Consider the following 143,719-nt stretch of genomic DNA (forward strand, 5'->3'; position numbering starts at 1 on the left):
GCAATCTTCTAACCAATTAACATTTTCCTATATGTACTGCACTCTGCCTCTGAGCAGAGGAGGAGATAAACACTGGATTGTCTGCCTGATGAAAGGAAACCGCCACATGTAGAGGTACCTTATTGCCACACAAAGTAAAGGCAGTGTACTCACTGCAGTAAAACCCTTGGCTTTGATGACATGTGTTTATACTTGAAAGGATACACTGCAAGAATTGTGACATCTATTTTACTGCAAGTTTTTCTTGCATGTCTTGTGGCTAGATATTTCCACATGTTTTATGCAAGAAGAAGGTAGCATTTGAATACTGATGGGAAAATTACTGTATTTAAAATAAATGGTGCCTCAAGTTTGTGAACAATCCCTCAGAAGCCAGCAACAATGTCTGTTGCCTACTGCAATCACTGACCAGGCTGATCTGAGGTAACAGCTCCCCCAGTTGCTCCCCCGGTATTTATGCCATCAGCTTGGAGAGGCAGATGGCCAGGTGTTAGGTGCCAGCCAAAGAACCACAGTTGGTTTCTGTCACAAACTTCTCACATAGCACTTGGCAAATTATCTAAAGCCCAGTCATTATTTAGGCAGCTTCTAATTCTATCTGACCTCACTATCCATCCTACAGTACTTTACAGAAAGGTGGTCTCTTGACGTTGGTTGTAAAGCTGTGCTCAAAGCCCTTGACGGTATGGGTTTCCACTCAGTAATCATAAGAAAAGCGTGTTTAAGATTCTTCTTTATGTGTACATTTCAGATTTAAAAATACAAGTGGCAGTTCTAGCAGAATTTCCAACCTCAAATATGAATAAAAAATAGGTGCCTTAAACCAGTTAAAGTATTTGCAAAATTAAGTGACATGTAGAAAATCAAAATCAGTATGTACACACTTGCAATGCCACTTTCCTTTTGTATGGATTATTCAGCTTTTAATATTTGTATTTTTAGGTTTCTCCATAGCTATAAATGCTAAAAGAAAAGAAAGGTAAGATCCTAAGGTAATCAGTAAATTGCTAGAACCTGTGCCATAAAAAAACCAGAAAAAAGACAGATATCCTGAGTTTCACAAAACAACTGTTAGGGCTGCTGATGCTGCCGAGAAGAAAAACTAAAAAGAAATTTCTAGCATGCTTTTACAGAGAACTGGAGGAACATGTAAGACACAATAAATAAACCTCCTTTTTGTTAGTGTCACACATCTAGAAAGGTTGACGCTTAAGAGGCTCCACATTGCTTCCTAGAAAAACCTATGGGGATTTTCCCTCTTCCTGTTTCATATAAACAAAAAAGAAGGAAATAATTGGATAATAAAGGAGATTTTTATCCCATCTGAATGACGAATGTATGGTCTACTCAGTAGTTCTTTATTTCCTGGCAAATAAGCAAAATCATGCCATGCCTTCTTCAATCCCACCTACTCAGGAAATCACAAAGTTTTATTTTCATGGCTGGAATTAATTGCTTAATGATTAATGTTTTGCCAGCCAATCCCTCAGTCTGTGGTTTCTGATTAATGACAGAGAGGCCACAAGGCTCTCAAGTATTCAAACATTATTTATTATACCTCCAGGTTCTGTCTGCGCTTTCATAGCATTTTAACCAACACACATGATTTACATCATGGTTTTTAACCCTTTTATGGTGTCTCATATCATTCGGTTTTCAACAGACACCATAGCTTTGATCTTTCAGTTAACTACTTCTGCACCCCAAGACAAGAAGCATGCTTACAACCATTTGGATAAGAATGACTTTTCCGGTGTGTTTGTTTGAGGCTGTTACTGCTCCAGCACCCACACTAAGCAGCACTCAAAACCACACTCTTTCTCAATTCACAACATGAATTTTACATGCGACAAAACCTTGCAGGTAAAACCATCTGTTTGCTTTGGGCAATGCAGCTGTGAAGACTTCTGTATACTGTGCAGTATGGAACCAAACTTTCCAAATCAACTTATACTATGAATATACTACAGTTCTGGGGAGCCAAGTCGGGCATATCACCATACCATACATTTTTCAGAAGGAAGAACTCCCTCTGAAAAGCAAGTTCCTTTACATCAACCCAAGCTGGCACCCCAAATTAGGCACCAAAATCCACTGGTTATATTTGACTATTTTTAACTAACAATTTGTTCGGTTCAAGGAGGGTTTTGACATTTGTTGGTTGTAGATTAGCATCTCATAATTCTATTAATCTGACTGTATTTTGGAATGCCCAAAAGATAGCATTCTTACCTAGTTTTGCCCATCTAAAAGTTAGTCACCTTTGGATCTTTTTGTAGCTAATGTTGCTCTGAGTTTCAGAGGAAAATTAATATCACCCATCCCAGACCCTTATTCTAAAGTGAGGTTAATTCCTTCTGGAAGCACCTCTTTCTCTGAAGTTGACAAAACTTGAAGTTAGTTTATTAAAAAAAATATCAAGACTCTGGTTTAAAGTATGTTTTCTATGGGCAAATGCAGGGTACTGAGTGTTTTTTTTTCTCTTCAGTATAATGTGTCCTTCTCATATATTTAAAACATCATAAATCACCTGAAAGCTTGCAAAACAAAATCATCGGATTCAAATCACATAGAAAAAGATTCATACATATGTTGTCTGAGGAAAGAACTGAGAAAATACTGGATGTTGCAGCCTTTGATATCCATCTACTTGGACAGTGATCACAGATTTCTCTCTTTGCATTGGCCCGAATTTGCATCTCTTCTTTCTCTTCTACATCACCATGATGCTCTTTGGCTAAGAGAAGTTTAGCACCTTTGAGATGTCTTAACAGGGGGCAGCATAACTTAACTCTGCTCCTCTTCTACAGAGTTGACCCTGAAGTAGTAATTTGCAGCTGCCAGAAGAGACCCTGGCCACCAAAAAGGGCCACTGGCTGGGGCAACAAAGAACATGACTTTTAGGGGCAGCAGACTGCCTACAGCAGAGTGCTAGAAAGATCAGCTGCTGTCTCTGGTAAATGCTGTTGCGGAAAAGACTGGGATTCTGGAATGGCATCTACACATGGTCCCTATGGCATTTGATGGCTTTGCTCAACTCACTACTGGGACTTGAGTCCTTAGGAGTACTGCTTCTGCTCTTCTGTTTCTCACCCTACCATTTTAGGAGAAGCCTGGCCTCATTTTTTATCTGCCTTCTTTCCATCGTTGAGATGTCCTGAGCCAGCTCCAGCTGACACAGCTTCCCCATTTTGTGTTGCAGGGACCAAACTTTTTATGAATTAAATCACGACCATGCTAAGGCCCAGGGCTACAGCCCTCCTTGAAACTTGGATCAAGATATGCTGCAAGGCAAAGCTACATTTACATTGTTAATGAGTTTCTCAATCTGAAAGCTTATAGAGCAAGAGCAATCACATACTCTACCCTCCCTGGGCCAACAACAACAACTATGAAGACATAACACTCCTTAAGCAATGCTGTGCTTTGCATTTTCTGTTGTTTTCACTTTTAACTCAAATTTCTGCAATCATGAACAGAATTTTCATGGGTTTTGAGTACAATACACTGCTCATGAATCACTGAGAAAGTGTTCAGCCTGTAGTTGCTGAGATCCTAGGATCTGTGGACTACTTCTAACGGAACTGTGAAAAGCTGGTTTTCAACTGGGATTACTTTGCTATTAGGCAGCTTTGAGGTATGCACCTCTACTCAAAAATATATCTGCAATTTGCAGGAGGAAAAAAGCAATAAAGGTAACAAGTATGTCTGAACAGTACAATCTGAAAAGCTTCCTGAGCCATAGGTGAATTAGAAGAGCTTTGTATCACTACTTTAAGCATTCTCACAACTGTATTTTTGCTGAAGAACCTGTCCCTGGATTTATGTAGTTCTGAGTCATCCTTCTCAAGCTTTATGAACACTTCCCTCCCAGACACCCCAAGAGACACGTTTCTCATAATTGCAGTGGCACCTACTGGCGAAAACCATTCCACTCCGGAGGTGTACAGAGTTACTCTTGTCCACCCGACTCCCACATTTCTAAGGGGAGCAATGAAAGGCGGTTTTTATCTTCCATTCTAATGGCTAGTCTCACCCACGTCCTTAGAAAGCCTTTTAAGATGTCAGTACAGTCCGGAAAAAGCTAAGTGTCTGTTTTAATATTCTATTTGAAAAATATATAAACAAATGAGTAACTAAAGCACAACAACTCGCATGAAAAAAGTACAGTCACTATGGTCAGTGGTCATTGGGTTATCCCAGTAGTCCCAGACAGGCAATAAATACCTTCAATTCTTTTGTTTAAATTAAAAAAAAAAAAAGAAAAACAAACAAAAAAAGAAAAGAAAAATAGAGCCATTACTTACAATTATCAGTGGCAGGTAACCAAGTGGCTGGCTATCCACTTTTCCTGTATCTTCTTAATCAAGATATGCCTGCTGCTGTGTTTTCACCCAGTGGTGGCTAGGTTTCCCTCAAGGTTAAATCCAGTTTTATTCCGAGATGCTGCCTGATAAACCTGCCTATGGGGAGCTAACAACCGTACTGTTTTCACACCTGATTGGTAACTGATGGCCAAGCCTTGCACTAGTACAGGGAGGGAAAGGATTCTAAATTAAGTCTGAGTTTACTGAAGTGTGTAATTGCCCATACTAGAGATTAAAGCTCTTTATCCTTTAGATTGTTGTCTCACCTATGAAACTCTTTTCGGCTGCAATTCAGAATTATATTTATAGTTTCACAAAAAAAGCTGTGCCAGCGGCCAGTGTAACACTCTCAATAGAAAGCATGGCATTCAGTCATTCTTCACTTTTGATCACGCGATCTGTGGAAAGAATTAAAGTGCTCCTGGTTCACGAAGCCTTTCCTGGCAGATCGACTCCTACGGGCGCACCACCCCACGGGCACGCATAGATGCACACACACAGGTGCAGGGTCATAGGTGTGCAAGCACACGCCCACCCAAGCCCCTGAACTCTTAGCCTGTGCATGTGTATCTCACTCCGTGTGCCTTTTGATCTCCTATGCGAACGGCTGTTGCCATTGAGAGCTGAGCGCTGTATTACTGAAGTTAATCATCGCCTACTCCTCGGCTCCAGTGAATGAGCGGTGCCGGGTTAACAACTCCCCAACGCCCTTTCTGGCACGGAGCCCGCTACCAGCATTGCCCGTGTCGGGCCGCCGCGGTGAGTCCCGCCTGAGGAAAGGAAGAGTCCGTCTCTATAGCGGGGGTCTCCCTGCGACAGCGCCTCGGGTCCGCACTTGGCCGCAGCGGGGAGACGCGGCCCGCGGGGAGAGAGCAGCGCAGGGTCCGCGCTGCAGCGCCCTGCCCGCTCCCGGTCCCGTCCCGAGGTATCTGGCAGCCCAGTGGCGCTCCCCTCCACCCGCCTCAGCATCGCGGCTGGACTGGCAGAGCCGGGCAGCGGGGCGTCCCGTGCCGTGCCTTACCAGCTGCTCCTTCAGGGCCGAAAGGGTGGCCTCCAGGCGGTGCTCCTTGCTGCGGGCGGATAGGGGCTGCTCTCCTCCGCCCGCCGCCGGCCGTTGCGGCATGGCCAGGGCGGCCCGCACGAGCTCCCGCTGCTTTTCCCGAAGCACCTGGAGCTCCTGGAGGCCGGCCAGGGCCGCCTGCAGCCTCTCGCCCACCCGGCCGCGATCCCAGCCGCCCGACCGCGGAGTGCCCAGCAGCATCGTCAGCGCTGGGCCGCGGCACCGGCCATGGCACTGGGGCGGTGGGGAGGCGGCGGGGCTGCTCCCGCCCCGGGCCGTGCCTGCGGCGAGGTCCGCCCGCCCCGCTCCGCCGCTGGCACCGGAGAGAGTGAAGACAGGGCTGCAGCGGCTTCTGCGGTTTTGGAGAAGAGGTGGGGACAGGGGAGGGAGAGGGAGGGCGGGAGCGAAAGGAAGAGGCTGCGGCTCCAGTCAGTGGCGGAGCCACCTCTCGGATGGATTCGCGGGGAGTGGAGCCAGTGCCGGGCGCTTCCCCCACCACGGCGCAGGGGGCAGCTCCTGCCTGCCCCGGTCCCTGCCTGTGCCCGGAGGCTGCTCTCGCTTCGTACCACGCCCGGGCGACGAAGAGGGATAGAGGAATGGGGTGCCCGCCCTCTCCCTGCAGAGGTAGCACTCGGGGGCCGGCAGGCCGCGCAGGGGCGAGAGCACTAGTCCCGGCCGCAGCCAGCCCCGGGGATGCTGCGGAGATTGCAGCCGAGCTGTCATGCTGCGGCCGCGTGCAAATGGAAGTGATGCGAGGGTATGGTGTGGTGAGCTCGCTGGTATAACAACGCTTCCCTCACAAAACCGTGGCATTTGTAGCTCCATCCCTTCCCCTTCTGGCTGGTGGTGCCTCCTGCCAGGCACAGGCACAGCACTGGCACTCTTCATCTTGCTTTCCAAAAACCACCCCAACTGCGATCTCACTGCTCCAGTTCTCTGCCTTGTACTGAACTATTGATTCCCACTTTGGAAGCAAGGCAGAGTCCTGTCTTGTCAGGTCAAGATGTGGCTCAGCCTGCTGGCCTCCCTCTCCCCCACTCCCCAGGTAATCTGAAGGGCTCAGAATTTGCTTTAAATGGGACAGGAAAACACAACTATAGAAATTCAAACTGTGGTGCAATTCCTACCAAGAAATGCCAGCATTTAAAGCTCCCAAGACAGCCAACTGCAGCTTCTTCAGAGTTAAGTGGTTAGCAGGCAGGAAAGCCAGGATGGGTAGTGGGTAGTGATGCAGGGGGGGAGAAGAAGCCCTAATACCAAGAGTCTGATGAACACAGTGGAGTCCATGCTACAGAAGACTTAATTTTTCTTCTGCCTGCACTGAAATCAGAAGCCTTTGGGTCCTACAGATCCTGGGATAACTGTGCGACACTCTTGACTGAAATAATTTCAGGAAAGGTGTATGATTCTCCATCAAGCAGTGAGCACATGCACAGCCAGTCTGTCCATGGTTATGTTCTGTTTGCTCTGTGGCATGTCTTTAAAAGCTAGCGTACTCCAATTGGAATGTTACTTCACTTTGTGCTGGGTTATGTGAGCTGGGGGATCAGGAACCAGTTGCTCTGTTCTTCAAGTAGCCTCATGTGGGTGGCTGTGCCTACTGCTGAGACTGCAGATGGCTAACTTTCCCTTACAAAGTGGAACTATGTCAGAAGGGGTCCTATTCTGACAAGTCATGCATAATTATTCACAAATGTCTCCATCTGCAGATGGAACAGGAACGACTGATGGCCAGGTAGTGCTTAGTTAAAGTGCATGAGGTATGACTTGTATGGCATCACCTACAACATGTTTGGGGGTCTGTCTATCTATCTATCTATCTATCTATCTATCTATCTATCTATCTATCTATCTATCTATCATCTATCTATCTATCTATCTATCAATCATCTATCTGTATATTATCTATATATTCTTTTTCTTTCTTTTCTTTTCTTTCTTTCTTTCTTCTTTCTTTCTTTCTTTCTTTCTTTCTTTCTTTCTTTCTTTCTTTCTTTCTTTCTTTCTTTCTTTCTTTCTTTCTTTCTTTCTTTCTTTCTTTCTTTCTTTCTTTCTTTCTTTCTTTCTTTCTTTCTTTCTTTCTTTCTTTCTTTCTTTCTTTCTTTCTTTCTTTCTTTCTTTCTTTTCATGAATATACCTCTTCTCGCTTCTCCATTCATCTCATGGAACTTCCCTGTGCAAAGCAATGCCTCAGTGTCAGGATGACTGAACTGTTCATCTACAAGGTGGAAAGAAAAACAGTTCAATACCAAGATGCCGTTGAAAGTGCTGACAAAAGACAGCATGAAATTCTATCACCTCTCAGATGGAGGGGTGGTGAAGAACCATACAATCATCATTGTGTGGTATGTGGCAAGAATCTTGCAAAATGCTGTTGCGGGTATGAGGAGTAAAGCATTTTTGTAAATCATTTGGCTTGGCACTTGTTAAAACAGAAATACAGTGCAGTTCCTTATTTTATTCAAACCATGTTCTAACATGACCAACTACAAGTCACTGGCACAGTTACCATTTAGTGTATACTTGGTAGGAGAATTAGATATTATAAGGTCATATATTTTTCTTTTTCCCCCCCTCTTTCCCTTGCATGGGACTGTTATCCCTTGTTCTTTGTTCTTTCTCTTTCTTCATCTCTTTATCTTTTCATACGGTAAATCCCAAATGGGGTATATCTCAGCAGTTTCTTTATTCTAATCAGCTTCCTTATTATCCCCTGTGTTGTACTGATTACTTTATTTCCTGGAACCCTTGTGATGTTGCTTAATCTTTTCTAATAACAAATATCTTGTGTTATCTGATTTCTGGTGGAAAGAATAAAAGGTGTGCATCACCCTCAAATTTAAAACCATCAGATTACGCGTAGGAGGGGTAGCAGTAAAAGTGAAAGTTCCACAGTAGGGATTTAGCAAACTTCTGATAGTCTTAATGACTTACAGATAAGAATGTTCAATATTGATACTCTGTAAAGTTTCATGAGACTTTAAGAATTATGTAAAAAAAAAAGTGAGCAGTCTATAGATAGCACCTTATTTTGCTGTCTAGGTTTAGCACACTGAATCCAAATGCGTAAACACTGCTTGCACTTTTCAGGAGTCAAAAGGTTTGAGTTTTCATTTACATTACTTTCATTCCATTAATTTCAAAAACACTGCCCTTGATTTATGCAAGAATTGAAATAAAATTTGCCTTTTCCACCTACAGATCCTGAGGTAAATGAAATTTTACAAAATAGCTGTAATGAAGGAATGATACAAAATCAGACACTAAAACAGTAGGAAATAAATCAATTTGTTTTCATAACCTTATTTCAGGTTCTGATTTGTATTATATAATTGCACAGTGCTGTTCCATGGGTCTGTTCCTTGGTAAGTGTGTAGAATGAAAGATACTACTCAAAGCCTTCTGTCCTCACTCTTCAGCCTGTGCCTTATTTACTGTAGGTCACTTAAGCTGTGCACTGCAGATAGAATTTTTTTCTTTTTAAAACTGTATTTAGCATTCTAGCTATTAATACCTTACAGTATGAATGAATGATGTCTTTTCAACACCCTCAAAAGTATAAAGCTGTTTTTATTTAATAAGGGAGGACCCACGGCACTAAATTTCATTTCAGAAATGCTCATTCATGTTGGGTGCCCACTGAAAATGACTTTGGCCTGATTTTTCAGTGTACTTACTATTATACAGTTAATATATATCCATTTTATTATTCCAAGCAGAGGTCCCTTTAACTTCATTTGCAGTTCTGAGCACTCAGTATTTGGTAAATTGAATACTGGGTATTCTAACTTGAATCTCTAGAAAAATGAGGAACACAATTAGTGCTCCTCATAGGGAGCCAGCTTGGGTGTGCCTGCACCTGTGGTAGAGACATGCCCTTTAGAGCCTCATAAACTACCAGAAAGGAGGCAGGTGTTATTTACCCTCTTTGGCAGATGGAGATATAAAAAGAGGTTAAAACCCTTTTATGTAGGATCGAACAGGAAATCTGTGGTGGGACTTCAAAGTGAAGCCAGATCATTCATGTGACCACAGAAATTACCTTATTCCCTGTTTTCTGGATGTGTATTAGCCAGATTGTGTGAGACTACTCTTAGGGAAAGGACAATATTTATTGACCTCCAGATGTGTTTAAAAGAAAAGTAGTTGAATGTTTGCTTTGGATGAAGTCCAGAGTACACAGAATACTTTAGTATACCAGACAACTTCAAGAACTAAATTGAAGTTTGCTTCCCACATTTGCTTATGTTTTGTTGTGAAAAATAATTTACAGATGTTTTTGGTAACATTACCTTGTGTAGGGATATAATCTTGCCCTGCATAAGCTTCAGCCTGTGTTTTAGTTGTGTCTTTAGACTATATTGACGTCAGCATGTGTGGCAGTAGATGAGAAAGGTTTAAACAAATAGATTCTATCTCTCGACATGGCAGAAACTCAATGCATGCACCATCATCCTTACTTTGTCAGACAGCCTCTCTGTCCTCTGTGTTGTCCTGTTGTTCTGCTCTACAAGCCTTTTCCATTGATGCTGCTGAGAGTCCCATGCAGAGACACTGCCGAAGGGGATCTTCTGAGCTATTGACATCTGGTTGATGTTTAGAAGGTTAGTTGGAGAATGCTGAACATGTGGTTGCAGTCACATGTGGATTGAGTCAAGTGTAACACACACTTGGCAGTTTTTGGAAATTTTAAGTTTTACCATTAGGAATGTCCTGAACATGTACTAAATTCTTATGTTGACTACACAGGGTAGTGTTGGTTCTGTGCTAGCACTGTTTGCCAGAGAATGCATAGTAGTATATGTGTCCCTCTGTGAGGTGACTCTAAGTAAATTGCCATCATCCAGGCATTTTGTCTAATTAGCAGAACAGCTGCCTTTGAAAATTTTCTTCTTAAGACTTGGTGTCTTGAGGATTATTTAATTAGAAAAAAGCAAATCACTGGTGGGAATGGCTCTTTGTAGAGTTCAGAGAATTTGTTTTGAATTGAAAAAAATGACTTTTTGAACTATAGCTTACATGGTAATGTATAGGGAAAAGGAAGTGAGAGCACAGCTCTCACAGCTTCTACTACAAACTCAGATTTGAGGTGATAGAAGTTTTTAGAAGGAGAAATATCCTAAAAACACAAGTAAAATCCTGTCTTCAGCTACCAGGGATTAAGAGAAGTCCATCTGTTTTTGTGCTTATTTCTGTTTCTTTTTCACATGGTTGCAGATTGATTTTCTTGTGACACTCCCAGCACAATGGTGGGGGGTTGCAGGGAAGGGAGGAGACTTTGCTGGGGATTGTCACAAGCTTAGCATGAAAGTGCATATTTTTGTCTCTCTCTAGCTTATCCTCCCCAGCTGACATATTTGTAACTAAAAGTCCATATTTTGGATAATGTACAAATATATGACTATCCATTAATCTGTGGGTAGAGAGGCAGACTGGGTAGGCACATGAGCAAGTGTTACACAAATGGGGACCTCAAAAAGGACAGACTATACATGAGAGTGAAGGGGACCCAAGTAAGCAGAAATCCAAGTAGGCAGAGATCCAAGTAGGCAGAAAGGGTGGCACACAGTAGCCAGGATGAGTCTAGGGACAGAAGTCCAAGAATTAAGCCAGAAAACAGAGTCAAAGTATTCAGTAAGAGAGAAGTGGGAGCCTAATAGAAAATGGAAAAGTTATACATTTTAGTAGGTCTATAAAAGCTTGCCATCCTAATTAGTACGGAAGAAGTCGAAGCACAGGGAAATAATTTGAACTGCAAGAGGCCTAACTTTATGACACATCGTAACTAGAGGTGTCAGGGGGGCACATGGGGTGTGTATTGTTGGTCTGGGGTCAGTGCTCAGGGAGTCACTGCCCTTCCACATGTTCAGGGACACAAAGTTGATGTAAGTCTCTTTGGAAATAAAGAAAACATTTATTTTTGCCGTCTATATGAATGAGATGCCAGATGTGGATACTAGGTGCTTCTGCCACATGATGGAAGAGTTCAAAAGGGAGGAGCTGGACCAAAAGGCTGTCCCACAGTGATAGAAGAAAGGCAGTTTTTGAAAAGGAGCTATCAGTAACTTATGCCAAGAGGGGCAGCGGTCCTTCCCCATCACTTCAACAAACCTCTTCTCTGTTCTGATGAAAGGACCCAGGTTTGCTGCTTGGGCTGGGGCACAGGAAACAGAGACATGGCCATTCTTCTGCCCCTGCAGGCTGGGCTTGCCCTCCTCTGATGTGGCTTGCACTGGATTGAGCTCACTCAGTGCTGATTGTCCTTTTCCACCTCAGCTCCTAAGAAGAGTTTATAGGTGAATGCTTGCCTGAAATCAGTCACACAAAGCCAGGACACAGTCTGCATCGTGCTGTTACATCAGAAGCCAAGGAGAATAATGGTTGTTTCTCCACATTGAGTGATACCTTCTTTTACCCCTGTTGATCTCACTCACTGGTATCCTGCTGAAAATTCATATTTCCTCCCACCAGCTGTAGCTTGTATTTCTTCCCTGGAAAACCTCACTTTTTTCCAGTCCTCCTGATTTCTGTTGTCTCTGCAGCAGTATTTTCTGCTCTCATTATAATTCATAATGTTTAGCAAGTTCACAACACATGAAGATTTCATTATAATCTTGTTTAAAACCCTCTTCTTGATTGTTAATATTAAGTGTGGATGCCATCAACGTTGCAGTCCAGTTGCAGACTCTCCTCCCAGTTTGGTTCTTGCTCTTCATTATTGCTTTCTTTTTACTTCATGTCCTTCAACAGCTTTTCAATTTAGGTGATCATGTTTGCATATCCAAGCAGCCACCTTTTTCTGTTTGTATGCCACATTACACCAAGTGATTTGTAATCACTCATTCCAGGGTCTGCTCTCATTCTTACATAGGCAGTTATTTTTACATGTGTACTTTTCTCCTAATACTAGAAATACCTTTGAATTTCACAACTATCTTCTAAAAATATTTTGAATCACGGTCTCTGCTGTTTGGTTGATTTCACCACTTATCATTTTTATTTTCCTTATAGTCCAAGGAATCATAACTTGCTTATTTCACTTGTCCAGCATTAATAAGAAATTAATCCATCAGAGGTAAAGTTACACCAATTAGAGAATTGTTGTTCCATTGCTTTGTTCCATGTTGTACATTTCACATCAGATTCTTAACCAGCATTTACATGTGGATTTGTTTTTTCACCAGTCTTTGTGAATAGGTGTGTGTGTAACACTGATATTTTTGTTTACAAAGTTCCGCACTTCTCTGAAAGACACAGCAAATCTTGGTATGTATGAGGTCTGAGCCTACGTCTTCAAAAAAGTAATGTGTTTTCAACAGAAACAGCTACATGCCAATGTACAGCTCCAGAGTATAAAGTATTCCTCCTGCCTTATTGCAGGATTCGACTGATCAACTCTGAAGCCTTATAAAGAAAGGACACTATATTTTTTTTTCTGCATAAATGTAACTTAAAGTTTAGTTAGTGAAAAAACCAAACTCAAATATTTTTTTCCAATGAGAACAAAACCCAATGCCAGAAAAAAAGGGAGAAAAAAGGTCCTTTCATGGAACTGTATTGACTAGCTTAGTTAGGATGCAAAAATTTTCAGGATATAAGGTTAGAAAGCCCCAGGGCACCTATTCAGCAAGATGTGTAAACACTCACCTAACTCTAAATAGATGAGTGGTCCCACTGAAGTCCAAAGCACTAGTTCTATTCTCAAAGTTTGACATAAGCTTTAATATCTTGCTAAAGTGGAGCCTAAAGACCCATCTTGCCAGATGCATCTTCAAATTCTGGGCCTGCAGAGTATTCAGAACTAAACATCTTTTGTTAAAAATAGCCAGCTAAGGAAGGAAAGAGGAATTCCTTTTAGAATTTCATTGCATGCTGATTTAGCTGGTGTTGTTATTTATTTACACTGGAGACCTGTGCAGGTAGTGAGGGTTAGACTGCAATGCAGAGGATGGCATGGTAATGTACTTTTATTGACTAACAGAAATTGAATACATTCAGATAATGCACCCTTAACTTGCTGGATGCTCACAGGCCTGCTCCTTTTGGATTCTTTCACTAAAAAGCAGAAAAAAATCAAGCCAGAAACCTACTGGATTGCGAGGACTGTGATTTTATTTGGCATGCTTTAAAATGCATTTTCTTTTCTAGAAAGATCCAGTTTTGACCACTGGCCTGAATGGTTAGTGGCAATATTTTTGTGTCTTTTGTGAGCTAAGAAGATTTATATGATGATGTACAAGAATCACACAGCACTGTGGTGACTGAGAAATGTTTCCACTTAAATGACTTGTTTTAGAAAGTGCTGATGTGCTTATCCCCACAGAAACACATCAATGTCAGCAACATCTGAGATGGGAGAAGAAACCTTTTCAAATTGTCTTTTCTGATAACGTTACATCCTTTCCCTTTCACTATAGCGGATGTGCATGAAAACCCGTATGTTGTATCCTGTGTTTCAATAATTGCTTTGCTTCTGTGCATGAGAAGGAGCAGATATCTGCAAAACATGCCTTGGGGAGTGTGTTTTCCTGCTGAGTCTATCCTGAAAGAATTAATCACAGAGCTTCAATTGTGCCTCCGTTTCCTAAGACTGGGCCTGTCTGGGCCCCATAGCTAGGTCAGTGAGAAACCCATAGCAAAGATTGCTTCAGTATTATAAACTGACAAAATTTACCAGTGTACATCACACCATTGCAGTACTGCTAAATGTGTCTGTGGAGCATTATGATGGCAAACTTTTCTCATCAGTAAAGTCTTTGCTTCATTTTGTCTTGTCTACAAAGAGCAGTGGCAAACTAAAATTTGTTTCTTTTCCACTTCTTTCTTTCCTGTAAAGGTTAACTAAACTAGCTACTGAATACAATTGAATTACTTTACAGACAATTATTCTTTGCTGTTAGGCATATTGCAGAAGAAAAGCTGTTCTGGCAGGAGAAGGGTGCTTATTTTCTGAGACTATGTTTTCAGCATGTTATGCAACACCAGCAGGTTTGCAAAACTGAAGTTGCATATTGGTACCAACAGTTAGTGTTTTGCATGCTTTTCCATTTGCATGTGGGGTCTGCTGAATTCATCATCATCTTTGCAGCAGGGTGATGATTGGGCAGTTATAAGTCAATAGTGAGCTATGGAAAAACAAGCGGAAAACTTAGAAGCATGTATGCTCAGCAATGGGATGGGCTAAAGCACATATTGCACATTCCAGGATGGGGAAGATGAATGGGAGATGCATAGCTGATCTCTAATTCCTCTGCCACTGGGGCTGTGGCATTTTTGCTTTGTTTAACATTTCTGTTCACAATTTTTTTTGTGTGTGTGTGAATAGGCTGTGAACAAGCACATGCAAACACACATACACATTATCTATGGCCTGACTTTGCCATGTAACCCTTCCTAAAACTTACACTTCTTTGGCAAATTTGTCAGGTGCCTATGAAAAAAGATTCCTTTGTTACATTCTTAATTGTAGTTTTTATTAGACTAGTTTGATTGCAAAGCACATTGCCATGTGAATACCTGGAAAAGAAGGCAGTTAAATGCCTCCCTGACATCCGATTCCGTCAGATCTCGGAAGCTCAGCAGGGTCAGCCCCGGATTAGTACTTGGATGGGAGACCTCCTGGGAAATGCCGGGTGCTGTAGGTTCTAGTCCTGAGGACTTCACTGGCACTGTCCAAGCTCGCTCGGCCGTGGCAGATGAACCTCAGGACTTAAACGGTGGGGCCAGTTCTGTGCATGCTGAGCCTCACCTAAAATTCACTGCGCAGGCTGGAAGGGCCCATCCACGTGGGGACAGCCCTTCCCAAATCTTCGTTCGCGAAGTTTGGCCATACATACGTGGAAAAGATAAGGAACACGAAACTGTAACTAGAATTTTTTATAAAATGCTGGGTTCTTAAAATCACTTAAAGTACTATAAATTTGTATAGGCAACCCATGCCCAAGTAATCCTTAATCATTTTATTGCAAAAAATACATATAACAGAGCTGATTGGACATGAGAGGTTTCAGTATTTTGTGAAATACGTACTACTGTGTTCTGTACATACTGCCATATGTAACATCTCATCCCTCACCACAGGAAGCTCATGTGGCTTCATTCTCATTCCACTTGTCTTTCTTATGTAAGAATGTGAGCACACAAATCCTCTCTTGTCTTGCTGTCCTTTTGGCTGCACTTATACAATGTACCTTCCTGCTTGTGTCAAGTTACAAAATAAGCATCTTGAGTCTCACCTGCTGAATGTTCTTATACCCAACCTCAGATATACTGGGGAGAGTTTGCTAGATGGACAGGAATAGAGGAGCTTATGGAATTGACAGAGGCCTGTCAAGAGTGTACTGGGTTAAATCTTCATGAAGATTGAGACAGTAGAGAAATTCTGTAATTCCTGCCGAAGTACAAGTTACACTAGGGTGTAACTCGGTTATGGCACTGGTAGAAAATTTCATGTGATAATGACTCTTTACTCCCTACATATAAGTTATCTGTCTGTTAAAGTTATTGAGACAAACCCACTGTGACCATACCTGAATCCAGCTTGAAAAATTAAGTTTGGTGTGAGCTTGACCTATTGGATGTAAAACAGTCTCCTGATGTGGAGGTTTGACCCTTTCTGGGTGTCACGTGCCCACCAAAGCCTATCACTCCCCTCCTCAGCTGGACAGGGGAGAGAAAATATAATGAAAGGCTCATGAGTTAAGGACAGGGACAAATCACTCACCACTTACTGTCACAGTTGAAACCTGCTTGAATTGAGGAAAATAATTTATTACCAATCAAAATCAGATTAGGATAATGTAAGGTAAAACAAATCTTAAAAATACCTTCCCCCCACCCCTCCCTTCTTCCCAGGCTTAATTTTATTTCTGATCCTCTATCTCCTCCCCCAGAGCAGCTCAAGGAGTTGGGGAATGGGGGTTACGGTCAGTTTGCAAGATGTTTCTGCCACTGGTTCCTCCTCAGGAAGAGTTCTTCCCCTGCTCCAGCATGGGGTGCCTCCCACAGGAGACAGTCCTTTATGAACTTCTCCAGCGTATGTTGTTCCCATGAACTGATTCAGCATGGATCCCTTTCTCTGGTGTGTAGTTCTTCAGAAACAGGTTGATCCCTTGTGGGTGGCCCATGGTGTCACAACTCCTACCAGGAGCCTGCACCAGCATGGTCTTCTGATGGGGTCACAGCCTTCTTTGGAGGTCCTTCAGTAGCTAGAGCTGGGTCTGTTGCTCCACTGTGGACATCCATGGACTGCAGGGGAACAGCCTGCCTCACTGTAGTCTGTACCATGCGCTGCATGAGAATCTCTACTCCGGTGCCTGGAGTCCTCCTCTCCCTCCTTCTGCACTGACCTTGGTGTCTACACAGTTGTTTCTCTCACACATTTTCACTCTTTCTTCTCTGTCCCCAATTACCCCTGTGCAATACTTGTTTTACCCTTCTTAAATATGTTACAGAGGTGTTAATGACAATCTCTGATTTACTCAGCCTTGGACAACAGTGTGTCCTTCTTGGAGTCTATTGGCATTGGCTGTGGCAGATATAGAGGAAGCTTCAAGCTTCTTGGAGAAGTCACGCCTATAGCCCCCACAGCTTCCAAAAGCTTGCCACATAAGCCTAATACACCTGATAATAGGTTTTCTGGACAACAGACAAGCTGCCATTGGGAACGGGTGCAGCACAACTGTGGGAATTGCTGGTGCTTTTGTTCCACTGGCTGTGGTAATTGTTTGGTGTTGTGGGCATATGTGTTCTCTCAAATACTAGTGCCAAAGATTAGGCAAAGGCATTTCAGAGGAGTATTTACCCCTCACATGGGGGCTTTTGTAATTGTTATGTTTATAAAACACTGCAGGCCATGATGCACTGGTACACAGTTACTGCCAAATGTACTGATGTGAGAACTAGAAAAGTATAATACTGCAACAAAGTAATAATGACTTTTAGGTCTGCAAGGTTCAGGCGTTTCTAGATCTCCGTCAAAGCTTTGCCTTGAGTGCCTGCCCCACTACATTAATTTAACCTGGAGCTTGGGGAAGGGGTTTGAAGTTTCAGTGTCTCTTTGGAAGTGTTTGCATAGATAGATATTTAAGAATGATTGTAGAAAAAAAAATCAGTAACACTATTAGGAATTCAGAATGACATGGAGAGAAACAGAGGAAATTTGAAGTCACTTAAGACACTAACTGAACCTCCAAAACTTACTCAGCTCAAGTTTGGATTTGGTGACTTGTCCTTGTTCTACATGCACATTTGCTCTTCATCTCTCGGATCTGATTTTCTTCACTCTTGGGAGAGACTGCTGCTGTTTCTTTTCTTGCCAGCCATAGAAGCACTGCTGGTTTGGAGATCTGGAGCCAACTGCTACATTAGTGCCGTATGTGTCCAGAGATAACTCTTTCAGGTCCTAGCAGGACTGTGGGAGTGCCCTTCCCTTGGGAGTCCCTGAGCTCCTCTGTGCCCCAGCACTGTTCTGGCACAGCCAGTTTGTAATTGCAGTGCTGGCTCATGGCCCCATGCCATAGCTTGAGCGTCCCCCACGAGCATTGTGCAACCCTGCTTGAGAGACACCATAGCTCTCTCACATCCATACCTTCTGCAGCAGTTTGAGTAAGGTAGAATCAAGTAGCACAGGCTCTTTCCTTACCTTTTACTGAGCTGAAGTGATCCATGAGATTGTTTCCATTCCTGCTTCCCAGATTCCTCTTCCCTGCTGCACTGATAAATTTCCTCTGTCTTCTGTATATAGTTCTTCATTAGCTGTTTCTTGACAGAGTAGATATATGGCAAAAATCCTTACCTAGAATTTCCCTTGCAAAGGTGGAGAAATTAGTACCCAGATTCACCTTAGCAGCAAGGTAGATTCTTTTTTCCATCTTCTGACCGTGAGATATTTGTGGTGTTTTTTTTTTTTTTTTTAACTTGTTAGGTATGCCAGAAGCCCTAAGATCAGCTCTCTCTAAACACCAGTATGGATCAAGTTCTTCATTGTCTCTTCCAAAACAGAGGCAGCTGCTATCCTCATTGCTACCATGAAGAACATCTGCTATCTGTTATCAAGGGTGTGAAACCTTAGCTAACAGCTACCCTACTGAATGTTTTTAATACCTGTGAAATAACACTGAGGCACCAGCTGTAGTACAGATTAAGGACAAACAGAAACACTTGCTAAAAAACAAAGCATCTCCACATATTTGGATCCCTGAAGAAATATTTCATCTTCACAGAACAGGATATTTTAAATTAGATGCTCAAATCTGCTTTCCCTCAAGGAAGTTCTTGTGCAAATAGTATGAAGCTCTTCCTAGAGAAAATTTGGAAGGCTAGATTTGCTTTGTATACATTTTCTGTTTGCTAATCAGCATATTCTGTTGCAGATCTACCCTGGCTAGAAGACAGTAATCCAACCCTCTCAGGATATCAAATTAAGGTAGCAACAGGAAACCTTTTTCTTTCTAGTCCTGTGGAGGCAATATTAAAATAAATAGCATTGTCTCATCTCCACCACATATTACTATCCCATGACAGAGATTCAGGATATGGTTCTGATTGTCCCTTGATGAATGTGGGAAAACGAGAAAAGAAGTTGAGACTCAGGAGGGTGTAATGAGGAAGAAAACTATCACTTTCTCACATTGCTGAAAAGAATGAAGGTGGAACAAAAAGACATACTTCACTATCTTGCAGGCTGAGAAGCAACTGTCTCAGACAAACCATCAGATCCTTCAAGAACACCATGTGAATCACACAGGAGGTTTTCAGGAGAACAGTTGCGTTTCAAATTCAGTAATTCCTTTTTACTGCATTCAGAGCAGCAGCTTGCCCCTTGTAATGGTGAGGGTGATGGTGACAGTCAAAAGTTGAAAGGTATTAGTTTCCTGCCACCTCAGTTTGAAATTGCCTCAGTTTGAAATGCTTTACTCATACCTAAAGAACACTCCTCACCTAATGCTGATATCAGGCCAGTATTTTCACACCAGGCTGGACTTGGAATGCTTTGGTAATATTTGCAGCAGTCCTGCATCCTTGGAATTTGCATTCAGATTTGTCACTTTGTCTGTCTTAGTCACACTTGGAACCCCCTAAAACAGCACAGCCATATGATAAACCCCAGGAGCTCATGGTCTGCATCCTCATCTCTGAAGGAGGAATAAGAGTTGCTTCCTTGTGTAACTAGTTTCTGGGCTAAGTTATCCAATGAAGGCTGTAATTTCTAGTATGTGAGCTCTCAGTCTGACAGTTCTATGCTTCTCACTCGATTCAAAGTGAATTTTGCATATATGTTCTTTTGGCTTTCCACCTGTGTGTATGTATACAGCATGGTTTCTAGGGCAGTATGATGCCTCTGCCATCAGAAAGCAGAACCTTTAATAACCTGTGGGATTTTATAATACTTTCTTTAATTTCCTTTTAAATTAATTCAACTCTGTCTTACTGTGACATATGAAGTGCTCTGCCTAAAAAGACACAAATATGATTAGATTACAATGTACTTCAAAACCACCCCATATCTGACTGTCTGTGAGCTGTGTGGAATTAGTGGAACACTGTAACAATGGGCAAAAGTCTTATCCCAAGCAGTACTTTTCTCTTTGGCTGAAATTCCAGGATGTTCCCCAAACTCCACAGGTGGTGTGTGCAATACAGTCATGTCAACAGGAAGTCTGGGGACTTTTAAAATTTGTTCAGTTTTGGCATGGCGGTTCTACTCCCTGCATAAAATGCCATGATACCCTAGCCTGGAAGATTGGGAATGTAACAGACGTGGTAAGTGCAGTTACACTGTGATCCTGCTGCCACAAGAAGTCAATATGTGGTTTTTTTTCTCCCCTCAGGATTTCAGCATTAGCAGAATCCACCTGACAAACATGGGAGTGCCTCACCTAGCAACTGCTGTTGCTTCACCAGAGATCAAAGTTACCATCAGTGCCCCCTTTCCCTGGAAGGGTTGCAACAAACTGATGAAATGCTTCATTGGAACAACTAAGTCAGGAGAAAACTGCAAACTAACCAACCAACCAAAAAGACTAAAAAAAGTAAAGCCCGTAAGAAACAGTGCAGCAATAGTGTGGTTAGTCAGTTTTCTTCACATCCAAACCTCTAGATATCTCTTTTGCTGCCTTATTTGCTCTAAGCTCTAGCACCGTGCTCAGCATCCCCTTTGGCCCTCCCAGAGGCCCTCCACAGCTGTGTTTTTTCATGGTGCTGCAGACCTTGGAAATTGTTCCTTGCTGAAATGAAAGTAGAACAGGACTGAGTTTTTGCTGTATGGCGCCTGACCTGCTCTCCAGTGTGTGCTGTTGTGTCAGCACAACCAGTAGCCACAGACAAAGGTAGGCATGGAGGCCAAGGTGTACATACTGGAGAGGGTAGGTGGGCTAGATGCAGTCTTGGAAGATGTATCTCCTGATTTGAAATGGGGATTATTGTTTGCAGATAGGAAGATGCTAGTTCATGCTTTGATCTTCTTTTGTATGGCTCAGAGTGACATCTAATGGCACAGCACCAGACTGCATCACGTTTGCAGTGTTCTAAATGGACAAAAAGCTGGAGTTGCCAACTGTTTACCAAATGACAGGGCAAGATAAATTCTGTCAGGGGTGAAAAACGAACTAGACTGTATTAAACTAAACTACAACACCATTTGTAGCCATACTTTGATATATATTGCCTGAATAAAGCCAGGAAATTAAGCAGTCTAAAGGTAGGAAGTTGTAGAGTTAAGCTTCTTCTTAAAATGTAAAATATTTCACATGGTATGCTAGGTTAATGAAGTATGAGTAATGGTATTCAAGGTGGAAGTCAGGACAATGTTCCAAAAAGGAGTCAATCACAGATATTCTATTTTGAATTTGATGTGATGTACATCTTTCATATATATCTGTTTTTATTAAAAAAATTACAAGATCCTACAAAACTGTCTTGCCAGAAACAGCAAATTCTAATAAAATATGCCCCATCAAGTATTTGCAACTGCTATTGTGTTGGGACATCATCATTTTGCTCTGTGCAAATTGTAGATCAGAAATGTGTCCAGTCCCTTTTATGTGCCAGTAAAGGCAATTTTGCACTGTTAAATAATGTTGAAAAAAATACTTTATGGGTTATTTTCAAATGCAAGTGGCCAGCATTTAAAACATTTAATCCCAAATAATGGATAACAACAGCAAGAAAATCTTTGCAATTATCCAAGATAGTTTTTTGAAAATTATAATTTCCCTGTTTACCTTAAGTTGATTGAGTTTGATTTGCAGTAATGGACATTGAATGATATTCCATTTAAATTAGTTTCAGAATTTCCAAATTAAAAGCAAAAATTTAACTGTATTATAACTGTATACATGTATGTGTGTATGTTGGTGTATAAAATGTGGTTAGTAGGTTTTGCGTAATGCACTTAAAGAGTGCCAATGTCTAGAAAGTATTAGAGCTCACACATTTTTAAGGTAAGTTTTTCATCTCTGCTATGAATTAATTCATAAAGCAAAACCACACCTACTTGCACTTAAGACATGTGAATTAGTTCTCACCTTAAGGCTGAGCAGCATATGGTGAACCCAGGGAGAAAGGGGCTTTGGTGTGTTACATGCCTCTTAAGCCATGACTTGCTGATAGTGTGTTCCTTCTGTGATTCTTTACACTTACAAATTCATGATAAATAAAATTTATCAAAGTAAAAGGAGTTTTTCCCCTTTAAAAAAGAGGTTTCTAGAAGGCATCTATACTATTTTCAAAGGATTATTTTCTTTATGAATTTTACATTAAAAAATTGAGTTTCTGGTTACCTTTTTGCCTAGAAGTCTTTATCAGGTACTATATTTTCATTATGATTATAGGGGGAAATATTATCATGCATGTGATGGGGCAGAAGCAGTACAAGGGTTTTTGCACCACACACTAAGTTCAGCTGAGGAAGCTATTGCTACAGAGTGCCATGGGGACTAAAGTTCACAAAACTAGACAAAAGAAGATTATCAAAAATCATGAAGGATTTGTCCATAAGTGGCTGTTAAACGCAGTTGGAGTACATCCATCAGCTCAGGAATTCATAGCTGCTGGTTGTTGAAGAATGGGTATACAAACAGGGGAAATTAATACTCTCTGACTCTATTCCATTACATATATTATTTCCCTTAGCAACCAGTATTAGTTACTGTCAGAAATGTATTTCAACTAGCTGCACTTTAGCTCTTTCCCCTATGACTCTGCTAATGGCTGATTTTCATTATGTGAAACTCCAGTAACAGCTTTCGTTTTTCTTTTGTATTATCTATCTATCTATCTATCTAATCTATCTATCTATCTATCTATCTACCTAACTCTTCCAGCCGAAGCAACAACCTGAACATAAGCTAGTTATGGGGGATTTTTGTGGTGGTGTGGATGTTTTTTGTTTGTTTGTTTGTGGTTTTTGTTGGTGTGGTTTTCTTTCAGTTTCAAGTATATGTATTGAGACTGGAAATGCATTTGCTTACCTTAATAAGTGGACTGTAGTTTTAAAGGTAGATTTGTTACTGTTGTGGCCATGCAGTCTTAGCATAATATCCAATATCTTAAATAGTTATTAAGCTGGCATATCTGGAAAAGTAATGGCTTTGATAGCTTCAGGCTTCCTTTTCCTTGTTTTTGATTGTGCTCAGAGGAAGCTTTCAGCTGAACATCTTCAGCCTCAGAGCAAGGAGCCTTTCTCTCACAAAGCATTTGCTATCCAGCAGCTGGAGGTGACATTTTTAGATACTAGTCCTTTCTTCAGCTCTAAGAAAGGTGTTTAATTATATGTCATTTCACATCCAGGAAGTATCCTGGGAATGCATGAACTACTCTGTAGGCTCTCTTTGTGCAAAGACAAAGAATGTTATCTTTTCATTGTGTTGGCTTCTTCAAAGACCCCTTTCCATCTCAGAGGAAAAACATTATTTGGGGATAAAAGTCATTAAAACCAGGTCATTTTCTTGAATCTGGGATAATTAAGTGTTGGAACATTTTAAAACCAAAAGGAGATAACTTATCAAAGGGTTGGAAATAATTTGGAGAAATCCTGAATAGGCTGTGACCTGTAGGAGGTCAGTCTGACTGTGATAATAGGAGGGAGAGGAAAAAAAAGGAAAAGGAAAAAAGTGAGATGGGATTCTGAGCTGCTATTACCTCCCAGGAACAAGACAATACAATTATAATCAGTGTTCTATAAAAATATCTAATCAGTGTTCTGTGCGATCAAATTAAAAGTGTGAGTTGACTACTAAGATCAAGGGAAGACAGTAGATGGCGCAAAGGCATCAGGCAACATCCCGGCTTTCAGGTTCGGGTTGGTGATCAGATTCCAGAGGGTTTTAGGGTAAGCTTACCAAAAGGAATAGGATCCGAATGTGTGGGAGGAAATTAAAGAAATGGAGTCTGTATAGATGCTGCACATAGCAGTTTTAAAGTGTATTTTCCGCAAATGCAGACAATTGATTACAGTGTTTTACAAACATTACATACCCAACTACACCTTTGTATCTTTTCCCAGTGTGTTTATTTTTAGCTGTTGTGTCCCTCAAATTTGAACTTCTCATTCTACCTTGAGAGAAAACAAAGCCTTCAGAGCTTTTCAAAATAATTAATATATTGCCATGAAGTGCTCCCCAACACCTAGGTTATGAGAGAAGCATGTTAAACTCCTTTCTTTCTGATCTCCACCGTATCCTTATTCCAAGCTCTGTACCTTGGAAAGTTGGATTCTGGTTGAGGTGGACTAGTCTCTTTCTGTCTCTCCCCATTAAAAGTTTCATTCTGGAGTTGTGAAACTTAACCCAACAAAAATTGTGTGTGAATGTTTTGGTGGAGCAAGTGAATTCTAATGAGAAGTGATGATGACCCAACTTTTCCTGACAAAACCTCCTCTGGTAACTTTCGGAAAAGTGTGGTATTCCCCTGCTTTTGTGTGACACAGGAGTCAGCTCTTCAGTCCTGTTTCTGCTCCTGTCTCTATGATTCTAGAACTGGGAGTAAGCAGAAGTCACACAGGGTCTACTCATCTCTCAAGCATCTGGAGCTGGTGAGTTCGCCAGTTATTTACTAGCGACTCTGTAGCTCCCCACCCAGCTGCTGCCATCTCACAGACTTACACATTTGTCAGTCTGAAGGACTCACCAGATGCCCTAAATGATCTCTCACCACTGTGTGCCTGGAAGAGGAAAACAGCTCAAGTGAAGAGTGTTAAAAAATGTTTCTGCTCTTAAGTAAAAACACTCTCCCTGAATTGATTCTAGCATTTATTAATGCTCTGAAATCACACATGGAATTATGACTAGGCAGGCTAGGGATGTTGCTTGCACACTGAACAGTGGGTGCCTTATAAGGTGGTGGCACCTTAAAAAGAGAGAACCAAGGAGAGGCCAGGCATTGCAAAGACTTTGTGCATCAGGAACTATCTGGGAGTGAGAACATAAGTAAATTAAACTAAAAATAAACAGTGGAGGAACTGGACTTCACTCCAATCTATGAGATTCATAGTGAAGACATTTTATTACACAAAGCACACAGTTTATATAGGGTTAAGACTACAGCTTATTGACTAAAAGAGTTACACACCACCATGCTAGATACTTCAATTAGTTAAAACCTATCTCTCACAAGTGCCATATCTACACTATTTCATCCTGGCTATTTTTGTGCACCTGCAGAGTCTTGTGAATTCCTACTATGTGAATTCTTGGGTAGTAAACCACTTCCCTACCAGCCAGCAGCAGCTGAGCTCCTTGCTGCTTCTGGCTGATAGCTAAGTTTCACAGGGTTTTTCTATAGATCTGAATTGCTCACTTTTGATTTTACTGTAACAACACATGAGCATGAATGATATTGAATACCCTGAACTGCAGACAGGCATGGAAAGGAGAGGGGCTTGAAGAAGCAAGTGTCTGGCCAGTATGTTGACAGAGGAGTTGGTAACTGTCAGAAGCAATCAGAGAATGTCTATTGAAGCAAATTTTATTTGAAAACCAACAGCTTTTCCAAGGGAACCATTTTCTAGTAATGTGTTGATTTCAACAAACTTCTGGTAAAATGCAAGTAGTTTCTTTCTAGCCCACCTGGAGGAAAGCTAAAGCTGCTGGAATTTATGGCTGTGGCACAGCTCTGCTATCCAGATATTTCAAGAGATTTTAGGCTTCTTCTTATCATAGTCATAATATGCTGTACCTTGATTCCAGCCTCATTCACATGGAGCAAAGTACATCTGTGGAAAGAAATCACAACTAGTTCTAACCCAAGCTAGGGCATCCACTTAATGGCATGGTGCTGTGCAGAGGCAACAGACTGTGACCAAAATCATTAGTACAGGATCCTGTCTGAGGTGATGAACTCACCCTTTGATTCTCCTGCTTACACAACTTATTTGGGAGTCACTGCACCCTGCTCCATTAAGTGAGATACAGGTTGAGATAAATGTCTTGCTCAGCATTTGCTGCCACTTGCTTGCATGGCCACATGCAAACAGCACAAGGATAGACGTTGTGCCATTGCCAACGCTCCTGATACAGCGGTCAAAATCACATCAGTTTTTTGCAAGTCATCAAAGCTATCCACAGTTTATTAGTGTTATCTTTATAAATATGTAAGACAAGTTTTCTACTTGTCTTGCATGTTTAACAAATAACCTAACTGCCCTGTTACATCACTGCTTGCACAGATTTACATAGCCATAGGAAAATAAAAAAGGCCAACAAGGAGTTCATTGATATGTGGTCAAGGTTACAACTGCCCCTGCTAATCTGTCCCCAGAGAAGCTGATGTTCTCCTTCCAGAGAGTTTTGTACACTGCTGTGATAAGCAGCCAGAAATTTGTAAAGCTCTTAAGTCCTTTGATGTAAGGAAAGATGATGATTTATTAGCAGAATACCCTAAATCTGGCGAACAATTTTTCTCAGCTTAGAGTGAAAGTATTATAAAATCATTGGAAAGTATTTTAAATGGAATCAAGTGCAAGAGTGGAATAAAAATGAAATTAAATGAAATTTAAAAAGATTTTAATCTACTGCTAAGTCAACGTTATTAAGAAGTAAGTGCATTGAACTTGTGTATATGTGTTTGGACAATATATTTTCTTTAATTAATAATTAAGATATTGGAAATTGAAAAATTAGCAACAAAAGGTTAATGTGCCCAAAGCAGTCTTAGACTGGCCTCCATACCTTCATGGTATATGTGTTACTCAGTAACTTTTTCTTCTTTGGTGTTCTTATGGTCCAAATCCACCAGCTCCTGCAGTGAAGAGAGAGAGCTTTGGGTTTGGGAGGGGTATGACAGCTCAATTCTTCTTTTCCTCTACACCCACCATGTGCCAGGGCTATGTCAGGAAGAGTTTTCTTTGACTCCTGAACCTGTTCATCTTTCCTTCATGTCAGATTCCTGGGCAGAGAGAGCTGGAACAGTGATGGACTGGTCAGGTAACTGTGCTGTGGGCTGTGAATGGAAGACCCTGAAATGTCAGCACTATGTTTGAGACAGTTATTTCCCCATGGTTTGAGTGAGAGATTCTCACTAAGATTTTATTATTAATTTGTGGTTGAGGTGAATAAGTTTACCTGCCAAATGTAGATCCAAATGAGAAGTATAGAAGCCTCTTCAGCCCATTTCTTTCAATAAGAGATTTTACTTTCTGTTTTCTTAGTGCAATTGCATGGTTTTGTTTTAAACAGAGCTTGCACTTAGTTTTTCTGAAATAATTAGAAAGAAATGTGAATAATTTGGCTGTTTGCAACCAATAGTTTTCTGTATGGTGTGCTTGAAAACTGGGAAGCAAACAGAATTACATGCACTTTATTGCAAGTACATCCATTCCCAGGGAATTTGTTAGTGCTGCCTCTAAGCACTGGTATGAAGCTGCCAAATAAGGGAGGAGAGTAACTGAAGTCCAATGCAGTGAAGTCCAGAAATAGGTCTTGAAAACCACACTTTGGGGAAATCAAGTTAGAAGTAAGTGACCACTGCTGGCTGTTCAGTTCAGAGCAAGTTATCTTAACAAATGAAACTGGTAAAATTTCATATTCTCTACGTGTGGTCAAACCAGATAAGTAATTGTTCCTTTAGGACTTATGTCTGTATTTTGGGATGGGATGGAATTAAGTTACTTGTGGAAATGCTTTCTGCAGAGGACAAGTAGGTAACAGGGAGTCTTCATGCAAATATACATGGTAGGAACAAGTGACAATAAAGCAGACCTACAGCAATGGACAGTTTGACATGAAACTAAGGGCAGAGCTGTGCTAAACACAGTCACGGAGATGATTTTCATTGAATGGCAGAGTTATCCTGCTTATGTACTCTTGCATGTGCAACCACATGCTACTGAATTTAGTATGGTGGACTTAAAAGTTTAATCTCCACGGGTATGGGGTCATCTGCCCTGTGCTCCTTTGCACCCCTTGATCTTCTCCAGATGTATGCTTGAAGAATTTCCCAGCATTTCTCTCCTCAGTGATCACTGCTGCTCCTTGAAAAAAGGTTGAACAAAATCTTGAACAAAATCTTGAAAGGTTGAACAAAATCTTTATAGCTCACATGTTGAATAAAATTCAGTAGTAATTATGAATGGAAGACCAGAATTCTCCCCATTAAAAGCAGTTGTTAGGACAAGTGCACAGAAGGGTAGAAGATGGCAATTTCGTTTCAAAATGGTTGTCTGACTGAAAAGCATTTTTCATGCCTTGAAATGCTTGTAGACATGGAATCTTGAGATTTCATGGTACAAAGGGAAGTTTTCAAATATTACTGCTTACTTAATTCAAGTTTAAAATTAATAGTAAATGTTAACTTGCACAGATTTTTAGGCAACAGCACAAACATTAATGATCCTCTTACTCCTTAGGAAAACAAAATCAAGATGTCAGGTGTTAATAATTGTCAAAATATGGATTATCCAGTGTGACATAAAACTGTAAGAACAATGAGTTATAAAACAAAACACAGCAAAAGGTAGTATAATGCTGTGATTAAGAACCTGTACTCCTCAGGGGTTTAAGAAAGGAACAGGTGAATCCAGTAATAAAAGTAATATAAACCAATTCTCATTATACTACATTTGCACAAGTGGGGAAGATTATATTGTCCATAAAATGGGAGATACACATTTCTCTGATTTTTTACAGAAGTTTTTTCACTCTATTTCTTTTGGCTTTCAAAAATCTTTCTTTTGGGGTTTGTCATCTAAAAACTCAAGTTGTCAGCAAGAGAAGAATGGCTGTTCTTTGGGTCTCATGCTATGCTTCTTGGCATGAAAGCCAAGTGTCTTTCAAAATGAGCAGTAAATGAGGTAACTAATAACAGTTGGTTTAGGGTTTTTCCATTACCACATGGAGAGGAAATGTTGGGTGTGTGCTGATTATAAAGAAAATCCGTCTGCTAAACAGCACAATGCAGATCTGAACATCAAAATAACAGCCCCCAGATATTTGGGTGGTGTCCATATGTGAAATTAAAAGAAAAAAATAGTGTAGCTTTGTATTCCAGGCTTAAATACAATGAGAGGTCTAAAATATAAAGAATGAGAGGGGGAGGTTGATGCAATTGTTAACAGTCAGCCTTAGAGGTCTTAAAGGCATTTTCTGTTAGACAGCTTGTACCATAATTCCCATGTGGGACCATGGCACATATGAACATGTCACTGTGTTCATTCTTAGTTTGAAAATAATTCTTCTGGCATTTGAAGATCCTGATCATTAGGAGTTTCAAAATATTGCATCTGAACCTGCTTCAGCAATACTTGTCCTGAGGGGAAAAAACCAGACAGTTCTTCACTAGAGGCAGCAACAGATACAGAGCACTGTGTCACAGTGTTGCAAGAAATTCAGAAGAGTAAGATGGGGGACACGAAACATAAATAATAATGCAAAAATTGTTAAATTTAATGGATGACATTGTCCTTGAAGGCCTTCTATGTTTGACAGCCAGCTTATATTTGAAAATCTCTGTGGAGTCATGTCCTGCTCTATTACACAGAGCCAACACTGTCAATGATGCAAAATTCAGCCTCTCCATGTGTTTAGTACAGTGTGAAAAGTTCACTGATAGGAAGTTCATTAATTCCAAAGAAGGGCAAGTGCTCTCATGAGCTTACTTACTTACAGTTCTGTACAGCAGGAAGAAAATTCTCAGCAGATGAAAGCATTATTGCAGACTTAAAATCTATTCCAATGTTGTCCATATTTGTTTGACCTTCTTTTTTTGTTTCCCCTGATTTATCAATCTTTCAAGTTTTGCAACAGCTACTTTTGAGACAGATAGAATTATACTCTCCAAAGAAACAGCCAGGATGATTCTTCTTTCTACCTCTTTTATACTTCTTTCATAATTTCTGTTTTCTCATTTTTTTTATAAACTATTTATATAGAAAAATTGACAGATACTTTTCTTGTCCCAATGAAGACTCTTCAAAAAGTTCAGCACAGGGTGGTGCTGTTTTTCAGTGGTATATTTCTAATGCCATTTCTTACCTTTTTCATTGACTTTCCAAATATTGCAGGACATAGCTGCAACAGAATGCAAAGAAAACCAAAGCAGTGAGAGATGGAAAATGAAATATGGTGAAGAAAAGATGGATTATTCATATCTTGAACTGGAAAATTCAGAGAAGTCCCACATTATTATCAGCACTCTGCCTTTCTTTGAACCTCTCCATCCACTACACCACCAAGAGCAAGGGCTACATTCTGCACTCCTGGAGCACAAATTACAGCAACTGTACCCCTTTGCCATCCCTAAGATAGGCTGATAGTGGTGGTTGAAAGCTCTTCAGGCCCTTGAATAATGGCTATTCTGTTCCATAAGTGTGGCAAGTGACTCATTTTAGGTCCCTGTTTAGGATGAGAAGAATGATGCCCTGGCCTTGATTGCGTCTCTTCACCAATTGTAATGGAGTCCTTGGGGAGTGAACTCACATACAGAGCCGTGGCTGTGTTGTAGCTATTCACAAGGACATCAGCTGAATGAATCCCGGTGCCTTGTTCTTTAAAGCTGGAATAAATATCAGCTTGCACTGAACAGAGAAAGCTTCAAGTTTAATAGGTCTAAGTCAGTATGGAGGGGAAAGCTTGCAGTTTTGTGGCAGCTCTGGTCATTTATTGTCATAGATTGCCAGAGAAAACAGTATTAATGAATTGATAATTCCCATAGTAATTTTTGCTGATAGCAACATCTTTATTAAGAATTTGTTTCCCTACTGTTGTTCCATTTCTTTCTTCCTGCAGTTACAAGCCTAGGTGTTTGTTTTGTAGTTTCTATGTTTTTCCAGACTGATTGTGAAAACTCACCATCTCTGTCTCCATTGCTAGCGTCAGCTAATCTCTTCCTTACTTCAGTTCTTGAGTTTGCTTTCATAGATGCAGTTGTTCTCTGCACCCTCTTAACTCTGAGATGAATCCAGGCTGCTATAGAGGGATTCCCTTTTCCCACTTCCAACTTAGATGATACCAAAAACTTAGAAAAAAGCAAGAGTCATTCATTTAATTACTGGGAGAAAGAGCAAACTAAAGTTTTCTTGGGTGTCCAAAAACCTTGGGGTTTTTTTCCTGAAGAAGTTGGGTTAAAATGGGATAAGATTTGAAAGTTCCTGAAAGACACTTGAGAAAGATCATGAGAACTGTACTGGCACTTATTTCCAGTGAATCAAACAAACACTCTGAATGCTCCACACTTCTGAGCTGCAGTCTGGTTAAGAACTTTTAGCTGTTTACACAGTTATGAAAGCAGGAAATCAAATAGGAATATTCAGATTACTGGAAAATGTTTTGGTAAGTCTAACTGGATTTCCTATAACTCCATTAAACATATTTCCAGCATCAAACTTGTTCAAAGACCAAGAAACAGTATGTTCAATGCCAGTAGCTTGCAGTGTATCACATATTACTTTTCAGAACCAGTTTCTGGGATCAATTCCCTCCTCCTGCTGGCCGCACTATTCTTGATACAGGCCAGGATGCCATTGGCCTTACTGGCCATCTGGACACACTGCTGGTTCATGTTCAGCCTCCTGTCAATCCAAACTTCCAGGTTCCTTTCTGTCTGTCTGCTCTCCAGCCACTCTGTCCCCAGCCTGTAGCACTGCATGGGGTGGTTGTGGCCATACTGCAAGACTCAGCACTTGGTCTTGTTGAACCTCATCCTGTTGGAATTAGCCCATCTCTCCAGCCTATCCAGGTCCCTCTGTAGAGCCCTCCTGTTTCCAGCAGGTCAACACTCCCTCCCAGCTTGGTGTCATCTGCAAACTTGCTAATGATGGACTCAATCCCCTCATCTAAATCATCAATAAAGATGTTAAACAGGATTGGACTCAACACTGATCCCTGGGGAACACCACAGTGACCGTCTGACAGATGGATGCAGCTCCGTTCACCAGCACTCTCTGGGCCCGACCCTCCAGCCAGCTCCTAACCCAGCAGAGAGTGGCCCTGTTCAAGCCATGGGCTACCAGCATTTCCAGAAGCATATTATGGGAGACAGTGTCAAAGGCCTTGCTGAAGTCCAGATAGACCATCCACAGCCTTCCCCTCATCCATCAGGTGAGTTACCTGATCATAAAAGAAGATCAGGTTGGTCAGACAGGACTTGCCCCTCCTAAACCTTTGCTGACTGAGTCTGATCACTTGTCCATCCTGTAGGTGCTGTGTGATTGCACTTAGGACAATCTGCTCCATAACTTTGCCAGGCACCAAAGTCAGGCTGACAGACCTGTAGTTTCCCAGGTGCCCCTTGTAGCCCTTTTTGTGGATTGGAGTGACATTCACCAACTTCCAATCATCTGGAACCTCACCAGTGAGCCAGGACTGTTGGTAAATAATGGAGAGTGGCTCGGCAAGCTCTTACACTGGCTCCCTCATCACTCTAGGATGGATCCCATCTAGTCCCACAAAATTCTAAGGATCCAGGTGGCTCAGGAAGTCACTATCTGTTTACTCTTGGATAACAGGGTGGCTATTTGGCTCCCTGTTTCTGTCTACCAGCTCAGGAGGCCAGTTGTCCTGAGGGTCACCTGCCTGCCTGTTGAAAACTGAGGCAAAGGCAGTGTTAAGGACCTTTTCCTCATCTCTGTTAACCATGTTCCTCCCCAAGTCCAACAGAGAATGGAGATTTTCCTTTCCCCTCCTTTTGTTATTAATGTATTTATAGAAACACTTGTTATCCCTAACAGAAGTAGCCAAATTGACTTCAAATTGTGCCTTCGTGTCTTTAATTTTCTTTATGCATGACCTAACTATATTCCTAAACTCTTCATGACTACCCAGCCCTTTCTTCCACAGTCAGTAAGCTCTCCTTTTTTTTCCTAATTTCCTTCAGAATCTCCCTGTTCAGGCAAGCTGGTCATCTTCCCTGCTGGCTCACTTTATGGCACACTGGTACAATCTGTTCCTGCGCATTCAAGACTTCCTTCTTGAAGTGTGTCCATCCCTCTTGGACACCTTTGTTTTCAAGGACTATTCCCCATGGTACACTCTGAACCAGTCTTCTGAGTAGGCTGAAATCAGCCCTCTGGAAGTCCAGAGTGGAAGTTTTTTGATGACTCTCCTTGCAACCCCATGTATTGAAAACTCTATTATTTCATGGTCACTGAGCCCCAGATGGCCTCTGACCACTACATCTCCCACCAGGCCTCTCTGTGAACAGCAGGTCTAGCAGGACCCCACTCCTGGTAGGCTCATTTACCAGCTGAAGCAGGAAATTATCCTCTATAATCTCTAGAAATCTCCTATACTGCCTTTTCTCTGCTGTGTTGAGTTTCCAGCATACATCCTGCAGATCGAAGTCACCCACAAGAACAAGGGCTGGCGATTTTGAGACATCTGCCAGCTGCTTATAGAATAACTCATCACCTTCGTCATCCTGGTTGGGTGGTCTGTAACAGACTCCCACCAGGATGTCATCTCTTTTGGCCTTCCCCTTGATTCTGATCTACAGGCACTCAACCTTATCATTACCAATTTCAAGTTCTACAGAGTCAAGAGACTCTCTAACATATAAAGCCACTCCCCCACCTCTCTGACCTTGCCTATCCCTTCTGAAGGGTTTGTAGCCATTCATGGAAGCACTCCAGTCATGTGAGTCATCCCACCACGTTTCTGTAATGGTGACATCATAGTTTTCCTGCTGCACCGTGGCTTCCAGCTCTGCTGTTTGTTACCCATACTGTGAGCATTAGTGTACATGCACTTCAGCTGGGCTACTGATTTTACTCCTAACTCTGGCTTTCCACCCTTGGGCTCATCCCTGGAGAGCCTGGTTTCAACCCCTTCCCCCTTCAAATATAGTTTAAAGTTCTCCTAATCAGCACTGCCAACTTACAGGCTAGAGTATTTTTGCCCTTGTTAGACAGATGTAGCCCATCTGACTCTAGCAGGCTTGCTACCATAGAATTTGCCCCATGGCCAAAACCACCAAAATTCTGCCAGTGGCACCAATCCTTTAGCCACCTAATGCAGGGCCCTGTGCTGAATGACAAATATCAAGGTCAAATTTCTGCTCCTTACACAGTGATGAACTTCAGCTCAGCTACCTATGCAAGTAAGTCAACAGCAGGCTGGTGGTATAGCTGTGGTTTCCATTCTGCTAAATTTATGTCATTTATATAATAAGTAATGATAACATATCATGTAAAGGAAAATTTTTATGTTATTTTACTCTTTTAAGCATGGATAAGAAAATAAAACTGGATAAAACTTATGTGATTTATACTATGCTTATTAGAGCTCTAATTAGGATAAGGCTTGAAAATTTTTATGTTATCTTACTCTTTTGAGTATGCAGAAGAAAATGCAGCTAGATAAAACTCATATGAATTATACTATGCTTATTTAAGCTCTAACTAAGGCAAGGTTTCAATCATGACTTCAGTAATAAAGTATTGATTACAATGGCCATAAAAAGAGGAAAGAAACTACTTTCCCAACCATTTTTTCACATTCTTAAAAGTGGCAAGATCATTTTCACTCAAATTCTCATGAAAATATAGCCTTTGGCAAAAAGTCAAATTCTTAGCCTGAAAGGCTTCAGAATGATTGACATAATTGACATGATCCATTCTTCATAAAATAATATGAAACAGTAATCACAGACCCTACAAGTACATCTACCTAACGCAGGCTAAATCCCTCTATTTTCAAGTATAATTGTCAGCTAAGCAAACAGAACAGTGAAATAAAAGCCTGAAAACTGATCTTTTCACCTAATGTAATCTGAGAATTAGATTAATTGTGCAATTTAAACAAACATTGCATAATATGGCATATATTGATGCTCAAGCCATATTTTGGATCAGATATTTTATTTATGAATTACAGGATAAATGTTGATTCTGGCTAGACTCCTGTGACATGAGGCCAAGTTAAAATGAGTCTTGAAAAAATATGAGACCCTAATATGAGGCATACAATGGACCAAAGTAGCATTTAGGCATGTGTCCCAGGTACAAGCATGGACACCAGAATATCCAGCATGTAATGATAATTCCTCAAAATTGTTTCCCAGTCTCCAACAATGTGTCACCTAAGGACAGCTTGAATCTGGAAGTCCTTGTATTTAACAGCCCTCTGAGAATTTATCTTCCATGAGGTTGTTGCTGCCCTTTGAAATCTTTCGGTAACATTGTCCTGCAGCAGGGTTTTCCTTGAACTGGTTACATACTTCTAGGATCAAGAGCTATGGCTTTTCTTACTTCTAGCATGGCAGCTCTTCATTTATGTAATGCTTGAAATTATAATTTCCAGTCTAAATTGTTAGCTCACCATTTAAAACACTTATTTATGAATCATTGTTTAAAGAACATAAACATTTCAGTTTACCTTTGAAAACTAAGTCCTAGTGATACATGTACCCCATCCTTGTATGTCAGACCTGCCATCACCTTTCCATTGCCTAAAATGACAATAAAATGTCAACTAGTTCATAGGATGGTTTGGATTGGAAGAGGCCTTTAATGATCATCTCGTCCAGCTCCCAACTTCTTCGGGCTGGTCATACGTTTTACGGAAAGGTAGATGCCTGAAAAAGCACAATGAACACTTTTCTTAGAACGTATTGCTTTGCTGCCTTTATCACACTGAGGCCATTGATCTGACTCTCAGTGACTTCAATGAGTGTCGAGTTTATCAGTCATCAAATCTCTTTTCAGGACCCTGTCAGCATACTGATATTCCTACTGCCTTCCCCCTTCCTCTGGACCCTATATACCTTGATCTGCATACCCAGGTTAAAGCTCTGGTATTGCTAAAGTGAAATAAAATGGACCATCACAGATAGTCTTGCATTTTTTCCCAAATTTGTGTATTCTAAGTCTCCTCCTTCAGATTATTTGAAAGAGAAAAAAAGCAAACACACATTGTTCCAGGATTAGAAAACCATGTTATCAGATACATTTATAGGCAAAGTATGAAGCTAATTTCTCTTAATTCTCTCATGTCCAATGAACATATGCCAGAGGCCATGTTAACAATGACGAAACTGAATAAATACCCGATGATATCTTTTGCATGCTAGCTGTCCTTTGAGTCATCATTAAAACCAGGTTCTTTTGCACTTCCTCCAAAATCTATGGATTTTTTCAGTGAGGTCAGTGAGAGTGACCCAGCTGCAGCTGATTTAGGATCTTTTTTTCTGCAAAAGACTGTGAAAGAGGTGCTCTTTACCTTACCTAGGAAGGCCCCTTTAAGTTAAAAAACACTCACTGATACAAATAATCTACAAATAAGTAACCTGTGCCTTCTTCTGCTGCCTATATTATTACACATCAACAGGGAATTTTGGAAAGCAAAAGAGAAGATAAAGAAACAGAAAAGTCTAAAGCAACTTTAGCTGATGGGTTGGAAAAATCAGTGATTGCTACTGACAGGCTGGAACATAAAGACCCGATCTTTATCTACCCCACTTCTCCTTGCACTCTTGAAATATTTAAAACTATGAAGTCCTCTAAAGCCAGAGGAGATGATGCTATCTTACCAAGCTTTCCTAAATCAGGTATATTTTTTTTTGCTGCACAAAGAAAGTTGCCATAATAATGCTGATAATCAGAACAGGTATAGTAGTAATAATAATAATAATAATAATAATAAGAATAAGAATAAGAATAATAAATTAATAATAATAACAATAATAACAATAATAGTAGTAATTACTACTATTAATGTAGTTACAATGTTGCATTTGCAACTATGAAATATTTATTTCAGGTTTTCTTTGAGATGAATGAGAGAGGACAGTGACATTCTTATTTGAAAATTAAAAAAGATCCCACTATACATTTGGTCATAAAGCTGTCTAATTTCTTTGCATGTGTAATACTGTATGTTGTAGACTTTGCCCTTCCTATAAACTATAGCCTACATAAAGAAATGTGAATAATGCTTCCTGAGAAAATAAATTCTTTGCATTAATCTTATAATGTCCATAAGAGTTCTTTGTAAGCAGTGTTAATGATTGGAGGAAGCTGTTTGAGGAAAAGCATAGTTTGGAAATGCTTAGTAGCAAGCACTCCATGTTCAAATATAAGGTGTGTTGCTAATCCTGAGAGACAAAACAGAGCTGTTAAAGCAATCATTTCTTGAACTCTAATTGATGTTCCAGATAAGTATTGTAGTATTTGGACTACAGCTGTCTTTGTAGAGTCTGCAGTGTATATCAAATGTTAATACTAAATGCAATACCTTTGATATAATGAGAAGTTGTTAATTTACTGAACTAATCACATACAGAGGTATCAACAGCCCTACTTCATGCTATACCTTCTTAATGGAATATTATATTTTCCCTTTTATTAATGAATTTCTCAGTCTTTTTAGAGTGGTAAAGTGTATTTTATACCAAGAGACCTTTCTAAAGACTATAAATTCATGTCACTTCTTGGTTTCTTTGCAAAAAGATTTGTGCCATAGCTAAGCTTTCATGCAGTTATGTTTCAAATAAATTGAAAATTTTCATTGACTTAATTGAAATCTGCATTAAATATGCATTAAAAACCGGTAAGAAAGAAGCTCATGACACATTAGTAAGTCAATCTGTTTCAACTATAGTTATCTTTTTGAAAACAGAATATCAGCCTCTGTATCCATAGCTTTGGGTAATGTTGATGCATATCTACTAGTAAAAGTTGATCTGTAATTCTCTGCCAAGCCTTGTGCTTCTTTCCAAGTCTGTATCAGCTGAAATCGAAGTCTTATAAACATGTATTATGGCTGTTCGAGCCTCTTGATTTATTATTTTAGCCTAATAAAACTGGTTGTCATAAGCCAAACAGATGATATTTATGTGTGTCATTCCTATATGGTGCTTTTGTTGTTGGTTTTGTCACTATACACTAAAGCTACAGTTTAGACCTGCCTTTGCCTTTGTTTCATGGATTTCTAACACACCCAAGACCTGTCTTGCTGTGAGGTTTGTTCCTGATCACAGAAGTAGGAGGTGGACCCTTAACCATAATTTCAATATTTACATCACTGAGTGGTGTCATTTAGTTTCCTGCAGGTAACAGCTTTTTTGATGAGAATATTTCTAGTCACCAGTGGTCATTAAGACACTACTGCAAGAAACAGACAGGGTACAGACATTTACTTGACACAGGTAATGTTCCTGCTCTGGACTTGGATTTTGGCTACTTTTTCCCTTCACTCAGGTCTGCTCTGAAGTCAAAAGTGAAGCACTGGTCCCAAACTTTGAGACTTTGACCAGAGTGCTCCTGGGAGCTCAAGGCAACTCGCTGCTGTGTTTGTGGTGGGTAGATATTTTCTGTGGTAGAGGTGTGTTTTCACTCTGCCTGTGGAAATCTGCTGAGGTCTGCTCAGGGCAATAGCCTCTGGGACTTTCATAGAAGCTTAGAAGAAACTTCTCATGTAACCTTCAGCTACTCTTCCACAAACACAATCTGCCTGAGCACAGAAAGGCTTGTAGCAGCTGCTTGTGCCATGAGGTCAGTGTGGTGACCTAAAGGGCAACTGTCTTCACCGGAGTCAGTGCACATGCCTTCCCTGGGAAGTGAAGGAACACCTCTGCAGCCTTATGCACCTGACAAAGCTCAACATATGTGATACTTATGCAGTGACTGAGCAGCAACATTTTCCTCCAGACCAGGATTAAAGACTCTGACTTTTTCTGCTGCCACTGGCTGCTGCAGATAAAGAGGTCATGACTCGAAGCCTGAATATAGGAATTCTGTCTTACCTGTGATCCCAGGAATGCTTTTGTCCTGTTGATTCCCTCCAGACTAGAAGAGAGAACTTCCAAGAAATCTGCAAGGCATTTCTGAAAATCTTCAATAGTTAGTCCCCCACCAGCAGACGACAGCTTTTTTCTACCTGCTCTTTGCATGTGTTGCATTAACGTTTCTGGGGAGTAAATATACTTTACAAATCAATTAAGTATTCAATACTCATAAGAAATATCATAGAATCATAGAATCATAGAATCGATTGGGTTGGAAAAGACCTCCAAGATCATCGAGACCAACCCTTGGTCCAACTCTAGTCCATTTACTAGATCATGGTACTCAGTGCCATGTCCAATCTGCGTTTAAAAATCTCCAGGGATGGTGAATCCACCACCTCTCTGGGCAGCCCATTCCAATGCCTGATTACTCTCTCTGGAAAGGATTTTTTTCTGATATCCAACTTCAATTTCCCCTGGCAGAGCTTGAGCCCGTGCCCCCTTCTCCTATTGCTGAGTGCCTAGGAGAAGAGACCAACCCCCACCTGGCTAGAACTTCCCTTCAGGTAGTTATAGACAGTGATGAGGTCACCTCTGAGCCTTCTCTTCTCCAGGCTAAACAACCCCAGCTCCCTCAGTCTCTCCCCATAGGGCTTGTGCTCCAGTCCCTTCACCAGCCTTGTTGCTCTTCTCTGGACCCGCTCCAGCACCTCAATATCCTTTCTGAACTGAGGGGCCCAGAACTGAACACAATACTCAAGGTGTGGCCTCACCAATGCAGAGTACAGGAGAAGGATCACTTCCCTGGTCCTGCGGGCCACACTATTTTTGATACAGGACAGGATCCCATTGGCCTTCTTGGCCACCTGGGCACACTGTTGGCTCATGCTGAGCTTCCTGTCAATTAGTACTCCAAAGTCCCTTTCTGCCTGGCTACTCTCCAGCCACTCTGTGCCCAGCCTGTAGCGCTGCAGGGGGTTGTTGTGGCCAAAGTGCAGGACCCGGCACTAGGCCTTAGTGAACTTCATCCCATTGGAATCAGCCCATCTCTCAAGTCTATCCAGATCCCTCTGCAGAGCTCTCCTGCCTTCCAGCAGGTCGACACTCCCTCCCAACTTGGTGTCATCAGCAAATTTGCTGATGATGGACTCAATCCCCTCATCTAAATCATCAATAAAGATGTTAAACAGGACTGGACCCAACACAGACCCCTGGGGAACACCACTGGTGACTGGCCGCCAGCTGGATGCAGCTCCATTCACCAGCACTCTCTGGGCCCGACCCTCCAGCCAGCTCTTAATCCAGGAGAGGGTACACTTGTCTAGGCCATGGGCTACCAGCTTTTCCAGGAGTATATTATGGGAGACAGTATCAAAGGCCTTGCTGAAGTCCAGATAGACCACATCCACAGCCTTCCCCTCATCCACCAGGTGGGTCACCTGATCGTAAAAAGAGATCAGGTTGGTCAGACAGGATCTGCCCCTCCTAAACCCATGCTGGCTGGGTCTAATCCCTTGTCCACCCTGAAGGTGCTGTGTGATTGCACTCAGAATGAACTGCTCCATAACCCTGCCAGGCACGGAGGTCAGGCTGACAGGCCTGTAGTTGCCAGGGTCCTGCTTGCAGCCCTTTTTGTGGATTGGGGTGACATCGGCCAACCTCCAATCATCTGGGACCTCCCCAGAGAGCCAGGACTTTTGGAAGATGATGGAGAGCGGTTTGGCAAGCTCTTCTGCCAGCTCCTTCATCACCCCGGGATGGATCCCGCCTGGTCCCATAGACTTGTTAGGGTCCAGCTGGCTCAGTAAGTCAGTAACTATATCCTCCTGGAATACAGGAGGGCTATTCAGCTCCTTCTCCCTGTCTACCAGCTCCAGAGGCCAGTTGTCTTGAGGGCCACCTGTCTTACTGGTGAAAACTGAGGCAAAGTAGGTGTTAAGTACCTTGTTTATTAAGCTAAAACTGTTTTATTACATAAAATCTTTTGTCTCTTTTTTGGGGGCATTTCCTTGGAGCCACTCTTTATCCCTCTCTTCAAAGTTATGTTTTTCATTTCTCCCTCACCCTGCAGTTATCCAACCTGATAGTATTCAGGTTTGGGAAAGAGGATTTTACTTTTGCATTTCTACCAGTTTTCTTCCATAACTTGCTTTTATTTGATATGAGTCCTTAACTGAGTATCATTCTACTCTTATCCAAGTCAACAGCTACTGAAGGTTAGTGAGAACCTGGCTGGGAAGAAAGGTAAGTGTGGGGGTTAAGACCTAATAAGTGAAACAATAGTTTCCCGCGATATGATCTAGTCTGTGTATAAAAAAGACTTCACTGAAAAGTTGTGCTATTCAACCTGAACTTCTTTGTATGATTTAGTAATCTTTCTTATTCTGAGCCTCTTTCAAATAAAATCCACTCATAATCTTAAACCTTAAGTATGTCAGCAATTCATGGAGAAATAGGGTGCTCCAGAAAAGCTAGTCTTTGTGGCCTCTGGTCAGTGGCTTCTCTCCTTCCTCTAGGCAACAAAGTATCCCAGCTAGCAAACACCTTCTGCTGCTGGTCACAAGTCATAGACTAAGTGTGTGAACAGCACTGGAATTAATGAGGAGCGAAAAATAATATACTGACTTGGCACTCTACATTAGCAAGAACCTTTCTGTTGTCTTGTTGCACTGACTTTTAGATCCTGGCAATTCTAATAAAGTCAGCAGTTAGAGCTGTTATAAAATTGCTATATAAAACGGAAAACACATGTTTCAAGACATATAGTGAGCCAGATTTGAAACTGGACTGGCCTCAGGTGTCTAAGCTATCTTTCCAGCATGAGTGGTATTCCTGGTACATCAAGGAAAAGACCATCCATTTAAGAATACTTTCAAATTGGATGGTAAAAGCTATGGTATTTAGGAGTTTTGTCTTTCAATCTCTGTATTCACTCTTCAAAGGCAGCAGCTGTGGGGTTACTGTGATGCAGAACAGCCATAACTATTGGCATAAAATTACTTAAATGAGATAAACTGCTCACCCTAAATAAAAAGAGGCAGAAATCTTACCTTTTCTAAATGATATGTGAAAATATATTTCATGAACAGATTAGTACATCTGGTAAACTGTGCTACTGCTGACTATTTTTTATCTTGTTTTGGAAGTAAAATGCCTTCAACTTTACACAATGAAGCAAATCTCAATACTGGGAAGGGACTTGACCTAGGGAATGTGTAAAGACAGATGAAAGCTGAATGATCATGGTAGAATCAAAAAAGGAATGGCGAAGATGAGCGAGTCTTGAGATTAAGAAAGAAGTAGGGTGAAATAGAAAGAGGGAGAAGCTTTCATGTTTTTGTATCTATGTTTTTCCTCAGATCAAAGAATACTGGGTATTTTGATTAAGCTACAAAAGTTCCTCAGATTGAAGATTTGAGGAGATTGTTGTCCAGTAACAGGTACATCAAGTAGAATATGAATTCCCCTGTCCCCTCCAGGTATGAATCTGGAGGTATTGAATGGAATCTAATTAGGGAAGATGAGAGCCAAGCAATCCTACTGGAGCTCAAAATAATTAATTGATAAAATGAATCAAACCTGCCAACCATATAAAGAAGAGAAAATCATGAGGGAATTAAAAAAGTGGGGTCTTAATTTAGGAAAAAAGAAATCTTTTAATGGATCAGGAGGCTGAGAAAATGGTAGGACAAATGAAAAGGAGGATGAGGAAGAACTTTATGGTGAGCATTTGACATTTGTCCCATGCACTTGAGCAGAATCTCTCAGTAGAAAGCAAAGCACTCCCAGGAAGCAGGCCAAGAGTTCAGCAGACACATAAATGGACTCAGTGCCTGGTTCTGGGGTTTGCTTCTGTTTATGGTTAGTGTGCCTTGCCTGGGCACTGCAGGGGAATTTCAGATAGTCTGACACATATATCTTTGCAGAAATTATCTTCTGTATCCATTAGCAATGAGTTTCCTCAGTAAGAAAATGCAGTGCAGGAATTTTGTCATTGGTTAACGATGAGATGCTGCATGAAGCAGGGAAGGACAGAGGGCCAGTTATGAGATACCTGTGTTCAGACTTGGGAAGTCTGATTATATGGCTAACAGGTGACATAATGGCAAGCCAAATACTGAGACAGTGGATACAGTTAGTCTATATCTTGCAGGGGTTGAATTGCCTGTTTGGCATCAACTTTATCCATGAGAAAGTGGTTAGGTGCCTTTGCATTGGGGTCTCTCTGTGCTGCTTCTAGGAAAAGTCGTTTGCTAAGGCTCAGTGATGCACAAATGCTGGAGTGAGCCTGGGTATGGCACTCACCCAGAGCACTAGGAAATGCAGTGCAGATGTCTGAAGAAGCTTTGCATGAAGCTATCTCTTGTTTCTCAGTGTTTATTAGATGCAATGCACCAAAAAGAGCTATACTCTAAGTTTACACTGGAAGCAGCAGAAAAGCACTTACTGCACAGTTCTGTTTGAACTTTTGACTCTTGTTCCTCTGCTAACTATCACTAATCTTCAGTCTGGCTAAACTGCCCACAGAGAGTGGTAAACTGGGTATTTTAAAGAAAGACATACTCAAAGTGTTGTTTCTTTCTCTATTCATTTACATCTGCTCTTGTGTGCTGTTCCCTCATCTCCATATCCAATGAGGGTAGCAGGGAATGGTTTCAAAGCTCTCTGTCCTGCCATGTCCCAGCCTTGTTTCCAACCTGTGCAGGTTTAAAGGTAAACCAGCAGGAGAAATGAACCCAGCTCACAAAAGATTATAAGTCAGAGTTGCAATTTAATAAAAATATTACAATAAATACAATGACACAAAGAGAAATTGGTTTTAACCCACAAAACTCAGTAGCATAATCCAGCACCCTGGGGCACAAGCAGAATGGTGTTTGTTATCCCCTAGGCTGAGACCCACATGGTTCGCCTGAGTCCAAAGTAAAAGGAAGGGAAAAACCTTTTGGTACAGATGACGGTTGTAGTCTGGTTGAGAGTGATGGTCACAGTCCTTTTGAGGTTCTGGTCCTCCTCTGGATCTGATGAGTGATTCCCTGAGGTCTTCAAATGCCAAGATTATATAGCCTCAGGTCCAGGTGGGAACACCCACTACCTCCCCCAGGGCAGGGAGTTCCACAATGGGTGATCTAACTCTGTGAATCATGGGGTATTTTGGAATTGTTCCTGGCCCATAAGGAGACACACCTCCTCAGGCTGGGTGTGAAAGTGCTAATGACTTCCTGGAGGGGAGTTATCACAGCTCCTGTCTCTCAGGTTTCTTTCACACCCAGCTCACAGCCTGAGGTGTCTGGTGTACCCTGGGCAGTTGCTGCAAATGGTCCATTCTTAACAGTTTACGGGAAACGAATAGACGGTGTAGAATACACAGCTTTGGTCACACCCACACAGTGACAAACTGGTCCTACCTGCTGAACTGGGACACAGTCCTTGGCCTTCTCCACAACATGTGGAGCTCAGTCAGCTCCATTTATGCTTCACAGGGCAGCGGGAAGCGAAAGAATCTGTAGATCATGGGCCAAGATCATAGATTGTTATTGATGGTGCCCAAATTGGCCTGGTAGCCAAGTAATCAGCATCTGAATTAGCCCACAGGCCATTAGCTGTTGGTTCTTCTTTGAACTTTCTAAAGTATGAATTTACGGTCATGGACTGAGAGTCAAGAAAATCCACAGAGAAACATGTTTTGAGATAAATCAGTGAAAAACACCCTATAATTCTTCTTGCATTACTTTCTGGTCCTAATACCATGGTTTTTTGAATAAAAATAAATATCTTTGATAAATTAAGTGGGAAAAACCAGTTTAAATATGGGTTTCAGAAAAGGAATGAAATTATCTTCTCTCTGTGAAAATACACAATTTTCACTTTATGCTCAAGACCAGAGCTGCACACTTCCAGCTCCTGTGGAACTATACCCACTGATGTCTCAAATGCTCTACTGAGCAAGTCACACTGAGAATACCGATTTATGCATTCAAATTCATATACTGAAAATTAAAATGGCTTTTTTTAAATTTTCAAATAACATGATAGGACTAATTTTTTAATGCATTAGGATAACTTTTAAAATCAACTTTATTTAGCATACTTTACATTTGCCTTTTATATTCAACCTCATTTGTATTGCCACATTACACTCTGTATGACATAATTAATTACTTCTGTACTAAAAGCTCCAGATCTTTAATTATTTCAGTGGCATAGACCAGAAGGGGATTAGTGACAGGTTTGGAGGAAACAGAACATGTAGTGTATTATCAAGTATCAAAAAGTCCTCCATAACATCAGTGAGTGTTTTCTAACACTGTTCTTTGTTTCTTCCTTGTTTCTTCCCCTTCCTCTTTTAATGTTACACTGTGTAGATACACAGTGAGGCAACATCTGAGTTCTTCAGGTCACCAACCTGGCACCTCACATTTATTTAGTAATAAAGTTCTAGTCAGAGGCTTCCAACTTTTTACAATCATTTGACCAATACAGTTGGGAAAGATCAGATAGAACAAATAAGCAAGGAAATAAATTTGTTTTGGTGTGTCATGGTTTAACAGCAGATGGCAACTAAGTACCATGCAACTATTCACTCACTTCCCTACCCTCCACTGCCCTCAGTGGGATGGAAAGGATGATCAGAAGGAGGTTAAACCTATGGGTTGAGATTAGAACAGTTTAATAACAGAAATAAATTACAATGACAATGACAGTAATAATAGCAAATAATAATGAATTATTACTCAAAAAGTAAAAAGAGAATAAAACGCAAGACCAACAAGTGATGCACCATACAATTGCTCACCACCTGCTGACTGATGCCCAAGTAGCAATCAGTCCCTTCAGGCTAACTCCCCTCATTTATGTAGGGAGCATGGTGTTCTATGGTATAGTATACCCCTTTGGGCAGTTTGGATCAGCTATCCTGGCCATACTCTCTCCCAGCTCCTTGTGCACCTGCTGTTTGGCAGAGCATGGGAAACTGAAAAGTCATTGACTTGGGATAAGCATTAATAGCAACAACTAAAACATCAGTGTGTCATCAACATTATTTTCATTCTCAATCGAAAACATAGCTCTGTACCAGCTACTGGGAAGAAAATTAACTCCATACCCACTGAGACCAGATGACAGTTTGGGAAGTCTCTTAACATGCATCTTCAGGTTAATATGAGAAGATTATTTCTCCAACATTGGGTGTTTTGGCATTTTCTGTACTTACTGGCTTGTTCTTTCATATTATCTAGTGGAATATTAATAGGAGGGAGAACAACTTTGGCAACTAGCCTGTACATTAATAAAGATGATGAAAGCTGTGGAAAATTGCTTATTTCCTACCTTGTTCCACAGAGGGGATTACGAGAATGGAAACTCTCCAGAGACAGCAAAGCTGAGGCTGAAAAAAGCTGTGAGAGGAACTTTTAGAAGAGACGTGGGAAATTTTGGGTAGCAGAAATACAGAGCAGGATATACTTCTGTAGACAAGGGATAGTGGTCTAATCTGATGTTGTGACAAGATTCATCCTCGTCAGGGAAGGTGACTGTCATGAATAAGACTCTACAATTCAAGAGGAAAAGAAATGATGAAGAATCCTAGAAAATTTTACAACAGGTTAGTCTGCAGCCCAAGCAGTATTTTAGACAGGTCAAGAAAATGAACCCTCATGCATTGAGGATTAGTAATTTTTCACCTCTGTTTCAGTATTTCCTATATTGTAAAGTCAATCCCAATACTGTCATGCAGGCTGGTAAACAAGTTGTTTAAGGTTAAAATTGTCCATATATGTCATGTACTCCTTACATAATAAGTCACGTGCAATCATGAAAGGCTCTTCCTGTGCATTCCTTAATGAGCTATACCCCAAGACAGCAGCATCTGCCAGTCGTCAAAATATTCTCCAGCCATTCATCCTTTTGAGGGGTGATTTTCACAGCTGTATACTGGGGCTGAGGCTCTCCTGGGACAGCTGCAAAAGGGACCTGGACAGGGTGTCTCTTTGTGAGAGTCCTTAACTTGGATTCCTGCCTGTATGAGCTTCTCTGAGCTTGTATAGACAGGCCTTTGATGACGTGAGGGCACAGGAGTATCTGGACAGGGAGTATTTGGGTTCCCCCTCCATTGTTTCACTGTGCTTCTTTGTGGGTGTGCAGACAAGCCTCTACAACATAACTGAAGACATTCTACTACCCTCAGCTCTGTTTGGAGACTTTGACTCCCCCCTGATCAGACACATACTAAATTTTTCAAAGGGGAAAGTGTCACATATGGCATTTCCATTATAGAGCTAAATTATACTTTAAGCCCTGAGTATCATGGACTCACTCATAGAAGCCCAGGGAATGTCCCTACCCCTTCAGGCTCTTCTCGAAGGATATTTTAGAAAACTAATTCATGGAAGCCTTCTCCAGAGTCTTAGTGAGATTAATCGAGGTCATAGGAATAGCCATAAAACCCCACCTCTTCTCATTTTCACGAGAGCACAAATTTTGAGGCTACTGCTTTGTTGTTTTGTTTAATACAAAATGGATCTGCATCAGCAGATCAGTCCACTACACAAGGGACAGATGTCAGTGTCCTGTAGCTATCACAGAAAAGTCACTGTCCTCCTCCTGCAAAACTCAACAGTCAGGAAAAAACAGGTCTGGTAAGCATGGGAATTCAGAAACCTTTAGTGGAATTGTGGTGGCTTGAACAACAAATACCATTAATCTGGAGATTATCAAATCCTTTAATCTGTTTTTAATCTCCATGTTTAAAGTTGTTTTTTATAAACTTTAAATCAACTGATGTTTTCCATCAACCTCTTGGTTCAGCATTTGACAGGATGAGAGAGTTTTGTGTGACACATATGCGGCAAGGTACACTCCTCCCATCTCCCAGCTCAGGTGTCATGGCAGACGGCTGTATCAAAGGCTCACATTACTAAATCTTTACGCTACTTAATTTTTGCCAAGAAATTTAACTCCCCTCAAAATCCCTCCCCATGACTTATGTCTTCTAATTGGTTTTTTCTTCACTAGTACATTTTTGTGGTCCTTTTTTTTTTAATTCCTAGGGATAAAACTTGCCTCCAAGGAATAATTGGCCTGACTGCCCCCTCTTGCAAAAATGCACTGGAAATCCTCTGGACTTTTGCTATCAAAACTTGTTTGGATTATTCTGCAGTAAGTGAATTGTAGGAGTGAAATAAGATGTCTTTCTATTATGAAAATTCTACTCCAATAATTTACATACCATTTCCCTCTTTTTCCATCCTTAAGGAACACGGGCCCAACTCATTTATTTTTTGCCAGCAGGTAAATATACTAATTAAATGCATTTTCTTAGCTTCAGTACATGACAGTTTAATGCCAAGGGGATGTAAGGGAAAAAAAATGAGCAAGCTTCTTTTTGTTTTGCTAGGGTGGCTGTTTATACCTCAGGAATTAGCGAAGGTGCTTTTTCACCATTCAGCAATATTTAGCTAACATCAGTGAAATGATGCAGGCAGTACCAAGTGGCTGCCCTTTGGCACAAATATCATTCAACAGGTGCATCCAGGAGGAGCCATATGATATCCACTTGTTTCAGGTAATTCTTGTACATAGGTTGCCTTTCTATGTTGACACAGTTGTACAGAGAAGAGCTGATGAAGGGAAAAACAAAAGATTTTTTATGGACCAAACAAAGTTGATGTGAAAATGTAGGGCTACTTCATGCCGTAAAAGCACTGCATTGTGCCTCTGGGACCAACGTGAATCCCTCAGAGCAAGCAAACAGCAAAATTTGCTGGTCCTCCTGCTTCAAGTGCCCAACAGGCAGCATCCAAAACCTGGAGACAAGAAAGCATGGTATTTAAATGCTTGGCATAATCTTTTTGGCAAACTATTTTCCTGTTCCTTGTGACTCATCTATCCTCTTGCCAGAGACTTGAGTATGAAACTTTACACCAGTTTTGCTGCTGAGGTCAGTGAAGTTAGAAGCACCCTAAGTGCATTATATATACTAATCATTGTAGATGAAGTTATATTAGTACCAACTCAGTACTGACTAATCAGTTGTTAAACAATGATTGAGATCATTAAGAAAATGTATAAATAAAACATTTTTGTGTAAACAACAGAAAACCAGAACTCTGTACTGCCGTCTGAACACCGGCCAAGGACTGCATGTGCCCACACGCCCTCCTGGGCAGCAGGTGGAGGGAGCAGTCAGACACCCTCATGGGACTGTCCACAGCTCAGTTTCTAGCACACTGAACATTCCCTCTCTCAATCCCAACATGTTTGATTTAATGTCAGTGAGAATGATGTGATAAAAAAAAAATCCTAGCAAAATGAGTACTGGAGAGAGATGAACTGCCTTCAGGATTTTGATTATGACATTTAAATTCCAATCAGCAATTCATGTAAATCAATTTTGTTATATTTCATTTATAAACTCTGCATTGTAAACACAGATTTTTTTGGCATGATATTTTGAAATTATCTAAGCCCTTTAGCCTAGAGTGCTATTGCATTTGGTTGCTTATCTTGTTTGCTCATGTTAGCTCCTGTTGATTTCAAAAGGTTCAAATTCCCCTTTGACTGGTGTTGCACAGTTCAAAAAGAGTAGTAAATTATTATTCATTGGGTCAACCCCCCCCCCCCCCCCAAACAACAACAACAAACAAACCAACAAACCGAGCACCTCTTAAAGGGCAATCTGTGAGTTTCTCTTTCTATGTAACATTTCACAGTGTGACAGAGCCTGTGTAAGGGTGAGAGAGAAGAATGGATAAACCCAGGAAAAAATTTACTGATCTCGTAGATAAGGCATTGGCAGATGCTAGTTCAATGCATCCTGATGAACTGCTTTTTACTTACAAGGGAATTCTCTACACTGCTACTCTTTGCAGCCCTGAAACATTCAGAGCCTTGGAGTCCTTTGAAGCCAGAAGTGATGATATCATTTTGGCAGGATACCCTAAATCTGGTGAATATACTTTCCGGTTTTTTTTTCATAAATAAGGATAGATAATGGCAAGCAAGTAGGTTTGCACTAAATTACATGTAATGTATAATATAAAATATATAATATAATGTATTATATTGAATAATAGTATTTAGAATATTCACAAAATTTTATGAAAGAGATTTTGTTCTTAAACAGCACAACAAAGTTAATTATGATTTTATATAGAATATTTTCCAAAAGACTGAGAAAAACAATGTGTTTTTCTTTTCCATAGTATATAAAAGTTTTTATCCTCTTTACTTTTCATAATTATGAAGTTAAATGAATGAATTGGAGAAAATTAAAATACAGTGTTTTACAATAGGGATAATTAGATCTCCTGATATATTACAGGATCTGCTGTCACATTTATCTTTGTAAAGTAAACAGCTTCATGTTTTTACACAGAATGGAGTTTTCCATACCTTCACATGCCATGCTGCATTTACTTATTTCACATAGATATCAGGAAGTAACTATCAAAATTGTTTTTGCAGCACTTGAAGTGACCACTCTGCTCTTTGGTTATCAGGAAAACAAGAGAAGATCTTTACTAAGGTTGTAAATTTACAACTTTTGCTCCTTTGTCCTTGGGCCTGAGCACACCCTATGCTGGCCCATATCAGAGCCACAGGTTTGGGTTAGAAATGTTGCATATCCATTTAAATCTAACACTTTCTCTCCTCCAGAAATTGGATTCACACGGGATTGTAAATATTTTTTTTTGAGTTTTTGTCATATTTTCTCTTTGAAGAAATGCTTGCCCCAGAATGCAGTTGTTAAGATAGTAGTAAGAAAGATGTAAAACCCAGTGTCCAGAAGACAGGAAACAGGAAGCTAAAGATGGGAATTCTCTATCGACTCTTTGAGGTTTTCTTTTGAATAAAAATACAATAAATGTGTATAGGAAATGTCACTTCACAGAATTTTTTTCCTATTGGTAAAGAAAAATGAGTACATCCAGCACAGTTTTCAGATCTAGCTCTGCTCCTGTGTTGGAGTACTGTGACCCATCATTCCTTCAAAGAAAATCCTGTGCAGCACATCAGAAAACATGTATGATATATTAGGTTTTATGGCATATGCTTCCCATTCCAATTGCCCTTATATTTGTCACAATAATATTTATTACATTAATGCAGGTTTTCCTAGCTGAATCTTAGTGTTTCTTCTCCTTTATCAGGCAGTTTAGAATATACAAGATAATTTAAAATATGCAAGCTAGTTTATGATTTATTGAAACTTTCAAATCAGAGGGATGAATCCTTATGAGGAGCAATGGCAGATGATTATCCAGATAGTCAGCTGTGATTGTATTACGTGAAAGGAGACCAGGTGACTCACCTGGAAGTACTATCTACCTCTTGGCTTTCCTGGAAATTCTACTTCTGTTTCTGTATGTTTCCTCTTTCAGGCACTAACTGGGTAAGTCAAATTTTAAATGACCTGATAGCCATATCCAGAAAGAAAACACTGGGTACGGAAAACAGCGTAAATGGTGAAGAACTAGAAGAATTTCCCTACCTCGAAGTTGGAGATCCTGAGAAATATGAGGTGGGAACAGAATATGTATGAAAATTATCAAATTATGTGCTTCAAATACTCAATATATGGTGTATGAAATATGCCACTGTGTCTTAGTTTAGAAGAAAACCAATATATTTATATGGACCAGAAAAGAAGGGCTTCCACCAAAAATCACCACAGCTTTGAAATTTGGAGTTTTAATCAGAAAAAAGTGTATAGGAACAAAGGATAACAGTTCTTAAACCAAAACTACGACAGAATAAACAACTACACTACATCCCCAAAGGAAAGAACCCTTGAAATAAATTTGATTTTTTGTCTCTGTTCCCTTTGGTGCTATTATATTTATGGAGAGAAGGGGGCGCTGCCGCGCCTCAGCTGGCAGAAAGTTTCTCACAATTCTTCAGTAAAACAAAGACAAAAGGTAATCCGTGAGGCGCCGACTCCTACGAATAACTCACGTGGGAGATGAAGACCACAACAGAGGATGGGGTGAAACCCTCTGGCAGGCAATGCAGAGTCCTCTTGTCATCCTACGGTGAGGGATGAGAGACTGGGGACAGGGACTGGCGGTCGTACTCACTCTTCTACGGTGGCCATGGCTCTGCCTCCTCTCTCTCCATCTGATGAGCAGCACAGAGCACCAGAGCTGAGCTGTGGTTGTGGGTGGCCAAAACCAGGGTACGTCAGCTTCCTCCAAACACCTTAATGTGTCCAGCAAACAATTGCTTCCACCCACTGCAGCTGCCCAAAAAGTGAAGTCTCACTTCTCCAGAGAAACCACTCACTCCTCCCTCACCTCCTCCACAATCAAGTTGGAATTCAAAGCAGTTGGCCACCCTTTTTGTTATCTAGTGGCATGAGGGTAAGGCAGTAGCTCCCAAATTCTTTGTTGGTAGGGAGAATTTCATTAAGATCCAAAACTGCAACACAATGTTTGATGAGAACTGTCCCACTTCTCTGAATAGATGTGGCATCTATTTGGCAATCCAGACGAGATTCATCCTGAATCTATTCAGGATGAATCTCGTCTGGATTGCCAAATAGTGAGGAATAAATGAACACTTCAAGGAGTGTGACAGGAACACATACCCATTAGATACACAAGAACTGAAGAAATTCAACATAGCATCTATTGTCTTGAAGAAGAGCTTCAAGAAACACCAAATAATGAAATACTAGCTTTTGTCTCCTTTACTAGCTCTTCCTCCTCACCCCTTCTTTCCATTCTTCAGCTTTCTCATATACCCAGTTAGAGGCTGTATCTTCCCTTTAGATTTGATGCCTTGTCTAATAAAACATGTTAAATTCATTATCACTGAAGAGAATTAACAATGTATACTCTTTTTCCAGTTGCCCATTCTCAGGGGTTTTTGAAGATTAGAGCTACTCAGAGCAGCCCAGGGTCACACACAGACACATACTCTGAAACACACACACACACACACACACACACACACACACACAGACAAAAACCCACCAAAAACCAAAACCAAAACAAAAAACCAAAAAAAACCCCCCCATATATCAGCCAATAACTGTTGATAATTTTACTAAGGCAACATTTTAGAATAGCTTGATGGAAAGGATACTTATACTAACAGAACTGTCCACTCTCCTTCCAATTCTTAAAGCGAATGACCAGATTACCTTCTCCAAGATTCATGGTTACCTATCTCCGTCCAGAAAATCTTCCCTAGTCTATCTTCAAAAGTAAAGCCAAGGTGAGTGCTGATTTAAACATCTTGAATGCAAACATTTCAACAGATTTTTTTTTTAAAGCCAATATAGTTCTTTTCTGCCAGTTTTCAGGACCACTCTTATACTTCAGTGTTTAGCCTGGTGTTTTCTACTTGCCTGTTTAAATACTGCCATTCATCTCATCTAACCTCATTCATCCTTACTGGCACCTTTGTGACAGTCTCCATAAGGGACTTGCAAGGCTTGAACAAATCCTCCAGAGGCAAAATATATTTTTACCGAAATTCCTATGGGAGGCATTTTATGGTGGTGTAACGGTAACTGACCGGGCCAAAACAGCTCCCAGGAATCACACACACACGAGGTGGACGGTAACCCAAAAAGCCTTTATTTCCTTGTGTGAGTAAGTTTTAAGGACTCGGTTAAGGGATGAGTTTGGAAGGGTTTTAAACTTGGGAAGGATTGTGTAATACATTGGTCAGTAACCCTTAACATTCAATGAGAAAAGATCTGAGGCAGGTTGAAGATCCAGGAAACGATAGGCTCAGGGGCATGGATGGGCAGCCCAGAGCACCAATAATGGCTTAGGGATTGGGGCTGGACAGGCGGAAGAGCCAGATGCTGTACTGCCCACACGGACACAGTGAGCGGGCTCTGGACATGGCCAGCACAGCTTGCATCATCTGGCAGGCTGCAAGCGGCCTGGTCCCGGCATGCCACCACCCCTCCCTGTCACCCACTGGTGCCTGTGCTGCTTGCGCAGGTGCAGGGAGGTTTTTTGCCACTGCCACGGCAACGGTGGGTGTCGAGGCTGCCCCAGGTAGGATCCGTGCTGGGCAGGACTGCTGCATCCCAGGAAGGGTAGCACTGGGGGTTCTTGGTGCCAAGGTTTGTTAGCAAAACACTTCGGGGGTATACATGGTGAAGGGGAAACATAGCGAGATATAGAACTATGAGGAGGAACGTGCAAAATAAATATTTAAACTCTGGTAGTTTCGGATTTAATCCCCATGGATCCTGCTTCTCCTTTGTCTTCTATCCACTGCTTGCAGCATCGCTCCCATTTTTCATGCAATCTGGGGTTCCCCACAGTGGTGTCAATAGTGAGGGCTTCAGTGTGTCAAGTTTTAGACACAATTTGCATTTTTGTGATTTTTTGATGCCACTAAAAGGGTGAATTATGCTTGCATTGAGTAAAACACAGTTAGATTCTACATAATTAATTTGGTTAATCAGTAAAGCATACTTTAGAATTATAGGCAATCATCTTTACATTGTACCAAAGCAAAGTTAAATACTTCAACTTCTGAATTTTGGAAGAAATTTCTGCTTCTGCAAGTAGCATACAAGATGTCAGAAATTTTTAAATTGCATTGTAGAGTATAATTTTTTCTTGCTGTATTCTGTTATGACTTTCTATACAAATATTTTTTTCCTAGATATTGCTGCTGATTCGTAATCCCAAAGATGTAGCTACATCTTTTTACCATTTTTGCAATGACGTGCCCACTCTTCCGTCCTATGAAACCTGGGATGATTTCTTCAAAGCTTTCATGACAAAGAAAAGTACAGTATATTATTCTGTCTGCATCAATTATTCAATGCTTTGTCTAAAACTGCTTGTACTTCAGTAAATCAGCTTCACCAGGATCTTTTGGTTGACAAGGCAAAAGCAGAGATTAAAGACAGAAAAATAGAAATTTGAAGTGAAGTTTACAGTACTTGTCTTAGTCCTTCAGGATAAATCCCTATCAAAACTGCACTTCCACAAACTGCTTTAACTGTATCAATATAAACGGGTATTTTTTCTGAAAGAAGCAGTTCCTCCTCAAATCCTCTTCACTCCTCCTCTCCAATGTCCATCATCTTGTGTCCATGCAGACATATAAACACCTACATGCCAAACTAGATGAATGGAATTGTTTGTACTAAGTCTCGTGCATTAAAAAGTGGAGTAAGTCGAATGCATTAAAAAGGAGAAATATTAATAGCACTAGTTTAAAATTGCATTAGTTTCCCATAGGACACAACCAGCAGAAGGGTTATACAAGGTTTTAAACTGGACTAAAAGAGCCTGGAAGGTGGTTTGAGTACTGATAGACCTTTGGTGGACTCCCATCTGCCTTGAAAGACTAACATGTTTTACTGTTCCAACATACAAATTGTATCATATGCCTGAAACACACATGTGCCAAAAGAAAAACCTGTAACTCCCACAGAATGGTATAAACTCTGCCATAGAGGTGATTAATAGTGCTCTTGGTTGACAAATATTTAATGAGTAAAATTTGGTTATTTTTTAAGGAACTTATCTAATCTTCATTTATGACACATCTTAGGATTTTTTGTTATATTTAGTGGCCTGGGGATGCTACTTTGAATACCTTTCCAAATGGAACAAATATGCTGATGAAGAAAATGTTATGCCAATAACTTATGAAGAGCTGAAAGAGGTGAGGTTATCAATAATTACAAATATTTTATATTTAAATTAACATGTTTTCCTAAACCAATTCAACATAATATTAATGTAGGGTGTTTAAACTGTGTGGGTCAATTCTTATTTTAAGGGAAGAAAAGGTGAAATGCAAACTCAAAAACGATTTAAAATTGTGTTTATGAAAATTTTTAGTGTAGGTAGGATACAACACCAAATAATTGTAACTCAAAAACCCCAATAGTTTATTGGAAGAGCTTTTATATATTCAACAGTGTAGATTTTACTCAACTGTAAATCACATACAACCTTTTGTAATCTCTATGGATACAGCTCATGTCTCCTCTAAAATAATTACAGAGAAGAGAAACACTGTGTATTACTCTGTCCTTCTGAACTCTATGAGTATTCCATATATGTATCTAGCAGAGAGATGCAGGGAAGTGTAAACACCTTGGAAAGCAGCGTAATTTGTTTGCATGTCATGTGTTATGTTACATTCCTCCTTCCAGGATCCTGTCCTGGGTGTGAAAAACATAGCTGCTTTCTTTGGAATTTCACTGACTGAGGAACAGCTTCAGCTTGAGGTAGAAAGGAGTAGCTTCCAGTCAATGAAGAAGAACTCCCAGAAGACCCATGGCACATTTGGCAATATTCTCTTTCGCAAAGGTAGGAAACTCCAAGTAGTTCAAATATAGAAATGTCACATTTTTGAATATTTGGGCCATTCTCTGCTTCAATTTCCACCACCGCGCTCCCCCCCCCAGGCCAACCTCTCGCCCCGCCCCGCTCCAGTCCCCCACCCCCCTTAGCAATGCAAGTTAGTATCAAGCAGGTTATCACTGTTTTGCTTGAGAGGACTTGTCAAGGACCACTGGAGAGGAAGATACCCAGCAAGGCTGTGGGAGCAGGGCAAATTTTGTAGGCCCACAGGTGGCTGGCAGGAAGGAGGAACTGTCATGTGTCTGAACATCTTTCCAACTCTGTGCATAGATCACTGCTTATTCAGCCATTCAAGGCTTATCCTGGCAGGAAGCACTGGGCCAAAGTTATCCTGAGTTGGCCAATCACACTTCTTAGGAGGGCTACTGCCAAAGCTCTGTTCACTCTTACAGGTTAGAAGGAAGCCAAACATGGGAGAATCAGGTACACAGAGGAGAGGAAACAAAAGGGAACTGGTTTTGCAGTGTAGTGTAGGGGATGCAGAATTGAAAAGGCCATCCTTGCTGTCCATCTATTTATGCATTTTGCATGAAAGAAGTCACTAGAGAAAAACTGTAGCTGCCAAAAGAGCAGAAACTCAGCTCTGCCTTCTGCCAGATAATTCTCAATCAATCCTTCTTGATCTTCTGCTTTGTTAGTCACAACTGACTGGAGTAGAGACCTGTAGGGAATCTGAAGTCACCTGAAGAGGGTTGTTGTTTTGCATTACAGCAGTTTCACAGATAGGGAGCTCCACTGATTTCACAAAGTCATATTGGTGCAGAAATGAGCAACGTTATATGTGGAAAAGTGGATCAACACTATTTAGTGAACAATGGAATGACAAATCTATAGAAAAAAATTTTCTTGATTTTTCAAGAGTTTCTTTGCTTCTTTGAAGGTAGTATAAATGACTGGAAGAATCTCTTCAGTGAAGATCAGAATGAGAAAATGGACAAAGCATTTGAAGAACATGTAGGAGGAACTGAACTTGGAAGAAAGCTGAAGTATGAAGTGTACTGTAAAGCCTGAAGAGTAATGAAATGTGGTTAGAACAAGAGCTTCCCAAGGCTCACTCTGATCCCCTGAATGCTATTTTTGTGGCTTTGTATGTGGAGATGACAATGTAGAAATGTGGTTATAGAAATGAAATTAAAGTACTGAAAGTAGATTGGTGTTCTTAGAAATTCATATAACAGAAATAAAAGGCACTCAGAACCAGGGTCATCAGCAGCAATGCTTTCAGGAATATCCACTTGTTCACATGTATGTTGTGAACTTGGTTGCAATAGTGTGCTCATGGTCAAACCGCAAATAGTGTATGATAGGAAAACTGGGAGGACAATGAAAGCAGTATCCTACAGTGGTGAGTCCTGGTGATATTCTACATTGTTCTTAACACTGGTGGACAAACTAATGTCATATGCTTTCTCACAAATGATTGACTTTTAAGTCTGGGCACCTGAGTAGTGGACTGAAAGGACTTGGGAAAATGGGGAAACAATTTGAAACAACCTAAATTGAATTGATAAGATTAACAAACACAAAATCCAGTAAAGATAAGTGTAAACCAGTACATTTAGAGAAGAGAAAGCAAGGGCACTGGTACTTAATGAGTGTAAACCAATCATGGAGCAGTTGGCAAGAAAAGACTTGAGGAATAACACACAGCAAGGACTAACATAGTGACAGTGCTGAAGAAAAAAATGGTCAAATCTTAATTGTGTCTCTACTGTAATAACAGGAGGACCACACTTAAGACACAGACAATAATTATTGTGGCCTGTGTTTGCAGGTCAATCTTAACTGGAGAATGATGCTCTATGAAGACTGCAGAGAAATCCCATATGGCAAGGAGAAGGTAATCATGCTTGATACTTTAGCCGTACAGGGTCAACTAAAATCATATAACGTCCCTTCTAGAGCTATACTTGTAGCAATCTTGGAATATGACAGACTAGCTTTTTGTGTTCTTACTGATCCCCTGCCTGGTCTCCTTCTTGCATTAATTATATTTTGACACACACAACCCCGCCCTCCACCCCCCACCAAAGTTGATGAAACAGGCAAAAGTCTGTCAGGTTTTACTTCTTTATGTGATTCTTCTTCCCCCAGTGAGATCCACACCAGATATTAGAGTTGCATTCCGCATTCTCTCTGGTGAATCCTATTGCAACTTCATGACAGCTATGGGTTTTCAGACACTGATACCACAGAAGAGCCTCCACTCACAGTCAGGCTTTCCAGGCACACTGGACTTTGAGAAGTAAATCTGAGTAGCACATTTATTTTAGTTAAGAAGATGCAATTGTTAATCTTAGAAAACTGTCATCCTTGTAGCTCTTTTGGATGAGAGATTATGTAGGTAGCGGTTATCGATTCTGATAAAAATGTCTGCAAATACTGGATACTACAATGCTTTCATGCAAAGACAAGATATATGGGTCAGTTTTGCTCAGATAGAGATGTTCTGTGGGCCCTTTTATTCAGTGGGATAAGGAGGTGGGACAGAGGAGGATAGAAAGGGTAAGCTACCTTGTCAGAAGATTGATGTAGGCAAGGAAACATGATGGATGAGTAACATGTTGGAGTGAAACATAAGCAGAGGTGAAGTCACTGAGTGTGAAAATCAGTTCAGAGAAATTTGAGAATTTGTTTTCAAGATAAGACATAATTGTCTGACACAGTAACAGTGGCTATTAAACTTTATTACTTCTATTATAGATCCTCAATAGATGTCAAAAAAACCCCCAAACACCCAAAAAATAGCTTTATTTTGGTTGCTCAGTCTTTTTTGTTGCTCAGGATTCCTGAAATTATATATGTTCACTAAAGAGGTTGCTTACATTGTAGGTTTGTCTATTTGCTTTAGAGAGGATGAGCAAACCAGAAAAACCCATCTCCCACCTCCTGTTTTTCTGAAATCCATCTTCCAAAACAAGGCTAAGGTTAATCTTTGGCTAAGGTGAATCTTCTCTTTATGTTGTACTGCAAATGCTTCTGGTAACAGCATTTCCATCTAAGGTAGATTTTCCTGCAGGTAATTGAACAACTCAGACTTTTGCCTGAGGACCACATGAGCTGTACCACAGTCATTCACCTGCCTACCCTGAGGCACACTGACTGGTGGGCAGATAGCACTGAGACTGGGACTCCCAGCATCGTTAGGATACCTGGTTCCTCCTGGCCCATCCAGACAGACGGAACTGCTCTGAGCCCTGATCTCTGCAGCTGCTGAGTAAACTGGCAGGTGGCTGTGAGAGCATTGGGCACCCTGCTCTGAAGCAGAGATCAGAGTCTAAGGGTTAATGGACCTGCAGGCACCTGTGTTGCCATTGGCTCAAGTGACAGGTTGTTAAATTCCATGTTTAGGTCTTATCTGGATCCCACAGGGTTCAAGTGGCTGGCTCCAAAGGCAGGAATACGAAAAGTTAATTTTGTGATATTGTTTACTATGGGTAAATGGGAGGAAATTTTCCATGGGAATTCAAAGTAAAGACATGAAAAGAAAACTGAATACAATAACAAAAGCAAAGCAAGCAGAAAGCATAATATATGAACACTTTTGTGAGTAAAATGCTACTGTTAGAGGAAATATTTCCAATAAAATGGTCCTTTTAGATGGTTCTTCATTTTGGGAGAAAAATGATTTCAAATCATATTTTGTGGGTAACCTTTAGCAATCTTCCAGGTCTTACAGTGATACTTTTGATTTTACACCTGCTTATGTTTAATAAAACTTGTGTATAAGTTTCCTAAGTGTCTAACAAAAATTCGTCATGGAAGAGGCAAGAATATGTGGGTAGTGAAAAAAACCTCCTACTTTATTCAAGGGCATGAAAGAAAGAGTGAAAAGCCCCTCCTTGGGGTTATTAAGCCTTTTTGTATTGTTTGTCTGTTGGGATGATCTGTGGAGATACCTATGTCTTCGCGTCAGTACTACATATCTTCTAAAAGGGCGTCATCTAAAGTATAAATAACAACAACATAAAGAACAACTTCACCCAAAGAAGTAGGGTGCCTGAAGTGGTGTTTTTACAGGGACTGGCTGCAGGACAGAGCCATCATCTGTAACGAAGCCACACGCTTGGATATGCATCCATCAGTAGAGTCAGTAGCAAGCCAGGTTGAGATCCACTGTTCACATGTCCACTACATGCTGCTTGTCCAGTTTGGAAATTGCATTGCAGGGCTCAAGAGTGATAAATATTTCAGGGAATATCGTTGTAGGTCTTTCTTTGGTGTCTTTTAACATTTTTAGTGCTCTTAGTTGTTGCCCCAATATATCCTGTTGCTAGTAGCAGCCGCAGCAAAGCCCCTATGTCACCATTGTCAGTCTCCAGTGCTGTAATGTCAAAAGGGGTTAACAGAGTACACGGTTAATCAGTGACTTGTACTTTCATCCCTGAGTGACCATTGTATTCCATTTGCTATCATGTTGCATAAAGCTTTCCTGCATTGTGGATAGGCAGTCTGTATCTGTTTTGGTAGAGTTACATAAGGATACGAAGATGACCAGGAATAGTGAAAGAATTATTGAAATAGGGGACAAACTTTTTCAGAGGGTGAAAAGACTGACCAAGAAGACTTTTTTCCTACAGAGGTATTTTATTACCCCATTACAAGTCAGAATTACAATTTTATTACTGATGTTTGTATTTGGATACAGAAACTCCCTGATCATCATATTAATCAATGTATTCACATGGGTGTTTTACGTGGGCCTGTACATATTTCCGGATAAGGGGAACTATTTGCCTGTCATGAAGCTCTTTTTCAGGCCAGGGAGAAGTATCAGAATTTCTTTGTTCATCCAATATGTTTGTGTGGGTCTAACATCAGAGGCAGTGAGTTTCATTTTGAACGTATATTCAGACTTGTTTGCCTGTGCCTGTTTGAGTTGCTGTCTCTTAAGACTCATTAAAAATCACTCCCAACTTGTAGAGGGAACAGGAGGAAATGGTTGTTTCCAGCTTTTCAGCTCCTTCTCCCCCTTCAGAACTGCTACAACAGTCTTTGAAATGATTGAATTTCCTCTGGATGTTAAGGACAGCATAATGTTGTTAGTTTTGCTTTGTTTCCTCTGTACCATCTACACCCTGCTTAGGGTCAGAACAAGGCCTTTTAGGGAGTTTATCTGGAGGCCTGCCCTGGGACTGGATGTTTTAGAGGTGCACGGTAAGTGGAAGGACATGGGTCAGTATTTGGAGGACTTCTCTCCTTCCATGATCTGGAAATTAACCCCTGAACAACTTCAGGATCCTATTAGAATAATAAGATTTGTGAAGGAAAACTGTTCTGGCAGCTGCAGAGATGGGCAGCTCAGAGCAGCCTGCTGGGCCCTGACCACTGCCTACTGGACATGTTTGATATGGTACAGGACCATCAGGGGGAGGAGAAAAGAATCTGATCTACAGGCACAATATCCACCCAAAGCACATCTGAGCCAGAGGGGAATGGAAGTAAGTCAATCAGCACCGTGTCCATGCAAATGGTGGAGGAGTCAGAAGGACAACCAAAACTGATAGCAGTCACACCTGTCCAGAAAAGAAAATCAAAGACTGAATCAATTCAAATGGGGAGGAAGAGGCAGGACCTTCACATCCAGCAGAAGAAACGGAGCCAGAAATAATCACTCATTCCCTGTCCCTGGGTGAGCTACATGAGCTGCAGAGAGAGTTCACACAACAGGCAAGTGAGTTCATTTATACCTGACCGCTGCAAATCTGTGATGCCATGGATAATGATATAATTCTAGATGGGAGTGAGGTCAGGCAGCTGAGATCCCTGTCTGGAGAGGTGGTCATTGATCAGGGGATTGGAAAGAGACAGGAAACCCTAGCCTCTGTCAATGACTGTACTCAAGTGTGAGGGAAAGATATCTTTGTAATGAGGACATCCATGTACAGCAAGGACAGTGGAACATGATGCAACAGGGTATCCAAGGTTTACGAGAATTAGCCGTACTGGAGATAATCTTTTCAGAGGATGAAAGATTCCCTAAAAGTCCAGATGGTGTACAGTGCACATCCCAGATGTGCTTAAAATTTGCACAGCTTGGGCCAGAAATGTATTTCCACTACTTAGCAATGTTTCAGTGGAGGGAGGGAGAGGACAAGGTGGGCTCACTGGCTAGCAAACTCAGGATTTATGAAGACAATATCACTGGCCCATTACAAGTCAATGTTTCATCTGTGGAAACAAAACTGGCAGAACACATCTGAAGCCTGGAAGAGAAGACTGAAGAAGGCCACCAGAAGCTAAGAGAGCAAATGAAGGAAGGGAACTTCCATATGCCGCCAGGATGAGTGAATATCTGCCATCAGAAGCAGGACTCCCAGCTAAGGAGAGAGGGTACACTCCACGTGTCCATCTACGGTTTTACCTCCATGAGCATAGAGAAGATATGAGGAGGTTGAATGGAAAAATCATCTCTTCTTTAGCAGCACAGATACATAAATTGAAAAGAGGAACACTTAGTATAAGAAACTCTTCACAGAAAATGCTACTCCGGTCTCTCGTGGGCAAGACTTCCAAAAGTATTGAAATGATGATGTCCTATCCAATCCTATTGAGGGGAACTCCAGGTCATATTTACGAGAAGAGAGCAGTGAATTCCATGATCAGAACTGTCTCTATCCAGGTAGAAGAGAGGGACAATTGAGCCTATTGGATTGTGTGGATTTGGTGGTCTGGCACATCAGACCCACGGATATACAAGGCTTTGGTTGACACAGGTTCACAATATACATTGATGCCATGGAGATATGTAGGGCAGAATTCATCTCTATTTCTGAGTTAACAAGGGGATCCCAACAGCTGACTACACTGGAAGCTGAAGTCAGCTTGAGTCGGAAGGAAAGGCATAGACACACCATCGTGACTGCTGCAGAGGGCCCATGTATCCTTGGCGTAGATTAGCCGAGGAGTGGGTATTTCAAAGATGCAAAAGCACTCTGTTGAGCTTTTGGCATAGCCACTGTGGAGACAGAGGAAACTACACAGTTGAACAGCTTGCCTGGTGTCTCAGAGGACCCTTCTGCTGTCGGATTGCTGAGGCTTGAAGAACAATTGGCACCGGTGGCCAGAGCAACAGAACATGTTTGGCAATACCTCACAACCAATACTCCAGGACTCCTATACATAAGATGATCCATGATTTGGAGAACCAGGGGTTGGTCATCAATACTGACTCATCCCTTAATAGCCCCATATGGGCAGTGAGTGCGTCCAGTGAAGAGTGGAGGCTGATGATAGATTACTGTGGCCTCAAGGTAAATCACACCACCCCTGAGTGTTCTGTGCCAGACATGCTGGAGCTTTAGTATGAGCTGGAGTCCAAAGGAGCCAAGTGGTATGCCACCTTTGACATTGCCAATGCCTTTTTCTCCATTCATTTGGCAGCAGAGTGCAGGCTACAATTTGCTTTCACCTGGGGGGATCTGCAGCTTACCTGGAATTGACTGCCCCAGGGATGGAAAGACAATCCCACCATTTGCCACTGACTGATCCAGACTGCAGTGGAAAAGGGTGAGGCTCCAGAACATCTATGACATCATCATTGTGTGGGAGAACACAGCAGGGGAAAGTTTTGAGAAAGGAGAGAAAATAATCCAGATTCTCCTAAAAGTTGGTTTGACCATTAAATGAAGTCAGATCAAGGGACTTGCTCAGGAAATTCAGTTCCCAGGAGTGAAGTGGCAAAATAGACATCGCCAGATTCCAACAGAGGTGATTAACAAAATAGCAGCTATGTCCCCACCAACCACCAAGAAGGAAACACAGGCTTTCCTAGGAGTCATAGGCTTTTGGAGGATGCATATCCCTGAGTACAGTCAGACTGTAAATGCTCTCTACCTTGTAACATGGGAAAAAAATGATTTCCAGTGGGGCCCTGAACAACAACAAGTCTTTGAGGAGATTGAATAGGAGACTGCCCATGCAGTAGCCCTTGGGCCAGTCAGGACAAGACAGGATGTGAAGAACATGCTCTACATTGCATCTGGGGAGAATGGCCCTTCCTGAGCCTCTGGCAGAAAGTGCCTGGGGAGACCTGAGGATGACCATTGGGATTCTGGAGTCAGGGATACAAAGGATTTGAAGTCAACTATACTCCAATTGAGAAAGATATCATGGCGGGTTATGAAGGCGTTGGAAATGCTTTAGAAGGGATCAGCACCAAAGCGTAGTTCCTTCTGGCACCCTGACTACCAGTGCTGGGCTGGATGTTCAAAGGAAAAGCTTCTTCTGCTCATCACCCCACTGATGTCACATGGAGTAAGTGGATTGCTCTGATCACACAGCAAACCCGGTTAGGGAATCCACATTGCTCTGAGATTTTGGAAATTATCACAAACTGGCCCAAAGGTGAGAGTGTAGTAGTTTTTGCTTGGTAGGCCTTAGCTCTAATTAGGCCTTAATTTTGGTAGGCCCTGAAAGTGCTATGTAGATTAGGAGGGACAGGCTATCACCTGACTTAAACAACCAAGGAGATATTTCACATCATCTGATGTCAAAACAGGTATAAAAGGAAGGGAGGGAGGTGCCTAGTCCAGTTCTTTCATGACTACTCATCTGGGAAGGACGCATTGTGTTGTTCTGCTAAACTAGGCTCCATCACCACTTGTCAATATGTTATCTTGAGAAGTAAACAGTTTATTGATGGCTTCTCTCTTTTCCTTGCTATGGGTTTTCTTGTGAAGAGTCTTTTGGAGTGTTTTGTGAGAGGTATATTTTGTGTTCAATGGGAGTTGGGAGTTATTGTTGTTTCTTTTTAACTTTTTATATGTGTTATATTGTAGTTTACTTTTTAATTTTTCCTCTTGCTATAAACCAGTTAAGTTTCCAGGGTTTTTCTCCCTTTTTCTGGTGGGGGGAGGGAGCTGTTGCTGCTTTAGTTTACACTTGGCATTTTGCCAAGTTTGTAAACTAAAACAGAGAGTTTCAGACTATCCTCTGAAGAAGAAGAACAGGTGACATGAGCTGAGGAGGCCCTACCACATAACCAGGTAAAACAAGAGGAAAAGAGATACGCTGTCTTCCTGGATGGTTCCTGTTTCATTTTTGAGACGAACCAGAAATGGAAAGCAGCCGTATGGAGTCCCACACGGTGAGTTGCAGAAGCAACCAAAGGACAAGGTGAATCAAGTCAGGTTGTAGAGTTTAAAGTCATTGAGCTGGATTTGGATATTGCTGAACAAGAGAAGAGGCCAAGACTCTACCCCTACACTGACTCATGGATGGTGGCCAATGATCTGTGGGGATGGCTGGATCAATGCAGAAAGGCCAACTGGCGACACAAAGGGAAAGCCATTTGGGCGGCTTAGATGTAGCAAGACATCACTGCACAGGTAGAGAAGCAGAGCATGAAGTTCTGTCACATAAATGCTCATGTACCCAGGAATCAGGCTAATGAAGAGCATCATGAAAATTAGCAGGTGGATCGAGCTGCCAGGATTAAAGTCTCTCAAGTAGATCTGGATTGGCAGCACAAGGGAGAATTGTTTCTAGCTCGATGGGCCCATGATATCTCTGGTCAGCAGGGGACAGATGTGAGACTGAGGCACGAATCTAACCATGGACAGTGTTTCACAGTTTATCAATGACTGTGAGACAAGTATTGCCATCAAGGAGGGGAAATGGGTGAAACCATTAAGGGGGGGGGGGGTGGATGGTGGTTGAAATACAGGTATGAAGAAGCCTGACAAGTTGAATACATCACAATTCCTCAGACCTGCCAAGGCAAGTGCTACGTGCTGACAATGGCAGAAGCAGCCACTGGATGGCTGGAGAAATACCCTGTTCGTCATGCCACTGCCTGGAATACCATCCTGTGCCTTGAAAAGTGAGTCTTGTGGTGACAAGACACCCCAGAGAGAATTGAATCTGACAATGGTATCCATTTCAAGAATGGCCTTACAGACACCTGTATTAGAGAGCACGACACTGAGTGGGAGTATCACATTTCTCGCCATGCACCAGCTATTGGGAAAATTGACTGGTGCAATGGGGTGCTTAAAACCACCTTGAAGGCACTGGGTGAGGGGGCTTTCAAACATTGGGAGCTGCATTTAGCAAAGGCCACCTGGTTGGTGAACATCCGAGGCTCCATCTATTGAGCTGGACCTGCCCAATCAGAACCCTTCATACTGTACATGGAGACAAAGTCCCCGTGGTCCATATGAGAGGTATGTTTGGAAAGCCTGTTTGGATTAGTCCCACCTGAAGATAAGACAAGCCCATCCAAGGGATTGTTTTTTCTCAAGGACCTGTTTTCACTTGGGTAATGCAAAAAGATGGGGAAAAACGTGTAACACAAGGGGACCTAATTTTGAGTGAGATTTGTCTGTAATGATTCCTTTGTCTATCTATCTATCTATCTATCTATCTATCTATCTATCTATCTATCTATCTATCTATCTATCTCTCCTCTAAAAAGGTTATGAATTTGGGTATGATGTAGATGGCATAGAATAAGGGGTAGCTAATGACCTACTTACAGTGTCAAGGACCAACTTATAACTATGTGAGTGTAACCAAGGCTGTGTATTCTGCACCTTCTGTGCCATTTCTGATGAATGGTTAGTGGTGCATCATTTGCAGCAGCAGCCCAGGGCACACGTGACACCTCAGGCTACAAGCTGGGTGTTATAGAACCCTGGAAGACAGAGGAGTGTTTCTGTCTTCACACCAGTGACTCAGATGTGGTAACTCCCCTCTGGGGGGTCGCTAGGACCTTCACACCCAGCATGAGGGTTCATGTCTGATAATGGGCCAACAGAGATTTGAAAAAGATCCCATGACTCAGAGAGTAAATCACCCATTGTAAAACCGTTCACCCTGGGAGAAGGTATGGGGCATTCTCACCTGAATCTGAGCATATATAGTCTTGGGGGTTTGGGACTTTGGGTACCACTCATCAGATCCAGAATGAAACCACAACCTCAACAGGGCTGCAACTGCCACTCTCAAAATAACTGCAACCATCATCTTCACCAACACGTTTTCCTTTCCTTTTATTTTGTACTCAGGGAGATCACATGGTTTTCAGTACAGGGACTAATGAGCATGATACTGTTCAATCCCCAGAGTGTTGGGTTATGCATCTGATTTTTGTGTGTTAAAACTAGTTTTCTGCTCTGTATCATTGTATTCATTGTAATCTTTTTATGAACTTGTAAGTCTGACTTGCAATTTCACTTGAGCCAAGTTCATTTTTCCCTCTGGTTTACCTTTAAACCAGCACAGATATTTTGAAATTATCTAAGCCCTGTAGTGTAGAATCCAATTGCAATTGATTGCTTATCTTGTTTGCTTATCTTCAACTTCCCTTGATACCAAAAGATTCAAATTACTCTTTGACTGGAGTGGCACAGTTCAAAAAGATTAGTAAACTATTACTCTTAAAGTCAAAAAGAAAAAAAAATCTCCCAGAAAAACCCAATAAACAAAGCAGCTATTTAAAGGTAATCTGTGGGTTTCTTTTTCTATGTGACATTTCACACTGTGACAGAGCCTGTGAGCGTGTGTGAGAGAAGAAGGATGGAGAAATCAAGGAAAAAATACACTGATCTTGTAGATAAGGCAATAGCGGATGCTAATTCAATGCATCCTGATGAACTGCTTTTTACTTACAAGGGAATTTTCTACCCTGCCACTGTTTGCAGTCCTGAAACATTCATAGCCTTGGAGTCCTTTGAAGGCAGAAGTGATGATATCATTTTGGCAGGATACCCTAAATCTGGTGAATATATTTTCCTTTCATTTCATTAATAAGGTTAGATGATGGCAAATAAATATGTTTGTACTACACACATGCAATATATAATATATAATATATAATACATAATATTATGTATTATATTAAATAATAGTATTTAGAATATTCACAAAATTTTGTGAACGAGATTTTGTTTTTAAACAGCACAACAAAGTTAATTATGAAGATTGTATATAGAAAATTTTCCAAAAGACTGAGAGAAACAATGTGGGTTTTATTTCCATAGCATGTAAAGGTTTTTATTCTCTTTACTTTTCATAATTATGAAGTTAAATGCATGAATTGGAGAAAAGTAAAATACAGTGGTTTACAATAGGGATAATTAGATCTCCTGATATATTACAGGATCTGCTGTCACATTTATCTTTGTAAAATAGACAGCTTCATGTTTTTACACAGAATGGAGCTTTCCATACCTTCTCATTCCATGCTGCATTTTCTTTAGTTTTATTTCATGTAGATATCAGGAAGTAACTATCAAAACTGTTTTTGTAGCATTTGAAACGATCACACTGCCCCTTAGGGAATCAAGAGGATATCTTTGCTAAGGCTATAACTTTACAATTTTTGCTCCTTTGCTCCTTCTGCCTGAGAGCACCCTATGCTGGCCCATTTCAGAGCCACAGGTTTGAGTGAGATATATATCATATCCATTTAAATCTGACACTTTCTCTCCTCCAGAAATTGGATTCACACTGTCTTACAACTAACAGGATTGTAAATATTTTTTTTGAGTTTTTGTCATATTTTCTCTTTGAAGAAATGCTTGCCCCAGAATGCAGTTGTTAAGATAGTAGTAAGAGAGATGTAAAACCCAGTGTCCAGAAGACAGGAAACAGGAAGCTAAAGATGGGAGTTTTCTATGGACTCGTTGGGATTTTCTTTTGAATAAAAATATAATATAATAAATGTGTATAGGAAATGTCACTTCACAGAATTTTTTCCTATTGGTAAAGAAAAATGAGTACATCCAGCACAGTTTTCAGATCTAGCTCTGCTCCTGTGTTGGAGTACTGTGACCCATCATTCCTCCAAAGAAAATCCTGTGCAGCACATCAGAAAACATGTATGATAAATTAGGTTTTATGGCACATGCTTCCCATTCCAATTGCCCTTATATTTGTCACAATAATATTTATTACATTAATGCAGGTTTTCCTAGCTGAATCTTAGTGGTTCTTCTCCTTTATTGGCTTGTTTAGAATATACAAGTTAATTTACAAGTTAGTTTATGATGTACTGAGCCTTTCAAATCAGCTGGATGTATCCTTATGAGAAGCAATGGCAGGACTCTGACAGATGATTGTCCAGATAGTCAGCTGTGATTGTGTTGCATGAAAGGAGACCAGGTGCCTCTCTACCTCTTGGCTTTCCTGGAAAATCTATTTCTGTTTCTCTATGTTTTCACTTTCAGGCACTAACTGGGTAAGTCAAATTTTAAATGACTTGATAGCCATATCAAAAAAGAAAACACCGGGTGCAGAAAGCAGTGTGAATGATGAAGAACTAGAAGAATTTCCCTACCTCGAATTTGGAGATCCTGAGAAATATGAGGTGGGAACAGAATATATCTGAAAATTATCAAAATTATGTGCTTCAAATATTCTTTAGATGGTGTGTGAAATATGCCACTGTGTCTAATTTTAGCAGAAAACCAAGATATTTATATGGACCAGAAAAGAAGGGCCTTCCCTAAAAATCATTACAGGCTTGAAATTTAGGAGTTTTAATCAGAAAAATGTATAGCAACAAAGGATAACAGTTCTTAACTACAAATATACATAGAAATATATATAGAAATATATATATATAACCAAAACTTGGAGAGAACAAACAACTATACAATACCCCTAAAGGAAAGAACAAACCCCTAAAAGGAAACTGAATTTGTCTGTTCCCTTTCGTGCTATTATATTTATGGACAGAAGGGGGCGCTGCCGCACCTGAGCTGGCAGAAAGTTACTCACCATTCTCTAGTAAAACAAAGAAAAAAGGTAATCCGTGAGGCGCCGACTCCTACCAATAACTCACGTGGGAGATGAAGACCACAACAGAGGATGGGGTGAAACCCTCTGGCAGGCAATGCAGAGTCCTCTTGTCATCCTACGGTCAGGGATGAGAGGTTGGGGACAGGGACTGGCGGTGGTACTCACTCTTCTGCTGATGAAAATCTGGCTCAGAAAAGGGAACTGCAGCGGATTCCAAAGCAGTGGCCATGGCTCTGCCTCCTCTCTCCATCTGACGAGCAGCACAGAGCACCGGAGCTGAGCTGGGGTCATGGGTGGCAAAAACCAGGGCAAGTCAGCTCCCTCCAAACACCTTAATGTGTCCAGCAAATGGTGGCAGCTGCCCAAAAAGTGAAGCCTCACTTCTCCAGAGAAACCACTCCCTCCTCCCTCACCACCTCAACAATCAAGTTGGAATTCAAAGCAGTTGGCCACCCCTTTGGTTATCTAGTGGCATGGGGGTAGGGCATTAGTTCCCAAATTCTTTATTGGTAGGGAGAGAGAATTTCATTAAGATCCAAAACTGCAACACACTGTTTGATGAGAACTGTCCCGCTTTTCTGTATGTGGCATCTGGTCAGGATAAATCTTGTTTGGATTGCCAAATAGCGAGGAATAAATGAACACTTCAAGGAGTGTGACAGGAACACATACCCATTAGACACACAAGAACTGAAGAAATGCAACATAGCATCTATTGTCTTTAAGAAGAGCTTGAAGAAATATCAAATAATGAAATGTTAGCTCTTGTCTCTTGATTTGTTCTTCCTCCTCACCCCTTCTTTCCATTCTTCAGCTTTCTCATATACCCAGTTAGAGGCTGTATTTTCCCTGGCTGTATCTTCTCTTTAGATTTGATGCCTTGTCTAACAGAACATGTTAAATTCGTTACCACTGAAGAGAATTAACAATGGATAGTCTTTTTCCACTTGCCCATTCTCAGGGGTTTTTGAAGATTAGAGCTCCTCAGAGCAGCCCAGGGTAACACACACCCATATACACACACCCACACACACCCACACACATACCGACACACAGACACACAGACACCCACCCACACACCCACACACCCACACACAAACACACACACACACAAACATAAATAAATAAAAACACCTGTATCAGCCAATAACTGTTGATAATTCTAGCAAGGCAACATTTTAGAATAGGTTGATGGAAAGAATACTTGTACTAACTGAACTGTCCACTCTCCTCCTTCCAATTCTTAAAGCGAATGACCAGATTACCTTCTCCAAGATTCATGGTTACTCATCTCTGTCCAGAAAATCTTCCCAAGTCTATCTTCAAAAGTAAAGCCAAGGTGAGTGCTGATTTTAATGCCTTGAAAGCAAATATTTTGATGGATTTTGTTTTAAAGCCAATATAGTATTTTTCTGCCATTTTCAGAATAACTCTTATACTTCAGTGTTTAGCCTTGTGTTTTCTACTTGCCTGTTTAAATGCTGCCATTCATCTCACCTAACCTCAATTCATCCTTATTGGCGCCTTTATGACAGTCTCCATAAGGGAATTGCAGGGCTTGAACAAATCCTCAGAGGCAGAAAGTATTTTGACAGAAATTCCTATGGGTGGCATTTTATGGTGGTGTCAAAAGTGAAGGCTTCAGTGTGTGAAGTTTCAGAGAGAATTTGTAGTTTTTGTGATTTTCCCCTGCTACTGAAATGGTGAATTGTGCTTGTATTGAGTAAAACATAGTCAGATTCTGCATAATTAAATTTGTTCATCTGTAAAGCGTACTTAAATTTATAGGCAATCATCTTCATATTGTACCAAATCAAAGTCAAATACTTCAATCCTCTGAATTTTGGACAAAATTGTTACTTCTACAAGTAGTGTACAAGACACTAGAAATTCCCAAATTGCATTGTAGAGTATAAATTTTCTCATTATAGTCTGTTATGTCTTCTCTCTATATAAATTTTTCCAGATATTGTTACTGATTCGAAACCCCAAAGATGTGGCTACATCGTTTTACCATTTTTGCAATGGCCTGCCTGCTCTTCCGTCCTATGAAACCTGGGATGATTTCTTCATAGCATTCATGACAAAGAAAAGTACTGTATATTATTCTGTCTGTGTCAATTATTCCATGCTTTGTCTAAAAAGGCTTGTATTTCAGTAAATCAGCTTCACTAGGATTTTTGGTAAACAGGGCAAAAGCAGAGATTAAAGACAGAAAGTTAGAAATTTGAACTGAAGTTGATAATACTTCTCTTACGACTAGAGGATAAGTTCCTGTCTAAACTGCACTTCCATAAAGCTGCCTTAATTTATATAAACTGATATTTTCTCTGAAAGAAACAGTTCTTCTTTGTCTTGGATCCCCTTCACTCCTCCTCTCCAATGTCCATCATCTTGTGTCCATGCACACATATAAACACCTACATGCCAAATTGGATTAAAGGAGTTATTTGAACTATGTCTAGTGCATTAAAAAGTGGAGTGAGACTAATGCATTACAATGGAGTAAAATTAATAAAGCTAGTTTAAAATTAAATTAAAAGGTTCCCATAGGACACAGCTAGTAGAAGGGTTATACAAGAGTTTAAACTGGACTAAAAGAGCTTGGAAGATGGTTTGAGTACTGATAGACCTTTGGTGGACTCCCATCTGCCTTGAAAGTCTTGCAAGTTTTACTGTTCCAACATACAAATTGTATCATATGCCTGAGACTCATGCATGTGACAGAATAGCCTGGAGCAAAAGCCGTAATTCCCACAGAAGGATATAAACTCTGCCATAGAGGGAATTAATAGTGCCCTTGGTTGAGAGATCTATTTAATGTGTAAAATTTGGGGTTTTTTTAAGGAGCTTATCTAATCTTCATTTATGACACATTTTAGGATTCTTTTGTTATATTTAGTGGCCTGGGGATGCTACTTTGAATACCTTTCCAAATGGAACAAATATGCTGATGAAGAAAATGTTATGCCAATAACTTATGAAGAGCTGAAAGAGGTGAGGTTATCAATAATTACAAATATTTTATATTTAAATTAACGTTTTTTCCTAAACCAATTCAGCATTATATTAATGTAGGGTGTTTCAACTGTGTGGGATCAATTCTTGTTTTAAAGGAAGAAAAGGTGAAATGCAAACTCAAAAATATTTTAAAATTATGTTTGTGAAAATTTTTAGTGTAGGTAGGATACAACACCAAATAATTGTAATTCAAAATCCCGAATAATTTTTGGAGAAGCTTCCATATATTCAACAGTGTAGATTTTGCTCAACTGTAAATCACATACAACTTTTTGTAATCTCTATGGAGACAGCTCATGTCTCCTCTGAAATAATTATGGAGGTGCGAAACACTGTGTATTACTCTGTCCTTCTGAACTCTATGAGTATTCCATATATGTATCTAGCAGAGAGATGCAGGGAAGTGTAAACACCTTGGAAAGCAGCGTAATTTGTTTGCATGTCATGTGTTATGTTACATTCCTCCTTCCAGGATCCTGTCCTGGGTGTGAAAAACATAGCTGCTTTCTTTGGGGTTTCACTGACTGAGGAACAGCTTCAGCTTGTGGTAGAAAGGAGTAGCTTCCAGTCAATGAAGAAGAACTCCCAGAAGACCCATGGCACATTTGGCAATATTCTCTTTCGCAAAGGTAGGAAACTCCAAGTAGTTCAAATATAGAAATGTCACATTTTTGAATATTTGGGCCATTCTTTGCTTCAATTTCCACCACCGCGCTCCCCCCCCCAGGCCAACCTCTCACCCCGCCCCGCTCCAGTCCCCCACCCCCCTTAACAATGCAAGTTAGTATCAAGCAGGTTATCACTGTTTTGCTTGAGAGGACTTGTCAAGGACCACTGGAGAGGAAGATACCCAGCAAGGCTGTGGGAGCAGGGCAAATTTTGTAGGCCCACAGGTGGCTGGCAGGAAGGAGGAACTGTCATGTGTCTGAACATCTTTCCAACTCTGTGCATAGATCGCTGCTTATTCAGCCATTCAAGGCTTATCCTGGCAGGCAGCACTGGGCCAAAGTTATCCTGAATTGGCCAATCACACTTCTTAGGAGGGCTACTGCCGAAGCTCTGTTCACTCTTACAGGTTGGAAGTAAGCCAAACATGGGAGAATCAGGTACACAGAGGAGAGGAAACAAAAGGGAACTGGTTTTGCAGTGTAGTGTAGGGGATGCAGAATTGAAAAGGCCATCCTTGCTGTCCATCTGTTTATGAATTTTGCATGAAAGAAGTCACTAGAAAAAAACTGTAGCTGCCAAAAGAGCAGAAACTCAGCTCTGCCTTCTGCCAGATAATTCTCAATCAATCCTTCTTGATCTTCCGCTTTGTTAGTCACAACTGACTGGAGTAGAGACCTGTAGGGAATCTGAAGTCACCTGAAGAGGGTTGTTTTGCATTACAGCAGTTTCACAGATAGGGAGCTCCACTGATTTCACAAAGTCATATTGGTGCAGAAATGAGCAACGTTATATGTGGAAAAGTGGATCAACACTATTTAGTGAACAATGGAATGACAAATCTATAGAAAAAAATTTTCTTGATTTTTCAAGAGTTTCTTTGCTTCTTTGAAGGTAGTATAAATGACTGAAAGAATCTCTTCAGTGAAGATCAGAATGAGAAAATGGACAAAGCATTTGAAGAACATGTAGGAGGAACTGAACTTGGAAGAAAGCTGAAGTATGAAGTGTACTGTAAAGCCTGAAGAGTAATGAAATGTGGTTAGAACAAGAGCTTCCCAAGGCTCACTCTGATCCCCTGAATGCTATTTTTGTGGCTTTGTATGTGGAGATGACAATGTAGAAATGTGGTTATAGAAATGAAATTAAAGTACTGAAAGTAGATTGGTGTTCTTAGATATTCATATAACAGAAATAAAAGGCACTCAGAACCAGGGTCATCAGCAGCAATGCTTTCAGGAATATCCACTTGTTCACATGTATGTTGTGAACTTGGTTGCAATAGTGTGCTCATGGTCAAACCGCAAATAGTGTATGATAGGAAAACTGGGAGGACAATGAAAGCAGTATCCTACAGTGGTGAGTCCTGGTGATATTCTACATTGTTCTTAACACTGGTGGACAAACTAATGTCATATGCTTTCTCACAAATGATTGACTTTTAAGTCTGGGCACCTGAGTAGTGGGCTGAAAGCACTTGGGAAAATGGGGAAACAATTTGAAACAACCTAAATTGAATTGATAAGATTAACAAACACAAAATCCAGTAAAGACAAGTGTAAACCAGTACATTTAGAGAAGAGAAAGCAAGGGCACTGGTCCTTAATGGGAGTAAACCAATCATGCAGCAGTTGGCAAGAAAAGACTTGAGGAATAACACACAGCAAGGACTAACATAGTGACAGTGCTGAAGAAAAAAATGGTCAAATCTTAATTGTGTCTCTACTGTAATAACAGGAGGACCACACTTAAGACACAGACAATAATTATTGTGGCCTGTGTTTGCAGGTCAATCTTAACTGGAGAATGATGCTCTATGAAGACTGCAGAGAAATCCCATATGCCAAGGAGAAGATAATCATGCTTGATACTTTAGCCGTACAGGGTCAACTAAAATCATATAACGTCCCTTCTAGAGCTATACTTGTAGCAATCTTGGAATATGACAGACTAGCTTTTTGTGTTCTTACTGATCCCCTGCCTGGTCTCCTTCTTGCATTAATTATATTTTGACACACACAACCCCGCCCTCCACCCCCCACCAAAGTTGATGAAACAGGTAAAAGTCTGTCAGGTTTTACTTCTTTATGTGATTCTTCTTCCCCCAGTGAGATCCACACCAGATATTAGAGTTGCATTCCGCATTCTCTCTGGTGAATCCTATTGCAACTTCATGACAGCTATGGGTTTTCAGACACTGATACCACAGAAGAGCCTCCACTCACAGTCAGGCTTTCCAGGCACACTGGACTTTGAGAAGTAAATCTGAGTAGCACATTTATTTTAGTTAAGAAGATGCAATTGTTAATCTTAGAAAACTGTCATCCTTGTAGCTCTTTTGGATGAGAGATTATGTAGGTAGCGGTTATCGATTCTGATAAAAATGTCTGCAAATACTGGATACTACAATGCTTTCATGCAAAGACAAGCTATATGGGTCAGTTTTGCTCAGATAGAGATGTTCTGTGGGCCCTTTTATTCAGTGGGATAAGGAGGTGGGACAGAGGAGGATAGAAAGGGTAAGCTACCTTGTCAGAAGATTGATGTAGGCAAGGAAACATGATGGATGAGTAACATGTTGGAGTGAAACATAAGCAGAGGTGAAGTCACTGAGTGTGAAAATCAGTTCAGAGAAATTTGAGAATTTGTTTTCAAGATAAGACATAATTGTCTGACACAGTAACAGTGACTATTAAACTTTATTACTTCTATTATAGATCCTCAACAGGTGTCAAAAAAAACCCCCAAACACCCAAAAAATAGCTTTATTTTGGTTGCTCAGTCTTTTTTGTTGCTCAGGATTCCTGAAATTATATATGTTCACTAAAGAGGATGCTTACATTGTAGGTTTGTCTATTTGCTTTAGAGAGGATGAGCAAACCAGAAAAACCCATCTCCCACCTCCTGTTTTTCTGAAATCCATCTTCCAAAACAAGGCTAAGGTAAATCTTTGGCTAAGGTGAATCTTCTCTTTATGTTGTACTGCAAATGCTTCTGGTAACAGCATTTCCATCTAAGGTAGATTTTCCTGCAGGTAATTGAACAACTCAGACTTTTGCCTGAGGACCACATGAGCTGTACCACAGTCATTCACCTGCCTACCCTGAGGCACACTGACTGGTGGGCAGATAGCACTGAGACTGGGACTCCCAGCATCGTTAGGATACCTGGTTCCTCCTGGCCCATCCAGACAGACGGGACTGCTCTGAGCCCTGATCTCTGCAGCTGCTGAGTAAACTGGCAGGTGGCTGTGAGAGCATTGGGCACCCTGCTCTGAAGCAGAGATCAGAGTCTAAGGGTTAATGGACCTGCAGGCACCTGTGTTGCCATTGGCTCAAGTGACAGGTTGTTAAATTCCATGTTTAGGTCTTATCTGGATCCCACAGGGTTCAAGTGGCTGGCTCCAAAGGCAGGAATATGAAAAGTTAATTTTGTGATATTGTTTACTATGGGTAAATGGGAGGAAATTTTCCATGGGAATTCAAAGTAAAGACATGAAAAGAAAACTGAATACAATAACAAAAGCAAAGCAAGCAGAAAGCATAATATATGAACACTTTTGTGAGTAAAATGCTACTGTTAGAGGAAATATTTCCAATAAAATGGTCCTTTTAGATGGTTCTTCATTTTGGGAGAAAAATGATTTCAAATCATATTTTGTGGGTAACCTTTAGCAATCTTCCAAGTGTTACAGTGATACTTTTGATTTGACACCTGCTCATGTTTAATTAAGCTTGTGTATAGGTTTCCTTCTCCGGGGACACCCCCTTGTCACAGGGGAGAAGCTTGCGTGCCCTCATGAGGTTGAGAGCTATGCTGGAGGTGGTTTGTGCCGCTGGTAGGGTCTCCCATGCCAGACAGGTCTCAGCTGAAGGGTCAGACAAAGTGTGTCCACGGGCAGGATGGGCTCGCTAGCCGTCTGGCAACCATCCTTGGAGAGGGACAACTCCAACCCCAACCCCGGGCAGATGGAGCTCGTTTAGCCCTGTAAGGCCATCCATCTAAGAGAAGGATACTGTAACCAAACCTACATCCCGAGGTATTCACTGTCACTGTCCAAGCTCGCTAGGCCATAGCAGATGAACCTTAGGAGTGAAGGGTGGGGCCAGTTCTGCGCACACTGTGCCTCACCTAAAAAATCCATTGCGCAGGCTTGAAGGGTTCACCCACATTGCAAAGCCCTGTAGCGACAGGTGAGGGTCGAAAACGGCAGGTGATAGGAAGCAGCTGGAAGCCACAGACCCAACCCTGCATGCAGGCAGTTCAGGATATGGGTCATTAGAGACTTGACCCCGGAGATGACAGTCTCTTGCGGCAGCATCCTGAATGACCAAGCAGCCTTTTCTAGGGACAGCACTGCTTGCTCCACACGGAGAGGGGCCTAGCAAAGGTGGCCTAAACAAAACTCGTCTCCACACCTGGTTGGATAACCGCAGCCAACCGGCATCTTCCATGCGGTCAAACAAAAACAAAGAGATTTCAAAGGCATACACCTGCCTGCAAGGGTGTGCTCAAACTAACACTCGCATGTTGGAACATCAGAACCATGCTTGATACTGGGGATAGTGGACGTCCTGAGCATCGTTCTGCTCTAATTGCCCACGAACTGTCACGGCTCAATGTTGACATTGCTGCTCTCAGTGAAGTTCGTCTTCATGAGGAAGGCAGCCTTAAAGAACACGGTGCTGGCTACACACTCTACTGGTCAGGCAAACCCAAAAGCGAAAGACATCTTTCAGGAGTTGGCTTCATGATTAAAAACTCCATTGCCTCCAAACTTGAAAATCTGCCAACAGGTCATTCCGATCGCATTATGTCCTTACGCCTCCCTCTACACAACAAGCAACATGTTGTTCTTTTTAGCATACATGCCCCAACTCTCCAAGCTGATCCAGCGGAAAAAGACAAATTCTACACAGACCTGCGCCGCCTCACCCAAAATGTTCCTGCAGATGATAAGATCATAATCCTTGGTGACTTCAACGCCAGAGTAGGTAAGAATTCTGAAGCCTGGAAAGGAGTCCTGGGCAAGCATGGCGTTGGAAACTGCAACGACAACGGACGCCTCCTGCTAGAGTTTTGCGCAGAACGGCAGCTCACCATCACCAACACGGTCTTTCAACAGAAAGACAGCCTGAAGACAACCTGGATGCATCCTCGATCCAAGCACTGGCACCTCATTGACTATATCTTAGTACAACAGAGAAATGTCAGTGATGTCCGTCATACTTGAGTGATGCCGAGTGCAGAATGCCAAACAGACCACCACCTTGTGCGCTGCAAACTTAACCTCCATTTCAAGCCCAAACCTAAGAGAGGCGGCATTCCAAGGAGGAGGCTCCAAGTCAGCAATCTTCAGACACAGTGAGAGAAAGCTTCCAGGTAAACCTTCAAACTAGACTTAAAGATAATCCCATTGATCCCTCTCCTGAAGTGCTTTGGCAACATATTAAAAGTTGCATCCTGCAGTCCTCTGAAGAGTCCCTAGGGTTCTCCTCCAAGAAAAACAAAGACTGGTTTGATGAGAACAATCAAGAGATCCAGGAATTGCTGAAGAAGAAGAGAACTGCTCACCAAGCACACCTTGCTCAGCCATCTTGCCATATAAATAAAGCTGCCTTTCGTCTTGCATGCAGCAAGCTCCAACAGAAACTTTGAGACATCCAGAACAAATGGTGGCTTGACCTAGCAGAAAAGACACAACTATGCACAGATTTGGGTGACCAAAGAGGATTCTATGAGGCCCTGAAAGCAGTGTACAGACCCACACACCAGGTTCAAAGCCCCCTAGTCAGTGCAGATGGCCAACTGCTTCTAACAGATAAAACCTCCATCCTGAACCGATGGTCTGAGCACTTTCAGACTCTCTTCAGTGCCAACCGTGTAGTCCAAGGCTCAGCAATTCAGCGCATTACACAACAACCGGTGAAACATGAATTGGATGCAGCCCCTACTATGGGAGAGATACTCAAGGCCATACAACAGGTGAAAACTGGCAAGGCAGCTGGGGTTGATGGAATTCCACCCAAAATCTGGAAGCATGGAGGTCAAGCACTCCATGCCAAATTCCACGAGCTTGTTGTGCGTTGCTGGGAACAAGGGGAACTACCACCAGATCTCCGTGATGCAGTCATCATCACCCTGTACAAGAAGAAAGGAGAAAAATCAGACTGCTCAAATTACCGAGGTATTACTTTGCTCTCCATTGCTGGTAAAATCCTTGCAAGAATACTTCTGAACAGATTAGTACCCACTATTGCAGAAGATCTTCTACCTGAAAGCCAGTGTGGTTTCAGAGCCAATAGGAACACCACAGACATGGTGTTTATTCTCAGACAACTGCAAGAGAAGTGTAGGGAACAGAACAAAGGTCTCTATGTAACCTTTGTTGACCTCACCAAAGCTTTCGACACTGTGAGCAGAAAAGGCCTGTGGCAGATCTTGAAATGTTTAGGATGTCCCCCCAAGTTCCTCAAAATGATCATCCTGCTACATGAGGATCAGCGTGGACAAGTCAGATATGGCGATGCACTCTCTGAGCCCTTTCCAATAACCAGTGGTGTGAAACAAGGTTGGGTTCTTGCACCAACTCTATTCACAATCTTCTTCAGCATGATGCTCCAAAGAGCCACAGCAGACCTCGATGAAGAAAATGGCATCTACATCCGATATCGTACCGATGGAAGCCTATTCAACCTAAGGCGACTGAAGGCCCACACCAAGACCCTGAATCACCTTGTCCGTGAGCTGCTTTTTGCTGATGATGCCGCCCTCGTTGCTCACACAGAAGCAGCTCTGCAGCACTTAACATCCTGCTTTGCAGAGGCTGCTGAGCTTTTTGGGCTGGAACTCAGCCTGAAGAAGACGGAAGTTCTCTACCAACCTGCACCTCAAGAAGTCTTCCATCATCCTCACTTCACCATAGGCAATTCAGAGCTTAAGTCAGTCCAGCAGTTCACCTATCTGGGAAGTATCATTTCCTCAGACGGTAAGATTGACAAAGAGATAGACAACAGGCTAGCAAAAGCATACAAAGCCTTCGGAAAACTCCATAAAAGAGTCTGGTCCAATAAACACCTGAAGAAAAGTACAAAGATTAGTGTCTGCAGAGCCATTGTACTGTCTACTCTTTTATATGGGTCTGAATCCTGGGTCATCTACCGCCACCACCTGCAGCTTCTCGAACGCTTCCATCAGCGCTGCCTCCGTTCAATCCTAAACATCCACTGGTCTGATTATGTGACCAATGTGTCTGTTCTTGAACAGGTAGGGGTCAGCAGTATCGAGGCCATGGTGATAAGAATGCAGCAGCGCTGGGCAGGGCAGGTCTCCAGGATGGAGGATCACCACCTTCCGAAGATTGTGCTCTATGGTGAACTTGCCACCGGCTGCCACAAGAGAAGAGCCCCGGAGAAGAGATACAAGGACACCCTGAAACAACACCTCAGCCTTGGCCATATTGACTGCCACCAATGGTCCACTCTGGCCTCCAATCGGGATTCATGGAGACACATCATTCACGACGCTGCTGCTTCCTTTGAGAATGCCCAGAGAGTCAGTCTTGAGGAGAAAAGACAACGCAGAAAGAACCGTTCCTTGCCAATGTCACCTACGGAGACGTTCCGCTGTGCCTTTTTTGACTGGACCTGCCTATCCCATATCGGCCTTTTTAGCCACCAGCACGCTTGCAGCAAGCGTGGGTAGTGCCCTTCTCAAATCTTCGTTCGCGAAGCCTGGACATGATGACAGGTTTCCCAAGTGTCTAACAACCATTCATGATGGAAGAGGCAAGAATGTGTGGGCAGTGAAAAAAACCTCCTACTTTATTCAAGGGCATGAAAGAGTGAAAAGCCCCTCCTTGGGGTTATTAAGCCTTTTTGTATTGTCTGTTGGGATGATCTGTGGAAAAACCTATGTCTCCGCCTCAGTACTACGTATCTTCTAAAAGGGCATCATCTAAAATACAAATAACAGCACCATAAGGAACAACTGCAACCAAAGATTAAATTATGGACTTTAGGAGAGAGAAATGGGACTGAAGTCATAGAGGTAGGATTTGATTGACATTAATGCAGAACCTACATATTAGAGCTTCACATGAAAGTGATCCTCTTGGAGGATTTGCTGACGTAAAAGTCTCAAATGTGAGTATTTCATCATGAGAATTATGTTTTAAATGGTACCTGTCCTTAGCTCTGGAGATGCTTCCTGAAGTGGTGTTTTTACAGGGACTGGCTGCAGGACAGAGCCATCATCTGTAACGAAGCCACACGCTTGGATGTGCATCCATCAGTAGAGTCAATAGCAAGCCAGGTTGAGATCCACTGTTCACATGTCCACTACATGTTGCTTGTCCAGTTTGGAAATTGCATTGCAGGGCTCAACAGTGATAAATATTTCAGGGAATATCGTTGTAGGTCTTTCTTTGGTGTCTTTTAACATTTTTAGTGCTCTTAGTTGTTGCCCCAATATATCCTGTTGCTAGTAGCAGCCGCAGCAAAGCCCCTATGTCACCATTGTCAGTCTCCAGTGCTGTAATGTCAAAAGGGGTTAACAGAGTACACGGTTAATCAGTGACTTGTACTTTCATCCCTGAGTGACCATTGTATTCCTTTGCTATCATGTTGCATAAAGGTTTCCTGCATTGTGGAAAGACAGCCTGTATCTGATTTGGAAGAGTTACATAAGGATACAAACATGACCAGGAATAGTGAAGGAATCTTTCAAATAGGCGACAATTTTTTTTCAGAGAGTGAAAAGACTGACCAAGAAGACTTGCTTTTTTCCTACAGAGGTATTTTATATCCCATTACAAGTCAGAATTACAATTTCATTTCTGATATTTGTATTTGGATACAGAAACTCCCTGATCATCATATTAATCAATGTATTCACATGGGTGTTTTATGGGGGCCTGTACATATTTCTGGATATGGGGAACTATTTGCCTGTCATGATGCTCTCTTTAAGGACAGGGAGAGGTATCAGAATTTCTTTGTTCATCTAATATGTTTGTATGTTGGACTAACATCAGAGGCAGTGAGTTTCATTCTGAATGTACATTCAGACTTGTTTGCCTGTGCCTGTTTGGGTTGCTGCCTTAAGCTTCATTTAAAATCATCCTCAGCTTGTAGGGGGAACAGGAGGAAATGGTTGTTTCCAGCTTTTCAGCTCCTTCTCCCCCTTCAGAACTGCTACAACAGTCTTTGAAAAGATTGAGTTTCCTCTGGACATTAAGGACAGCATAACATTGTTGTTAGTTTTCCTTTGTTTCCTCTGTACCATCTACACCCTGCTTAGGGTCACAACAGGGCTTATTAGGGAGGTTGTCTGGAGGCCTGCCCTGGGACTGGATGTTTTAGAGGTGCACGGTAAGTGGAAGGACATGGGTCAGTATTTGGAGGACTTCTCTCCTTCCATGATCTGGAAATTATCCCCTGAAAAACTTCAGGATCCTGTTAGAATAATAAGATTTGTGAAGGAAAACTGTTCTGGCAGCTGCAGAGATGGGCAGCTCAGAGCAGCCTGCTGGGCCCTGACCACTGCCTAATGGACATGCTTGATGTGGTACAGCACTGATATGGGGAGGAGAAAAGTAACAGATCTACAGGCACAATGTCCACCCAAAGCACAGCTGAGCCAGAGGGAAAAGGAAGTAAGTCAACCAGCACCGTGTCCATGCAAATGGTGGAGGAGTCAGAAGGACAACCAAAACTGATAGCAGTCAAACCTGTCCAGAAAAGAAAATTAAAGACTGAATCAATTCAAATAGTGAATGGGGAGGAAGAGGCAGGACCTTCACAACCAGCAGAAGAATTGGAGCCAGAAATAATCACTCATTCCCTGTCCCTGGGTGAGCTACATGAGCTGCAGAGAGAGTTCACACAACAGGCAAGTGAGTTCAATCTGACCTGGAAGCTGCAAATCTGTGATGCCATGGATAATGGTATAATTCTAGATGGGAGTGAGGTCAGGCAGCTGAGATCCCTGTCTGGAAAGGTGGTCATTGATCAGGGGATTGGAAAGAGACAGGAAACCCTAGCCTCTGTCAATGACTGTACTCAAGTGTGAGGGAAAGATATCTTTGTAATGAGGACCTCCATGTACAGCAAGGACAGTGGAACGTGATGCAACAGGGTATCCGAGGTTTATGAGAATTAGCCGTACTGGAGATAATCTTTTCAGAGGATGAAAGATTCCCTAAAAGTCCAGATGGTGTACAGTGCACATCCCAGATGTGCTTAAAATTTGCACAGCTTGGGCCAGAAATGTATTTCCACTACTTAGCAATGTTTCAGTGGAGGGAGGGAGAGGACAAGGTGGGCTCACTGGCTAGCAAACTCAGGATTTATGAAGACAATATCACTGGCCCATTACAAGCCAATGTTTCATCTGTGGAAACAAAACTGGCAGAACACATCTGAAGCCTGGAAGAGAAGACTGAAGAAGGCCACCAGAAGCTAAGAGAGCAAATGAAGGAAGGGAACTTCCATATGCCGCCAGGATGAATGAGTCTCTGCCATCAGAAGCAGGACTCCCAGCTAAGGAGAGAGGGTACACTCCACGTGTCCATCTACGGTTTTACCTCCATGAGCATAGAGAAGATATGAGGAGGTTGAATGGAAAAATCATCTCTTCTTTAGCAGCACAGATACATAAATTGAAAAGAGGAACACTTAGTATAAGAAACTCTTCACAGAAAATGCTACTCCGGTCTCTCGTGGGCAAGACTTCCAAAAGTATTGAAATGATGATGTCCTATCCAATCCTATTGAGGGGAACTCCAGGTCATATTTACGAGAAGAGAGCAGTGAATTCCATGATCAGAACTAGGGGGCCCCTGCCTCTATCCAGGTAGAAGAGAGGGACAATTGAGCCTATTAGATTGTGTGGATTTGGTGGTCTGGCACATCAGACCCACGGATATACAAGGCTTTGGTTGACACAGGTTCACAATATACATTGATGCCATGGAGATATGTAGGGGCAGAATTCATCTCTATTTCTGAGTTAACAAGGGGATCCCAACAGCTGACTACACTGGAAGCTGAAGTCAGCTTGAGTCGGAAGGAAAGGCATAGACACACCATCGTGACTGCTGCAGAGGGCCCATGAATCCTTGGCGTAGATTAGCCGAGGAGTGGGTATTTCAAAGATGCAAAAGCACTTTGTTGAGCTTTTGGCATAGCCACTGTGGAGACAGAGGAAACTACACAGTTGAACAGCTTGCCTGGTGTCTCAGAGGACCCTTCTGCTGTCGGATTGCTGAGGCTTGAAGAACAATTGGCACCGATGGCCAGAGCAACAGAACATGATTGGCAATACCTCACAACCAATACTCCAGGACTCCTATACATAAGATGATCCATGATTTGGAGAACCAGGGGTTGGTCATCAATACTGACTCATCCCTTAATAGCCCCATATGGGCAGTGAGTGCGTCCAGTGAAGAGTGGAGGCTGATGATAGATTACTGTGGCCTCAAGGTAAATCACACCACCCCTGAGTGTTCTGTGCCAGACATGCTGGAGCTTTAGTATGAGCTGGAGTCCAAAGGAGCCAAGTGGTATGCCACCTTTGACATTGCCAATGCCTTTTTCTCCATTCATTTGGCAGCAGAGTGCAGGCTACAATTTGCTTTCACCTGGGGGGATCTGCAGCTTACCTGGAATTGACTGCCCCAGGGATGGAAAGACAATCCCACCATTTGCCACTGACTGATCCAGACTGCAGTGGAAAAGGGTGAGGCTCCAGAACATCTATGACATCATCATTGTGTGGGAGAACACAGCAGGGGAAAGTTTTGAGAAAGGAGAGAAAATAATCCAGATTCTCCTAAAAGTTGGTTTGACCATTAAATGAAGTCAGATCAAGGGACTTGCTCAGGAAATTCAGTTCCCAGGAGTGAAGTGGCAAAATAGACATCGCCAGATTCCAACAGAGGTGATTAACAAAATAGCAGCTATGTCCCCACCAACCACCAAGAAGGAAACACAGGCTTTCCTAGGAGTCATAGGCTTTTGGAGGATGCATATCCCTGAGTACAGTCAGACTGTAAATGCTCTCTACCTTGTAACATGGGAAAAAAATGATTTCCAGTGGGGCCCTGAACAACAACAAGTCTTTGAGGAGATTGAATAGGAGACTGCCCATGCAGTAGCCCTTGGGCCAGTCAGGACAAGACAGGATGTGAAGAACATGCTCTACATTGCATCTGGGGAGAATGGCCCTTCCTGAGCCTCTGGCAGAAAGTGCCTGGGGAGACCTGAGGATGACCATTGGGATTCTGGAGTCAGGGATACAAAGGATTTGAAGTCAACTATACTCCAATTGAGAAAGATATCATGGCGGGTTATGAAGGCGTTGGAAATGCTTTAGAAGGGATCAGCACCAAAGCGTAGTTCCTTCTGGCACCCTGACTACCAGTGCTGGGCTGGATGTTCAAAGGAAAAGCTTCTTCTGCTCATCACCCCACTGATGTCACATGGAGTAAGTGGATTGCTCTGATCACACAGCAAACCCGGTTAGGGAATCCACATTGCTCTGAGATTTTGGAAATTATCACAAACTGGCCCAAAGTTGAGAGTGTAGTAGTTTTTGCTTGGTAGGCCTTAGCTCTAATTAGGCCTTAATTTTGGTAGGCCCTGAAAGTGCTATGTAGATTAGGAGGGACAGGCTATCACCTGACTTAAACAACCAAGGAGATATTTCACATCATCTGATGTCAAAACAGGTATAAAAGGAAGGGAGGGAGGTGCCTAGTCCAGTTCTTTCATGACTACTCATCTGGGAAGGACGCATTGTGTTGTTCTGCTAAACTAGGCTCCATCACCACTTGTCAATATGTTATCTTGAGAAGTAAACAGTTTATTGATGGCTTCTCTCTTTTCCTTGCTATGGGTTTTCTTGTGAAGAGTCTTTTGGAGTGTTTTGTGAGAGGTATATTTTGTGTTCAATGGGAGTTGGGAGTTATTGTTGTTTCTTTTTAACTTTTTATATGTGTTATATTGTAGTTTACTTTTTAATTTTTCCTCTTGCTATAAACCAGTTAAGTTTCCAGGGTTTTTCTCCCTTTTTCTGGTGGGGGGAGGGAGCTGTTGCTGCTTTAGTTTACACTTGGCATTTTGCCAAGTTTGTAAACTAAAACAGAGAGTTTCAGACTATCCTCTGAAGAAGAAGAACAGGTGACATGAGCTGAGGAGGCCCTACCACATAACCAGGTAAAACAAGAGGAAAAGAGATACGCTGTCTTCCTGGATGGTTCCTGTTTCATTTTTGAGACGAACCAGAAATGGAAAGCAGCCGTATGGAGTCCCACACGGTGAGTTGCAGAAGCAACCAAAGGACAAGGTGAATCAAGTCAGGTTGTAGAGTTTAAAGTCATTGAGCTGGATTTGGATATTGCTGAACAAGAGAAGAGGCCAAGACTCTACCCCTACACTGACTCATGGATGGTGGCCAATGATCTGTGGGGATGGCTGGATCAATGCAGAAAGGCCAACTGGCGACACAAAGGGAAAGCCATTTGGGCGGCTTAGATGTAGCAAGACATCACTGCACAGGTAGAGAAGCAGAGCATGAAGTTCTGTCACATAAATGCTCATGTACCCAGGAATCAGGCTAATGAAGAGCATCATGAAAATTAGCAGGTGGATCGAGCTGCCAGGATTAAAGTCTCTCAAGTAGATCTGGATTGGCAGCACAAGGGAGAATTGTTTCTAGCTCGATGGGCCCATGATATCTCTGGTCAGCAGGGGACAGATGTGAGACTGAGGCACGAATCTAACCATGGACAGTGTTTCACAGTTTATCAATGACTGTGAGACAAGTATTGCCATCAAGGAGGGGAAATGGGTGAAACCATTAAGGGGGGGGGGGGTGGATGGTGGTTGAAATACAGGTATGAAGAAGCCTGACAAGTTGAATACATCACAATTCCTCAGACCTGCCAAGGCAAGTGCTACGTGCTGACAATGGCAGAAGCAGCCACTGGATGGCTGGAGAAATACCCTGTTCGTCATGCCACTGCCTGGAATACCATCCTGTGCCTTGAAAAGTGAGTCTTGTGGTGACAAGACACCCCAGAGAGAATTGAGTCTGACAATGGTATCCATTTCAAGAATGGCCTTACAGACACCTGTATTAGAGAGCACGACACTGAGTGGGAGTATCACATTTCTCGCCATGCACCAGCTATTGGGAAAATTGACTGGTGCAATGGGGTGCTTAAAACCACCTTGAAGGCACTGGGTGAGGGGGCTTTCAAACATTGGGAGCTGCATTTAGCAAAGGCCACCTGGTTGGTGAACATCCGAGGCTCCATCTATTGAGCTGGACCTGCCCAATCAGAACCCTTCATACTGTACATGGAGACAAAGTCCCCGTGGTCCATATGAGAGGTATGTTTGGAAAGCCTGTTTGGATTAGTCCCACCTGAAGATAAGACAAGCCCATCCAAGGGATTGTTTTTTCTCAAGGACCTGTTTTCACTTGGGTAATGCAAAAAGATGGGGAAAAACGTGTAACACAAGGGGACCTAATTTTGAGTGAGATTTGTCTGTAATGATTCCTTTGTCTGTCTCTCTCTCTGTCTATCTATCTATCTATCTATCTATCTATCTATCTATCTATCTATCTATCTATCTATCTCTCTCTCTCTCCTCTAAAAAGGTTATGAATTTGGGTATGATGTAGATGGCATAGAATAAGGGGTAGCTAATGACCTACTTACAGTGTCAAGGACCAACTTATAACTATGTGAGTGTAACCAAGGCTGTGTATTCTGCACCTTCTGTGCCATTTCTGATGAATGGTTAGTGGTGCATCATTTGCAGCAGCAGCCCAGGGCACACGTGACACCTCAGGCTACAAGCTGGGTGTTATAGAACCCTGGGAGACAGAGGAGTGTTTCTGTCTTCACACCAGTGACTCAGATGTGGTAACTCCCCTCTGGGGGGTCGCTAGGACCTTCACACCCAGCATGAGGGTTCATGTCTGATAATGGGCCAACAGAGATTTGAAAAACATCCCATGACTCAGAGAGTAAATCACCCATTGTAAAACAGTTCACCCTGGGAGAAGGTATGGGGCATTCTCACCTGAATCTGAGCATATATAGTCTTGGGGGTTTGGGACTTTGGGTACCTCTCATCAGATCCAGAATGAAACCACAACCTCAACAGGGCTGCAACTGCCACTCTCAAAATAACTGCAACCATCATCTTCACCAACACGTTTTCCTTTCCTTTTATTTTGTACTCAGGGAGATCACATGGTTTTCAGTACAGGGACTAATGAGCATGATACTGTTCAATCCCCAGAGTGTTGGGTTATGCATCTGATTTTTGTGTGTTAAAACTAGTTTTCTGCTCTGTATCATTGTATTCATTGTAATCTTTTTATGAACTTGTAAGTCTGACTTGCAATTTCACTTGAGCCAAGTTCATTTTTCCCTCTGGTTTACCTTTAAACCAGCACAGATATTTTGAAATTATCTAAGCCCTGTAGTGTAGGATCCAATTGCAATTGATTGCTTATCTTGTTTGCTTATCTTCAACTTCCCTTGATACCAAAAGATTCAAATTACTCTTTGACTGGAGTTGCACAGTTCAAAAAGATTAGTAAACTATTACTCTTAAAGTCAAAAAGAAAAAAAAAATCTCCCAGAAAAACCCAATAAACAAAGCAGCTATTTAAAGGTAATCTGTGGGTTTCTTTTTCTATGTGACATTTCACACTGTGACAGAGCCTGTGAGCGTGTGTGAGAGAAGAAGGATGGAGAAATCCAGGAAAAAATTTACTGATCTTGTAGATAAGGCAATAGCGGATGCTAATTCAATGCATCCTGATGAACTGCTTTTTACTTACAAGGGAATTTTCTACCCTGCCACTGTTTGCAGTCCTGAAACATTCATAGCCTTGGAGTCCTTTGAAGGCAGAAGTGATGATATCATTTTGGCAGGATACCCTAAATCTGGTGAATATATTTTCCTTTCATTTCATTAATAAGGTTAGATGATGGCAAATAAATATGTTTGTACTACATACATGCAATATATATTATATAATATATAATATGTATTATACTAAATAATACTATTTAGAATGCTCCCAAAACTTTGTGAACGAGATTTTGTTTTTAAACAGCACAACAAAGTTAATTATAAAGATTTTATATAGAAAATTTTCCAAAAGACTGAGAGAAACAATGTGGGTTTTATTTCCATAGCATGTAAAGGTTTGATTCTCTTTACTTTTCATAATTATGAAGTTAAATGCATGAATTGGAGAAAAGTAAAATACAGTGGTTTACAATAGGGATAATTAGATCTCCTGATATATTACAGGATCTGCTGTCACATTTATCTTTGTAAAATAGACAGCTTCATGTTTTTACTCAGAATGGATCTTTCCATACCTTCTCATTCCATGCTGCATTTTCTTTAGTTTTATTTCATGTAGATATCAGGAAGTAACTATCAAAACTGTTTTTGTAGCATTTGAAACGATCACACTGCCCTTTAGGGAATCAAGAGGATATCTTTGCTAAGGCTATAACTTTACAATTTTTGCTCCTTTGCTCCTTCTGCCTGAGAGCACCCTATGCTGGCCCATTTCAGACCCACAGGTTTGGGTTAGATATATATCATATCCATTTAAATCTAACACTTTCTCTTCTCCAGGAATTAGAGTCACACTGTCTTACAACTAACAGGACTGTAAATTTTTTTTGAGTTTTTGTCATATTTTCTCTTTGAAGAAATGCTTGCCCCAGAATGCAGTTGTTAAGATAGTAGTAAGAGAGATGTAAAACCCAGTATCCAGAAGACAGGAAACAGGAAGCTAAAGATGGGAGTTCTCTATGGACTCTTTGGGGGTTTCTTTTGATTAAAAATATAGTATAATAAATGTGTATAGAAAATGTCACTTCACAGAATTTTTTCCTATTGGTAAAGAAAATGAGTACATCCAGCACAGTTTTCAGATCTAGCTCTGCTCCTGTGTTGGAGTACTGTGACCCATCATTCCTTCAAAGAAAATCCTGTGCAGCACATCAGAAAACATGTATGATATATTAGGATTTATGGCACATGCTTCCCATTCCAATTGCCCTTATATTTGTCACAATAATATTTATTACATTAATGCAGGTTTTCCTAGCTGAATCTTAGTGGTTCTTCTCCTTTATTGGCTTGTTTAGAATATACAAGTTAATTTACAAGTTAGTTTATGATGTACTGAGCCTTTCAAATCAGCTGGATGTATCCTTATGAGAAGCAATGGCAGGACTCTGACAGATGATTGTCCAGATAGTCAGCTGTGATTGTGTTGCATGAAAGGAGACTAGGTGCCTGTCTACCTCTTGGCTTTCCTGGAAAATCTATTTCTGTTTCTGCATGTTTCCACTTTCAGGTACCAACTGGGTAAGTCAAATTTTAAATGACTTGATAGCCATATCAAAAAAGAAAACACCGGGTGCAGAAAGCAGTGTGAATGATGAAGAACTAGAAGAATTTCCCTACCTTGAAGTTGGAGATCCTGAGAAATATGAGGTGGGAACAGAATATATCTGAAAATTATCAAAATTATGTGCTTCAAATACTCTTTATATGGTGTGTGAAATATGCCACTGTGTCTTATTTTAGCAGAAAACTAAGATATTTATATGGACCAGAAAAGAAGGGCCTTCCCTAAAAATTACTACAGCTTTCAAATTTAGGAATTTTAATCAGAAAAATGTATAGCAACAAAGGATAACAGTTCTTAACTACAAATATATATATATATACACATATATATAACCAAAACTAGGATATAACAAACAACTATACAATACCCTCAAAGGAAAGAACAAAGCCCTTAAAGGAAACTGAATTTGTCTCTGTTCCCTTTCGTGCTATTATATTTATGGACAGAAGGGGGCGCTGCCGCACCTCAGCTGGCAGAAAGTTACAATTCTCCAGTAAAACAAAGACAAAAGGTAATTCATGAGGTGCTGACTCCGACCAATAACTCACGTGGGAGATGAAGACCACAACAGAGGATGGGGTGAAACCCTCTGCAGGCTATGCAGAGTCCTCTTGTCATCCTACGGTCAGGGATGAGAGGTTGGGCACGGAGACTGGTGGTGGTACTCACTCTTCTGCTGATGAAAATCTGGCTCAGAAAAGGGAACTGCAGCAGATTCCAAAGCAGTGGCCATGGCTCTGCCTCCTCTCTCCATCTGACAAGCAGCACAGAGCACCGGAGCTGAGCTGGGGTCATGGGTGGCAAAAACCAGGGCAAGTCAGCTCCCTCCAAACACCTTAATGTGTCCAGCAAATGGTGGCAGCTGCCCAAAAAGTGAAGCCTCACTTCTCCAGAGAAACCACTCCCTCCTCCCTCACCACCTCAACAATCAAGTTGGAATTCAAAGCAGTTGGCCACCCCTTTGGTTATCTAGTGGCATGGGGGTAGGGCATTAGTTCCCAAATTCTTTGTTGGTAGGGAGAGAGAATTTCATTAAGATCCAAAACTGCAACACACTGTTTGATGAGAACTGTCCCGCTTTTCTGTATGTGGCATCTGGTCAGGATAAATCTTGTTTGGATTGCCAAATAGCGAGGAATAAATGAACACTTCAAGGAGTGTGACAGGAACACATACCCATTAGACACACAAGAACTGAAGAAATGCAACATAGCATCTATTGTCTTTAAGAAGAGCTTGAAGAAATATCAAATAATGAAATGCTAGCTTTTGTCTCTTGATTTGTTCTTCCTCCTCACCCCTTCTTTCCATTCTTCAGCTTTCTCATATACCCAGTTAGAGGCTGTATCTTCCCTTTAGATTTGATGCCTTGTCTAACAGAACATGTTAAATTTGTTATCACTGAAGAGAATTAACAATGGATAGTCTTTTTCCAGTTGCCCATTCTCAGGGGTTTTTGAAGATTAGAGCTCCTCAGAGCAGCCCAGGGTAACACACACCCATATACACACACCCACACACACCCACACACCTACCGACACACACCCACACCCACACAGACACCCACCCACACACAAACACACACAAATAAATAAAAACTCCACTTGAATCAGTCAATAACTGTTGATAATTCTAGGAAGGCAACATTTTAGAATAGGTTGATGGAAAGAATACTTGTACTAACTGAACTGTCCACTCTCCTCCTTCCAATTCTTAAAGCGAATGACCAGATTACCTTCTCCAAGATTCATGGTTACTCATCTCTGTCCAGAAAATCTTCCCAAGTCTATCTTCAAAAGTAAAGCCAAGGTGAGTGCTGATTTTAATGCCTTGAAAGCAAATATTTTGATGGATTTTGTTTTAAAGCCAATATAGTATTTTTCTGCCATTTTCAGAATAACTCTTATACTTCAGTGTTTAGCCTTGTGTTTTCTACTTGCCTGTTTAAATGCTGCCATTCATCTCACCTAACCTCAATTCATCCTTATTGGCGCCTTTATGACAGTCTCCATAAGGGAATTGCAGGGCTTGAACAAATCCTCAGAGGCAGAAAGTATTTTGACAGAAATTCCTATGGGTGGCATTTTATGGTGGTGTCAAAAGTGAAGGCTTCAGTGTGTGAAGTTTCAGAGAGAATTTGTAGTTTTTGTGATTTTCCCCTGCTACTGAAATGGTGAATTGTGCTTGTATTGAGTAAAACATAGTCAGATTCTGCATAATTAAATTTGTTCATCTGTAAAGCGTACTTAAATTTATAGGCAATCATCTTCATATTGTACCAAATCAAAGTCAAATACTTCAATCCTCTGAATTTTGGACAAAATTGTTACTTCTACAAGTAGTGTACAAGACACTAGAAATTCCCAAATTGCATTGTAGAGTATAAATTTTCTCATTATAGTCTGTTATGTCTTCTCTCTATATAAATTTTTCCAGATATTGTTACTGATTCGTAACCCCAAAGATGTGGCTACATCGTTTTACCATTTTTGCAATGGCCTGCCTGCTCTTCCGTCCTATGAAACCTGGGATGATTTCTTCATAGCATTCATGACAAAGAAAAGTACTGTATATTATTCTGTCTGTATCAATTATTCCATGCTTTGTCTAAAAAGGCTTGTATTTCAGTAAATCAGCTTCACTAGGATTTTTGGTAAACAGGGCAAAAGCAGAGATTAAAGACAGAAAGTTAGAAATTTGAACTGAAGTTGATAATACTTCTCTTACGACTAGAGGATAAGTTCCTGTCAAAACTGCACTTCCATAAAGCTGCCTTAATTTATATAAACTGATATTTTCTCTGAAAGAAACAGTTCTTCTTTGTCTTGGATCCCCTTCACTCCTCCTCTCCAATGTCCATCATCTTGTGTCCATGCACACATATAAACACCTACATGCCAAATTGGATTAAAGGAGTTATTTGAACTATGTCTAGTGCATTAAAAAGTGGAGTGAGACTAATGCATTACAATGGAGTAAAATTAATAAAGCTAGTTTAAAATTAAATTAAAAGGTTCCCATAGGACACAGCTAGTAGAAGGGTTATACAAGAGTTTAAACTGGACTAAAAGAGCTTGGAAGATGGTTTGAGTACTGATAGACCTTTGGTGGACTCCCATCTGCCTTGAAAGTCTTGCAAGTTTTACTGTTCCAACATACAAATTGTATCATATGCCTGAGACTCATGCATGTGACAGAATAGCCTGGAGCAAAAGCCGTAATTCCCACAGAAGGATATAAACTCTGCCATAGAGGGAATTAATAGTGCCCTTGGTTGAGAGGTCTATTTAATGTGTAAAATTTGGGGTTTTTTTAAGGAGCTTATCTAATCTTCATTTATGACACATTTTAGGATTTTTTTGTTATATTTAGTGGTCTGGGGTTGCTACCTTGAATACCTTTCCAAATGGAACAAATATGCTGATGAAGAAAATGTTATGCCAATAACTTATGAAGAGCTGAAAGAGGTGAGGTTATCAATAATTACAAATATTTTATATTTAAATTAACGTTTTTTCCTAAACCAATTCAGCATTATATTAATGTAGGGTGTTTCAACTGTGTGGGATCAATTCTTGTTTTAAAGGAAGAAAAGGTGAAATGCAAACTCAAAAACGATTTAAAATTGTGTTTCTGAAATTTTTTAGTGTAGGTAGGATACAACACCTAATAATTGTAACTCAAAAACCCCAATAGTTTATTGGAAGAGCTTTTATATATTCAACAGTGTAGATTTTGCTCAACTGTAAATCACACCTCAACCTTTTGTAATCTATAGGGAGACAGCTCATATCTCCTCTGAAATAATTACAGAGAAGAGAAACACTGTGTATTACTCTGTCCTTCTGAACTCTATGAGTATTCCATATATGTATCTAGCAGAGAGATGCAGGGAAGTGTAAACACCTTGGAAAGCAGCATAATTTGTTTGCGTGTCATGTGTTATGTTACATTCCTCTTTCCAGGATCCTGTCCTGGGTGTGAAAAACATAGCTGCTTTCTTTGGGATTTCACTGACTGAGGAACAGCTTCAGCTTGTGGTAGAAAGGAGTAGCTTCCAGTCAATGAAGAAGAACTCCCAAAAGACTCATGGCACAGCTGGCAATGTTTTCTTTCGCAAAGGTAAAAAGTTCCAAGTAGTTCAGAGGTAGAAGTGACACATTCTTGAATATTTGGGCCATTCTTTCCTTTTTTTTTCCCCCTTCCACATATTAGCACTGCTAGTTAGTATCAAGCAGGTTATCACTGTTTTACTTGAGAAGACTAGTCAAGGACCACTGGAGAGGAAGATACCCAGCAATGCTTTGGCAGCAGGGCACATTTTGTAGGCCCACAGACGGCTGGCAGGAAGGAGGAACTGTCATGTGTCTGAACATCTCTCCACCTCTGTGCTTGTTCAGCCATTCAAGGCTTACCCTGGCAGACAGTACTGGGCCAAAGTCATCCTGAGTTGGCCAATCACACTTCTTAGGAGGGCCGCTGCCAAAGCTCTGTTCACTCTTACAGGTTAGAAGTAAGCCAAACATGGGAGAATCAGGTACACAGAGGAGAGGAAACAAAAGGGAACTGTTTTTGCAGTGTAGCATAGCGGACACAGAATTGAGAAGGCCAACCTGGCTGTCCCTCTATTTATGCATTTTGCATGAAAGAAGTCACTAGAGAAAAACCTTAGCTGCCAAAAGAGCAGAAACTCAGCTATGCCTCCTATCAAATAATTCTTAATCAATTCTTCATGATCTTTTACTTTGTCAGTCACAACTGACTGGAGTAGAGACCCATAGGGAATCTGAAGTCACCTGAAGAGGAGTGTGTTGTTTTGCATTACAGCAGTTTCACAGATAGGTAGCCCCACTGATTTCACAAAGTCATATTGGTGCAGAAATGAGCCACGTTATATGCAGAAAAGTTGATCAACATTATTTAGTGCACAACAGCATAAGAATGACAGATCTATAGAAAAAAATTTTCTTGATTTTTCAAGAGTTTCTTTGCTTCTCTGAAGGTGGTGTAAATGACTGGAAGAATCATTTCAATGAAGATCAGAATGAGAAAATGGACAAAGCATTTGAAGAACATGTAGGAGGAACTAAACTTGGAAGAAAGCTGAAGTATGAAGTGTACTGTAAAGCTTGAAGAGTAATGAAATGTGGTTAGAACAAGAGCTACCCGAGGCTCACTCCGATCATCTGAATGCTGAATTTATGGCTTTGTATGTGGAGATGACAATGTAGAAATGTGGTTGTAGAAATAAAATTAAAGTACTGAAAGTAGATTGGTGTTCTTAGAAATTCATATAACAGAAATAAAAGGCATTCGGAAGCAGGGTCACCAGGGCAATATTTTTAGGAATATCCACTTGTTCACATGTATGTTGTGAACTCGGTTGCAATAGTGTGCTTATGGTCAAACTGCAAATAGGGGAGGACAGTAAAATTAGGAGGACAATGAAAGCAGTATCCTGTAGTGGTGAGTCCTGGTGATATTCTACATTGCTCTGAACACTGGTGGACAGACTAATGTCATATGCTTTCTCACAAATGATTGACTTTTAAGTCTGGGCATCTGAATAGTGGACTGAGAGTTGCTGGGAAGATGGGGAAACAATTTGAAACAACCTAAACTGAATTGGTAAGATTAGCAAACACAAAGTCCTGTAAAGACAATAGTAAAGCACTACATTTAGAGAAGAGAAAGCAAGGGCACTGGTACTTAATGGGGAAAACCAGTCCTGCAGCAGTTGACAAGAAAATACCTGAGGAATAATGAGAGTGTGGGTTTCTTGTAGCCTCGTTAATGCTGTGTGTTGAAGGAATTCTGCAACAATATGGTGATTCTCCTGGTCCTGGATTTGTTAGTCCAGTAACCTAGGAGAAATGTGTGCTCCTTGTTCACCCCCCAGCCACGTGGTCCCTGAGAGCCCCAGTGAAGAACACACAGAGACCACCTGCGAGGGAGAGAGGAACAAAGAGGAAGTTTATTCATGGGGACAGGTTTATATGGACTTTGGAGGGATACAAACTCACCAATAAGGGATAAAAGGGAAATCTGTCTTTTAGCCAATAGGAGGAAAGGGATTTACATTCAGTGGGAAAGGGTGTCAAGGAACATAGAATCATAGAATCTTAGAATCGATTGGGTTGGAAAAGACCTCCAAGATCATCGAGTCCAACCCTTGGTCCAACTCTAGTCCATTTGCTAGATCATGGCACCCAGCGCCACGTCCAATCTGTGTTTAAAAATCTCTAGGGATGGTGAATCCACCACCTCTCTGGGCAGCCCATTCCAATGCCTGATTACTCTCTCTGCAAAGAATTTTTTTCTGATATCCAACTTCAATTTCCCCTGGCAGAGCTTGAGCCCATCGTGCCCCCTTGTCCTATTGCTGAGTGCCTGGGAGAAGAGACCAGCCCCCACCTGGCTATAACTTCCCTTCAGGTAGTTCTAGACAGTGATGAGGTCACCTCTGAGCCTCCTCTTCTCCAGCCTAAACAAGCCCAGCTCCCTCAGCCTCTCCCCATAGGGTTTGTGCTCCAGTCCCTTCACCAGCCTTGTTGCTCTTCTCTGGACCCACTCCAGCACCTCAATATCCTTTCTGAACTGAGGGACCCAGAACTGAACACAGTACTCAAGGTGTGGCCTCACCAATGCAGAGTACAGGGGAAGGATCACTTCCCTGGTCCTGCTGGTCATGCTATTTTTGATACAGGACAGGATCCCATTGGCCTTCTTGGCCACATGGGCACACTGTTGACTCATGTTGAGCTTCCTGTCAATTAGTACTCCAAGGTCCCTTTCTGCCTGGCTGCTCTCCAGCCACTCTGTGCCCAGCCTGTAGCACTGCAGGGGGTTGTTGTGGCCAAAGTGCAGGACCCGGCACTTGGCCTTGTTGAACTTCATCCCATTGGAATCAGCCCATCTCTCAAGTCTATCCAGATTCCTCTGCAGAGCTCTCCTGCCTTCCAGCAGGTCGACACTCCCTCCCAACTTGGTGTCATCAGCAAATTTGCTGATGATGGACTCAATCCCCTCATCTAAATCATCAATAAAGATGTTAAACAGGACTGGACCCAACACAGACCCCTGGGGAACAACACTGGTGACTGGCCGCCAGCTGGATGCAGCTCCGTTCACCAGCACTCTCTGGGCCCGACCCTCCAGCCAGCTCTTAATCCAGGAGAGGGTACACTTGTCCAGGCCATGGGCTGCCAGCTTTTTCAGGAGTATATTATGGGAGACAGTATCAAAGGCCTTGCTGAAGTCCAGATAGACCACATCCACAGCCTTCCCCTCATCCACCAGGTGGGTCACCTGATCGTAAAAAGAGATCAGGTTGGTCAGACAGGACCTGCCCCTCCTAAACCCATGCTGGCTGGGTCTAATCCCTTGTCCACCCTGAAGGTGCTGTGTGATTGCACTCAGAATGAACTGCTCCATAACCCTGCCAGGCACGGAGGTCAGGCTGACAGGCCTGTAGTTGCCAGGGTCCTGCTTGCAGCCCTTTTTGTGGATTGGGGTGACATTGGCCAACCTCCAATCATCTGGGACCTCCCCAGAGAGCCAGGACTTTTGGAAGATGATGGAGAGCGGTTTGGCAAGCTCTTCTGCCTGCTCCTTCATCACCCTGGGATGGATCCCATCTGGTCCCCTAGACTTGTTAGGATCCAGCTGGCTCAGTAAGTCAGTAACTATATCCTCCTGGAATACAGGAGGGCTATTCAGCTCCCTCTCCCTGTCCACCAGCTCCAGAGGCCAGTTGTCTTGAGGACCACCTGTCTTACTGGTGAAAACTGAGGCAAAGTAGGTGTTAAGTACCTCAGCCTTCTCCTCATCTTCCTTAACTATATTTCCCTCCAAGTCCAATAGAGAATGGAGGTTTTCCTTGCCCCTCCTTTTGTTATTAATGTATTCATAAAAGGACTTTTTGTTATCCCTAACTGAAATAGCCAAATTTACTTCCAATTCCACTTTTCTTTCCCTAATTTTTTTCCTGCATGACCTAGCTCTATCTGTAAATTCTTCGTAAGTAGCCAGCCCTTTTTTCCATAGTCTGTAAACTTTCTTTTTATCCCTGATTTCTTTCAGAATCTCCCTATTTAACCAAGCTGGCCGTCTTCCCCTCCGGCTGGCCTTTCAGCACACTGGTATAGCCTGTTGCTGTGCATTCAAAATCTCCCTCTTAAAACATGTCCATCCCTCCTGGACCCCCTTGCCTTTAAGGGTTGTTTCCCAGGGTATGCTCTGAATCAGTTCTTTGAATAGGCCAAAATCTGCTCTCCGGAAGTCCAAGGTAGAGGTTTTAATGGTGGCTCTCCTTACATCCCTGAGGACTGAAAATTCTATTATTTCATGGTCATTATGCCCCAGGCGGCCTCCAACCACTACATCATCTACCAGCCCCTCTCTGTTTGTAAACAGTAGGTCTAGCAGGGCCTTCCCCTTGGTAGGCTCATTTACCAGTTGATGAAGGAAATTGTCCTCTATGCACTCCAGGAACCTCCTTGACTGCCTCTTCTCTGCAGTATGAAGCTCCCAGCAGATGTCTGGCAGGTTAAAGTCACCCACAAGAACAAGGGCTGGAGATTTTGAGACATCTGCTAGCTGCTTGTAGAATAATTCATCCCCTTCATCATCCTGGTTGGGCGGTCTGTAACAGACACCCACAAGGGTGTCAGCCTTGTTGGCCTTGCCCCTGATTCTGGCCCACAGGCACTCAACCTTGTCACTGCTGACCTCAACTTCAACAGAGTCAAGAGACTCTCTAACATATAAAGCCACCCCTCCACCTCTCCTTCCCTGCCTGTCTTTTCTGAAGAGCTTGTAGCCCCCCATAGCAGCACTCCAGTCATGTGATTCATCCCACCACGTTTCTGTGACAGCAACTACGTCATAGTTTTCCTGCTGCACTATGGCTTCCAGCTCCTCTTGTTTGTTTCCCATACTGTGTGCATTGGTGTACATGCACTTCAGCTGGGCCATTGATTTCATTCTCAACTCGGGCTCTATGCCCTTAGGCCTATCTCTGGAGAGCCCAGTTGCCGTCCCTTCCCCCTTCAAACCTAGTTTAAAGCCCTCCTAACCAACCCTGCCAACTTATGGGCTACAGTCCTTTTGCCCTTCCTAGATAAATGAAGCCCATCTGCTTTGACGAGACTGGGCAACACAGAGTTTGCGCCATGATCAAAAAACCCAAAATTTTGACGATAGCACCATCCCCTGAGCCACCTATTGGTAAGCTGGGCTTTCCTAAACCTCTCCTCATTCATCCCAGCTAGCACAGGAACTGAGGCAATTACTACCTGTGACATGAGGTCACAATCTTTCCCCAGCCCCCTGGCCTGGCAGGGTATTCTGGGAAGAAGAGACAGTGACACTGCAGTTTTTACATTCAGTACATTCAAACAACATTAAAAACATCAGTTGTTAAAGCATTCTCAGTGTCTGGTCGATTTTCTTCATCATCCCATTTTTGGCAGGACATTCTCTATGCCATATATTGTGAATGCATTGCTACAGAATAACACATGGCAAGGACTAACATAGTGACAGTGCTGGAAAAAATAGTCAAATCTTATTTGTGTCTTTACTGTAATAACAGGAGGACCGTACCTAAGACAGGGGTAAAAATTACTATAACAATTATTATAATAATTTTTATGGCCTGAGGTTCCAGATTAGTCTTAGGTTGTAATATGACAGATCAGCTTTCTATGTTCTTGCTAATCCCCTGTCTGGTCTCCTTCTTGCATTAATTGTATTTTCACAATCCCTCCAGTTTATGAAACAGGCAAAAGTCTGTCAAGTTTTACTTCATTATATGATCCTTTGCCCCCCAGTGAGATCCACACCACATATTAGAGTTAAATTCTGCATTCTCCCTGGTTGAATCCTACGGCAACTTCATGGGAGCTTTTGGGTTTTCAGACACTGATACCACACAAGAGCCTCCACTCACAGTCAGGCTTTCCATGGCACACTGGACTTTGAGAGGTAAATCTCAGTAGCACATTTATTTTGATTAAGAAGGTGTAATTTTTAATCTTAGAAAAGTGTCACCCTTGTAGCTTTTTGGGATGAGAGATTATGTAGGTAGTTGTTATTGAGTCTGAGAAAAACGTCTGCAAATACTGGATAGTGCACTGCTTACATGCAAAAGACAAGCTCTATTGGTAACTTTTCTCCATTAGAGATACTCTGTGAGCCCTTTTATTCAGAAGGATAAGCAAGTGGGAGAAGTGAGGATAGAAAGAGCAAGCTACCATGTCAGATGATTAATGTAGGCAAGGAAACGATGGATGAGAGAATGAAAAATAAGCAGAGGAGAAGTAATTAAGGTTGAGAATCAATTCAGGAAAATTTAGGAATCTGTTTTCAAGATAAGACATAATTGTCTTAGACAGTAACAGTGGCTTTCAAACTTTATTACTTCTAGATCCTGGCCAGTTCTCATAAATAAGAAAAAAAGAAAAAAGTTTTCTTTTTTGTTACTAAGTCTTTTTTGTTGCTCAGGATTCCTGAAATTATATATGTTCACTAAAGAGGATGCTTACATTGTAGGTTTGTCTATTTGCTTTAGAGAGGATGAGCAAACCAGAAAAACCCATCTCCCACCTCCTGTTTTTCTGAAATCCATCTTCCAAAACAAGGCTAAGGTAAATCTTTGGCTAAGGTGAATCTTCTCTTTATGTTGTACTGCAAATGCTTCTGGTAACAGCATTTCCATCTAAGGTAGATTTTCCTGCAGGTAATTGAACAACTCAGACTTTTGCCTGAGGACCACATGAGCTGTACCACAGTCATTCACCTGCCTACCCTGAGGCACACTGACTGGTGGGCAGATAGCACTGAGACTGGGACTCCCAGCATCGTTAGGATACCTGGTTCCTCCTGGCCCCTCCAGAGAGACGGGGCTGCTCTGAGCCCTGATCTCTGCAGCTGCTGAGCAAACTGGCAGGTGGCTGTGAGAGCACTGGGCACCCTGCTCTGAAGCAGAGATCAGAGTCTAAGGGTTAATGGACCTGCAGGCACCTGTGTCGCCATTGGCTCAGGTGGCAGGTTGTTAAATTCCATATTTAGGTCTTATCTGGATCCCACAGGGTTCAAGTGGCTGTCTCCAAAGGCAGGAATGAAAAAAAATAGGTTGTTTCATGATATTTTTTCATATTAGTAAATGGGAGAAAATTTTCCATTGGAACTCAAACACATGGAGAGAAAACTGAATATAATAACAAAAGTAAAGCAAGCAAAAAGCATAATATATGAACACTTATGAAAATGGTCCTTTTTGATGGTTCTTCATTTTGGGAGAAAAATAATTTCAAATCATATTTTATGGGTGACCTTTAGCAATCTTCCAGGTCTTACAGTGATACTTTTGATTTGACACCTGCTCATGTTTAATTAAGCTTTTGTATAGGTTTCCTAAGTGTTTAACAACCATTCATGATGGAAGAGGCAAGGATATATGGGTAGTGAACAAAACTCCTACTTTATTCAAGGGCATGAAAGAAAGAGTGAAAGGCCCCTGCATGGGGCAATTAAGCCTTTTTGTATTGTCTGTCTCTTGGCATGATCTGTGGAGATTCCTATATCTCCACTTCAGTACTATGCATCTTCTAAAATAAGCATAATCTAAAATACAAATAACAGGCCCCATAAAGATCAAGTTCACCCAAAGATTAAATTATGGACTTTAGGAGAGAGAAATGGGACTGAAGTCATAGAGGTAGGATTTGATTGACATTAATGCAGAACCTACATATTAGAGCTTCACATGAAAGTGATCCTTTTGGAGGATTTGCTGACGTAAAAGTCTCAAATGTGAGTATTTCATCATGAGAATTCTGTTTTAAATGGTACCTGTCCTTAGCTCTGGAGACACTGGCTGAAGTGATGTTGTTACAGGGACTGGCTGCAGGACAGAGCCACCATCTGTAAGGAAGCCACACGCTTGGATGTGCATCCATCAGTAGAGTCAGTAGCAAGCCAGGTTGAGATCCACTGTTCACATGTCCACTACATGCTGCTTGTCCATTTTGCAAATTGTATTGCAGGGCTCAAGAGTGATAAATATTTCAGGGAATATCGTTGTAGGTCTTTCTTTGGTGTCTTTTAACATTTTTAGTGCTCTTAGTTGTTGCCCCAATATATCCTGTTGCTAGTAGCAGCTGCAGGAAAGCCCCTGTGTCACCATTGTCAGTCTCCAGTGCTGTAATGTCAAAAGGGGTTAACAGAGTACACGGTTAATCAGTGACTTGTACTTTCATCCCTGAGTGACCATTGTATTCCTTTGCTATCATGTTGCCATAAAGGTTTCCTGCATTGTGGAAAGACAGCCTGTATCTGATTTGGAAGAGTTACATAAGGATACGAACATGACCAGGAATAGTGAAGGAATCTTTCAAATAGGGGACAATTTTTTTTCAGAGGGTGAAAAGACTGACCAAGAAGACTTGCTTTATTCCTACAGAGGTATTTTATATCCCATTACAAGTCAGAATTACAATTTCATTTCTGACATTTTGTATTTGGATACAGAAATTCCCTGATCATCATATTAATCAATGTATTCACATGGGTGTTTTACGTGTGCCTGTACATATTTCTGGATATGGGGAACTATTTGCCTGTCATGACGCTCTTTTTAAGGCCAGGGACCAGTATCAAAATTGCTTTGTTCATCTAATATGTTTGTGTGGGTCTAACATCAGAGGCAGTGAGTTTCATTTTGAATGTGTATTCAGACTTGTTTGCCTGTGCCTGTTTGGGTTGCTGTCTCTTAAGACTCATTAAAAATCACCCCCAGCTTGTAGGGGGAACAGGAGGAAATGGTTGTTTCCAGCTTTTCAGCTTCTTGTCCCCCTTCAGACCTGCTGCAACAGTCTTTGAAATGATTGAATTTCCTCTGGATGTTAAGGACAGTATAATGTTGTTGTTAGTTTTGCTTTGTTTCCTCTGTACCATCTACACCCTGCTTAGGGTCACAACAGGGCTTATTAGGGAGGTTGTCTGGAGACCTGCTCTGGGACTGGATGTTTTAGAGGTGCAGGTTAAGTGGGAGGACATGGGTCAGTATTTGGAGGAATTCTCTCCTTCCATGATCTGGAAATTAACCCCTGAACAACTTCAGGATCCTATTGGAATAATAAGATTTGTGAAGGAAAACTACTCTGGCAGCTGCAGAGATGGACAGCTTCCAGTAGCCTGCTGGGCCCTTACCACTGCCTATTGGACATGATGGATGTGCTACAGCACTGTCAGGGGGAGGAGAAAAGAAACAGATCTACAGGCACCATGTCCACCCAAAGCACAGCTGAGCCAGAGGGAAAAGGAAGTAAGTCAACCAGCACCGTGTCCATGCAAATGGTGGAGGAGCCAGGAGGATAACCAAAACTGATAGCAATCACCCCTGTCCAGAAAAGAAAATCAAAGACTGAATCAATTCAAATGGGGAGGAAGAGGCAGGACCTTCACATCCAGCAGAAGAAATGGAGCCAGAAATAATCACTCATTCCCTGTCCCTGGGTGAGGTACATTACTATCAGCGGATTGTAAGTAGCCCACCGATACGGTGGAGAGGTTTCTGCTTCCAGGAGCCAGGCTAGGAAAGCGACAAGCAGGGCACCCTAGGATCAGGCCCCTTAGAAGCGAGGGACGGCTCCTCCCGCCCCCGGCCCGGCGACCGTCCCGAACGGAACAAGCCCGCACTTGCCAGGAGTCCACGAGGAAAAGCCAAGTTTATTGCCACGCGCTAACTTTTGAGGAGAGCATGGAAATTCCCCGGATGTAGGCGGGGAAGAGGGGCGGAGACAGGGCGGAGTAACACAGTTCATTGGGTACATGCAAACGAAGGGAAGGAGGGAGGGGAGGAGCGGCAAAAGGACCAATGGGAGAATGAGATGGGCGGGGAAAGTCTACTGTAGGGCTTCAGGCACTTCGAGGCAAGCACAGCCCCCACCCGGGCTCCAGTGGCGCCCCGTGGGCGGCCCCGCCGGCAACCGCCCCCATGGCCGGGTCGGGCCAGGACAGGGGACTGCGACCCGGAGGGTTTTGTGGGAAGAGGGAACCCGGACAAGGAACTACCAAGGGAAAAACAACCAGGGTAGACACATTGGGGTGTATAACATTCAAGCTGGGGAAGCATCAATATAGGGTGTGAACATTAGAGTCCTTATAAATCTGTCGCAGAGCTTCCATATTCGGGGAGCTGGGTTCCTGGACTTCGGTGTCGTCTATCCATCTCTTGTAGTATTTTTGCCAGTGTATAAAGCCTGGGTCTCCTCCGACACATTACCTGCAGAGAGAGTTCACATGGCAGACAAATGAGTTCATTTATGCCTGACCACTGCAAATCTGTGATGCCATGGATAATGATATAATTCTAGATGGGAGTGAGGTCAGGCAGCTGGGATCCCTGTCTGGAGACGTGGTCATTGATCAGGGGATTGGAAAGAGGCAGAAAATTCTCAGCCTCTGTCAATGACTGTACTCAAGTGTGAGGGAAAGATGCCTTTGTAAGGAGGACCTCCATGTACAGCAAGGACAGTGGAACATGATGCAAAAGGGTATCCGATGTTTATGAGAATTAGCTATACTGGAGATAATCTTTTCAGAGGATGAAAGATTCCCTAAAAGTCCAGATTCACATCCCATATGTGGTTAAAATTTGCCCAGCTTGGGCCAGAAATGTATTTCTACTACTTAGCAATGCTTCAATGGAGGGGGGGAGAGGACAAGTTGGGTGCCTTAGTAAGCAAACTCAGAATTTATGAAGACAATATCACTGGCCCATTACAAGCCAATGTCTCATCTGTGGAAACAAAACTGTCAGAACATGTCTGAAGTCTGGAAGAGAAGACTGTAGAAGGCCACCAGAAGCTAAGAGAGCAAATTAAGGAAGGGAATTTCCATCTGTGTCAGGACTAATGAGAGTCTCTGCCATCAGAAATGGGCATCCCACGACTAAGAAGAAAGGGTATGCTCCATGTGGTAATCTATGGCTTTACCTCCATGAACTTGGAGAAGATATGAGGAAGTTGGGTGGAAAACCCACCTCTTCCGTACCAGCATAGGTATGTGAATTGAAAAGTGGAGGAACTATCACAAGAAACTCTGCTCCAATCTCTCATGAGAAAGACTCCAGATGATGTAGCAGAGATGATGTCATGTCTGATCCTCTTGAGGGGAGCTGCAGGTCATATTTATGAGAAAAGCACAGTGAGTACCATGACCAGAACGAGGGGGTCCCTGCCTTGAGCCAGGGAGAGGAGAGGGACAAATGTGTTTATAGAACTATGTGCATTCAGTGGTCTGGCACATCAGACCCATGGAGACACAAGGCTTTGGTTGACACAGGTTCACAATATACATTGATGCCATGGAGATATGTAGGGGCAGAATCCATCTCTACTTCTGAGGTGACAGGGGGATCCCAATTGCTGACTGTACCAGAAGCAGAAGTGAGCTTGAGTGGGAAGAAAAGGCAGAGACACCTCATCATGACTGTTCCAGAGGCCTCATGTATCCTTGGCATAGATTAGCTGAGGAGTGGGTATTTCAAAGATGCAAAAGGACTTGGTTGAGCTTTTGGCATAATCACTGTGGAGACAGAGGAAACTACACAGCTGAACAGCTTGCCTGGTCTCTCATAGGATCCTTCTGCTGTGGGACTGTGGAGGACTGAAGAACAATTGGTACCGATGGCCACAACAGTGCACTGTTGGCAATACCTCACCAACCAAGATTCCTTGACTGCTATACATAAGATGATCCGTGATTTGAAGAACCAGGGTGTGGTCAGCAAGACTCACTCACACCTTAATAGCCCCATATGGGCAGTGAGTGCGTCCAGTGGAGAGTGGAGGCTGATGATAGATTACTGTGGCCTCAAGGTAAATCACACCACCCCTGAGTGTTGCTGTGCTGGACATGTTGGAGCTTTAGTATGAGCTGGAGTCCAAAGGAGCCAAGTGGTATGCCACCTTTGACATTGCCAATGCCTTTTTCTCCATTCATTTGGCAGCAGAGTGCAGGCTACAATTTGCTTTCACCTGGAGGGATGTGCGGCATACCTGGAATTGACTGCCCCAGGGATGGAAACACAGTCCCACCATTTGCCATGGACTGATCCAGACTGCAGTGGGAAAGGGTGAGGCTGCAGAGCACCTACAGTACATTGATGACATCATTGTGTAGGGGAACACTGCAGGTGAAGTTTTTGAGAAAGGAGAGAAGATAATCCGAATTCTCCTAAAAGCTGGTTTGACCATTAAATGAAGTCAGATCAAGGGACTTGCTCAGGAAATTCAGTTCCTAGGAGTAAAGTGGCAAGACAGACATCGCCAGATTCCAACAGAGGTGATTAACAAAATAGCAGCTATGTCCCCACCAACCATCAAGAAGAAAACACAGGCTTTCCTAGGAGCCATAGGCTTTTGGAGGATGCATATCCCCGAGTACAGTCAGACTGCAAGTCCTCTCTACCTTGTGACACGGAATTAAAATGATTTGCAGTGGTGCCCTGAACAACAACAAGCTTTTGAGGAGATTGAACAGGAGATGGCCCATGCAGTAGCCCTTGGGCCAGTCAGGTCAGGACAGGATGTGAAGAACATGCCTTGGGCCAGTCAGGTCAGGACAGGATGTGAAGAACATGCTCTACACTGCATCTGGGGAGAATGGCCCTTACTGAGCCTCTGGGAGAAAGTGCCTGGGGAGACCCAAGGATGACCATTGGGATTCTGGAGTCAGGGATACAAAGGATCTGAAGTCAGCTATACTCCAATTGAGAAGGAGATCCTGGTGGCTTATGAAGGAGTTGGAGCTACCTCAGAAGTGATCAGCACCAAGGCACAGCTCCTCCTGGCACCCTGACTACCAGTGCTGGGCTGGATGTTCAAAGGAAAAGCTCCTTCTACTCATCATGCCATTGATCCCAAATGGATAGCTCTGATCACACAGCAAACCCGGTTAGGGAATCCACATTGCCCTGAGATTTTGTAAATTATCACCAACTAGCCTGAAGGTGAGGGGTTTTGACTATCCTCTGAAGAACAAGAGTGGGTGCCATGAGCTGAGGAGGCCTCACCATATAACATACTCCCAGAAGAACAAAAGTGATATGCTCTCTTCATGGACAGTTCCTGCCATATTGTGGGGACAAAATGGAAATGGAAAGCAGCTGTATGGAGTCCCACATGACTAGTTGCAGAAGGAACCAAAGGACAAGTTTGATCAAGTCAGGTCACAGAGCTTAAAGTAAATTAGCTGGATTAGGATATTGCTGAACAAGAGAAGAGGCCAAGACTCTACGTCTACAGTGACTCATGGGTGGTGGCCAATGCTCTGTGGGGATGGCTGGATCAATGCAGAAAGGTCAACTGGCGGTGCAAAGGGAAACCTAACAGAGTGGCTGAGATGTCGTCACTGCCTTGGTAGAGAATCAGAGCATGAAATTCTGTCACATAACTGCTCATGTACCCAAGAATCAGGCTAATGAAAAGCATCATGAAAATTAGCAGGTGGATCGAGCTGCCAGGATTAAAGTCTCTCGGGATTGGCAGCACAATGGAGAATTGTTTCTGGCTCAATGAGCCCATGATATCTCTGGTCATCAGGGGAGAGATGTGACACTGAGGCATGGATCTAACCACAGAAAGTGTCTCACAGGTTATCCATGACTGCGAGACATGTGCTGCCATCAAGCAGGCCAAAAGGGTGAAACCTCTGTGGTGTGGTGGATGGTGGTCGAAATACAGGTATGAAGTAGCCTGGCAAGTTGACTACATCACAATTTCTCAAACCCGCCAAGGCAAGTTCTACGTGCTGATGATGGTAGAAGCAACCACTGGGTGGCTGAAGACATATCCTGTGCCTCATGCCACTGCCTGGAATACCATCCTGTGCCTTGAAAAGCAAGTCCTGTAGCGACACTGCACCCTGGAGTGAATTGAGTTTGACAATGGCACCCACTTCAAGAATGGCCGCATAGACACCTGGGCCAGAGTTCACAGTATTCAGTGGCTGTATCATATTACCTGTTATGTACTAGCTGCTGGGAAAGTTGAGCGGTGCAATGGGGTGCTTAATACCACCTTGAAGGCACTGCACTGGGGGACGTTCAAACATTGGGAGCTGCATTTAGCAAAGGCCACCTGGTTGGTGAACATCTGAGGCTCCATCTATTGAGCTGGCCCTGCCCAATCAGAACCCTTGCAGATAAGGTGCCCATGGTCCCTATGAGAGTTAAGTTAGGAAAGACTGTTTGAATTAGTCCCACCTGAAGAAAAGACAAGCTCATCCAAGGGATTATTTTTTCTCAAGGACCTGGTTTCACTAGGTGGGTAATGCAAAAAGATGGGGAAAAACATTGTGTAACACAAGGGGACCTAATTTTGAGTAAGAATTGTCTGTAATGGTTCCTTGTGTATCTATCTATCTATCTATCTATCTATCTATCTATCTATCTATCTATCTATCTATCTATCTATCTATCTCTCCTCTAAAAAGGTTATGAATTTGGGTATGATGTAGATGGCATAGAATAAGGGGTAGCTAATGACCTACTTACAGTGTCAAGGACCAACTTATAACTATGTGAGTGTAACCAAGGCTGTGTATTCTGCACCTTCTGTGCCATTTCTGATGAATGGTTAGTGGTGCATCATTTGCAGCAGCAGCCCAGGGCACACGTGACACCTCAGGCTACAAGCTGGGTGTTATAGAACCCTGGGAGACAGAGGAGTGTTTCTGTCTTCACACCAGTGACTCAGATGTGGTAACTCCCCTCTGGGGGGTCGCTAGGACCTTCACACCCAGCATGAGGGTTCATGTCTGATAATGGGCCAACAGAGATTTGAAAAACATCCCATGACTCAGAGAGTAAATCACCCATTGTAAAACAGTTCACCCTGGGAGAAGGTATGGGGCATTCTCACCTGAATCTGAGCATATATAGTCTTGGGGGTTTGGGACTTTGGGTACCACTCATCAGATCCAGAATGAAACCACAACCTCAACAGGGCTGCAACTGCCACTCTCAAAATAACTGCAACCATCATCTTCACCAACACGTTTTCCTTTCCTTTTATTTTGTACTCAAGGGGATCCCATGGTTTTCAGTACAGGGACTAATGAGTACCATACTGTTCATTCCCCCTAGTGCTTGGTTATACATCTGATTTTTGTGTGTTAAAACTAATTTTCTGCTCTGTATCATTGTATTAATTGCAATATTTTTATGAACTTGTAAGTCTGACTTGCAATTTCACTTGAGTCAAGTTCATTTTTCCCTCTTGTTTACCTTTAAACCAGCACAGATATTTTGAAATTATCTAAGCCCTTTAGCCTAGATTTCAAATGCATTTTGTTGCTTATCTTGTTTGCTCATCTTCAACTTCTGTTGATTTCAAAAGATTCAAATTACTCTTTGACTGGAGTTGCACAGTTCAAAAAGATTAGTAAATTATTACTCCTAGGGTCAAAACCACCCTGAAAAAGCCAATCCCTCTGAAAAAGCCAATACACGAAGAACCTATTTAAAGGCGACCTGTGGGTTTCTTTTTCTACATAACATTTCACACTGTGACAGAGCGTGTGAGTGTGTGTGAGAGAAGAAGAATGGATAAATCAAGGAAAAAATTTGTTGATGTCATAGATAAAGCAACAGTAGATGGTAGTTCATTGCATTGTGATGAACGGCTTTTTACTTACAAGGGAATTCTCTACCCTGTCACTCTTTGCAGTCCTGAAACATTCAAAGCCTTGGAGTCCTTTGAAGCCAGAAGTGATGATATCATTTTGGCAGGATACCCTAAATCTGGTGAGTATCTCTTCCTTTTTTTCATAAATAAGGTTAGATAATGGCAAATAAGTGGGTTTGTACTAAATACATGCATTATGTATTATATAACACATAATATTATGTATTATATTAAATAATAATATTTAGAATATTCACAAAATTTTGTGAAAGAGATTTTGTTCTTAAACAGCACAACAAAGTTAATTATGAAGACTGTGTATAGAAAATTTTCCAAAAGACTGAGAAAAAAATGTATTTTTCTTTTCCAAAGCATGCAAAAGTTTTTATTCTCTTTACTTTTCATAGTTATGAAGTTAAATGCATGAATTGGAGAAAAATAAAATACAGTGTTTTACAACAGAGATAACTAGATATCCTGATATTACAGAATCTGCTGTCACATTTATCTTTATAAAGTAAACAGCTTTATATTTTTACATGGAATGGAGCTTTCCATACCTTCACCTGCCATGGTGCATTTTCTTTTATATCATATTTTCTTTTTCATATAATCAACTGGGTTGGAAGAGACCTCCCCGATGATCAAGTCCAACCCTTGATCCAACACCATTGTGACTACTAGATCATGACTCTAAGTGCCACATCCTGACTCATACCCTCCAGGGATGGTGAATCCAGCACCTCATGGGCAGGCCATTCCGATGCCTGATTACTCTCTCTGTAAAGAAATTCTTTCTAATGTTTGACCTAAATCTCCCCTGGCAGAGCTGAAACCCATGCGCTCTTGTCCTATTGCTGGTTGCCTGGGAGAAGAGACCCCCATGTGGCTACAACCTCCTTTCAGGTAGTTGTAGAGAGTGATGAGGTCACCCTGATCCTCCTTTTCTCCAGACTAAACAATCCCAGGTCCCTCACCCTCTACTAATAGCACTTCCGGTCAAGTCCCTTCACCAGCCTTGTTGCTCTTTTCTGGACCCTCTCCAGCACATCAATATCTTTCCTGAACTGATGAGCCCAGAACTGAACACAATACTCAAGGTGTGGCCCTATCAGTGCTGAGTACAGGGGAAAGATCACTTCCCTTGTCCTGCTGGCCACACTATTCTTGATATAGGACAGGATCCCATTGGCCTTCTTGGCCACCTGGGCACACTGCCAGGATATTCAGCCATATTCAGCCTCCTGTCAATTAGTACTCCAAGGTCCTTTTCTGCCTGGCTGCTCTCCAGACACTCTGTGCCCAGCCTGTAGGGCTGCATGGGGTTGTGGCCAAAGTGCAGTACGCAGCACTTGGTCTTGTTCACCTTCATCCCATTGGAATCAGCCCATCTCTCCGACCTATCCAGGTCGCTCTGCAGAGCCCTCCTGCCTTCCAGCAGGATGACACTCCCTTCCAGCTTGGTGTCATCAGCAAATTTGCTGATGATGGACTCAATCCCCTCATCTAAATCATCAATAAAGATGTTTAGCAAAGCTGGGCCCAACACTGATCCCTGGGGGACACCACTGGTGACTGGCTGCCAGCTGGATGCAGCCCCATTCACCAGCATTCTCTGGACCCAGCCCTCCAGCCAGCTCCTAACCCAGCAGAGTGACCCTATCCAAGCCATGGGCTGCCAGCTTTTCCAGGAGTATGTTATGGGAGACAGTGTCAAAGGCCTTGCTGAAGTCCCGACAGAACATCCACAGCCTTCCCCTCATCCACCACGCAGGTTACCTGATCATAAAAAGAGATCAGATTGGTCAGACAGGACTTGCTCCTCCTAAACCCATGCTGGCTGAGTCTAATTCCTTTTCCATCCTGTAGGTGCTGCGTGATTGCATTTAGGATGATCTGCTCCATAACCATGCCAGGCACTAAGGTCAGGCTGACAAGCCTATAGTTTCCCAGATCCTCCTTGCAGCCCTTTTTGTGGATTGGCATGATCTTTGCCAACTCCCAATCATCTGGGACCTCCCCGGAGAGACAGGACTGTTGGTAGATGACGGAGTGGCTTGGCAAGCTCTTCTGCCAGCTCCCTCATCAGCCTAGGATGGATGCCATCTGGTCCCATAGATTTGTGAGGATCTGGGTGGCTCAGTAAGTCTCTAACTATTTCCTCCTGGAACACAGTGGGGCTATTCAGCTTGTCTCTGTCTACCAGCTCAGGAGGCCAGTTGTCCTGAGGGTCTCCTGTCTTACTGGTGAAAACTGAGACAAAGTAGTTGTTAAGTACCTCAGCCTTCTCCTCATCTCTGTTAACTAAGTTCCCCCCCAAGTCGGACAAAGAATGGAGGTTTTCCTTTCCCCTCCTTTTGTTATTAATGTATTTATAGAAACACTTTCTGTTATCCCTAACAGGAGTAGCCAAATTAACTTCAAATTACACTTTTGTCTCTCTAATTTTCTTTCTGCATAACCTAACTCTATGCCTAAACTCTTCATGAGTAGCCAGCCCTTTTTTCCACAATCCTCTTCAAACCTACTTTAAAGCCCTCCTGATCAGCCCTGACAACTTATGGAATACAATAATTTTGCCCTTTCTAGATAGATGAAGCCTGTCTGGTTTGAGGAAACAATGTATCATGGAGTTTGCCCCATGGACAAAAACCCCAAAATTTTGACAGTGGCACCAATCTTTAGTGACCTATGCATGAGACGGGCTTTCCAACTCCTCCCCTCATTCATGTCCTCAGTCATCCCAGCTAGCACAGGAACTGAGGCAAATACCACCTGTGCTCCTGTTCCATGACCTGATAACTCAGTGTCTTGAAAACCTTTTTAATTACCCTGGTACGCCTTCCATTAATGTAATTTCTGCCAGCCTGGACTCTCAACAATGGATAATAATCTGAGGCCTGAATTAGCTCAGGAAGTCTCCTTATAATATCCCTCACTGTGGCCCTGGGAAGGCGGCAAACCTACCTGTAGGCCCTACCTACATATAGGGCCCTCAGTTGCCCTCAAAAGGGAATCATGGACTACAACTACCCTTCTTTTTTTTTTTCTTATGACTGTAGTTGTAATCCATCTGGTAGACAGGCGGTAACAGATAGATTTTCCTCTTGACTGTCCTCTACTTGACCTTCTGGCTCCAGGACCTCATGTCTGTTCTTTAAGGGCACCTGGGGAAGTGATGATGGGGGTCAAGGGGCAGATCTTTTACCTCTCCGATCAGGGACCTGTTTCCATTCCACCTCATCCATATGGTTTGCTCCATCTGCCTGATGACAGGAGGGGTAGGGCTTCACTGTCTCCTGCTGGACTTCCTTAGGGGTTGAAAGGGTGCAACTCCACCAGTCAATTTCCCTTTCACTTTCCCTAATACTTCTTAGGCTCTCTACCTTGAACTCTGCCATCAGGCACAGCAAATCATTTACCTGCTCACACTTTTTGAAGAAATGCTTGCACGAGAATGCTGTTGTCAAGACCGTAGTGAGAGGGATGTAAAACCCGGTGCCCAGAAGACAGGAAACAGGAAGCTAAAGATGGGAGTTCTCTATGGACTCTTTGGGGGTTTCTTTTGAATAAAAATATAATAAATGTGTATAGGAAATGTCACTTCACAGAATTTTTTCCTATTGGTAAAGAAAATGAGTACATCCAGCACAGTTTTCAGATCTAGCTCTGCTTCAGTGTTGAAGTACTGTGACCCATCTTTCTTCCAAATATAATCCTGTGCAACACATCAGAAAACACGTATATCAGGTTTTGTGGCACATGTTTACCACCTCAATTGCCCTTATATTTGTCACAATAATATTTATTACATTAATGCAGGTTTTCCTAGTTGAATCTTAGTGGTTCTTCTCCTTTATTAGGTAGTATAGAATACACAAGTTAATGTACAATATACAAGTTAATTTATGATACACTGAGCCTTTCAAATCAGAGGATGTATCCTTATAAGGAACAATGGCAGGACCCCGACAGGTGATTGTCCAGATAGTCAGCTGTGAAAGGAAACCAGGTGTGTCATCTGGTAGTGCTGTCTACCCTTTTCCATGGACACTGCCCCTGTCACGGGGGAGAAGCTTTCATGCCCTCAAGAGATTGTGTGCTATGCTGGTGGTGGTATGTACCTCCAGCAGGGTCTCCCATGCCAGGCAAGTCTCAAGTGAAGAGTCAGAAAAAGTGTGTCCATGGGCAGGATAGACTCGCTAGCCCTCTGACAACCATCCTAGGAGAAGGACAACTCCAACTTCAAACCCGGGCAGATGGAGCTCGCTTAGCTCTTTAAGGCCATCCATCTAAGAGAAGGATACTCTAACTAAACTAACATGCTGAGGTCTTCACTGTCACTGTCCAAGCTCTCTAGGCCCTGGCAGATGAACCTTAGGAGTAAAGGGTGGATCCAGTGCCTTGCACACTGTGCCTGACCTAAAAAATCCATTGCACAGGCTTGAAGGGTTCACCCACATGGCAAAGCCCTGTAGCGACAGGTGAGGGTCGAAAACGGCAGGTGGTAGGGTGCACTGAAAGTCACAGACCCAACCCTGTATGCAGGCGGTTCACGACACTGGTCACTTGAGAGTGACCCTGGAGGTGACAGTCTCGTGTGGCAACATCCTGAATGACCAAGCAGCCTTTTTCAATGAGAGCATAGCTTGCTCCAGACAGAGAGGGGCACAGAGAAGGTGGCCTAACCAAAGCTCATCTCCATTCTTCAACCGGTTGGTTAACTGCACCCAATGGACATCTTCTTTGGCCTTTTTAGCCACCAGTACACATGCATCAAGCATGCATAGTGCCCTTCACAAATCTTTCTTCATGAAGTCTAGGCGTGGTGATGATGTTGATGATTATCTACCTCTTGGCTTTCATGGAAAATCTGTTTCTGTTTCTGTACATTTCCTCTTTCAGGCACTAATTGGGTAAGTCAAATTTTAAATGACCTGATAGCCATATCTGAAAAGAAAACACCGGGTACAGAAAGCGGTGTGAATAATGAAGAACTAGAAGAATTCCCCTACCTTGAAGTTGGAGATCCTGAGAAATATGAGGTGGGAACAGAATATGTCTGAAAATTAACAAAATTATGTGCTTCAAATCTCAATTTATGCTATGTGAAATAGGCTGCTCTTTGATGAGAATTCTCCCACTTCTCTGTATGTGGCATCTATTCAGGATGAATCTCATCTGGATTGCCAAATAGGAAGGGATAAATGAACACTTCAAGGAGTGTGACAGGAGCACATACCCATTAGATACATAAGAACTGCAGAAATTCAAAATAGGATCTATTGTCTTTAAGAAGAGCTTCGGGAAATATCAAATAATGAAATGCTAGCTTTTGTCTCCTTTACTAGCTCCTCCTCCTTACCCTTTCTTTCCATTCTTCAGCTTTCACATATACCCATTTAGAGGCTGTATCTTCCCTTTAGATTTGATGCCTTGTCTAACAAAACATGTTAAATTCATTATCACTGAAGAGAATTAACAATGGATAGTCTTTTTCCAGTTGCCCATTCTCAGGGGTTTTTGAAGATTAGAGCTACTCAGAGCAGCTCAGGGTACACGCGTGCGCTTGCACACACATACACACACACACGCGCGCGCGCGCGCACACACACCCACACAAACACACACACACACACCCACACCCACACACAGACACACCCACACCCACACACCCACACCCACACCCACACCCACACACATAAATAAAAACTTCACCTGTATCAGCCAATAACTGTTGATAATTCTAGCAAGGCAACATTTTAGAATAGCTTGATGGAAAGGATACTTATACTAACAGAACTGTCCACTCTCCTTCCAATTCTTAAAGCGAATGACCAGATTACCTTCTCCAAGATTCATAGTTACTCATCTCCGTCCAGAAAATCTTCCCAAGTCTATCTTCAAAAGTAAAGCCAAGGTGAGTGCTGATTTTAATGCCTTGAAAGCAAATATTTTGATGGATTTTGTTTTAAAGCCAATATAGTACTTTTCTGCCAGTTTTCAGAATAACTCTTATACTTCAGTGTTTAGCCTGGTGGTTTCTACTTGCCTGTTTAAATGCTGCCATTCATCTCACCTAACTTCAATTCATCCTTGTTGGTGCCTTTATGACAGTCTCCATAAGGGAATTTCAAGGCTTGAACAAATTCTCCAAAGGCAAAATATCTTTTGACACAAATTCCTATAGGAGGCATTTTATGGTGGTGTCAAAAGTGAAGGCTTCAGTGTGTGAAGTTTCAGAGAGAATTTGTAGTTTTTGTGATTTTCCTCTTCTATCGAAATGGTGAATTGTGCCTGTATTGAGTAAACTATAGTCATATTTTGCATAATTAATATAGGTAATCCATAAAATGTACTTTAAAAGTGATAGGAAAAAATCCTGACATGGTAGCAAAGTAAAATTAAATACTTCACCATCTGAATTTTGGACAAAATTGTTACTTCTGCAAGTAGCATGCAAGATATTAGAAATTCCCCAAATGTAGTTATAAGGAGTATTATAATTTTTTTCATGCTATAGTCTGTTATTTCTTCCTGTACAAATAATTATTTCTTTTTTCTAGATATTGTTACTGATTCGTAATCCCAAAGATATAGCTGCATCTTTTTACCATTTTTCCAATCGCCTGGCTATTTTTCCCTCCTATGAGACCTGGGATGACTTCTTCGTAGCATTCATGACAAAGAAAAGTACAGTATATTATTTTGTCTGTGTCAATTATTCAGTCATTTGTCTTTATCTAAAAAAGCTTGTAATTCAGTAAATCAGCCTCACTAGGATTTTTTGGTTTCCAGTGCAAAAGAAGAGATTAAAGACAGCAAGTCAGAAATTTGAACTGAATTTGACAGCCCTTGTCTTAGTCCTTCAGGATAAATCCCTGTCTAAACTGCACTTCCACAAACTGCTGTAACTTGCATAAACTGATATTTTTTCTGAAAGAAGCAGTTCTTTATCTCTGTTTTAAATTCCCTTCACTCCACCTCTCCAATGTCCATCATCTTGTGTCCATGCAGACATATAAACACCTACATGCCAAATTGGATGAAAGGAATTATTTGGACTATGTCTAGTGCATTAAAAAGTGGAGAAAGACTAATGCATTACAAAGGAGTAAAATTAATAGCACTGGTTTAAAATTGCATTAGTTTCCCATAGGACACAGCCAGCAGAAAGGTTATACAAGACTTTAAACTGGACTAAGACAGCCTGGAAGGTGGTTTGAGTGCTGATAGCTCTTTGATGGACTCCCATTTGCCTTGAAAGACTAACATGTTTTACTATTCCAACATACAAATAGTATCATATGCCTAAGACTCACACATGTGCCAGAACAGCCTGGAGCAAAAGCTGTAATTCCCACAGAAGGATATAAACTCTGTCATAGAGGTGATTAATAGTGCCCTTATTTGAGAAATCTACTTAATGTATAAAGTTTGGTTTATTTTTTTAAGGAGCTTATCTAATCTTGATTTATGACATATCTTAGGATTCTTTTGTTTTCTTTAGTGACTTGGGGATGCTACCTTGAATACCTTTCCAAATGGAACAAATATGCGGACGAAAAAAATGTTATGCCCATAACTTATGAAGAGTTGAAAGAGGTGAGGTCATCAATAAGTACAAATATTTTATATTTAAAGCAGCTTGTTTTCCTAAACCAATTCAGCATTATATTCAGGTAGGGCATTCAAACTGTGTGGGATCAATTCTTGTTTTAAAGGAAGAAAAGGTGAAATGTAAACTCAAAAACCTTATAAAATTGCGTTTGTGAAAATTGTTTCTTGTAATTTCTTTTAATTTATCTGTCATATGACATCAAATAATTGTAACTCAAAATCCCAATATTTTTGGAGGAGCTTTTATATATTCAACAGTGTAGAGTTTGCTCAACTGAAAAGCACATACAACCTTTTGTAATCTATAGGGAGACAGCTCATATCTCCTCTGAAATAATTACAGAGAAGAGAAACACTGTGTATTACTCTGTCCTTCTGAACTCTATGAGTATTCCATATATGTATCTAGCAGAGAGATGCAGGGAAGTGTAAACACCTTGGAAAGCAGCGTAATTTACTTGCATGTTATGTGGTATGCTACATTCCTCTTTCCAGGATCCTGTTCTGGGTGTGAAAAACATAGCTGCTTTCTTTGGGATTTCACTGACTGAGGAACAGCTTCAGCTTGTGGTAGAGAGGAGCAGCTTCCAGTCAATGAAGAAGAACTCTCAGAAGACCCATGGAGCATTTGGCAATGCTTTCTTTCGCAAAGGTAGGAAGGTCCAAGTAGTTCAGTAATAGAAATACGATATTTTCAAGTACTTGGGCCATTTTTTCATTCTTTGCAGCTTTTTTTCTTTTTCTCCCACATATTAGCATTGCAAGTTAGTATCAAGCAGGTTATCACTGTTTTGCTTGAGACTAGTCAAGGACCACTGGAGAGGAAGATACCCAGCAAGGCTGTGACAGCATGGCAAATTTTGTAGGCCCACAGGTGGCTGGCAGGAAGGAGGAACTGTCATGTGTTTGAACATCTCTCCACCTCTGTGCTTGTTCAGCCATTCAAGGCTTACCCTGGCAGACAGTACTGGGCCAAAGTCATCCTGAGTTGGCCAATCACACTTCTTAGGAGGGCCACTGCCAAAGCTCTGTTCACTCTTACAGGTTAGAAGTAAGCCAAACATGGGAGAATCAGGTACACAGAGGAGAGGAAACAAAAGGGAACTGTTTTTGCAGTGTAGCATAGCGGACACAGAATTGAGAAGGCCAACCTGGCTGTCCATCTATTTATGCATTTTGCATGAAAGAAGTCACTAGAGAAAAACTGTAGCTGCCAAAAGAGCAGAAACTCAGCTCTGTCTTCTGACAGATAATTCTTAAGCAATCCTTCATGATCTTCTGCTTTGTTAGTCACAACTGACTGGAGTCGAGACCCATAGGGAATCTGAAGTCACCTGAAGAGGGGTGTGTTGTTTTGCATTACAGCAGTTTCACAGATAGGTAGCCCCACTGATTTCACAAAATTATAGTGGTGCAGAAATGAGCAATGTTATATGTGGAAATATGGATCAATATTATTTAGTGCACAACAGCATAAGAATGACAGATCTATAGAAAAAAATGTCTTGATTTTTCAAGAGTCTCTTTGCTTCTCTGAAGGTGGTGTAAGTGACTGGAAGAATCTCTTCAGTGAAGATCAGAATGAGAAAATGGACAAAGCATTTGAAGAACATGTAGGAGGAACTAAACTTGGAAGAAAGCTGAAGTATGAAGTGTACTGTAAAGCTTGAAGAGTAATGAAATGTGGTTAGAACAAGAGCTTCCCAAGGCTCCCTCCTATAATATGAATGCTGAATTTATGACTTTGTGTAAGGGGATGACAACGTAGAAATGTGGTTATAGAAATGAAATTAAAGTACTGAAAGTAGATTGGTGTTCTTAGAAATTCATATAACAGAAATAAAAGGCACTCAGAACCAGGGTCATCAGGGGCAATATTTTCAGGAATATTCACTTGTTTACCTGAATGTTGTGAACTTGCTTGCAATAGTGTGCTTATGGTCAAACTGCAATAGTGGATGACAGGAAAACTGGGAGAACAATGAAAGCAGTATCCTGTAGTGGTGAGTCCTGGTGTTAAGACCATTGTTCTTAACACTGGTGGACACACTAATGTCATATGCTTTCTCATAAATGATGGGCTTTTATGTTTGAGCACCTGAGTAGTGGGCTGAAAGTACTTGGGAAAATGAGGAAACAATTTGAAACAACCTAAATTGAATTGATGAGATTAGCAAATACAAAATATAGTAAAGAAGAGTGTAAACCAGTACATTTAGAGATGAGAAACAAGGGCACTGGTATTTAATGGGAGTAAACCAATCATGCAGTAGTTGGCAAGAAAAGATCTGAAGAATAACACATGGCAAGGACTAACATAGTGACAGTGCTGAAGAAAACAATGGTCAAATCTTAGTTGTGTCTCTACTGTAATAACAGGAGGACCACACCTAAGAAACAGGCAAGAATTATTATGGCTTGTGTTTGCAGGTCAGTCTTAACTGGAGAATGATGCTCTATGGAGACTGCAGAAAAATTTCATGCGTCACGGAGAAGATAATCATGTCTGATACTGTAGCAGTACAGGGTCGCATAAAGTCATATAATGTCCCTTCTAGATCATTACTTGTAGATATCTTGGAATATGACAAAAGAGTTTTCTATGTTCTTGTTAATCCCATGCCTGGTCTCCTTGCATTAATCATATATTCACCCACACCTCCAGTTTATGAAAGAGGCAAAACTCTATCAAATCTGACTTCCTGATGTGATTCTTTTTCCCCCCGTGAGATCCACACCAGAAATTAGAGTTGCATTCTGCATTCTCCCTGGCTGAATCCTATTGCAACTTCATGACAAATTTTGGGTTTTCAGACACTGATATCGCACAAGAGCCTCCACTCACACTGAGGCTTTCCAGGCACACTGGACTTTGAGAAGTAAATCTGAGTAGCACGTTTATTTTAGTTAAGAAGGTGTAATTGTTAATCTTAGAAAACTGTCATCCTTGTAGCTTTTTTGGATGAGAGATTATGTAGGTAGTGGTTATTGTTTCTGATAAAAATACCTGCAAATACTGGATACTACAATGCTTTCATGGAAAAGACAAGCTCTATTGGTCAGTTTTGCTCCATTAGACATACTTTGTGGGCTATTTTATTCAGTGGGATAAGGAGGTGGGAGAAGGGAGGATAGAAAGGGCCAGCTATCATGTGAGATGATTAATGTAGGCAAGGAAACTTGATGGATGAGTAACATGTTGAGGGAGTGCAACATAAGCAGAGGTAAAATCATTGAGTGTGAGGATCAATTCAGAAAAATTTGGGAATCACTTTTCAAGGTTAGACATAAATGTCTGAAAAGTAACAGTGGCTTTCAAACTTTTTTCTTTGTGGATCCTAGCCAGCTGTCAGGAAAAAAAAAGAAAAAAAGAAAAAAAAGGAAAAATAGCTTTATTTTGGTTACTAAGTCTTTTTTGTTGCTCAGGATTCCTGAAATTATATATATTCACTAAAGGGGATGCTTACATTGCAGTTTTGTTCTATTATAAATGCTTCTGGTAACAGCATTTTCATCTAAGGCAGATTTTCCTGTAGGTGATTGAACAACTCAGAATGTTGCCTGAGGACCACATGAGCCATACCACAGTCATTTACCTGCCTACCCCTAGACACTTTGATGGATGGGCAGACAGCACTGGGACTGGGACTCCCAGCATCGTTAGGATACCGGTTCCTCCTGGCCCCTCCAGAGAGACAGGGCTGCTCTGAGTCCTCACCTCTGCAGCCCATGAGTAGACTGGCAGGTGTCTGTGAGAGCACTGGGCACCCTGCCCTTAGCAAAGATCAGAGTCTAAGGGTTAAAGGACCTGGAGGCACCTGTGTTCCCACTGGCTCAAGCGACAGGTTGTTAAATTCCATATTTAGGTCTTATCTGGATCCCTCAGGGTTCAGGTGACTGACTCTAAAGACAGGAATAAAAAAGTTCATTTCATGATATTCTTTATTACTGGTAAATGGGAGGAAATTTTCCATTAGAACTCAAAGGAAATGCACAGAGGGAAAACTGAATACAATAACAAAAGGAAAGCAAGCAGAAAACATAATATATGAACACTTTAATGAGTAAAATACTTCTGCTAGAGGGAATATTTCCAATAAAATGGTCCTTTTAGATGGTTCTTCATTTTGGGAAAAAAATAATTTCAAATCATATTTTGTGGGTAACCTTTAGCAATCTTCCAGGTCTTACAGTGATACTTTTGATTTCATAGAATCATAGAATCATAGAATCATAGAATCGATTGGGTTGGAAAAGACCTCCAAGATCATCGAGTCCAACCCTTGGTCCAACTCTAGTCCATTTACTAGATCATGGCACCCAGCGCCACGTCCAATCTGTGTTTAAAAATCTCTAGGGATGGTGAATCCACCACCTCTCTGGGCAGCCCATTCCAATGCCTGATTACTCTCTCTGCAAAGAATTTTTTTCTGATATCCAACTTAAATTTCCCCTGGCAGAGCTTAAGCCCATGCCCCCTTGTCTTATTGCTGAGTGCCTGGGAGAAGAGACCAGCCCCCACCTGGCTATAACTTCCCTTCAGGTAGTTCTAGACAGTGATGAGGTCACCTCTGAGCCTCCTCTTCTCCAGGCTAAACAAGCCCAGCTCCCTCAGCCTCTCCCCATAGGGCTTGTGCTCCAGTCCCTTCACCAGCCTTGTTGCTCTTCTCTGGACCCACTCCAGCACCTCAATATCCTTTCTGAACTGAGGGACCCAGAACTGAACACAGTACTCAAGGTGTGGCCTCACCAATGCAGAGTACAGGGGAAGGATCACTTCCCTGGTCCTGCTGGTCACGCTATTTTTGATACAGGACAGGATCCCATTGGCCTTCTTGGCCACATGGGCACACTGTTGACTCATGTTGAGCTTCCTGTCAATTAGTACTCCAAGGTCCCTTTCTGCCTGGCTGCTCTCCAGCCACTCTGTGCCCAGCCTGTAGCACTGCAGGGGGTTGTTGTGGCCAAAGGGCAGGACCCGGCACTAGGCCTTAGTGAACTTCATCCCATTGGAATCAGCCCATCTCTCAAGTCTATCCAGATCCCTCTGCAGAGCTCTCCTGCCTTCCAGCAGGTCTACACTCCCTCCCAACTTGGTGTCATCAGCAAATTTGCTGATGATGGTCTCAATCCCCTCATCTAAATCATCAATAAAGATGTTAAACAGGACTGGACCCAATACAGACCCCTAGGGAACACCACTGGTGACTGGGGCCTTCCCCTTGGTAGGCTCATTTACCAGTTGATGAAGGAAATTGTCCTCTATACACTCCAGGAACCTCCTTGACTGCCTCTTTTCTGCAGTATGAAGCTCCCAGCAGATATCTGGCAGGTTAAAGTCACCCAGAAGAACAAGGGCTGGAGATTTGGAGACATCTGCCAGCTGCTTGTAGAATAATTCATCCCCTTCATCATCCTGGTTGGGCGGTCTGTAACAGACACCCACAAGGGTGTCAGCCTTGTTGGCCTTGCCCCTGATTCTGGCCCACAGGCACTCAACCTTGTCACTGCTGACCTCAACTTCAACAGAGTCAAGAGACTCTCTAACATATAAAGCCACCCCTCCACCTCTCCTTCCCTGCCTGTCTTTTCTGAAGAGCTTGTAGCCCCCCATAGCAGCACTCCAGTCATGTGATTCATCCCACCACATTTCTGTGACAGCAACTATGTCATAGTTTTCCTGCTGCACTATGGCTTCCAGCTCCTCTTGTTTGTTTCCCATACTGTGTGCATTGGTGTACATGCACTTCAGCTGGGCCATTGATTTCATTCTCAACTCGGGCTCTATGCCCTTAGGCCTATCTCTGGAGAGCCCCAGTTGCCGTCCCTTCCCCCTTCAAACCTAGTTTAAAGCCCTCCTAACCAACCCTGCCAACTTATGGGCTACAATTCTTTTGCCCTTCCTAGATAAATGAAGCCCATCTGCTTTGATGAGACTGGGCAACACAGAGTTTGCGCCATGATCAAAAAACCCAAAATTTTGACGATAGCACCATCCCCTGAGCCACCTATTGGTAAGCTGGGCTTTCCTAAACCTCTCCTCATTCATCCCAGCTAGCACAGGAACTGAGGCAATTACTACCTGTGCTTCTGTCCCCTGAAGAGATCGGGTCAAGTGTCTTGAAATCTTTTTTAATTACTCTGGTACTCCTTTTATTAATGGCTTCACTTTCAACAGTGGGTAATAGTCTGACACCTGCTCATGTTTAATTAAGCTTGTGTATAGGTTTCCTAAGTGTCTAACAACTATTCATGATGGAAGAGGCAAGAATGTGTGGGTAGTGAACAAAACTCCTACTTTATTCAAGGGCATGAAAGAAAGAGTGAAAGGCCCCTCCATGGAGTAATTAAGCTTTTTCGTATTATCTGTCTCTTAGGATGATCTGTGGAGATACCTATTTCTCCACTTCAGTACCACATATCTTCTAAAAAGGTGTCATCTAAAATTCAAATAACAGCCCCATAAAGATCAATTTCACTCAATGATTAAATTATGGACTTTAGGAGAGAGAAATGGGACTGAAGTCATAGAGGTAGGATTTGACTGACATTAATGCAGAACCTACATATTAGAGCTTCACATGAAAGTGATCCTTTTGGAGGATTTGCTGATGTAAAAGTCTCAAATGTGAGTATTTCATCATGAGAATTCTGTTTTCAATGGTACCTGTCCTTAGCTCTGGAGACACTGGCTGAAGTGATGTTGTTACAAGGACTGGCTGCAGGACAGAGCCACCATCTGTAAGGAAGCCACACGCTTGGATGTGCATCCATCAGTAGAGTCAATAGCAAGCCAGGTTGAGATCCACTGTTCACATGTCCACTACATGCTGCTTGTCCAGTTTGGAAATTGCATTGCAGGGCTCAACAGTGATAAATATTTCAGGGAATATCATTGTAGGTCTTTCTTTGGTGTCTTTTAACATTTTTAGTGCTCTTAGTTGTTGCCCCAATATATCCTGTTGCTAGTAGCAGCTGCAGCAAAGCCCCTGTGTCACTATTGTCAGTCTCCGGTGCTGTAATGTTAATAGAGTACAGAGTTAATCAGTGACTTGTACTTTCAACCCTGACAGACCATTGTGTTCGATTTGCTCTTACGTTGCATAAAGCTTTCCTGCATTGTGGAAAGACAGCCTGTGTCTGTTTTGGTAGAGTTACATAAGGATACGAACATGACCAGGAATAGTGAAAGAATCATTGAAATAGTGGACAAATGCTTTCAAGAGAGTTTTAATACTGCCCCAGAAGACCTGCTTTTTTCCTACAGAGGTATTTTATACCCTCTTACAATTAGCAGCCCAGAGACTTTGGAAGCTCTGAAATCCTTTGAAGCCAGGAGTGATGATGTGATTCTAGTAGGCTATCCTAAATCAGGTGAGTCTTTTTTTCTGTATCAATAGTCAAGTACAAAGTCGTGCAATCCAGAAGTTTGAGCCATCATTCAGCATAGCAGTAATTCCTGAGAAAATCTTATAGTAATCATGAATCAAAGCTGTAAGACATATCTGGAGGTCAAATAATACAACCTCCTCTTCAAAGCCAAGGAAAGACCTAACCTTCAAAGTTAGTATTGGTTGTCCAGAAGAATTTTGAAACTTTTGATGGTGGAGATTCAAAACCCACTGAAATAATTTGCAGTGTTTTCCTATGACAGTGTTTTTTTGGGTGATGTTTGGGATTTAGTTTGTGTGTTTGTTTTTACATAAATGCATTCATACATACCCATGTTGTGATAGGCACAGTCTTCATTATAAGGTCCAGTAGAGGAAGACTGCAATGAGAGTCCCTCATGACTTTTTTTTTTTCCACCCTGAGCAAACAAAGCCTTTCTATGCATTTCAGTTTCTCCAGGTCACAGTAATTTCATGGTAGTACAATAAGACTTTCTCCAGATTCACAAAATAATTTTTGCTTCAGTGCAGACACAGTATTCAAGTGGTGAACTCACTGGTGCTGGGTAAAGCAGGATAATCACATCCCTTGATATTGTGGCCATGCTTGCTAATCTATGAAACTATGGTGTTACACTACTCTCTACAAGGGCAATACAGGGAATATATCCTGCTAATTAGAGCAGAAGAACTACCATTTCCATAGTCTTACTGCGTTGCAGTATAGGTGATTCTCTTGTACCTAAATGGTGGGAAAATCATGAATTCCACCATGATTTTTGGATATTTTCTCTCACTGTGGGCATTTCAGATTACTTCATTTTTTTCCTGGTCACTTTAGAGAAATATCTTAACAGGTCGTTTACAGAAAAAGAGAAAGTTGATTGTTATCACAGCCACTTTGTGTGCAGCCTGTAGAGCAGTACATAGGCAGAAGTGGTTTAAATGTGTGAGGATCCACCTACACACCACAGGAGGTGTTGACAACTGAGATTTGGCTCACCAAGGCAGCTAAGCTGTTAAAGGACAGTGTCAGGATCTAGACGGTGTGGTGCTTTTGTTGATGACCCCCTTCTGCTGCCAGAACAGGGCCAAACTGTGTTGATCATGAATAGACCATAAACTGAAACCGGTTAGGAGAAGGGAACAAGATGTTCCCAAAGACAACACTGTGGAAGGAGAGCAGAAACAGCCAACGGATGACTCAGTCCAGCACTGGGAGCTCCACTGCTCTTGAGTAATTTTCACAGGGAGTATTCTGAGGTAATCAAGAACTGCCAGAGTTGAAGAGAGTAATGGAGGTCTGCTTCTGCTTCTATTAAGGGATGGGATGTGCTTCTGAAGCAAGGAGGGTAGCACTTCATAGTATCTGCTTAATAGATCTGCCCCTGTTGGCTTTTGGCATACCCTTGTTGATTATTGCCCAGTGTCATGATTTGACCTCAGCTGGAACCTCAGCTCCACAAGGGCCACTCACTCATTCACTCCTGGTGGGATGGGGGAGTGAAACAGAATGGTAGAAATGAGAGAAGTCATGAGCTGAATTACAGACAATTTAGTAGGTAAAGCAAGAACTGTGTGTGCAAGCAAAGCAAAAGAAGGAATTTATTCTATCCTGGCAGTAGACAGATGTTTAGCCATCTCCAGGGCTCCGATCACATGTGGTGGTGGTGACTGTGTAAGACAAGTACCACAACTCTCAACATTCTCCCTTTCCTTCTTCTTCCCTCAAATTTTATTGCTGAGCATGACTCCATATGGTATAGAATACTCCTTGGGACAGTTTGGGTCAGCTGTTCCAGCTCCGTCCCCTTTTAATTTAATTTCTTGTGCACCTTCAAACTACTCTCTGGTGGGTCAGTATTAGAAGGCCTTGGCACTGTGTGAGCACTGCCTAGTAATAACTAAAACATCTCTGTGTCATCAACAGTTTTCAGCACAAATCCAAAACCTAGGCCCATAGTGGCTACTATGGGGAAAATTAATTTTATTGCAGCCAAAACCAGCATACATAGTATCAGTGGATTATTAATAACCACTGATACAGTGGAAGGATTCTTCTTCCAGGAGCAAGGCTAGGGAAGTGGCAAGCAGGGCTCCCTAGGATCAGGCCCCTTAGAAGCTTAGGTAGGCTCTTCCTGCTCCCGGCCCGGCGACCACCCCAAACAGAATAAGTCCACACCAGCCGGGAGTCCACGAGGAAAAGCCAGTTTTAATGCTACGCACTGGCTTATAAGGGGAGCACGGGAATTCCCTGGATGTGGGTGGGGAGGAGGGGTGGAGAAGGGGCGGAGACGGGACGGAGACGGGACGGAGTAATGCACTTCATTGGGTGCATGCAAACGAAGGGAAGGAGGGAGGGGAGGAGCAGGAAAAGGACCAATGGGAGAATGAGGCCAGTGGGAAAACTCTAGGGTCTTGAGGGAAGGGAAAACCTGGATAGGGATGACTAAGGGAAAAATAACCAGGGTAGCCATATTAAGGGTATAACATTTAAACTGGGGAAGTGTCCATCCGCAAACCCCCATGGTCCGGATTCAGCTGCCGCATGTGCTCCCCGGGGTCCTGAACCTCCGCATCTTCGTCCACTCAGCGCTTGTAATATATTTGCCCCTTGGTGAGTTCCTCACTGGTCCAGTCTCCTCTGACAACATAGTTGCTGAAAAGCTAAAGTACAATAGACAGCCAAACTGGTTCACACAGAACCAGTTTGACAGGATATCCTGTCAGCCAGGTTTACATGGAAAAGAGCAGTTGAATGGATGTGCTGGTAGTGTCTTCATCCTTTCAGGAACCAACTGGCTTGAACAAATGGTGAAGGAGTTGGCAGATGCCAAATATACAGAAGAGGAAATGAAAGAGAGAATAAATGCTGAAAAGGAACTAGAAACATTTCAGCGCCTAGAATTTGGAGATCCTGGAATATATGAGGTAAGCAGGAAATTAAAATATCAGCATACTCTTCCTACAAGTAGTAATAGCTGAAAGAAAATTGCTGATCTCAGAGGTAAGGGAGAGCCTAGAGGCTTAACAACAGCTATGGTCTGCACAAGTAGCATTTGCTATTGCCCCCTGGTGTCCCAACACAAGTCCTTCAGAGGGCAGACAGGGCTGAGAAGCCACAAGATGCTCCTGCCCTGGACCCAGTGAGTTTGATTAATAAGACCTTTCTCTTGGGTGTTCTGTCCTCAGACCTGTCTTATGTGAAATGGTGCTAGGTGGAAGAGGCTGGCAGAAGCCTACACCAACAGTACATGCATCCCTGTGAGTTTTCCAAGAGATAAGATCCTTATTCTCTGGTCTCACCTTTTATTATGAGCCATAATTTCTGAAAAGGCACATGTCACTGAATAAGCTACTTCTGTTGTGTCACATTTGTTCCCACTTTCTTTAAAGAGGATGAAGAAACTGCCTTCCAGAAGAATCATAGTAACCCATCTGACACCTGATCTCTTGCCTCCATCCATTTTCCAAAGCAAGGCTAAGGTGAGTCTTCTCTTTGCATCACACCGCAAAAGCTTTTTTACCCCAAATTCACTTTCCTCTATGCGAAATGGGTTTTTTGCATTTTTACCTGGGCTGGTCAATACACAGGGACATTTCCAAGGTTGAAGAGACAGCCCTGTAAGCTAAGGCTGTGAACAAAGATCCTCTCGTAGGAGCAGCTCTGCTGACTCGAGAGGTTGCTATTGGTGGGCTCGTCGCTGGGTGTCACTGTCCCTTCAGATCACCAGAAAGATGCTTCCAGGTTTGTGTCAGAAAACAGCAAGGCGAGGAGTTGCTCTGGTTTAACTTGCTTCCAAGACCAGGGGACTTGTGGAAAGCCCACCACATGCTGGGCCTAAGATAATCTTAAATGGGAATTGCTGCAGAGTGAAGCTAGGGAGCATCTACAACCTACTTGTGGCTCTCTTGTTTAGTAGCACATAAGCTCGTTTCTCTATTGGAACTAGGTCAGAACTGTCTCAAGGGAATCACTGAAAAGCTTTTTGTTTTCAGTCTGAAGCTCACATTAGCAGCAAGTGACCTGCCAAAGCTCTGATTTCTTCTCAGTAAAATGAATTAGACTAGCATTGTATGGTCTGGTGAATTTTGATGGATAGGTAAGTTTGCAGACAACACCAAGTTGAGCTGAAATGTTGATTTGCTGGAGGGTAGGAAGGCTCTGCAGAGGTATTTGGACAAATAATGGTGGAAGACAATTTTATTAAGTTTAATATGGTAAGTACTGGGTCCTTCACTTCGGTCTTAACAACTCCATGCAGCACCACAGGCATAGGGAAGAGTGACTGAAAAAGACCTGTTTGACAGCTGGCTAAGCATGAGCCAGTAGTGTGCCCAGGTGGTCAAGAAGGCCAATGGAACCCTGGCTTCTATCAGAAATAGTGTGGCAAACAGGATGAAGGACGTGATTGTCCGTCTGTACTCAGCACTAGTGAGGATGCACCTTGAATACTGTGTTCAGTTCTGGGTCTCTTGCTCGAAGAAAGATATTGAGGTGCTGGAGCAAGTCCAAAGAAGGCAACGGAGCTGGTGAAGGGTCTAGAGCACAAGGAGCAGCTGAGGGAGCTGGGTTGTAGCCAGATGGAAGCTGGTCTTTTCTCACGAGTAACAAGTGACAGAACAAAAGGAAATAGCCTCAAGTTGCACCAGGGGATGTTTAGACTGGATATTAAAAAACATTTATTCATGGAAAGTGTTGTTAAGCATTGGAACTGGCTGCCAGGGGAGTGGTTGAGTTACCATTCCTGGAGGTATTTAAAAGACATGTAGATGTTGCATTTAGGGACATGGTGTAGTGGTGGACTTGGCCGTGCTGAGTTAATGGTTGGACTCAATGATCTTAGAGGTATTTTCTAAGATTCTGTGATTCTATAATTTTATGTGATATGTTGAGAAGATGGCATTTTGGTCATTCAGCAAATCATGACCAAATTATGTGTTTTCTTCCTCTAGATCCTTGTGCTAGTTCGTAACCCCAAGGACACAGCAGTCTCCTATTACCACTTCTCTAACAAACTACCAGCAATGCCGTCCTTCGCCTCCTGGGATGAGTACTTTGCAGACTTCATGAATGGGAAATGTACTTTGCTCTGCTTTTTCTGGCATTCCTCCTTACATGAGGGGCTTACACAGGACCCTGTACATGGGAATCCTACCTTGCCAAGGCACTCCGAAGACAGGCAGACAGGCCCATGTTATGGCAGAAACAGGGAGTTCCAGAGGATCAGAGTTTTGTCTCCAACTCAGAGCAGAGATCATGATAAACCTTTAGCCTGACTTTTGCATTCCCACAACAAAGCTTGTGGTTTGGTGCTACCAAGTGGCCAGAGCTGAGGCATTCTGTACTGACCTCAGAAGAAAGATCAGACATGTTGATCTGGTCATGACTTTGCCATCCTAGTGCCACACTTAGAGAGCTGTCTGGACTGACTCCTCTGATTTGATAAGGGCCTGTTTTAGGTTTTGGAGAGCACTCTACACAGCCATGCATCTTTTTTCTCTGCAGTGGCCTGGGGATCCTACTTTGACCACCTAGTGGAATGGAACAAATACATCGACAATGAGAGGATCATGACAATAAGTTATGAGGAACTGAAAGAGGTATGACATTTCACCCAGATCTTTCTTAATGAGTGTGTTGTGCATCCCTCCTGATATGTATGAGTGTGGAGAAGTAGAAACTCTTGAGTGAAATGTGTCAGCCTCTTTAGGAGGGTGTACCTTTCTGAGCTACTCTTTTGTGTTTGGGGGAGGTCTATGAGGGGTAGGAGGAGGATAGCCTTGCCTATTTGTGAAAGGAGTCTTGTCTGGCAGAGGCACAGATGCCTTGAGGAAAGAAGAAAAGTCCTTGAAGCCGAGGGCACTATGTGTAGGTTTCCACTCTGTTAGAGCTCTTAGAATTCCTTGGTGACATTGTGTCAGAGACAGCCTCTTTTGCTGCACTTCTGTCTTGGGTTGAGCTGGCAAAATGCCAAGTGTCCAAGACAGAGAAAAAGTGTTCCCCCCCCAACCAGCCAAGGGATGAAGAAGAGGGAGAGAGGAAAAAAACTTCAAACCAGGTTTACGCTGAAACAATATGTGTTTATACAGAAAAAAGAAAATTAAGAGAAAACTACAATATAACACACACAAGTTATGTATAGTATAACAAGAAATAACCTCCCACTCCCCAGTTAATACAAAGCCCATTACTCTAGATTCATAAGCACTCTAAAAGACACCCTGCAAGAAAGTATAACAACAAAATATTTCTACTTCCCTGAACTCAAACAAAATACGATGTAGCGGCAGCAGGGACAGGGCCTAACAGAAGAGAACAACTGCAGTACATCTTCTCTGTACTCCAACCATGGTGGAACTGACCAAGCCACACCCACACACTGGATTTTACACCTTTTGAGATGATGTAGTATGGTATGGAATACAATATTATTGGCTAGAAGAAGTCAGCTGTTAGCTAGCTCAGCCCAGCTCAAGTCAACTGACAATTTCAGGCCTAGTCTGAACTTTAAAACCTAAATGTAGGCCCACCTGGCTAAACCCATAACAACTTCCCACGGGGTTCTGGCTCCATGCCATAGCCATAGTGTCAAATCTTTTGGTTTCACCTCCATGCTATGTTCCTTTGGGCAGGATCAGGTACAAGGCATGAAGAAGATTGCTGCCTTCTTTGGATTCTCCCTATGCGAGGAAGATTTTTCTAGAATTGCCAAGAAGACCAGTTTCAAAGCTATGAAAGAGAAATCCAGTGAAACCCATGGAAAGTTTGGTGATGTTCTCTTCCGGAAGGGTAAGACTCTGTAAATGGAGAATCTACCTTTCGAAGCAGAACTCCAAAAGGAGTTTTGAGTATATTTCCTCACTTAGCCATGAACTCACTGGACTGTATATGATGGACAAGTGTGGGTGAGTTCTCTCCTGTGTCATCCTGTACAACAAGCTTCTGATTTGGGTGCTGTTTGTGAGAAATTTATCAAAGTACCTAGCTTAATGTTCTCAGTCATTGCTTCCATGTTGCTCTTTTTTTTTTTTTTTTTTTTTTTTTTTTTTTTTTTTTTTTTTTTTTTTTTTTTGTGTTGCAGCCCTGGCTAGTTAGGCAAGCAAGATGTGAAAGTGAGAACCAACACTACTGGGGTTATCCAACAACTATGCACCAAATCTGTCTGGGCTCTATTGTTACTCTGGGCAGACTGGTTATGGTGTGCCCACTGCTTGTTGGTCACGTGATGAGGCTGAACATATCACTTCATGAAAGTTCCCTTCGGGAGGAAGTGTGCTGATAGGACAAGAGTCTCTTGAACCTCAAGGGAATGCATTGCTCACTGCTCTGCTGGCCTCATAGGTGTCTTGTTACCTAGGCAGTGAGAGCTTAATATGTCTCCTCTCAATGGACCTGTCAGTGGTGACCCCTGAAATAGTCCCTTGCAGACCTGGAGCCACGGTCAGAGCTCTGGCAGCCCAGCTGCTCCCCATGTCATTAAGAGTTCTTTGTTTCTGAATACTCTGGGCATGGACTTGCTTTAATCCCTTTCCTCCACCACTCTTGGAGGAAGAGGGTTTTAGCCACTCTCCTCTCTACAATCTACCTCAAAGAACTTTCCCCTTCAGAGGAAGCCATTCATGAAAACAAAAGCAGATTCCCCTCTTTTCTGTGGAAAAGCTTCATGAAGCCATCTTGGAGACCACCTCTGGGGAGGGAGGGAAGGCATGCAGGCAAGCCCACCAGCAGTGCTCCTTGTGATCTGGCTTACAGCCTTTGATTTGATCTTTGCTACCTTGCCTCTCCCAGACAATCAGACTTCTCAGGGCAATAAATCAGATCCTTCCTGCCTTGTGTAGGCAATGACTGTCTTGTTACTGCCTAGATATTATTTTCTCTCAGGAGCATATTCCTTCAGTTTTTGGTACTTTTGTATACAGGCATGGTTGGGAGCTGGAAAGATCTCTTCTCCAAAGCTCAGAATGAAGAAATGGACCGGAAGTTTGAAGATACTCTAGGAGGAACAAAGATGGCAGCAAAGATAAAATATGATGTGTACTGCAAAGCCTGAAAATAAATAGATGAGTAGCAGGACATCAATTCATGTTCCAAAAATGATTTTTCAAGAGTGGATAGTTCCAATTTTTTCTCACCATGAGAGAAGGGAGAAAGCCCTCTAATAACTACCTGATATCTCCAAGAATTTGGGTGGTAATTCTTAAGGTGTGTCCTGGATTTAAGGCATGTGCTTTGCTTGATGCAACCAAATAAAATGTGTATACCTCAAGTGAATGCCTGACATCCTTACTGGAGGAAAATGGTGCACAGACATAATAGCACAATCTAGTGGTGTCTCTGTGTCTACTTCATGGCCTGAAATGGAGAACAAGGCCCCTGCAGTGCTCAGTGGTGAGGCAGGGGGACCAACACAGAGCCTCTCCTGGCACACAGTGGATTTGACGTGGATCTGAACTCTCAAATGTCTCTGTACAGAGAGCATATGATAGTCTGGGTTTAGATCTGTCATGGCTACCACAGTGTTGACAGGTGAGAAAAGCCTTTGGCAGTTAGGCAAACTCTAGACATTGATGAAGGGTGGGACTTTTTAAGCCCTTACAGCCAAGAAATCTTAATAAACAACTATATGTTTTCTGGAGAATTTTGTTCCCATTGGCCTCTCTGGGAAGGTAAGTGACAAATAGGAAGGACTATGACATTCAAATGAGAAGATCAGGGGAAAGAAGCCCCTTGATGACCCCATAGCTAAACTAGCAAAATGACAATGTATTTATTCAACAATAAATACATTTATGCTACATAGTTGTGTTTTCCATGCCCTCCTTGCTGATGTTGGTGTCCTTACTTTCATCTATGCAAAACTTGCTGCATGACCTCTTGTCACAACCACTCTTTTGGGAAAACAGAAAAGCTAAGAAAACATGTGTCTGGCAAAGGGAATTCATTTCCTTGGAAAAGGCATTCATCTGCCATGTTCTCAGACAGATCTATCTGCAGGATTCTTATACTGAACTAAGATTATAAACTGAGCAACTAGCAACTAAAAGTGTACTTAGGAAACTGAAATTATTAAGTTCCTATCAAAGTGCTGATTGCCCCTGCACAGCTCCTCAGGACTATCCCAATCCTGCCCATGACCCAGGACTCCATATCCACCCCTGGGGCTGTCAGCCCCTGCTCCAGTGATGCCACAGCAGTTAGTCCTCAGCTCCTCACAGTCTGCCCTGTCTGGCCACTGGCCCTGCCAAGCCAGACCCATACACAGGTGCACATCCCAGGTGATCCTCAGCCCACCACCTTCCCCAGGAAAGTATCTGATTCCTGGGTCTGGGTCTTCCCTGGTGCCCATGTCTGCCCTGCACCTGGCTGGAGGGTGGGATGGGCCCTGAGTACCTCTCTGACAGGAATAATGAGGAGTGTAGCAGATTCAGCTCTGATGAGCCACTCACAGCCTACTTGCCAGTCAGATTTTCTAAATGCCTGTGCAAGAGCTCCCCATGGGAAATTGCTTTGCATGGAGAGATATGTTTGTTTGAACCTTATGATTCTGGGTTTGTAGGTTTTCATTTGCAGAAGAGTAGGACTTCATCTTACTCTGGTCTTCCATGGATGAAAAGAGACAAGCCATCATGTCCCATAATTTTAGAATTATTCCATGGAAAATAGAAGGTTGGTCTTCTAATTATTCAAATGCTGAGCAGGGAAATTAACAATGAGACTTGGGTGTTGAATTTTAAGGCTGAGAGGTACTGAGACTTTTGGTGTACAAACATACAGAGTTGTTATGGGTTTGGCCAGGTGGGCCTAAATTTAGGTTTTAAAGTTCAGACTAGGCCTGAAATTGTCAGCTAACTTGAGCTGGGCTGAGCTAGCTAACAGCTGACTTCTTCTAGCCAATAATATTGTATTCCATACCATACTACCTCATCTCAAAAGGTGTAAAATCCAGTGTGTGGGAGTGGCTTAGTCAGTTCTGCTATGGCTGAGGTACAAGGCAGACGTGAGCCAGCTTCTGTCTTGGAGCAGGCCTTGCTCCTGCTCCTGCTGCCTCTGCTTGCATTTTGTTTGAATTCAGGGAAGTAGAAACATTTTGTTGTTACTCTTTCTGTTTCTTGCTATGTGTCTCTTTGAGTACTTACAGATCTAGTGTAATAGATTTTGCTTTGTATTAATTGGGGCGTAGGAAGTTATTTCTTGTTATATATATATAACTTGTGTAAGTGTATGTAATATTGTAGTTCTCTCTTAATTTTCTCTTTTCTGTATAAATACATGTAGTTAGTTTCAGCATAAACCTAGTTTGGAGGGTTTTTTTCCCTCTCCCTCTTCTTTTTCCCTCGGCTGGTTGGGGGGAGGAGGAACCCTTTTCATTCTGTCCTGGACAGTTGGCGTTTTGCCAGCTCAACCCAGGACAAGAGTAAAATAACATCTCTGTTGTACAACTTGAACAAATGTTGCTTGTTCTGAAATTTCGACTTCAGACACTTCTCTGATCAGCTTTCAGATGGATGTCCTGTGCCTGAGCACTGGTAGTAGTTACCCTCCCTGATCCCGCATATTCTTGATGAAGTAGCTGTGAAGATAAGCATTGGAATTCTCTTTTGTGAGAATTTTTTCCATGACAAAATATGATCAAATACCTGAGTTGTCACTAACTCTTGTCCAAAGGAGGGTGATGAAGATGATGAGGGGCCTTAAGGGGAAGCCGTATGAGAAGTGACTGAGGTCACTTGGTTTGTTCAGCCTGGAGAAGAGGAGACTGAGGAGAGACCTCACTGCAGTCCCAACTTCCTTGTGAGGGGAAGAGGAGGGGCAGGCACTGATCTCTTCTCTGTGGTGACCAATGACAGGACCCGAGGGAATGGCCTGAAGTTGTGTTAGTGGAGGTTTAGTTTGGATATTAGAAAAAGGTTTTTCACCCAGAGGGTGGTTGGGCACTGCTGCCCAGGGAAGTAGTCACAGCACCAAGCCTGACAGAGTTAAAAAGCATTTTGATGATACTGTCAGGCATATGGTGTGAGTCTTGGGGATGGTTCTGTTCAGGGCTAAGGGTTGGACTTGATGATCCTTGTGGGTCTGTTCCAACTCAGCATATTGTGTGATTCTGTGATAAGTGCTGTTTACCAGGACTGGGGACACATTGCCTTGTAACTGTGGCACCAGAGGTTATTGTTGCCTTCACTCATCCCTGCCAAAGACAAATGCTCTCTCAAATTTCCTTGGGGAGCTGCTCCCTGACCTTTTTCATCCCAAGTAATACAGACTGGAATATCTTCAAACTAACTGTGAAAGGATCCTGAGCTGTCTAAAGCTTAGAAGTGAGCCTAACTAGACCTTTTCATTACAGCGTACACCTCAAAATCACCCAGAGACTGTAAGCTCCTAAAGGCTACATTTACTTTAGCTCAACTAGGATGATCAGCATTTAAAATACAGAATCTCAGTTTCATCTAAGTTAGAACATAATAATATAACAGACCTTTCTCCTCACAGTTCTTTGTCTCAGTCCAACAACATTTTCTGGCATTTTGGGTTGCATCAGGCCCCACACAAGCTGAATATTCCTGAGAAATCTGAGGTTACCCCAAAGGCTAGGCTTACTTCCCTCCTCTGACTGCAGTTGTCTGCTCCTTCTTTTGCATGTGCTCTTGTGTTTGTCTGACAGCCTCAGCTTTTTGAAGCAGCACGAAACACACACTCCAGTGACAGCAAGCTGTCGGATTGTCCCAGATGTCTTGCACAACCTCACCCTTGGTGCCTCTGGGTCACTAAGAAAGAATTATTCTGTTGCTTCAGAGACTTGGCTCTGTAATTTTCTGCTTCTTTCAGGCATCTTCTAATATCTGCCCTAGCCGCGGGCTTCCTCCCCACTGGGTCATACCCCCATGCTTCAGAAGGGAGACTTTCCCAGCTCAGGGCTCTCCTTCACCCAGAGCAGGACAGGCACAACAAAGCAAACGGACAAGTCCCTGGCTGGCCACTGAAAGTCAACAAGGTAGACACAGCACTCTGTGCATGCACTAACATACAGCATCCCTTTCTCTCATACTTAAACAAGGGCAGTAGTGTTCGTAGACATGCTAGAAGTCATAGTCTTTTAGGCTGGGAGGGAAACTGGACTTGTTTCTGTAAGAGGGGCTTTAGACCTAAAATCCAGTGGTGATCATTTCATCTTTATTGTATTCCCTCTGGTTGTTTTAGCAAGAAACTCATTCAATATTTGAACTATATAGAATCTATATCTTTGCTGTCAAGAAACACCTTTCTAACAAAGGTGTACATTCATTATTTTTTAAAACAATATTGACAATTAAAAAAATGTAAACTATATATTTGCTGAGTATTTAACATCTTTTTCATAGCCATTCGGTTGCATACTTACAATTTTTTTCACATTTAATCCAGGACATAAAAGATAAAGCCATTTTTACTTGAATTTTGAATCACTGAAAATTAGGTTTGGGTATGACATAATTCTAATGAAATCCTTTGGCAAAAGAGGAAGTTTGCCAACAAAAATGTAATAAATAAGTTAGGCTTCACAACCAAAAGCACTTTGTGTTACAAGCTGTATGTCCAGTGTCCTCTGTGATGATTCTTGGCACCCAAAGTATGTACACCTATACATAGATGTAAACTGTCAGTCTTTAGACAGGACTACCTTAAAGGTTCGCTTTCATTCCCAGTATGTTCTTGTAATAAGTTTGCCATGTATGAATACAGTCAGTGACTTAATTTTTGAAATTAAAAGAATTTATTTTCCATGGATATAAGTAGATGGTGATAGCATGGAGCAACTCTTAAAGTCAGGACCAGATAACATCACAATAAATATACATAAAGATAATTTGGAGGGAAATTTTACCCAATGTAGCATTATTTTTTTTTAAAAAGTCCAATATGTTGTCATGGGATTTAAATTACAAGACTGAACTGAAGAGCTAAATATAAAATAAGTATCCTATAGATGGAGTTGAAAACTGCACTGCAGTAACATGAAATATTATGCATTTGGCAAAAAGGTTTACTGCTTCCATGTGTCCTCTCCTATTGGTCTTACTCCAGATGAAAAATGTTTTCTAAGTGTCTTCAAAAAGTCTAAAATAGATAGGCATGTAGGGGATGCTACCCTGACATTGGAGACCTTAGTTAAGTATCTCCCTGTCCACTGAGGTCAGTTCCCTTGGAGGTGTGCTTTTGGCTTGTGATCCTCTATTTTCCCAGAAAATTCATTGTTACAAATATGGAGTAATGAGATATGTCAATCAATCTATCAGAGTTACCTGGAAATTAGTGGTAATACAGTGTTTTCCACACACATCATTTTGTATGGACAATATAGCCTTGTGTAAGGAGAAACCTCTGGCCACTGTTTCCCTCTGTATTCTGCCTCTTACACTTCCTCAGTGCATCTGGGACCCAAAGCCTGTACAGAGTAACCCCACTCAGGAAAAACTGTGAAGCCTACAGTAACACCACTGGAACTCCGCCAAAGGTAGAGCCAAAATATAATTCTGTATAAATTCAATATCAGTGTCAGATGCTGGAAATCAGAAGGGTAACTGTATTCCCTGTGTTTCCTTGACTAGTGGAGACTGAAGCAACTGCAAAGAAGATTAGTTTCAAAGCTATGAAAAAGAAACCCTCAGAAAGTCAAAAACACTTGGGAATATTTAATCTTTGTAGACAACTGTAAAAAAGTATTTTCTAGTTCTTATGACTAGTAATATCTCTTATAATTGTGCTTCTATTACTCATGTTATACAGAAAGATACGTGGAGGCATTTACAAGGTAATACCAAGTAGCACTGAAATTACCTAGGTCCAGCTACCTAAAAGTTAGATATCTACGCTACTTATTTATGTATCTTCCTAATGAAGAGAGGTAAATGCTTGCAGCTTAAAGTTCATTGCTCTGTTGTTACATATTAGTGTTGGTGTATTACATCGCAGGGGTACCCATTCTTCCCTGAGACTGTTTTCCCCTCTGAGGCAGTCTCACTCAAAATAACAATTTATTTTTGACTTATTTAAGAGCAGTATATGGTCAGCTGAGCAATATGGATCAGTTATTGCACACTCCTAATGATATTAATTCTATGTTTTCATCACCAAGGCTAAGCACAAGTGACCTGCTCTATTTGAGTCTTACAATTTTATCTGCTGGTAAATACAACATGAAGTTTCTGCAAAGAAAAAAAAATAACTTGGATTTTTATATCCTGTTGAGAAATTCCATTAGCTCCCTGAATGCTACCTTTCCTTTTAGATGAAGCTCAGGCACATGGTGTGACTCATGGGGATGGTCCTGTGCAGGACTAAGGGGTGGATTTGATGATCCTTGTGGGTCTCTTCCAACTCAGCATATTCTGTGATTCTGTATGTGACTTGTTGGAAGAGAAGAAGCATTTAATATCTTGAATTGAGTTTAAGCAATAATTAAAGTACACAAATGTGATATTTTCATCCTGTAAACCACAGCTCAGGTGCTGCCTAACCCCAGAAGTGAAACACTTCCACTTATGTCTTAAAGGTCTCTAGACACCCAAAGTATTCTTCAAGATTTTTCCAAGAACTCTTCTGTCTGAACAACCTCTGAGCCCAGGGGCTTCTTTAAACCATGTCCATCTCATTTGAGCTTCACAGTTAGATCTCATCTTTCCCTCATACTCAGCACTTTTGAATTATGAGGGCTCTTTATGAGCCTCCATCTGGACCTCTCCAGATGGGAACAGCTGAAAATGCTAATAATTTTTACAAACACTTTGCAAAGCATGTAGTGTTGGTTCTCCAGAAAAGCATTCAGTGAAATAAAATGCTTGCTAATTCTGGTCTGCCTACATGCCTCCCTGACATCCGATCCCGTCAGATCTTGGAAGCTAAGCAGGGTCAGCCCTGGATTAGTACTTGGATAGGAGACCTCCTGGGAAAGCCGGGTGCTGTAGGTTCTGGTCCTGAGGAACTTCACTGGTACTGTCCAAGCTTGCTCGGCCGTGGCAGGTGAACCTCAGGACTTAAATGGTGGGGCCAGTTCTGCGCACGCTGAGCCTCACCTAAAATCCACTGCGCAGGCTGGAAGGGCACACCCACATGGGGACAGTCCTTCCCAAATCTTCGTTCGCGAAGCCGAGCCGCACACACGAGCCCAGGAGAACAATTTTGGTTTTACTAAAATTGTATAGTTACCCTGTCACTTTTAAAATTCTTTCTTCACCTCAGAATTACCTGGAGGCTGAAAGGCTCAGAACAGCTCTTGTGGTAATTGCAATCTGTCTCAAAGTTCTGACATTGGGCTGAGGAGAAATGTGCCAACCTGGAGAGCAGGGTCTTCTGGTGGACTGAAAGGGGACATTGACAAGAGGCTACGGCACTGTGGGGAAGACATTTGTAAGCTAATGGCATATGAAACAGTGCATATGTGTTGGTTAATATGGCACAGCATAATTATCATTTTTCTCTGCAAAAATATTCAAGGGGGGGAGAGGGGGAGGGGGAAGAGAGAGAAATTCCCATTTGTAGCAGCTTTTCTTCTCTGAACTTCCCACAGAAACTCAAAGGCCACTTATGAAAGCCAGCCTATGCCGTCTGCAAAGTTGTGTCCGAGCACGATTCTTCTGCTGCTGCTTGTCTAGTATGCTAAGAGCCGGGCAGTTCCACACAGGAGTTGCAGCTTCATCCCATTTAAAGAGCTGAGTAACATGTACGTGGGGCAGCATCATAAACCATTTCTACAGTTACAGTATATCAATAAATCCCCCTGAATGTCAAAGGATGAGTCTGAATTTAGATACATTGAATTGACTTCTGGTCTCCACTGGCACTACAGCAACTGTGTTTCTACTTGACATCCTGCAGATGCAGAAGATGAAATGAACTGTGTCAAACTGTGCCCAGTACCAGCATTGAGCTCACCCTATCATCATCCCACTAGGAATGACTTGATTCTGAAGGGAGTGGGTTTAAACTACTGAGGTGAAAGGGAAAGTAGTCAGGCCCCACATTTATAAGAATGCAAAACACTAGGGATTTTGTTTTCAGGAGACCAGATGTCCAACGTGTACCTAGCCATAAAGGCTACACCCTTCCATACACAATTTTTCCATCTTCCTCTGTGCCTAATGCCACTTATCTTCAAGAACTTATCACGTAGAGTAAATCTTAGCATTCATGTGCTTATTCTCAACTTTTTGGGCAGTGTGAATCTTTCTCCAGAAGCACAGAGTCACTTTTCACCAGTATCCACCAAGATATTTTCAGTTTACCATTAGAAACGTTTTTGTCTAGTTTTTCTGCTGTGTTGGAAGGAAGAAAGGAGCAGGTAAAACATCCTTTAGGCTTCAAAAGATGGTCAGCAATGGTTTCCAATTGCATGAGGAGTCACACAGTTCAGTCTGTGTGATATACATATACACATATGTGGAACAAAAAGACTGTCAGATGAGTAAACTCAGCTGAAGAATCAGCTGGAACATATTACCTCAAGACCCTTTCTTTTGAAATACACAGTTTTTGCACCACTGCAAAGCCAGCCCAGTAAATCATCTTTGAAAACATGAAGGGTACATCCAGATGTGTGTGCATTGTCAGACTTCATAATTTGTCTGTGATTCATTCTACTTTAGGGGCATTTAATCTGTACAGTCTCTGAAAATCTGCTTGTCATGCGTGCCCACATCACTAGCTAACAGGGGACGAGGACCTTAGAGACAGTGCATTCTGGGAAGGGCTTGCTCCTTGTCTTAGACACAGAAAATCTCTGCTGCTATACCATCACTATGAAGTAAGACAACTCATTCCAGGATGTATATCTCCCTGAATATAACTGAAAAATATTTGTCAAAAGGTATAATTGTGCTGGAGTTTATGCTAGAGGCAGTATGGTAACTGGATTTTATGCAGCTGAAGACACCATTTGGGACTCCCAGTGGGAATCAGAAGCCTGGGAAGGCTCTCTCAGCTGCACATGACTCTTTTAACCTGTTCTGGAATCCCACACAAGCAGAGATACAATAATGGCACTACGTAGTCTCTATCCAGAAAGACTGCGATATTAACATTTTAAAACTAATTTTAAAAATACCTTTCATGTTATATGTTTTCTGTTTTTCTAGGTGGGTTTTGTTTTGTTGGTGCTATGACTAAATTTATCAGATGAGAGTTTTCATGGTATTAATAAATCTGTTTATTAGCAAATATGGTTAGAATATTTAGGCAATGCAGTTTTAATTTTATCCCAATTTTAAAAGATGATAGTATTCAATGAATATAGAAAGTGTTTCTAGACTTTTGTAGGGAGGAAACCAAAAGGGTTGCATAAACTAATCAGGAGAATCATATGAGTTATTGGAAAAACAGAGGGAAATAAATCCTCTCCAGAATCTTTGACTGTGTTTTAAAAAGTCAGCCATATTGAATTCTGTAATGAGAACATGTCTTTTGTATTAAATATTTGCAGATATTTAGGAATTTCTTAAGTTAGACAAAACATAGAAAAGTAAAAGGCTTTTCAGCTGTGATGTGAATATACAACTTCCACCAGCATGGATGGTGATGAGAGCACAAGCACACTGTGGAAATAAGACCACTGAAATAGCCAGCCAATCTCCCAGTCAGGCAATAATGAATGTAGTGGGTAAGGCTCTTGTTTCTACTTTATCAATAGACAACACCCAATTATGTCTCAGGGATCTGCATCCGTTTCAAAAGGGAGAGGCAGAGGCCCTTATTGTCACTTCCAGATCCTTTGATAACCTGATTTCAGTAAAGGCTTGCCTTGTCTGTGCTCTAGCAGTAGCAAAATAACCTGCACATTTGTCAATGATTTTAAGAGATATCCTGTGCTCCTAAATAGTTTGCTGGAAAGTTTCAAAAAGGACACCAGAAGGCAGAACTATGTGACTGCTTTACAGAGCCAGACTGGTGGGAGCTGGGATGCAGAGCCCAGTGTACCCCTTTGTCCAGGTGTGAGCTGTGCTTGGACGAGGCTGATGGGGCCAGTGCGTGGCTTTGCATGAACAGACCTCTTCCAGCCTGGTACTCTGAGCTACTTCTCTACTGTTGCACTGGAGATTGGTCCTCTGTCATCTTCACCTCGTCATGACTAAACTCAAACCAGACGGCACCTCCCAAAGTGAACAAACACTTCTTTCTTCATTTAGCGCAAGGGTAATACAT

The 143,719-nt window shown here is 42.0% G+C and overlaps 6 protein-coding genes across 10 annotated transcripts in view; 5 read left to right on the plus strand and 1 right to left on the minus strand.

Moving 5' to 3' along the window:
- DACT2 (dishevelled binding antagonist of beta catenin 2) overlaps positions 1 to 5,779 on the minus strand; it is a 13,032-nt gene extending 7,253 nt beyond the window's left edge. Inside the window, exon 1 of the mRNA XM_071547965.1 lies at positions 5,389 to 5,779. Coding sequence (XP_071404066.1) covers positions 5,389 to 5,628 — 240 coding nt within the window. The 5' untranslated portion in view covers positions 5,629 to 5,779. The remainder of the gene's footprint in view (positions 1 to 5,388) is intronic.
- A 1,901-nt stretch (positions 5,780 to 7,680) lies between these two features.
- Positions 7,681 to 57,084, plus strand: LOC139684726 (sulfotransferase 6B1-like). Its single transcript, XM_071580948.1, is given in 9 exon segments — positions 7,681 to 7,807; positions 49,206 to 49,257; positions 49,449 to 49,525; positions 50,961 to 51,100; positions 52,708 to 52,797; positions 54,214 to 54,340; positions 55,133 to 55,227; positions 55,724 to 55,880; positions 56,815 to 57,084. Coding segments are annotated over 9 exon segments (996 nt in total). The 3' UTR covers positions 56,946 to 57,084.
- Positions 57,085 to 66,702: 9,618 nt separating this feature from the next.
- Positions 66,703 to 75,205, plus strand: LOC139669046 (sulfotransferase 6B1-like). Of its 3 annotated transcripts, XR_011697164.1 has the most exons (8): positions 66,703 to 67,656; positions 69,107 to 69,246; positions 70,930 to 71,019; positions 71,647 to 71,773; positions 72,583 to 72,677; positions 73,174 to 73,330; positions 74,262 to 74,367; positions 75,156 to 75,205. XR_011697164.1 is itself a non-coding variant. In XM_071549466.1 (7 exons), exons 1-7 carry the CDS (start codon positions 67,455 to 67,457, stop codon positions 74,276 to 74,278), a joined length of 828 nt encoding a protein of 275 aa, XP_071405567.1. In that variant the 5' UTR covers positions 66,703 to 67,454; the 3' UTR covers positions 74,279 to 74,531. The 3 variants fall into 3 exon arrangements, 2 of the variants coding, with proteins under 2 accessions (XP_071405567.1, XP_071405568.1); XM_071549466.1 differs by lacking the exon at positions 75,156 to 75,205 and having other exon boundaries at positions 74,262 to 74,531; XM_071549467.1 differs by lacking the exons at positions 73,174 to 73,330; positions 75,156 to 75,205 and having other exon boundaries at positions 74,262 to 74,531.
- A 6,725-nt stretch (positions 75,206 to 81,930) lies between these two features.
- Positions 81,931 to 96,100, plus strand: LOC139668396 (sulfotransferase 6B1-like). Of its 2 annotated transcripts, XM_071547966.1 has the most exons (8): positions 81,931 to 82,161; positions 89,113 to 89,343; positions 90,780 to 90,919; positions 92,556 to 92,645; positions 93,273 to 93,399; positions 94,209 to 94,303; positions 94,802 to 94,958; positions 95,839 to 96,100. In XM_071547966.1, exons 1-8 carry the CDS (start codon positions 82,065 to 82,067, stop codon positions 95,967 to 95,969), a joined length of 1,068 nt encoding a protein of 355 aa, XP_071404067.1. In that variant the 5' UTR covers positions 81,931 to 82,064; the 3' UTR covers positions 95,970 to 96,100. The 2 variants fall into 2 exon arrangements, with proteins under 2 accessions (XP_071404067.1, XP_071404068.1); XM_071547967.1 differs by lacking the exon at positions 89,113 to 89,343 and having other exon boundaries at positions 81,935 to 82,161.
- A 7,092-nt stretch (positions 96,101 to 103,192) lies between these two features.
- On the plus strand, positions 103,193 to 119,960 carry LOC139669048 (sulfotransferase 6B1-like). 2 transcript variants are annotated; one of them, XM_071549469.1, is made up of 7 exons: positions 103,193 to 103,304; positions 110,576 to 110,652; positions 116,364 to 116,453; positions 117,100 to 117,226; positions 118,044 to 118,138; positions 118,649 to 118,805; positions 119,693 to 119,960. In XM_071549469.1, the coding sequence occupies exons 1-7, from the start codon at positions 103,208 to 103,210 to the stop codon at positions 119,821 to 119,823; spliced, it is 774 nt and encodes a 257-aa protein (XP_071405570.1). In that variant the 5' UTR covers positions 103,193 to 103,207; the 3' UTR covers positions 119,824 to 119,960. The 2 variants fall into 2 exon arrangements, with proteins under 2 accessions (XP_071405570.1, XP_071405569.1); XM_071549468.1 differs by lacking the exon at positions 103,193 to 103,304 and adding an exon at positions 115,439 to 115,578 and having other exon boundaries at positions 110,391 to 110,652.
- A 5,274-nt stretch (positions 119,961 to 125,234) lies between these two features.
- On the plus strand, positions 125,235 to 133,814 carry LOC139669049 (sulfotransferase 6B1-like). The gene is made up of 7 exons (XM_071549470.1): positions 125,235 to 125,527; positions 128,336 to 128,475; positions 128,941 to 129,030; positions 130,501 to 130,627; positions 131,054 to 131,148; positions 132,181 to 132,337; positions 133,468 to 133,814. The coding sequence occupies exons 1-7, from the start codon at positions 125,326 to 125,328 to the stop codon at positions 133,596 to 133,598; spliced, it is 942 nt and encodes a 313-aa protein (XP_071405571.1). The 5' UTR covers positions 125,235 to 125,325; the 3' UTR covers positions 133,599 to 133,814.
- The last annotated feature ends 9,905 nt before the right edge of the window (positions 133,815 to 143,719 follow it).

This window comes from Pithys albifrons, chromosome 2 (genome assembly GCF_047495875.1).
Source record: "Pithys albifrons albifrons isolate INPA30051 chromosome 2, PitAlb_v1, whole genome shotgun sequence".
Lineage (NCBI taxonomy): Eukaryota > Metazoa > Chordata > Aves > Passeriformes > Thamnophilidae > Pithys > Pithys albifrons.

What these genes read in the sequence shown, in the direction of transcription:
- LOC139668396 (XM_071547966.1), top strand. Translation starts at nt 82,065, where the DNA reads ATGACCAGGAATAGTGAAGGAATCTTTCAAATAGGCGACAATTTTTTT. An exon ending in GGCAGGATACCCTAAATCTG is followed by an intron (nt 89,344 to 90,779) that starts GTGAATATATTT and finishes TTCCACTTTCAG; the next exon opens with GTACCAACTGGGTAAGTCAA. An exon ending in CTTATGAAGAGCTGAAAGAG is followed by an intron (nt 94,304 to 94,801) that starts GTGAGGTTATCA and finishes TCCTCTTTCCAG; the next exon opens with GATCCTGTCCTGGGTGTGAA.
- LOC139669048 (XM_071549468.1), top strand. Translation starts at nt 110,451, where the DNA reads ATGGATAAATCAAGGAAAAAATTTGTTGATGTCATAGATAAAGCAACA. An exon ending in GGCAGGATACCCTAAATCTG is followed by an intron (nt 110,653 to 115,438) that starts GTGAGTATCTCT and finishes TTCCTCTTTCAG; the next exon opens with GCACTAATTGGGTAAGTCAA. An exon ending in AGCATTCATGACAAAGAAAA is followed by an intron (nt 117,227 to 118,043) that starts GTACAGTATATT and finishes TGTTTTCTTTAG; the next exon opens with TGACTTGGGGATGCTACCTT.
- LOC139669049 (XM_071549470.1), top strand. Translation starts at nt 125,326, where the DNA reads ATGACCAGGAATAGTGAAAGAATCATTGAAATAGTGGACAAATGCTTT. An exon ending in TTTTCCAAAGCAAGGCTAAG is followed by an intron (nt 129,031 to 130,500) that starts GTGAGTCTTCTC and finishes TTCTTCCTCTAG; the next exon opens with ATCCTTGTGCTAGTTCGTAA. An exon ending in TGATGTTCTCTTCCGGAAGG is followed by an intron (nt 132,338 to 133,467) that starts GTAAGACTCTGT and finishes TTTTGTATACAG; the next exon opens with GCATGGTTGGGAGCTGGAAA.
- LOC139669046 (XM_071549466.1), top strand. Translation starts at nt 67,455, where the DNA reads ATGGAGAAATCAAGGAAAAAATACACTGATCTTGTAGATAAGGCAATA. An exon ending in GAGATCCTGAGAAATATGAG is followed by an intron (nt 69,247 to 70,929) that starts GTGGGAACAGAA and finishes CAATTCTTAAAG; the next exon opens with CGAATGACCAGATTACCTTC. An exon ending in CTTATGAAGAGCTGAAAGAG is followed by an intron (nt 72,678 to 73,173) that starts GTGAGGTTATCA and finishes TCCTCCTTCCAG; the next exon opens with GATCCTGTCCTGGGTGTGAA.